The 132,774-nt window shown below is 50.8% G+C and overlaps 11 protein-coding genes across 44 annotated transcripts; 4 read left to right on the top strand and 7 right to left on the bottom strand.

Annotated features, from left to right (window-relative positions):
• Positions 1 to 5,052: 5,052 nt before the first annotated feature.
• On the top strand, positions 5,053 to 19,130 carry LOC149913210 (uncharacterized). Of its 5 annotated transcripts, none has more exons than XM_090130438.1 (5): positions 5,053 to 5,124; positions 10,105 to 10,187; positions 10,370 to 10,496; positions 10,914 to 11,024; positions 11,133 to 19,130. In XM_090130438.1, exons 2-5 carry the CDS (start codon positions 10,164 to 10,166, stop codon positions 12,494 to 12,496), a joined length of 1,626 nt encoding a protein of 541 aa, XP_089986564.1. In that variant the 5' UTR covers positions 5,053 to 5,124; positions 10,105 to 10,163; the 3' UTR covers positions 12,497 to 19,130. The 5 variants fall into 5 exon arrangements, with proteins under 5 accessions (XP_089986564.1, XP_089986561.1, XP_089986559.1 ...); XM_090130435.1 differs by having other exon boundaries at positions 11,130 to 19,130; XM_090130436.1 differs by lacking the exon at positions 5,053 to 5,124 and having other exon boundaries at positions 10,025 to 10,187; positions 11,130 to 19,130.
• Positions 18,439 to 27,938, bottom strand: LOC116240921 (olfactory receptor 14C36-like). Of its 6 annotated transcripts, none has more exons than XM_090130461.1 (4): positions 27,318 to 27,938; positions 23,017 to 27,135; positions 21,107 to 22,016; positions 18,439 to 18,578 (listed from the first exon to the last, which is right to left on the bottom strand). In XM_090130461.1, exons 3-4 carry the CDS (start codon positions 21,991 to 21,993, stop codon positions 18,497 to 18,499), a joined length of 969 nt encoding a protein of 322 aa, XP_089986587.1. In that variant the 5' UTR covers positions 21,994 to 22,016; positions 23,017 to 27,135; positions 27,318 to 27,938; the 3' UTR covers positions 18,439 to 18,496. The 6 variants fall into 6 exon arrangements, with proteins under 6 accessions (XP_089986587.1, XP_089986588.1, XP_089986586.1 ...); XM_090130462.1 differs by having other exon boundaries at positions 21,107 to 25,369; positions 26,350 to 27,135; XM_090130460.1 differs by having other exon boundaries at positions 21,107 to 27,135.
• LOC116240920 (uncharacterized) lies at positions 27,903 to 35,302 on the top strand. Of its 7 annotated transcripts, none has more exons than XM_090130451.1 (5): positions 27,903 to 27,961; positions 31,490 to 31,572; positions 31,755 to 31,881; positions 32,482 to 32,592; positions 32,698 to 35,302. In XM_090130451.1, exons 2-5 carry the CDS (start codon positions 31,549 to 31,551, stop codon positions 33,888 to 33,890), a joined length of 1,455 nt encoding a protein of 484 aa, XP_089986577.1. In that variant the 5' UTR covers positions 27,903 to 27,961; positions 31,490 to 31,548; the 3' UTR covers positions 33,891 to 35,302. The 7 variants fall into 7 exon arrangements, with proteins under 7 accessions (XP_089986577.1, XP_089986579.1, XP_089986578.1 ...); XM_090130453.1 differs by having other exon boundaries at positions 27,944 to 27,961; positions 31,487 to 31,572; XM_090130452.1 differs by having other exon boundaries at positions 27,948 to 29,497.
• A 12,683-nt stretch (positions 35,303 to 47,985) lies between these two features.
• On the bottom strand, positions 47,986 to 57,080 carry LOC116241466 (uncharacterized). Of its 5 annotated transcripts, none has more exons than XM_090130441.1 (5): positions 57,022 to 57,080; positions 51,959 to 52,041; positions 51,650 to 51,776; positions 51,122 to 51,232; positions 47,986 to 51,016 (listed from the first exon to the last, which is right to left on the bottom strand). In XM_090130441.1, the coding sequence occupies exons 2-5, from the start codon at positions 51,980 to 51,982 to the stop codon at positions 49,650 to 49,652; spliced, it is 1,629 nt and encodes a 542-aa protein (XP_089986567.1). In that variant the 5' UTR covers positions 51,983 to 52,041; positions 57,022 to 57,080; the 3' UTR covers positions 47,986 to 49,649. The 5 variants fall into 5 exon arrangements, with proteins under 5 accessions (XP_089986567.1, XP_089986569.1, XP_089986568.1 ...); XM_090130443.1 differs by having other exon boundaries at positions 47,986 to 51,013; XM_090130442.1 differs by lacking the exon at positions 57,022 to 57,080 and having other exon boundaries at positions 51,959 to 52,120.
• Positions 57,081 to 66,667: 9,587 nt separating this feature from the next.
• Positions 66,668 to 71,729, bottom strand: LOC149913209 (uncharacterized). Its single transcript, XM_090130484.1, has 8 exons — positions 70,736 to 71,729; positions 70,541 to 70,602; positions 69,973 to 70,126; positions 69,516 to 69,772; positions 69,231 to 69,316; positions 68,598 to 68,722; positions 67,941 to 68,052; positions 66,668 to 67,635 (listed from the first exon to the last, which is right to left on the bottom strand). The coding sequence occupies exons 1-8, from the start codon at positions 70,854 to 70,856 to the stop codon at positions 67,083 to 67,085; spliced, it is 1,470 nt and encodes a 489-aa protein (XP_089986610.1). The 5' UTR covers positions 70,857 to 71,729; the 3' UTR covers positions 66,668 to 67,082.
• A 402-nt stretch (positions 71,730 to 72,131) lies between these two features.
• On the bottom strand, positions 72,132 to 77,922 carry LOC149913208 (uncharacterized). The gene is made up of 4 exons (XM_090130320.1): positions 77,776 to 77,922; positions 77,461 to 77,623; positions 76,844 to 76,940; positions 72,132 to 76,556 (listed from the first exon to the last, which is right to left on the bottom strand). Exons 1-4 carry the CDS (start codon positions 77,920 to 77,922, stop codon positions 76,112 to 76,114), a joined length of 852 nt encoding a protein of 283 aa, XP_089986446.1. The 3' UTR covers positions 72,132 to 76,111.
• An 8,753-nt stretch (positions 77,923 to 86,675) lies between these two features.
• Positions 86,676 to 117,282, top strand: LOC116243576 (uncharacterized). Of its 15 annotated transcripts, none has more exons than XR_016461397.1 (12): positions 86,676 to 86,800; positions 86,891 to 89,076; positions 89,808 to 89,931; positions 90,339 to 90,420; positions 90,882 to 90,981; positions 91,059 to 94,310; positions 94,714 to 95,116; positions 100,683 to 100,742; positions 101,445 to 101,513; positions 101,818 to 101,918; positions 116,043 to 116,178; positions 116,337 to 117,282. XR_016461397.1 is itself a non-coding variant. In XM_090130475.1 (11 exons), exons 7-11 carry the CDS (start codon positions 94,184 to 94,186, stop codon positions 101,847 to 101,849), a joined length of 360 nt encoding a protein of 119 aa, XP_089986601.1. In that variant the 5' UTR covers positions 86,676 to 86,800; positions 86,891 to 89,076; positions 89,808 to 89,931; positions 90,339 to 90,420; positions 90,882 to 90,981; positions 91,059 to 93,639; positions 94,109 to 94,183; the 3' UTR covers positions 101,850 to 107,928. The 15 variants fall into 15 exon arrangements, 6 of the variants coding, with proteins under 6 accessions (XP_089986601.1, XP_089986599.1, XP_089986604.1 ...); XR_016461391.1 differs by lacking the exon at positions 116,043 to 116,178 and adding an exon at positions 101,655 to 101,726 and having other exon boundaries at positions 116,337 to 117,281; XR_016461394.1 differs by lacking the exons at positions 116,043 to 116,178; positions 116,337 to 117,282 and adding exons at positions 101,655 to 101,726; positions 114,479 to 116,036.
• On the bottom strand, positions 102,410 to 109,147 carry LOC149913207 (uncharacterized). The gene is made up of 3 exons (XM_090130319.1): positions 109,131 to 109,147; positions 107,810 to 108,878; positions 102,410 to 102,439 (listed from the first exon to the last, which is right to left on the bottom strand). The coding sequence occupies exons 1-3, from the start codon at positions 109,145 to 109,147 to the stop codon at positions 102,410 to 102,412; spliced, it is 1,116 nt and encodes a 371-aa protein (XP_089986445.1).
• LOC149913206 (olfactory receptor 14J1-like) lies at positions 111,034 to 112,127 on the bottom strand. Its single transcript, XM_090130467.1, has one exon. It carries the CDS (start codon positions 112,125 to 112,127, stop codon positions 111,177 to 111,179), a length of 951 nt encoding a protein of 316 aa, XP_089986593.1. The 3' UTR covers positions 111,034 to 111,176.
• A 1,212-nt stretch (positions 117,283 to 118,494) lies between the features above and the next one.
• LOC149913205 (olfactory receptor 14J1-like) lies at positions 118,495 to 121,963 on the bottom strand. Its single transcript, XM_090130466.1, has one exon. The coding sequence runs from the start codon at positions 120,245 to 120,247 to the stop codon at positions 119,288 to 119,290; it is 960 nt and encodes a 319-aa protein (XP_089986592.1). The 5' UTR covers positions 120,248 to 121,963; the 3' UTR covers positions 118,495 to 119,287.
• Positions 121,964 to 129,224: 7,261 nt separating this feature from the next.
• LOC116237100 (olfactory receptor 14J1-like) lies at positions 129,225 to 130,160 on the top strand. Its single transcript, XM_031606048.2, has one exon. The coding sequence runs from the start codon at positions 129,225 to 129,227 to the stop codon at positions 130,158 to 130,160; it is 936 nt and encodes a 311-aa protein (XP_031461908.2).
• The last annotated feature ends 2,614 nt before the right edge of the window (positions 130,161 to 132,774 follow it).

The following is a 132,774-nucleotide window of genomic DNA, read 5'->3' as shown; positions in this document are numbered from 1 at the left end:
TCCTGACCAAACCACCCCCAGGAATTTTACGGACAGGCCTGGACTTTCCACCTTCTGAGGATTTATAGCTCTTCCCTGCAGATGAGTAGTTGTGAATCTGCTGCTTGTCCTACTGCCTCCAATTAGTCGGATGTCAGCAGGAGATCAGCAATATAATGATGTAAGTTAACATCATCAGGTTTTTTCCAGTCAGCCAGGTCACGCGCCACTAGACTGTGGCAATACGCTGGTGAATGCATGTACCCCTGTGGCAGGACCTGAAAGGTCCACTGCCTGCCTCCCCACGTAAACGCAAACTGATCTTGCGATCCCTCAGCAATTGGAATACTAAAGAATGCATTTGCTAACTCTAGAACACAATGATAGGTTTTTATCTCCCTACTTAACGGGTCCATTCGGAGGCAATATTGGGTACGGCCGCATGAATAGGCAGCGTGACCTTATTTAATTCTCTGTGATCCACTGTCATTCTCCACGTGCCATCCGACTTTCGCACTGGCCATATGGGGGAGGTATATGGGCTATGGGCAGCTCTTATGATGCCCACTTTTTCTAATTCCTGCACCATTCTCGATATTTCATCTTGCCCCCCCGGGAGCCTATACTGTCTTACATTAGTAATCTGGCACAATTTTGGCAGGAAAATAGGTTCATGACTCACATGGCCTCTCAATATTGCCTGCACTGCCCAGACAGTAATACATCCCTGCCTAAGTCTGACCTCTTCCACAGTCGTTTGGGGAGCCAGACACCGTAGGATATCTATGCCCACGATGTATTCCCGGACTGGGGCAATAGACACTTTATATTACCAGGGTGGGAGACGCCCAACCCTCAGTTTCAACCACGTTTGGGTGACCGGAATGGGCTGTCCCCCAAAACCTCCAATCGTCACTCTATCGCCATCAAATCCAGTTGGATCTCTGTAGATTACAGAATCACAGAATCACAGAATCGTAGGGGTTGGAAGGGACCTCCGGAGATCATCGAGTCCAACCCCCCTGCCAAAGCAGGTTCCCTACACCAGGTCACACAGGTAGGCGTCCAGGTGGGTCTTGAGTATCTGCAGAGAAGGAGACTCCACCACCTCCCTGGGCAGCCTGTTCCAGTGCTCCGTCACCTCACCTAAAGAAGTTCTTGCGCACATTGGTGCGGAACTTCCTATGCTCCAGCTTCTGGCCATTTCCCCTTGTCCTGTCTCCGCACACTGCTGAAAACAGTCTGGCCTCGCCACTCTGCCCCCCACACCTCAGATATTTATAGACCTGGATCAGGTCCCCTCTCAGTCTTCTCTTCTCAAGGCTAAACAGACCCAGCTCACTCAGCCTTTCCTCATAGAGGAGATGCTCCAGGCCCTTCACCATCTTTGTGGCTCTCTGCTGGACTCTTTCCAGGAGATCCCTGTCTTTTTTGTACTGAGGAGCCCAGAACTGGACACAGTACTCCAGATGAGGCCTCACCAGGGCAGAGGAGAGGGGGAGGATCGCCTCCCTCGACCTGCTGGCCACACTCTTTTTAATGCACCCCAGAATGCCATTGGCCTTTTTGGCCACAAGTGCACACTGCTGGCTCATGGCCAACCTGTCGTCCACCAGGACACCCAGGTCCCTCTCCGCAGAGCTCCTCTCCAGCAGCTCATCCCCCAACCTGTACCGGTGCATGCGATTATTCCTCCCTAGGTGCAAGACTCTACACTTGCTTTTGTTAAACCTCATCTGGTTTCTTACTGCCCAGCTCTCCAGCCTGTCCAGGTCTCGCTGAATGGCAGCACAGCCTTCGGGTGTGTCAGCCAATCCTCCCAACTTCGTATCATCAGCAAACTTGCTTATTATTGATGTTTCCGCTCCTGTGTCCACCAATGCCATAACTCCCTGAATATTCTTTCGGGACCAAAAAATCATTAACTCTACATAGGGCCTATGTAGACTTACATCCCTTGTCATGCCATAAATGGGGCTGTGGCCAAATCTTATGTCTCCGGTGGCTCGGGCATCGTGGCCTGAGGGGGCTTCTTTTTCCTATTAGGGACTATAAGGTCTTCTAGATTCCACGCTGTCCTTGGTAATCTATCTGTATCTCTTACCCTAGGTTTCTTGGGGCAATTCTGAAATGTTTGATTGTCCTTTAGTTGTTTCCAAAGCTGGAGGAGGACCTGATAGGTCCGGCAGCCAATTTTAGCAAATTGGACCCCGGCCCAAATTAGAACATTAAACATTTGCTTCCAGGAAACCCTGATGGGTCCCGATTGAGGAGTTCACACAGCTGGAATCCTCGCTTTAATTACTGGCAGGACTTGGGCTTCTTCTAGTGTCTGAATGTTGTGCTTAGTCCACAGGCGCTCTGCTTCTCCCAGGACGGCCACTAATTGGGCAGCCTGCTGGACCACTGCTTCTGAGGCCGCCAGGGGATTCAGGATAGAGAAAAGTGCCATACAGATGGGAAGGGGCTTGCTGTAAAATCAAGTCTCTCATCCCTGCTGAAAATCTAACCATCTCAGGGCTGTCAAACAAATCTTCATAAGCTGCTTCTCTTATGCCTAAGTCACAGACGTGATTTGGAAGGTCCTCCATGGAGGAGCACAGCCCTGTACATGTAACGGTGTGCCTGATTTATTTGGCCGTGCCATACGCATGCTGCCAGGAACTGATTACAGAATGGTTTTCAGTAACGCACTGGACGCCTGCGTATGATCTCCGCCAAAGGGCAGGTGCACAGTCATGGAGGCCAATCTGGATATTAGTAGCCCACTAACCGTAGCGCTCCCTGCCCCTGAGTCCCGCAGTCTCAGTACCAGGTCGGTGCGCTCTCTCCAGGTTTCTGCTGGAACGGCTGTACCAGGTCCATTAACTCAGCTGCTGTGTGTGGCTGGGCTGTTATGTGCAAGTGAGTCTGGGCAGAGGGCCCAGTCTATCCCGCATCTTTTCAGGTTTTGGGGTTGTAATAGGATGGATCCCTAGGGGATCTGTTGCAAGAGGAGCTTCGAGGTCTGATTTGGAATCTGATTTTGATTTTCCTGATCAACCGCGTCCGCTGACTCACGAGGCTTGTCATTGTCTATTGAACCCGTCCTACTGGAGAATGTGAAAAAGTTTTTTTCCCGTCAATATGCCAACTTCTTGTTCTAACTGTTCATAAATGGGAGACCCTAGAAATCCTGGGATCTGTCCTGAAACCATTTTGTCCAGGGGAGTAATGCTCACCCCCCGGCCCACGTATAGGAATTACACAGAGAAGACATTACATACGTTTTAGAACATTTGGCCTGCCTGGCTTGCCAAGTGTATAATCAGCAAGAATAAAGATGTACAATCGACAAGTATACAGAGAAATTAGGCAGCTCTTCAGAGAGAATACAGCAGAAGGGCTGTCACGTTGCAAAAGAATAATCAGAAACGAATGGAAAACTTACCCACACCCTGGACCTGCAGAAAAAAGACACCCAGAGGAGGGACCTCCAGAGAGAGATCCCACAGCTGCAGTCACCGTCCAAAGGCATCTAGGAGACGTGGAGCCAGGTTCCACCCCTTCAAGTCACACACGTGAACTGCCTTCACCTGTGCTCCCATAGCTGACTCAGTGCTCGCCTCAGCTGATCAATCAGAGCTTCAGGCCAGGATTCCACAGTTCCCATGCACATACACTATCCCCACACGGAACTTCTTTAACCAATCCAAGTTGGGAAGCCAGGAAGTCATTTTGCTTTCAACTGACATCACCCTGGCTTACTTTATGCAGCATTTCAGGTTGGTGCCGTATCTGACTTCTGTCTGTTTCGATACGCTCAACAACTGCATATCAACAACTCCATTTACCACTGCATAAACACTTCCTTGTGCAGCCACCAGCCATTCTAAAGCCATTCTGTTTTGTAATGCCACCATGGCTCACCTTTGGACTTCTTCTTATAGGGCACTCACAGCATCCCATGTTTCATTTTCCAGGTGTTTCATAACTGCTGAGATGATTGCTACAGCCATTTCCAATTCTGCAGCTCCTACAGAGGGAATTAACCTCCCGACAAAGGAGGGAAACCTACTAGGTCTTTTTATTGGTGGATGGAGCACTTCTCTCTGTTGTTTGTGGGTACTCGGGCCTGTGTGACCCCCATTAACTGATCTGCGACTGTCACCTTTCCATTAATATTCCCAGGGTACAGGCTCTGGTTCACCATGGAAATAATATCTTCCAAGCTCGATCTCCACATAGCCAGGACCGTCCTTTCCCCTTAGCTGACACCCACTATTTACCCCTGCTTTCTTCCAAACTACTGATTTTACTGTTCGCACTGTCCATTCACGGTGCGGGGATTTTCTTGTTGGAGCTCTCCCAGTTGCCTCGTCCCTGCGTCCGTCAGACAAACGGGATCATTCCTAGGATGGGTCCCTACAATCCATCTTCGTGATTCCGCTTATCTGTCTGCAAAGGACTCTACAGAGCACTCCACAAAAACATTTATCTGCACAGTAATCCCCATCACGGGAAAGGCCTTGCCTCATGTTTTGGCAATTCTGAGCACGTCCGACACTTTTTTCTCCAATCTCACGTGCTTATTTTGATGCCAGGTGTTCAGTCGATAAGCATAACTATTGTTAAACTCATCATTTTAGACAAAGAGAATAAACATCCCTTAAGTACTGCAAGGCTTTCTGCCCCCCAACAATTAAGAGCAGCAAACAATGGATGCAGTCAGCATAAGGCAAACAATCGCTATACACTAAGGGTATCTAAATCTCAGTAACTACATTCAGGTTCACCGTGAGATCTTTTATTTTTCCTTCTTTTGGTGTTTCCCGGGAGGAACGCGGCGAGGGGGTGCTTGAGAACAGCCGCCAGGAGAAGCGGGGTTCGAGTCCGTGTAGAAGGGCTGCATGAGTGTCCCGGTTTGATGCCGTCTGTTCTCGGCGTTCCTCACCGCAGCGCCACGCAGCGCGCTGGCAGTGCGAGCGCTCACGCCGCAGTTCCGCGCACCGCCGGCAGTTGCGGTGCCGTCTCGGCAGAGTCGAACAACTACATCTCCCGGAGGACTCTGCGTTTCCGTTCCGAAGGAAAGCTGCACCGGCCGGCAGGTGACGGCACGCTCCGTCGTTTCCCTTTCCGCTCGTCTGGCCGGCGTCCGGCGTCCGAGTAAGGCTTTCGGGTTTCGGAAGCTCCCTCTCTCGCTTCTTTGCTTCGCCCGGCACAAAGCGTCTTTCGAGCCGAGCGTATCTCGCCGGCTGTGCTCGGCTGCGCTCCGCCCCGCGCCGAGATCGATGAGCGCCGGGACGAGAAACCGCCGCGCCGCTCCCCCCCTTTCCCGTCCCCTCCGCCGCGGCTCGGAGCGCCGAGAGAGAGAAAGAGGCGGGGGGCAGACGTTGCAGAGGCTGCTGCAAAGCCGTGTGTGCCCTCGGGGGCGGGGAGGGACGCGTCGGAAGCGAGAACGTCCGTGTGCGCGGAGATGGGGGACAGCCGCCGTCCCGGTGTCAGCACTGGAAGCGTCGGGGCTGGAGATGGGGCTGAAATGGAGGAGCTGGGAGACGCTGCTGGTTTTTGCAGTGACCAGGGGCGCCGAAGCCCTGCGTTGGTCGAGATGGGTTGGAGGAGCTCGAGGGAAAAACGGGGTTTGCCGAGGGGTCTTCGGTAGGCAGGAGAGGTGCGTGGCAGATGAAAGGCAGTTTGTGACGGTGGGAGTTTGGAAGGATGAAAAAGCAAAAAAGGAAAGAAAGTAAGATATGAAAAGAGAGAGGCTTGGGGAAGGCGTCGGCCAAGGCAGGCAGAGGAGGAAACCGAGAGGAAACTGGGAAAGCAAAGGCAAGAAAGGAGAAGGATAGAGAGAGGAAATGATTGGCATCGACCCCAGAAAGGGGCTGATGAAAATAAAAGGATCCAGAGGTGTAACAGCACTGCTGGAAGTCTGAAGGAGAAAAGGAAGCCCTGGTGTGGGCTCTGCAATGTGCGAGTCCTTCAGAGTCCTCACGTTGGACAGCCCCTGTTTAAAAGCTGCAGCAGCTGCAACCTTGCTGAGACAGGAGGCTTGAAAATGGACTTTGGCAATAAAACAACTTTGTCCGTTCCGAAAGCGCCAATAGTTGGACAGGCCTGAAATTTGCATTTGGGTTTGTGCATGCGCATGCTGCTATCTGGAAAGAACAGAGGCTGTTCCCCTTCCAGGAACACCTGTGAAACATGGGGAAATGATGCTAGACCTGCTGGCACATCCCACGCTGGGGATTACCACTTCCGTAACGGAGTTGGGTGCTGTATTTGTTAGCAGACACTGGAATTTTAACATACATGAATACAACTTGTAAACAGGGAGAGGGAAGGTCATCTGAATGTAGTTATCGAGATATAGTTACTTTTAGATAACATAGTGATTGTTTGCCTTACATAAACTGCACTAATTGTTTGCTGATATTAATGGGGGTGAAAAAAGAAACCGAAGCAATTCCTCTGCTGTACTTAAGGGATGTTTATTCTCTTTGTCTAAAATGATAACTGTGAGTTTAGCAATAGTTACGCTTATCAACATGGCATCAAAATAAGGGCATGAAATTGGCGAATAAAGTGTTGGATGTGCTCAGAATTGCCCAAATATGAGGCAAGTCCTTACCTGCTATGGGGATTACCACTGCCAGAACAGAGCTGGGATGCAGTATTTGTTAACAAATCCGCAGAGTACTTTGCAGACAAACATGCAGAATCACAAAGATGGATTGTAGGGACCCATCCCAGGATTGATCCCGTTTGTCTGCCAGACACAGGGACGAGGCAATTAGGGAAAGCTCCAATAAGAAAATCCCCGCACTGTAAACGGACAGTGCAAATGGGAACTGAGTATTTTGGAAGAAAGCAGGGGTAAATAGTGGGTGTCAGCTAAGGGGAAAGGACGGTCCTGGCTACTCGGAGATCGAGCTTGGAAGGTATTACCCCTAATATGGTCTGGAAGCTGTACCCTAGGAGTAGTAATGTCAGAGGTGACAGTAGCAGATCAGTTACTGGGGATCATACAGGCCCGGGTACCCACAAAAAACAAGAGAGAAGTGATGGATACTGGATGAAAGTATCTTCAGTAACGCCGTCTGCATGTATAAAACCACTCGGGGTTCTGGTAGAAATACGTCCTTTTCAAATAGAAACACGTACAGTCTCAGGGGCTTCTTCAGAATGCGGTCCAGAGTAATGTATTTTGCTCAGTGTCAGGACAAATGCCTTGGGCTTTGGTGGTGTTGCTGACATTAAATGCATTGTTTTTATTTTGCATACAAGGCATGCACTGACATCAACAGTTGGCCATTTGCTTCCAATTTCTTAGGCCCACTCTCTATGTCCGAGTGGATAAAGTCTTGCTTTATTTCTTTGTCTGCTGCCAGCTTTCCTTCAGCTCTTCCTAGGGAAGCAGTCGCCTTTAGGCTTGCTTCCAGTAAGCTGTCACATCTTCTGGCTGGTCCGTGCTGCCTCTCCATATATTTTCTGCACTTGCTGAACTACTTGGACTGAAGATCAAAGTCCCTTTTCCCATCCATAAGCTCACCGTTCAGTTTCTTTAAATGCATTGAGATTAAGCAATAAGTAGTCAGTCTGCTGCTGCTGATTCCTTCAACTTTTTAGAGCACGTTTGTTAAATTACAGTGTTATTGGTGAGACTGTGCATCGTTAGAGACTCAAACTGAGATACAAGAAACTCAAAGATGCCGTTGCAAATAAGATCATCTACACAGAGGCGCGTCAATGAAATACCCTTGTTATTAAAATCATTTCTGCAGAGACTTGCGAAAGAGGTGCTTTCTAAGATCCTCAAACCACGGATGTAAGGAGCCTCAGGAGGATGAGCCTGCGTGTGGCAGGGGGTTGGAGATTCATGGTCCTTGAGGTCCCTTCCAACCCTGGCAATTCTGTGATTCTGTGATTCTCAGCACAGCTGAATCCAGCCCTATTCCCAGAGACAGCCAATGGTTTATGTTGGAGGGACCCCGTAGGCACAATCAACCCCAGCTATAATCTTAGCAAAGTTAACAAAGCCGAAACCAAACCAGCACTCAGTAGCGAGGATCTGTGTGGGTGAGGTGTCTTGATGCCAAGCACCAAGGGATGTCTGTGCAGGGGGGTCCTCGGGAAGCACCCCCACTGGAGGGCAGTTTGTGTCGTGCAGCACACGGCAGCGCAGGAGAGCGTGGGGGTGCTTGGCCACTCACTGTTTTGGGGTAAGATGAACGACACGTCGCCATGTCTGTCTGTAGGTGCAGGCTCTGTTGCCTCCCAGCTGTTGAACCGGCTGTGTGCTGTCGGTTCCTTCAGCCCTCATTCTGAGACAGCTTTGTGATCATCCATCTGTTTTCGCCTGAGTGTTACCAGTGCTGCTGCTCGTTGTCTTCCTGTGCAGGGTCTTGTGTGCAGGTGGAAGGGGGAAGGTGGGAGAAAGAAAGAAAGCGGGGCAGAGGGGAAGCACACTGGGGCACTGGCCTTGCTGAGGAGGAAGCCTGGTGAGAGCAGCACTGCTGGTCTGAGTCCCTGCTGGCTTTTGCCCCAGGCAATGCTCTGAAGGTGGGTTGGGTGACTGGGGGGTTCAGGCCCAGCCAGCATGGGCTCACGAAGGGCAGGTCCTGCTTGACCAACCTGATCTCCTTCTATGACCCAGTGGCCCGTCTGGTAGACGAGGGAAAGGCTGTTGATGTAGTCTACCTAGACTTCAGCAAAGCCTTTGACGCTGTCTCCCAGCAGAAGCTGGCAGCCCATGGCTTGGATGGGTGCACTCTTGGCTGGATAAGGAAGTGGCTGGAAGGCTGGGCTCAGAGAGTGGTGGTGAATGGAGCTAAATCCAGCTGGCGACATGTCACGAGTGGGGTTCCCCAGGGGTCGGTGCTGGGGCCTGTCCTCTTCAAGATCTTCATTGATGACCTGGATGAGGGCATGGAGTGCACGCTCAGTAATGGTTGCTTAAAACTCCCTTAGTGGCTTATTCTTTCCTACCACCCTCCAGAAAGAACTGAAGTCTTACTCTACACAAAAAGACTGAATGCTATTCCCTAAATTTTACGGAAGCTAAGTGATTGGAACAATGCAGATATATTTCTGAAACAGTCCTTCCAGTTACAGACAGCTTTATTTTTGTAAAAATATTAACAACTTGATGACCTGGATGAGGGCATGGAGTGCACCCTCAGTAAGTTTGCGGATGTCACCAAGCTGGCTGGAAGCGTTTACCCTCAGCCTGGGGGTAGTGAGGCCCTACGGAGGGATCTGGACAGGCTGGAGAGCTGGGCTGAAGCCAATGGGATGAGTTTTAACAAGGCCATATGTCGGGTCCTGCACTTCAGCCACAACAACCCCAGGCAACGCTACAGGCTTGGGGCGGAGGGGCTGGAAGATGCGTAGAGGAAATGGACCTGGGGGTGTTGATTGATGCTGGGCTGAACACGAGCCAGCAGAGTGCCTGGGTGGCCAAGAAGGCCAATGGCATCCTGGCCTGCATCAGGAACGGTGTTGCCAGCAGGAACAGGGAAATGATTGTCCCTGTGTACTCAGCTCTGGTGAGGCTGCACCTCGAGTGCTGTGTCCAGTTCTGGGCCCCTCACTGCCAGAAAGACGTTGAGGCCCTGGAGCGGGTTCAAGGAAGGGCAACAAAGCTGGTGAGGGGTCTGGAGCACAGGCCTTATGAGGAGCGGCTGAAGGAGCTGGGATTGTTCAGTCTGGAGAAGAGGAGGCTCAGGAAGACCTTGCTGCTCTCTATAACTACCTGAAGGGAGGTTGTAGTGAGCTGGGGGTCGGCCTCTTCTCTTGTGTAACTGGTGATAGGACCAGAGGGAATGGCTTCAAGCTGTGCCAGCGGAGATTTAGGCTGGACGTTAGGAAATACTACTTCTCTGAAAGGGTGGTCAGGCAGTGGAATGGGCTGCCCAGGGAGGTGGTGGAATCACCGACGCTGGAGGTGTTCAAGGAGCGTTTGGATTTTGTGTTGAGGGATATGGTTTAGTGAGAACTACTGGAGGTAGGTGGATGGTTGGATATGATGATCTTGTACGTCTTTTCCAACCTTGGTGTTTCTGTGATTCTGTGCGGAGGGCAGGGGTTGGACAGGAACTACTGCATTATTTCACACCACTCCTGCTATTTCTCTTGTCCCAGCAGGCTGCAGTTACACTTCTGCCTTTCACCTGTGATCATCGCAGCCTGCAGGAGAGCAGGAAATGGCCGCAGCGCATCCCTCTCAGGTAGGAGCTTGGGGAAGCAGCTGGGAGAGGGCAAGGGATGTGAATGCAGGGGGAGAGTGAGGTGCCCCCATCCAGCATCTGTGTGCTGGGACGGAGAAGCGGCTGGGCCTGGAGTTTCTCTCGTGTCTGAGCCGCTTCCCTGGGCCTTGGCTTTTCCCATCAGAGAAGTCCTTTGCCTGCAGGAGCCCGTGAGCTTTGCGGAGGAGGCCGTGTATTTCAGCAGGGAGGAGTGGGCGCTGCTGGACCCTGCGCAGCGAGCGCTGTACCGGGACGTGATGCTGGAGACGTACCAGTGCGTGGCCTCGCTGGGTGAGGGCTTTGCTGCTGCTCCTTCTCATGTGGGCTGTGCAGAAGGAGCCTCTGCAAACAGGGCATATAGAATAACTGCAGTGCAGTTATTTATGGACTAACACAACAGCAACAAGAAATGCAACACAGGGAAGCTTGAGTTCTAGAAGGGATTGGTGTGCTCAGCACTGTGCTGAAAGCCCAAGAGTCACTGCTAGCAAGCAGGCATGAGTTAAATATTAAGAATGTGTCCCTACATTATTTTCAGGTATCTGTAAGGCACGCTGGGTGCCGAAGAAAGGCAGTATGTATTGGCCAGTGTCATTCAGGCCCTCATTGTGGTTTCACAGTGGGGAGGGACACACAGTGGAGTGGCGGACAAGCAGCTGTGCCAGAATCTCGGAAATGCTCTCACCTCCCCTCTTTCTGTCAATTAAGCTCCACTTCCCGTGCCCAAACCCGCGGTGATCACCCTGCTTGAAGGAGGGGCAGACCCCTGGATCCCAGATGTGTGCAGCCCAGAGGAGATGGCCGGAGAGCTCAGCCCAGGTGAGGTGGGGAGAAAAAGCGGAGGGTGGGGCTGTCCAAAGCCATCTCTGGCTGGGCAGCATTGTGCGTACTGCGTGCTATCCCTGGCTTTCCTCTGTCATCCAGCAGGAGGTGGGATGACAGCATTAAAGGAGGACGTGCAGAAAAGCGGTGTGTCCGAAAGGCAGAGCGTCTGTGTCTCAGTGGGAGAAAGCAGAAGGGATGCGCAAGGGGGCCTGGAGCAAGGAGAGCACTTCAAGAAGGCACTGGGAAACCATCCGGGAAAGAAAGCGAGGAACCCCTTGGACTTCAGCACAGCCCAAATGCAGCGTGGAGATGAGAGTAGCAAGGAAGTGCGCCAGGAGGGAAGACAGAACCCGTGTGATGAGTGTGGGAAAAGCAGTGAAAGGCCTTCTGTTGGCTTTGAAGACCAGTGCATTCATTCAAAGGACACACGATACAAGTGCCCTGATTGTGCAAAGTGCTTCAAATGGAGATCCGCCCTCAACTACCACCAGCGTCTGCACACAGGTGAGAGACCATTTCAGTGTCCTGAATGCGGAAAGAGCTTCAAAAACAATTTTGGCCTCATCCGCCACCAACGCATCCACACAGGAGAGAGACCATACAGCTGTCCTCAGTGCCCGCAGAGCTTTAGAAGCAGTTCCCACCTCCACCGCCACCAGCGCATCCACACAGGAGAGCGACCCTACAAGTGCAGTGAGTGTGGGAAGAGCTTCACAAGTAATTCTGACCTCACCCACCACCAGCGCATCCACACAGGAGAGCGACCCTACAAGTGCACCGAGTGTGGGAAGGGCTTCAAAAGCAATTCTGAACTTGTCCACCACCAGCGCACCCACACAGGAGAGAGACCCTACAAGTGCCCCAAGTGCGGGAAGGGCTTCAAAAGCAATCCTGACCTCAACCGCCACCAGCTTGTCCACACAGGAGAGAGACCCTACAAGTGCCCTGAGTGTGAGAAGAGCTTCAGAAGCGTTTCTGACCTCATTGTCCACCAGATCATCCACACAGAAGACACACCATACAGCTGTCCTCAATGCCCACAGAGTTTTAAAAGCAATTCTGACCTCACCCACCACCAGCGCATCCACAGAGGAGAGAGACCCTACGAGTGCAATGAGTGTGGGAAGACCTTCAAAAGAAATTCCCATCTCACCTACCACCAGCGCACCCACACAGGAGAGAGACCCTACAAGTGCCCTGAGTGTGGGAAGGGCTTCACAAGCAGTTCTGACCTCATTGTCCATGAGCGCATCCACACAGGAGAGAGACCATTTAAGTGTCCCGAGTGTGGGAAGAGCTTCAAAAGAAGTTCTGACCTCATTTACCACCAGCATATCCACACAGGAGAGACACCCTACAAGTGCCCTGAGTGTGGGAAGGGCTTTAGAAGAAGTTCTAACCTCAGCTCCCACAAACGCATCCACAGGGTAGCAGCATCCAAGCGTAGCAGCGCCCTGAGTTTGTGAGAACCTCCAGAAGCAGTTCCTGCCTCCTGCCCTACCACACATCCCCCCAGGAGACAGAGCCTGCAGTGCCCCAGTGTGCAAAGAGCTTCATCCAGAGCCCAAGCTTCATTGCTATCCCAAGAAAATCCCTCGCCGTGCCCAGTTTTCTCTTCTGCTCGTCCTGCAAGCAGCTTTTTGAAGCCGTTCCCTAAGGAAAAGCGGCTGTGCAGGCATGTGCTGTGTGCCTGTGTGCCATGTGTTCCTCTCAGTCATTTCTGAGTCCACTGATGAGTCAGGTAAAAGGGGCAAGAGAAAAATAATGCTACTCTTGGAGTCTTACTGAAAATCACATGCAGGTGAATGGGGAGGGGGAGAATAAAGTAGCTAAGTTGTCCCAGAGCTTTTGTTTTCATGGAGGTCTCACCCTATTTTCTTAAAATCAAAGATAATGGGTGAATGCAGGACAGGGAAAAGATAATGGGGGGTTTGTTACTCATGCTGACTCCAGCTCTTTCTTCTTCTGGATGAAGGCACGTTTCATACACAGTCCCATCACCCCTCCTAACTGTGCTACACATTGGCTGTACGTCTCTTCCTGAATGCTTTGATCAGGAGCTCAGAACAGCTGTCAGACACCAAGTGTGGGTGGGCTCCAATAAACCGATGAAAGCTTAGCTTGTTCTTCCGAAATGCAGCGTCTCAGGACTCAGCAGGTGCTGTGAGCAGAAGGCAGTGCAAAGCCACACAGAACACATCCAGCACGTCCCCACAGCACAGAGCTTGCAGAGGAGTGCAACCCTCTGGCTGCAGCCTTCCCACCAAATCCTTGTGCATTGAATAGTCCTCCCTTCAAATCCACATCTTGCCAGTACAGAGATAATGTGATGTCAAGCATGTCAGAGGCCTTGCTCAAGTCCAGGCAGATGACATCAGTTGCCCTGATTCCACCAGTTCCGTCACTCTACCTTAGAAGGCCACCAGATTGATAACGTACAGTCTGCCCATGGTGAAGCCATGCTGGTTGTCTGGGATTACGTCCGTGACCTGCATGTGTCTTAGTATGTCTTCCAGGAGCCTGTTGGGTTTTTTTTTTCCTTACCTTTTCGGTTGACCAGGACGTCCTTGCTCAGCCATGCAGGTTTCCTGCCTCCTCTGCTTGGTTTCCTATGCTGTGTTATTTATAGCTCTCAGAAAGACATCCTTAAAGGCAGGTTTTGCTCCTTTGTCCTGTGAAAGAGAGCTTCTCAGGGGATCTCATTCAGTAATGCCCTGAACAGCCAGAATTTTGCTGTCCTTGTGTTCAGGGTTGTAGAATCATAGAAGAGAATCCCAGAATCCTTGGAGGTGGAAGGGACCGTTAAAGGTCACCTACTCCAGCTCCCCTGCAATGAACAGGGACATGCACAGCTAGATCACGTTGCCCAGGGCCTGGTCCAGCCTTGCCTTGAAAGTCTCCAGGGACAGAGCAGCCACCAGCTCTCCGGGCAACCTTTTCCTCACTATAAAAGACTTCTTCCTTCTATCTAACACAGCTTGGTGTCATTGGCAAACATGCTGAGGCTGCACTCAACCCCACTGTCGATGTCATCAATGAAGAAGAGTGTCAGCCCCAGCACCGACCCTTGGGGACACCAGTCATCACTGATCTCCATCTGGTCATTGAGCCACTGACCACCACTCTCTGGACTCAATCCTGCAACCAAGCTTCATCCATTGAATGGTCCACCCATCAAATCCCACGCTTTCCCATTTGGAGAGAAGGATGTGGGTACTGTGTCAAAGGCCTTACTTTAATCCAGATAGATGACATAGAATGATGGAATCATAAAACCACTCTGAGGTCGGGAAAAGACCTCTAAGATCATCGAGTCCAACCATAACCCAACCGTACTGTCCTAACTAACAACCATCCACTAAATCACGTCCGTGAGCACCACATCCAAGCGGTTTTTAAACACATCCAGGGATGGTGACTCTACCACCTCCCTGGGGAGCCTATTCCAGTGCTTAACAACACTTTCTGTAAACCCTAATATCCAACCTAAACTTATCCTGGCACAACTTGAAGCCATTTCCCCTCGTCCTGTCACCTGTCACCAGTGGGAAGAGAGGAGACCAGCCCACATGAGTGGCTCTTCCCTTGTCCGTCAGTGCAGTGACACAATTTTGGAAGGCCAGCAGGTTGGTCACACGGGATTTGCCCTTGGTGAAGCCGTGCTGGTTGTCTCATATCACTTCCCTGTCTTCCATGAGCACTAGCATAGCTTCCAGGAGGGTCTGCTCCGTGATCCGTCCCAGCACAGAGGTGAGACTGACAGGCTGGTAGTTCTCGGGGTCATCCTTTCTATGCTTCATGAAAATGGGTGTGATGTTGCCTTTTTTTTCAGTCACAAGGGACTTCACCTCATTGCCACAATTTTTCAGATATCATTGAAAGTATCATGAGGCCTTCCAGTACCTAAAGGGAGCCTACAGACAGGAGGGGAGTCAACTCCTGACGAGGGTAGATAACAGCAGGGCAAGGGGAAATGGTTTGAAGTTGAAGGAGGGAAGATTTAGGTTGGATATCAGGGAATGTCTTTAACAAGAGAGTGGTGAGGTGCTGGAACAGCTGCCCAGAGGTTGTGGATGCCCTGTCCCGGAGGTGTTCAGGGGCAGCTGAGATGGGACCCTGGGCAGCCTGGTCCAGTATTAAATGTGGAGGTTGTCAGCCCTGCCTGTGGGGTTGGAGCTTGATGATCCTTCCATCCCAAGCCATTCTGTGATTCTGTGATGATTCTGTGATTGAGAGTGGCTTGGTGGCTACATCAGTTAGTTAATTCCCTCAGGACTCTGGGATGCATCTCATCGAGACCCACAGACAGTGTGAGCAACTGGTCCAGTACTGCATCCCCCAGTGTGGGGTCATCAATTACTTGACTGCAGAAGCCTCCTCAATTGCCTACAGATCGCCATGCTACTTTTCCAACAAATTGTGATGCTTCTTGTAGCTGGAGGTAGAAGGCCTCATCATCAGACTCTGATTGATCTGGTGGCCTGTAGTAGACACCCATCACAAGGTTCCTGTTGCTGCCCCGGTCTCTAACTGTCACACGTAGGCTTTTGACTTGTTCCTTAGGGTCAGCTCTTCGCATTCTATGCCTTTCCTAGTGCAGGCAGCAACACCCCTACAACTCCTTTCTCGCCTCTCCCTTCTGAACAGCCTGTAGCCCTTCTGAACAGCCTGTAGCCCTTCTGAACAGTTTGGAGCCCTCGATAGCCACACTCCAGTCATGGGAATCGTCCCACCAGCTTTCAGCGATGACAACTGTATCGTGGTTTTCAAGCAGCACAGTAGCTTCCAGCTCCTCCTGTTTGTTTCCTAAGCTGCATGCATTGGTGGAGAGGCATTTCAGCTGGGCAGCTGGTCTTGACACTTCCTGAAAGGACAACTGCTTCATTCCTTTTAGGTCTTTCTCTTGATTTTCCCATTTGCCTTCTGCTGTTGCCCCAGCAGTCACTGCCTCATCTTCATAGAGTTTTGTATGTGCTGCAGTGCTGCCAGCACCTCTCAAGGCAGTGGGTCCTTCAAATATTCAAAACCCACCTGGACACATTTCTGTGCAGCCCACTCTAGAGAACCTTCTTGAGCAAGGGTGTTGGAATAGATGAACTCCAGCGATCCCTTCCAACCCCTGTGATTCTGTGATGCTGTGTCTACAAACCTCCCAAGGGCCCTTCCAGCGAGAATGCATTAGTGATTCTGCCTTCTGTGATTACAGCTACTGTGATTCTTGGAGTCACTAATTTCTCCTCTCCGTGTGGGTTATCATCAACCACAGCACTCCCGGCGACAGATTTTCCCTGTGAGATGATGGTGCCTCCACCCAGGCTGAAACATTTGAAGTTTGTTTTTTTGCCCCATCTCAGGTTTTGTGCCACCCCTGGAGGCTTTCAAGGCCAGGCTGGATGTGGCTCTGGGCAGTCTGGTCTGCTGCACATAAACCAGATGGTCATTATGGTCCGTTGCAACCCAGGCCATTCTACGGTTCTGTAAGTTGATTGTTTCATTGCTTTGAGTGCCTGTTCACACTGGGCCCTGCTCACAGCTTAAAACGGCTGTGCATTACAACATGATGCCAGTGACACAGGCAGCAAAGCATGGCAGGAGGGTCATGGCATTCCAGGAGCTCTGACAGCATTTGCAGATCCAAGGCATTCTGGCAGAACGGGAAGAGCCTTAAGCATCTCAGCATGCATCTGGAAGCTCCACATTCTCAGTACGGGAGGCTGAGGGAGGTGGCTTTGCTTACTTGGGAGAAGAGACATCTTAGGGAAGACCGTCCAGCAGCCTTCCACACCTACCAGGAAGTAATCAGCAAGAGTCAAACTCCTCAGTGCTGGACATGCAGGGAAGATGGGAGCCAGTGCACAACGGAAGGCTTCCCAGAGACCATCTTCTTTTTGAGAGGTTTCGTGACCAAAATAAACTCCTGTGCACTACAGTGTCAACAGATAACAGAGCTTGCTGTGAGCAGGAGGTAGAACTTGAGACCGGCTGAGGTTCCTTCCAGCCTGAATGCTTCTGTTTCCATCCAGAATAGGTTTTCCCAATGACGGTCGGGAAGGTGGTGTCTCGTTTTCAGGTGGGTCAGAGTTGCCTTTCATCACAGTGTCTGGTGTGATGCTCTGTTTCAGTTTTGGGGGAAAATAATGGTGATAGCTCACCAATGTTTCTAGTTTGTTTTTTTTTTTTTCTGAGCAGTTCTGTACAGAGGAAAAGACGTTTCAGTTTGCTCTGCTTCTCACACTGTCCTGCCAGCAAAGGGTCTCAGAGGGGCACAAGGAGGTGGCAGGGAGTAGAACCAAGGCAGCTGACCTAAACTGGCCAAAGAGATATTTCATACCTTTTGACATCATGTGAAAAAACATCTGAGGGGAGTTTGTCAAGGCAACCTGTTCCACAGCCTCCCCACCCTGTGAGAAAAAGCTTTCTTCCTAACATCTTACCTGAATCTCCTCTCTTTAAGTTTAAAGCCATTTCCCTTTGTCCTGTCACAGTCAGACCATGTAAACCCCTTCAGGTCTGGCAGGGCTGCACTGAGGTCTCCCCACAGCCTCATCTTTTCCAGGCTGAACAAGCCCAACTCCTTCAGCCTTTCTTCAAAGGGTTCTCCAGCCCTTTAATCCCCTTTTTTGCCCTTCCCTGGACCTGCTCCAACAGCTCTGCATCCTTGCCATGTTGGGAGTCCCCAGCCTGGGGTCTCACACTGTTGTGTGGAGGAGGCCAGTCCTCTCCCTCTCCCTGCTGCCACCCCTCTTTAGACGCATCCCAGGATACTGTTGGCCTTCTGGGCTACAAGAGCATTTTGTTGGCTGTGATGTTGTCTGTGGTACAGAGGCCTGGGAGGGGACACGTTGTCCTCATGGGCCTCGTGGCCTCCTTGCAGCCCATGCACAGGCTGACACTGCCCCAGGAGCAGTGCTGAGCCAGCATGAAGGACAGGATCTCCTTCCAGCGGCCTGGGGATCAGAGCCTTTCTGCTTCATGAAACAAAGGAGAGCTTTTCTCAGCATCAGAGCCACCAGCACAGTGCCTTTGTCTCTCTGTAATCACGGCTTCCAATTGTCTGCTCTAATGAGTTCCCTGGCTGTGCTGGCTGTGCTCTCAGTGGGACCCATTAATTCTACAAAAACTTCCTTCTGATGTTTTCTTGAGCACTTTGTGCCTTCTTCTCTCAGCCCTGGAGGCTGATGGGCTCAGCACCGAATGCCCCATAGGACCCATTACAACCTGGAGAGCCCTCATGTGCTTTGTCCCTTCCTGTTCTCTTCCTCAGCTCTTCAGAACCTGTACAGCTACTGGAGAGCTACCAGGAGTGGGCTTAAAGAGCAAGGCTCCAAGGAGCATTTAAAACATCTATTTATTTATTTACGTTTTCTCCGGCTTAAACAAGGAGGTAAAGCAGAACTTATTAATCAGTATTGATCCAGTGGGTCCCCTAATGAGTCCTCACACTGCTCTTCTCCTGCAGCTCAGTATTATTCTCCTTTGTTTCTGCTTCCACCTGATTTCTCAGAGAACCAGCTGCACAATGAGTAAAGAAAGATTTCTCCACATTGCCTACAAACAGAAGGAAACATGATGCAACTGAATTAACAGTGAAACACTCTCCTCAACTGGATTCCATGTCCAAGCTGCATCTAAGGAGGTCTACCATCCAAAGGGAATATTTGTACAAAAAATGTGCTAGACAGAGAATGGGAATGGATAGATAAAAACACAGTTAAGCAGTTGACTGGAGGGTTTGTTAGACTTTTGAGAGATGGGACAAGCTTCTGACTTCACGAAGCTGATAGAACAGCCAGGTATTTGGGAAGTATGTGAATATACAAAGAGGAATGGATGGGAAATCTGGAGAGTGGGGGGAAGAGGACATATCCACCTCATCTGCTGAAAAGATGCCCTTAGGCACCATCATTTATTCAGGAAAGCCAGAAACGCCTGGAGGGTGAGGGAGATCAAATACACAGCAGGGCCAGAGCAGTAATCAAAGCCCTGAAGGCATTTGTGTCCTCCAAACAACAACAAAATAAAGACATGAAATTATCCCAAAGACTTGTATTCTGAACCAAACAAACCCACATTAAAAAGGCTCTGAAGCATTCTGTGAGCTGAAAAGTGTGATGATGCATTTTCTTTAAGTCTTTGCCTTCAATAATTTGTTACAATTATATTTACATTCATTAATGTCCTTCGTATCTAAAGTTTACAAAAACAATTAAAAAAAAAGGCATACTGCCTGATACGCCCCAAGCTTTCCCTGCCCAGATTATCCGCAACATCCTTCATCCTTTGCACAGAATGAGGCACAGTGAGGTGCTGACCGCTCTTCATGGATTTAGTTCTTCTTTTAGGTGCTAACAGGCATCACAAAGCTTTCACGCCCTCTAAACATCTGCTCGCTTCCCATCAGCAGTAGACTCTGAGGTCGTAGGATCACGAGATAACCCAGACTGGAAAGGAACTCAGAGGTCTGCAGTCCATCCTGTCAGAAACGGGGTGAGATTGAGTTGTTCTAGGCTTGATCCTGCTGACTTTGCGTCCTTCCACAAGTGGAGGCTGCAGAGATTGCTGTGTGAGCGGTCCCAGGTCTTGTCTTAGTTCACGGTGAAAAAAGTGTTTTATAAGAGTGTTTTATTCAGTGCAGGCTGAACTTCTCCTCTTTCACCTTCCACACATTCTCTTTTATCTCCCAACATGCACCATGGGGAAGGACATGGCTCTGTGCTCGCCATCTCCTCGTCGGTTCTGTCAGGCTGCAGTGAGATCCCCTTCAGCCTTCCCTTCTCCAGGCTCCAGCACACAGCTTGGAGGAAAAGTGTCCCCTTAAAGTGTATGTGCTGGGCATGGACTGCAGAACAGCAGTAAACTCTGAGTCGTGTTTCCATACATGCAAATCATGACGGAGGCTCCCAGCCTTTCTTTTTTGCAACCATTTGGGGAGAACAAGTCGCTTTAATAAGTGGGAAGTAGAAGGCATCAGTCCTTCTGCAGGCACTTCCCATGCATGGTAGAGCACCGGAAACCATGGACTTCTGGCTCTGCACTGTGAGCTTCTTCTGGGATACCCACACTCCAGGTATTAACTTGGTGCCTGATGATGAATGGTCACTGGGGTACAACCCCATGGCTGTCCCACACGTGGCAGGGCAGAGACCATCCTCCAGGAGAGGAATGCCACGCTGCCAGCAGAGCCCTGGTGTTCTCAGTCACAGCATGTGCGCAGGGCTGGAGCCTCCACAGAGTGAAAGATCACTGAGGATGGAGTCACACACAGTATCCATGTATCCACAGGAAAACAAGGATTATGCACTCCTGGGAGATTCTGCAGGGGGAAAGCATGCACAGGGGATATTCCTGTACTCCTCAAAGAAGTTTCACCTTCTGGATTTAGAAAGACATCTGGATTCCTCTAGAGTCCTTGGAAGTGTTCCCTAATATTTCTGAGCACCCAATACAGCAATGGACCTTGGGGAAGGGAATTTGCAGCAGACGGATCTCCTTCCCACCGAGCTGCAGGTAGCAAGGGAAAGGGGCCAGCAACAGCTGGGCAGAGCAGGGGATGGATGTGAAGAGATCAACGCCGCTCGTCTGAAAGTTTCCTAAAATACTAATATTCACTTAATCCAACAGTTTGCTCCTAAATCCTGATCTTACAGTGAGCCCAAATCCTGATCTTACAGTGAGCCTATTTCTGTCCCAAATCTGTGGAGCAACAGGCCTTCTGGTGTGCAGTGAATCAGTCTCGTTCTTGGCAGTGTCTCTGGAAGAAGAGCCAAGTCTTGAGGCACTGCATTGTGGAGATCCAATTGAATAAAGCATTTGTGAAGAGAGTCAACACTGACGTTGTGTTTGAGGACTTGAGGACTCCAAGGAGTTAGCAGAGTGGTTTCATAGCACACGAGAAGTGGGATGAAGGCATTCCTCCAAGAAATTAAGAAAAGCTAATGACACTAAATATAAAAATATCAGTAATGAAAACAAAAAAAAAGATCAGGCCTGTCAGGTTATAAGAAGGAGGTTATCTGTGGAGAAAGAAGGGGAATTTATTAAGAAACACCTGTGAAATCACTTTTCTAAGAGCACACCTGAGCTCCTGGTTCCTCACGCTGTAGATGAGGGGGTTCACTGCTGGAGGCACCACCGAGTACAGAACTGTCAGCACCAGGTCCAGGGGTGGGGAGGAGATGGAGGGAGGCTTCAGGTAGGCAAAAAAAGCAGTGGTGACAAACAGGGAGACCACAGCCAGGTGAGGGAGGCACGTGGAGAAGGCTTTGTGCCGTCCCTGCTCAGAGGGCATCCTCAGCACAGCCCTGAAAATCTGCACGTAGGAGAAAAGAATGAAAACAAAACACCCAAATGCCAAAGAGACACCAATCACAACAACCCAAATTTCTCTGAGGTAGGATTGAGAGCAGGACAGCCTGAGGATCTGGGGGATTTCACAGAAGAACTGATCCACAGCACTGCCTCGGCAGAGTGGCAGTGAAAATGTGTTGGCAGTGTGCAGCACAGCATATACAAACATAGTGCCCCAGGCAGCTGCTGCCATGCTGGCACAAGCTCTGCTGCCCAGCAGGGTCCCGTAGTGCAGGGGCTTGCAGATGGCAACGTAGCGGTCATAGGACATGATGGTGAGGATGGAATATTCTGCTGAGATGAGAAAGACAAACAGAAAGCACTGTGCAGCACATGCAGCATAGGAGATGTCCCTGGTGCCCCAGAGGGCATTGGCCATGGCTTTGGGCAGAGTGGTGGAGATGCAGCCCAGGTCGAGGAGGGCGAGGTTGAGGAGGAAGAAGTACATGGGGGTGTGCAGGCGGTGGTGGCAGGCTACGGCTGTGCTGATGAGGCCGTTGCCCAGCAGGGCAGCCAGGTAGATGCCCAGCAAGAGCCAGAAGTGCAGGAGCTGCAGCTGCCGCGTGTCTGCCAACGCCAGCAGGAGGAACTCGCTGATGGAGCTGCTGTTGGGCATCTGCTGCCTGTGGGCACTGGAACCTGCCCAGGGAAGGAAAACATAGTAAAATGTTAGTTTAGGCCTCTCCCAGCAAATCCTACCCCATGTCTTCTGAACCACCCCAAACTGCCTCTCTGCCTACAGCAAGATCCCTGCTGCTACATTCCTTGTGCTCTGGTTGCTGCTGGCTGAGGGCACCACTCTGTGCATGGAGCTCTGCTGCTGACTCTCTGGAAGAGTCAGTCCTACAGCAATAAAACAACAGAAATGCTGAGTGCTCCCATAGTAAAAAACTGAGATATCAGGGAGTTTTTCGCACATTTCACAAAACTGTACTGCAGGGCTCTTTGGAAAATGTTTTGCATGTTTTAAGTCTTCCCAGCACACCTGAGGAGTGTTTTGAATGTGGAAATCCTTGATCATCGTACTACACTCCAAGTGAAATCTTTTCAGTTCAGAGACAAAGGCCATATCCCTCACTTCCAAGACAGGACAGCTGTTCTGTCTGTCAGTCCAGGGCATAGCTGCCCTGTGCTGGCTGCACCTCTGGAGGATGGTCACATTCAGGCATTACCCTGACAAGACTCTGGATGCTGGTAAGTGCAGAGGAATCCTGGTTACAAGTGCAGAACTCTAAGCCGCTCACCTTTCTCACCACACTGGCGAAAGATCTCAGCTTTCCCTTCCCTGCCAGGGACACTGCCATCTAGCAGCATTTCCATGGCCTTAATGCTGAGGTATCTTCTGCATGGTACTGCTGGATAAAACAGAGCTGCCATGGCAGAGCTGCACCCTGCAGCCCAGAAGGAACCACAGGAATGGAGTCAAATAAAGGAAGAGAGTCAAACCGTGCAGCCGTCCGGGCACACTGAGCCCTCAGGGCTGTTCTGGTGCTGCAGCAAGGAAGCCCTCATCCAGAGCCGGTCCTTCACAGCAATAAATAAACAGACTGCCTGCACCCTCATCTGCTATGGAATGTCCCTGGTCTAGAAATTTCATCCAGGATGCACATGAACATTGCCCAGCCAGCCAGAGACTTACTGTGCTAAGGTCTGTGAGCATTGCTCCTCCAAGTGAACTCTCAGCTTCTCCTTCTCTATGCATCACATCATGCATCTCTCCCTTCTTTCTCTGTCGGCTGCAGGCGTTTCCCCAGCCCTGCTGCACTGTGGAGAGGAGCTGCTCGTGTACCAGCAGCTGTATGAGCTGCCTGCATCCCAGGAGCCCAGCCTAGCTCAGCAGCAGAGGTACATCCCAAGGGCTCCCTTTCTCTGTCCTTCTGTGCTCCCTGCAGAAGTCTGTGGCTCCTCAGGAAGATGCATGGAAAAACACTGAAGGAGTCCCTGATGTTCCTCCCTCTGCTGTGCTGAGACTCTCCTTCCCAGCAATGTCATTTCTGCTGTCAGAGACAGAGTTAGGTGTGAGAATAACCTTACCCTTCTCCCAACACAGACAGGTCACCTGGGCAGTGACAGGCAGGGGTCACAGGAGCACAAGCAGAAGGAAATGAGACAGCTGAGTCAACTGAGGCATCTGTCTCATTCTGGGTCTGTAGCGATGGGATGGAAGGGCTCTCAGCTCCTTCCATACTCACCATGTGTGTGCACTCATCCTGCCTCTGCTCAAGCATGCAACAAATGCTCTGGTTTAAGCTCTCATGGTAAATAATGGAGACGGAGAGTAGCAGAGCGTTGTTGAGAAGCAAAGACCCAGTGACATCTCAGGTCCAAGAGATTTGCAGGTATTGGCAAGCTCTAATGGAGTAATTCCTGGAGTCAGGGTGACATCTGAGGGCACCCTCTTGGAGCCGGCTGAGAAGTCTCTTCGGCCAAGTGAAGTGAAAGCAGATGCCCACATGGAGAACAAGTAAAACTTCTCCCTTCTTGTTCTATTCAAGACTCTATGCAGAGGTATTTAGCTGAGGAAATGGAGTCACGTGCCATGGGGAGAGCCAGGTTTCTCTATCTCTTCAGTCTGAGCTGTGCTTTCATGTACGTGTACACTGTGGTCAGCAGCTCAGTATCAAAGTGGAGACTGGTGATGGTAGCGTTCCTCAGGGATCAGTGCTGGGACCAGTGTTATTTAACATCTTTGTAGGGGACATGGGCAGTGGGATCAAGGGCATCCTCAGCACGTTTGCAGTGACACACAGCTGAGTGGTGCAGTTGACATACTCGAGGGATGGGATGCTATCCAGAGGGTCCTGGACAAGCTTGACAGGTGGGCCCATGCCAACCTCATGAAGTTCAACAAGGCCAAATGTAAGGTGCTGCACCTGGGTCGGGGCAATCCCAAACATAGGTGTAGGTTTGGGAAGTATGACTTCAGAGCAGCCCTGAGAAGGATTTGGGGGTGTCACTTGGTGAAAGGCTTCATATGAGCTGACTATGATATCATGACATATCATATGATATGACTTCCTGCAGCCCAGAAGGCCAACCATGTCCTGATTGTATCAAGGGAAGCGTGACCAGCATGTACAGGGAGGTGATTCTGCCCAAGGAGGTTGTGGATGCCCCAGCCCTGGAGGCATTCAAGGCCAGGCTGGATGTGGCTCTGGGCAGCCTGGTCTGGTGGTTGGTGACCCTGCACATAGCAGGGGGTTGAAAATGGATGATCATCGTGGTCCTTTTCAACCCAGGCCCTTCTGTGAGTCTGTGGTTCTAGGATTCTGCCCCTCTATTCTGCCCTTGTGAAACCCCACCTGGAGTACTGTGTTCGTTTCTGGGGCCCCAACACAAGAAGGACATGGAGCTGTTGGAGAGGGTCCAGAGGAGGGCCACAAAGATGATCAGGGGGCTGGAACACCTCCAATATGAGGACAGGCTGAGACAGCTGGGACTCTACAGCCCAGAGAAGTGAAAGCTCTGGAGGGATGATACAGCAGCCTCCCAGTACTGAAAAGGGGCCAAGAGGACAGCTGGAGAGGGACTTTTTAGAAGGACATGTACTGACAGGATACGGGGAAATGGTTTTAAACTGGAAGATTAGATATGAGGAAGAAGTTCTCTCCTGTGAGAGTGGTGAGACTCTGGACCAGCTGCCCTGTGAGGCTGTGAATGTCCCTCCCTGGAAGCATTCAAGGCCAGGCTGGATGGGGCTCCGGGAAATGTGGCCTAGTGGGTCCCATTCAGACTGGGTGTGGGACAGGCAGCACCCAGGGCATCTGTGGCAGCTTCCGGAGCAGCGACTGAATGCCAGCACTGCAGTGAGACAACGCCTGTTGCTTCTCTCCATACATACTGCACGATGGAAAGCAGCAGGGTTTCTGCTCACGTACCTTCGCTCTCCTTTCCTGCTGGTTCCTCTCTGGCCCGCTGCTGACCCATCCCCTTGCAGATGCAGCCACAGATCAGACCAACAGCATTTACAATATGAGCGTGTACAAGTTCACCTGCAGAGACGAGCCAGAAAGACCAGGGGACAAAAGTGCTTAGAGCTCTGGAGCTCTGCTGTGAGGTGAAGAGGTTGGAAACGTACAAGCAGAGAGAAGTTTGGGCTGGAAGGTCCCTTAAAGACAACCCATTTCCAACCCCTCTGCCATTGGCACGGGTTCCTTCACTGCAGCACTTTGCCCAAAGCCCCATTCACTGCTTCTGGGGGCCACCTGCCCCAGGTTTTTACCACCCTTCAGGGAAAGAAGTTCTCCTACGTATCTAATCTCTCTCTAACCTCTGCAAGTTTATGACCATTACATTTCCAGTGAGGCCTGAACTCACAGCCATGTCAGATAACTGCCATCTCCCTGCAGCCAGGGCTGCCCTGCCAGCTCAGGATCTGTGCTCGCATTTCAGTGCAAACCATTGCAGTTCACAGCACCTTGCTCTCCCCCCTGATGCTGGCTATTGTGCCACAGTCCTTGCTCTCAAGGCCAGAGAGGAAGTTATGATACCTGACCTCTCCTTTTCCTATTTTCCCTTTCCCTGGGTGTGTGTCCATGGGTCCCACGCCCCGCTCATCACAGAACTGGGCCGAACCAGCCTGTAAACCAGTGACATTTTTGGTGCAGGATGGGAGCATAGGACGCTTTTTGGCTTTTAGAACAAATGACTCTCTGCTTTTCAGAAAGCTTTGTTAGAAAACCTTATCAGTACTGCGTGTGCTGCACTGAAAACGAGGCCTGAAGTTTAGGCAGACTGCCAACGTTCTGGGATATGTGTAAACTCCCTAGGTGCTGCTAGCTTGCTTCAGTACTGAGAAGAAAAAAATAATAAAAAAAAGCTTTCTCTTGTAAAACTGCTCTTCAAAGGAATACATTCCATCACTTTTTCTTTCTTAATGCTTAACATACTGGGCCTTAATGAAGTTTGCCACTCTGCTCTGTGGAGCTGTAAGTACGTATGATCAACTGAACACACTGATGGAAATACCTACCTGATATCTGCATGCAATGTGGCATACGACTCCAGAGGGAGCTGCTAATTCTACAGAACTGGTGGGTTTTAAGCAGTCTCCCAGTCTCTCCCTTGAATCCTGTATGCGGTTTTGGAATGCTCATCTGATCGTGGCGTCGGTCTCCCTGAATGTACTCCTCACCATTTCACTCAGTATCTTTCTCTGTAATATTCTCAGGAAGCTTTCCCCAGAGCCCGAGGATAATACCGAGTGGCAGGGATGTCCTCCCCAAGGATGAGACTTTGGAGAGATGGGCATCCCCGGTGGAAACTGAAGCAAGCATCGCCCTGCTCAGAATGGAAGGAAGAAGAGGAGAAAGAGGAGGAAGAAGATTCAGGGCAGAGGCCGCTGCTGCCAGAGGAGGAGTCCTCAACAAGACCACGGCCACCGCTGCCAAGGAGGGCTAAAAGAGAAGAGGAAGGTGAGGAAGGCATTGTCACCATTACTACTCGCCCTCTGAAAATGAAATCCGAGGTTTGAGAACGGACTTTTCATGGCACACAAATGAACCCACTGTCAGCTGGTTCCTTCAATACTGGGAGAACGAGCCAACAGTGTGCTGCTCGATAGTAGAGAAATCGCTTGCTGGGTAGCATTGCTAGGGACTCAGCCACTGACAGAGGAATTAGCGGATATCAGGGTGAGGCCTTCACCCTCTGGAAGCGGATGCATCACGTCCCGGTACAGCGCTCGCTGCGCAGGGTCCAGCAGCGCCCACTCCTCCCTGCTGAAATACACGGCCTCCTCCGCAAAGCTCACGGGCTCCTGCAGGCAAAGGACTTCTCTGATGGGAAAAGCCAAGGCCCAGGGAAGCGGCTCAGACACGAGAGAAACTCCAGGCCCAGCCGCTTCTCCGTCCCAGCACACAGATGCTGGATGGGGGCACCTCACTCTCCCCCTGCATTCACATCCCTTGCCCTCTCCCAGCTGCTTCCCCAAGCTCCTACCTGAGAGGGATGCGCTGTGGCCATTTCCTGCTCTCCTGCAGGCTGCAATGATCACAGGTGAAAGGCAGAAGTGTAACTGCAGCCTGCTGGGACAAGAGAAATAGCAGTGCCGGTTTGCTTTCGGCTTTGTTAACTTTGCAGCATGAAGGCTTTCACTGCCAGTGTGCTGGGAATCCCTGGTGTTTGGTTTGCCTGTCGATAGGTCTCAGTGCAGTAGTTGCAGAGCCGCTGTTTTGGGTTAGCAAAAGGAATCCGTAAGGGACAGTTCTGAAACTTCCCATCTCAGCTCCAGTGGGTGAACAGGCTTGTTTTTCCTCCATAATCTTGCACTGGGGACATAATGGAGCACTTTTATCTCCTGCCTCACTCATTTTGCCACGTGGGAAGTATTGGAGTCACAACACAACGCCTTTAGCTCCTGCCTCAAAGCGCGCAGGGACCACGCAGCGCGCTGGCAGTGCGAGCGCTCACGCCGCAGTTCCGCGCACCGCCGGCAGTTGCGGTGCCGTCTCGGCAGAGTCGAACAACTACATCTCCCGGAGGACTCTGCGTTTCCGTTCCGAAGGAAAGCTGCACCGGCCGGCAGGTGACGGCACGCTCCGTCGTTTCCCTTTCCGCTCGTCTGGCCGGCGTCCGGCGTCCGAGTAAGGCTTTCGGGTTTCGGAAGCTCCCTCTCTCGCTTCTTTGCTTCGCCCGGCACAAAGCGTCTTTCGAGCCGAGCGTATCTCGCCGGCTGTGCTCGGCTGCGCTCCGCCCCGCGCCGAGATCGATGAGCGCCGGGACGAGAAACCGCCGCGCCGCTCCCCCCCTTTCCCGTCCCCTCCGCCGCGGCTCGGAGCGCCGAGAGAGAGAAAGAGGCGGGGGGCAGACGTTGCAGAGGCTGCTGCAAAGCCGTGTGTGCCCTCGGGGGCGGGGAGGGACGCGTCGGAAGCGAGAACGTCCGTGTGCGCGGAGATGGGGGACAGCCGCCGTCCCGGTGTCAGCACTGGAAGCGTCGGGGCTGGAGATGGGGCTGAAATGGAGGAGCTGGGAGACGCTGCTGGTTTTTGCAGTGACCAGGGGCGCCGAAGCCCTGCGTTGGTCGAGATGGGTTGGAGGAGCTCGAGGGAAAAACGGGGTTTGCCGAGGGGTCTTCGGTAGGCAGGAGAGGTGCGTGGCAGATGAAAGGCAGTTTGTGACGGTGGGAGTTTGGAAGGATGAAAAAGCAAAAAAGGAAAGAAAGTAAGATATGAAAAGAGAGAGGCTTGGGGAAGGCGTCGGCCAAGGCAGGCAGAGGAGGAAACCGAGAGGAAACTGGGAAAGCAAAGGCAAGAAAGGAGAAGGATAGAGAGAGGAAATGATTGGCATCGACCACAGCCTAGGGAACACCTGTGATATATGGAGAAACAGTGGTAGAACTGCTGGAAAAGGTGCAGTTACCAAAAGAGAGAGCTCTAAAACACTGCAAAGCCCGCCAGTCGTATGACAGCAGTATCAGTATGGGCAGCAGCCGTGCAGAGACAGCAGCCAGGAGTGCAGCAGCAGGAGTTTTCCTCCAGCGAATGCCCCGAGATATCCCAAATTGATCATGAACCTCCGGAGTCCCGGGCAAAGGATGGAGAGCTGGCTCCCTTGCTAAAAGCTGGGAGCAACGAAGCAGGATGGTGGCAGCTCCAGACAGCCGAGTAACAGTTCCCCAGCCAAGGGAAGCAGTAAAGCTTGTGGTGAAAGAAGTTATCTCTGGATGTGGGGCACCAGCAGGGCTGCCATCAGATTTTCAGAGGTTTGGATTTCGTAGCTGAAATTGTTCAACACCTAGGAAAACCCTTGGAATAGCAGCAGATTGACACAGTCTGTATGGGCCGCAGTGCAGTGGAGAGATGGAAAAAATGAATCAAACTGGACCAAACCCAGATCGATGGAGTCTGTTGGTAACAGGCTGGAAATGGCTGCGGCCCTACCTCTCACCTTACTGCATGTGCTGGTGAAACCGTGTGCTGAAGAGAAAGTGAGAGCTTGTGACATGACGTGTGGGAGAGCACTGCAGGGGTTGGAGAGTAGTGCTGACGTAAAGCGCTCGGGTGAGCTAAAGCTGAGAGCAGATGGCATCTCTTCAGGGAAAGTCCTTTCCTCTGCCCTCCGGTTCGTGGCTCAGGCGGCACCAGCGGCTCTGGGAGTCACAGCACATCCGCTCCACGGCGGTGAGTGAGTGTATCTACGGACGTGGAGCTCTGAGCTGCTGCGGGAGAAGTGAAAGGCGCGCACAAATCCTGCTGACCGCGCACACTGCTGCAGGCTGGCAGGAGTAGGCTCCTGAATCCGGAACGCAAGAACAAAAAGCGCCCAGCACGCAGCGGCCAGCAGAGCTGACTGCAGCGATGGAATGAAACATTCACATAAGTGAATGTGACTTGTAAACCAGGAAAGGGAAAATCACATGGTGAACCTGAATGTAGTTATTGAGGTTTAGATACCCTTAGTATATAGTTTGCCTTATACTAACTGCATCCATTGTTTGCCGTTATGAATTGTTAGGAGGGGGGGGAGGGGGGGGGCAACCTTGCAGTACTTAAGGGGTGTTTATTCTCTTTGTCTAAAATGATAATGATGATTTTAACAACGGGTATGGTTATCAATTGAACACCTGGCATCAAAATAAGCACATGAAATTGGTGAATAAAGTGTTGGATGTGCTCAGAATTGCCCAAATATGAGGCAAGTCCTTACCTGCTATGGGGATTACCACTGCCAGAACAGAGCTGGGATGCAGTATTTGTTAACAAATCCGCAGAGTACTTTGCAGACAAACATGCAGAATCACAAAGATGGATTGTAGGGACCCATCCCAGGATTGATCCCGTTTGTCTGTCAGACACAGGGACAAGGCAATTAGGGAAAGCTCCAATAAGAAAATCCCCGCACTGTAAACGGACAGTGCAAATGGGAACTGAGTATTTTGGAAGAAAGCAGGGGTAAATAGTGGGTGTCAGCTAAGGGGAAAGGACGGTCCTGGCTATGCGGATATGGAGCTTAGAAGGTATTATCCCCAAGGTGGACCGGAACCTGTACCCTGGGAATAGTAATGCCAAAGGTGATCAGTTAACGTGGATCATACAGGCCCGGGTACCCTCAAAAGTCAAGAGAGAAGTGCTCCATCCACCAATAAAAAGACCTAGTAGGTTTCACTCATGCATCAGTGGTTAATTCCCTCTTTGGAGCTGTAGAATTGGAAATGGCTATAGGAGACATGTCTGCAGTTATGAAACACCTGGAAAATGAAACGGGGTGCTAGGATTGGCCTATAAGAAGAAGTCCAAAGCTTAGTCCCGGTTGTATTGCAAAATAGAACGGCTTCAGATCTGTTGTTAGCCGCAAGAGGAGGAGATTGTGCAGTAGTAAATGCTGGTTGTTGAGTGTATAGAAACGGACAGATGTCAGATATGGCACCAACCTGAAAGGCTGCATAAAGTCAGCCAGGGTGATGTAAGCCGAAAGCAAAATGACTTCCTGGCTTCCCAACTTGGATTGGTGAAAGAATTTATTTGTGGGGATGGAGTATGTAATTGCTGCATGTGTCCCTGTTTGTTGAGTGATTCGGTGTTGGAAATGTGTGTCCGAATATGAGATGCCAAGGGTGATGAGGATAGGATAGAAACATGGAATCCTCACACAGAACAGGAGGGATTGATGCAGGTTGTTTTGCTTAGCCACAGGGATTAGTACAGTAGTTTAACAACCACTATGCTAGTTCAGCAAAAGGAATCCATAAGAGAGAGTTCTGAAACTTTCCCTTTCAGCTTTAGTCTTGCTTTTGTTCAGTCCTGTTTTTCCTCCATAGTTTTGCACTGGGGACATAATAGAGTACTTCAAACTTCTGCCTCAATGATTCTACCTCAACGAGAAGAAGTGGAGTCACAACACAATACTTTTTCTTTGGCCTCAAATCATGCAAGGACATTTTCCTCGAGTTCCACACGTACTGCTTTTAGAAGTGTCTCACTATGGCCTCATAAGCCATGGAAATCTTCTGCAGTGAGGTAGAGTGAGTGGCAGTGGGTTAATCCACTCCGACTCCCAGAGACAGTCGGTGGTTTATATTGCAGGGATTCCTTGTCAATCAACCTTAGCTATAATTGTGGCAAAGTTACAAAGCCGAAAGCAAACCAGCACTGCTATTTCTCTTGTCCCAGCAGGCTGCAGTTACACTTCTGCCTTTCACCTGTGATCATCGCAGCCTGCAGGAGAGCAGGAAATGGCCACAGCGCATCCCTCTCAGGTAGGAGCTTGGGGAAGCAGCTGGGAGAGGGCAAGGGATGTGAATGCAGAGGGAGAGTGAGGTGCCCCCATCCAGCATCTGTGTGCTGGGACGGAGAAGCGGCTGGGCCTGGAGTTTCTCTCGTGTCTGAGCCGCTTCCCTGGGCCTTGGCTTTTCCCATCAGAGAAGTCCTTTGCTTGCAGGAGCCCGTGAGCTTTGCGGAGGTGGCCGTGTATTTCAGCAGGGAGGAGTGGGCGCTGCTGGACCCTGCGCAGCGAGCGCTGTACCGGGACGTGATGCTGGAGACGTACCAGTGCGTGGCCTCGCTGGGTGAGGGCTTTGCTGCTGCTCCTTCTCATGTGGGCTGTGCAGAAGAAGCCTCTGCAAACAGGGCATATAGAATAACTGCAGTGCAGTTATTTATGGACTAACACAACAGCAACAACAAACGCAACACAGAGAAACGTGAGTTTCAGAAGGTATTAGTGTGCTCAGCACTGTGCTGAAAGCCCCGGAGTCACTGCTGGCAGATAGGCATCATACTGGAGGGGGGGACTAGAGCCCTACAAGCCACCATGCACCATGCTGCTGCACTGCTCCACCACCCAGATGACTCGCAGATAGCTCCTTTTGTCTGATGTGCTTTATTGTTCCGTTCCTGTAAACTTTTTTAAAGCCTTGGCCATTGAGCATTTTGGAAAAAGAACGAACAAATTTTCCTGATGGGAATGATAAGAACGTGTCCCTGCGTTATTTTCAGAGATATGGAAGTTGTACTGGGTGCCACGGGAATGTAGTTTGTATTGGCCAGTGTCATTCAGGCCCTCATTGTGGTTTCACAGTGGGGAGGGACACACAATGGAGTGGCGGACAAGCAGCTGTGCCAGAATCTCGGAAATGCTCTCACCTCCCCTCTTTCTGTCAATTAAGCTCCACTTCCCGTGCCCAAACCCGCGGTGATCACCCTGCTTGAAGGAGGGGCAGACCCCTGGATCCCAGATGTGTGCAGCCCAGAGGAGATGGCCGGAGAGCTCAGCCCAGGTGAGGTGGGGAGAAAAAGCGGAGGGTGGGGCTGTCCAAAGCCATCTCTGGCTGGGCAGCATTGTGCGTACTGCGTGCTATCCCTGGCTTTCCTCTGTCATCCAGCAGGAGGTGGGATGACAGCATTAAAGGAGGACGTGCAGAAAAGCGGTGTGTCCGAAAGGCAGAGCGTCTGTGTCTCAGTGGGAGAAAGCAGAAGGGATGCGCAAGGGGGCCTGGAGCAAGGAGAGCACTTCAAGAAGGCACTGGGAAACCATCCGGGAAAGAAAGCGAGGAACCCCTTGGACTTCAGCACAGCCCAAATGCAGCGTGGAGATGAGAGTAGCAAGGAAGTGCGCCTCCTCTTGCAAGGAGCAAGGAAGACAAGGCAGAATTCGTGTGATGAGTGTGGCAAAACCTGTGAAAGGTGTTCTGTTGACTTTAGTCACCAGTGCCTACACTCAAAGGACACACTGTACAAGTGCACTGATTGTGCAAAGCACTTCGTATTGAGATCCACCCTCACGTATCACCAGCGCCTCCACGCAGGAGAGAGACGATTTAAGTGTCCTGAGTGTGGGAAGGGCTTCACAAGGAGTTATGACCTCATCTGCCACCAGCGCATCCACACAGGTGAGACGCCATACAGCTGTCCACAGTGCCCACTGAGTTTTAAAAGCAGTTCCCATCTTGCTTACCACCAGCGCATCCACACAGGAGAAAGACCCTATCAGTGCACTGTGTGTGGGAAGAGCTACAAAAGGAGTTCCCACCTCACCTACCACCATCGCATCCACACAGGAGAGACACCGTACAGCTGTCCTCAGTGCCCACAGAGCTTCACAAGCAGTTCTGCCCTCACCTACCACCAGCGTATCCACGCGGGAGAGAAACCATTTAAGTGCCCAGAGTGTGGGAAGAGCTTCAGAAGCCATTCCCAGCTCAACTGCCACCAGCGCAGCCACACAGGAGAGAGACCCTACAAGTGCCCTGAGTGTGGGAAGGCCTTCAAAAGCAGTTCTGACGTCACTGTCCACCAGCATGTCCACACAGTAGAGAGACCCTTTAAGTGCACCGTATGTGAGAAGAGCTTCAAAAGAAGTTCTGCCCTCATTTACCACCAGCGCATCCATACAGGAGAGAGACCCTACAAGTGCCCTGACTGTGGGAAGGGCTTTAGAAGAAGTTCTCACCTCAGCTCCCACCAGCTTGTCCACACAGGAGAGACACCCTACAAGTGCCCTGAGTGTGGGAAGGGTTTTACAAGAAGCTCTAACCTCAACGTCCACAAGCGCCTCCATAGAGGAGACCAACCATAGCAGCGCCCTGAGTTTGTGAGAACCTCCAGAAGCAGTTCCTGCCTCCTGACCTACCACACATCCCCCCAGGAGACAGAGCCTGCAGTGCCCCAGTGGGCAAAGAGCTTCAGCAGGGCCCCAGCCTGGTCACCACCTGTGGCTTTGCACAGTGATGAGCCTTACATGGCCCTGGAGCCGAGGAAGTGCTTTGGAGGTAAACTAAATCCTGTTCCCCCTTCCTCCCTGGCCTGGGGATAACATCCATTGCTCTCTTTCAGCTGGAGATGATGTGTTGAGTGGGCATGCAAAGGAGAGTCCAGAGAGGGACGTGGCACAGCCACTGGAAACCAAATAAGCGGTGGCTTATTTGTGCCATGCCTGTGTGTATGGAGGTTGCTGGGGAAGTCATCTGGCTTTCAGAGAAACCTGTTTGCGGGGGAGGCCCCAAAGGAGATGTCACGTGGACTGAGAAGTCACCAGGGAGGAAGAAAACGTGTCTGCAGGGAGTGTGGGAAGAGCTTCAGCTGGTGCTCAGCTCTTAGTAGGCCCCAGAGAGCAGACACAGGGGAGAGCTCCTGTGAGGGCCTTGACTGCAGGAAGAGCCATGTCCAGAGCTGGGAGCTCATCGCACGCCAGTGGGTCCACGTGCAGAACCCTACAAAGGTGCAGCCTGCAAGAAGAGCTTCAGCCATGGCCTAGACCTTGTGAGGTACCAGGATGTCTGCACTGGGGAGAAGCCCTGCATGTGCCTGCACCAATGCGTCCACGGGACAAGAAACCTCAGAAGTGCCTTGAGTGTGAGAAGGGCTCTGTGGGAACGCAGGGCTCCTCACTCGCAGGAGATGGCACTCGTGGAAGATGTGCTACAGATGTCCCAAGTGCAGGAAGAGCTTCAAGCACAGCTCCAACCTGATGGAGTGCCTGAGGATCCACTCAGGGCAGAGACCTTGGAAATGCCTGCACTGTGGGCAGAGCTTCATCCAGAGCCCAGACTTCATTGCTATCCAAGGAAAATCTCTCACAGTTTCTCTTCTGCTCGTCCTGCAAGCAGCTTTTTGAAGCCGTTTCCTAAGGAAAAGTAGCTGTGCAGCCACGTGCTGTGTGCCATGCGTTCCTCTCAGTTGCTTCTGAGTCCGCTGACGAATCAGGTACAGGGGTCAGGAGAACAACTGTGCCACTCTTGAAAGGTTTACTGAAGGTAACCTGCACGCAGAAGAGAAAAGCCTCTCCAAAAGCTTTCGCTGAGCAACCATCCCACATGTTTGGCCTTTTATTAGACGTGAGAGAAGACTTGTGGAAGAGTCCAACCTGTGAACTGAGCTTGGCTTGCTCTGCTCCTCATACACCTGATCTTTACGTCCCTTGAGTGGCACGTGGCTTTTCTGTGGTGTCAAAGGGAAAGGGAAGGGGGAGAATAAAGTAGATCAGTTGTCCCAGAGCTTCTCTTTTCTTTGGGGTATGGCCCTGTTTTCTTAAAATGAAAGGCAGTGCAGACTGCAGGGGTGGAAGGAGAGCTTGGTTTTGGTGCGGATACCAGCCCTCTGCTTGCTTCTGCTGGAGGCGTGTTTGCCATATGGCACCAAGAGCTTTCATTGCCACGCTGCACTGTCTACGTTTTACGGGCTGGTTCGGTTCGCTTCCATGACTGATGGAGCAGGGGACCCACACCCCAGGAAAGGTGTTTGGGAAATGGGGGAAGGGTGGGGAGATGGGCCTAAAAAGAGAACAGCGGCAATTGTCTGAGGAGGATAATTAATTCACTAAATATGGTATTGGAATGCAAGATAATACTACATAGACAGTATATGATAAGTATGCAATCCCCATATGCCCCCTTCTGAGGTGAGGAATACCAAGTATACATGGAGCCCCTGGGCCAGTCACAGTAGGATGCTTTTGCCAGTCTGTAGCAGTGAAGCTTATTTTGGCCCCCAACACAGTCAGTTCTTGAGAGCCCCCAGTCACTCTAGAAATAGAAATTGATTTTTTCCCTTTGTGACTTGAGGGCACTGGAGAGCGCCAGTGTCCACCAGTGCCTGATATTTCTGTGGTCCTGATGTGCCAGGCCATCAAATCCACGCAGTCCAATACACCCTAGCGTCCCTTTCTTCCTCCTGGTGAGGTCAGGGCCTCCATTTATTGTCTCTGTTTTTCTTCTCCTGTGAGTCTTGATCAGGGACCTTGCGACTTCTGTCACATCCCACAGCAACTGGAGCAATCAGCTTCTTGGAGGAGTTTGCCTTGGTGGCTGGTCTGTCTTGTCATTCTTTTACTTGTGCTCGTGGAGGGGTTAAATGTAACTCAAAGTCATGAAGTCTGTTAATCAGCTCATTCAAAAGGGTCCTTCTTAGCCCTCTGCCCTACATTGCTGCTGATGTACCGGCTTACTCACAAGGCTGCAGTCCTTGTGAATTTATGCCACGTATTTGGGTTACACCTGACTCCTGATCATGCTCTTGGTTTGGATCGTCAGGAATGAATGTGGGGTCATGTAACCTTTACAGCAGGGCGCATTCTCTCAAGTAATGAAAGCCTTTTTCCATAGCTGTCCATTTCTTTATCTCAGGCATCAGGTTGTCTCTGAAGGGGCATTTTTCCTTTACAGCCAACAGCATCCGCTTCCAGAGGGTGAAGGCCTCACCCTGATATCCGCTAATTCCTCTGTCAGTGGCTGAGTCCCTAGCAATGCTACCCAGCAAGCGATTTCTCTACTATCGAGCAGCACACTGTTGGCTCGTTCTCCCAGTATTGAAGGAACCAGCTGACAGTGGGTTCATTTGTGTGCCATGAAAAGTCCGTTCTCAAACCTCGGATTTCATTTTCAGAGGGCGAGTAGTAATGGTGACAATGCCTTCCTCACCTTCCTCTTCTCTTTTAGCCCTCCTTGGCAGCGGTGGCCGTGGTCTTGTTGAGGACTCCTCCTCTGGCAGCAGCGGCCTCTGCCCTGAATCTTCTTCCTCCTCTTTCTCCTCTTCTTCCTTCCATTCTGAGCAGGGCGATGCTTGCTTCAGTTTCCACCGGGGATGCCCATCTCTCCAAAGTCTCATCCTTGGGGAGGACATCCCTGCCACTCGGTATTATCCTCGGGCTCTGGGGAAAGCTTCCTGAGAATATTACAGAGAAAGATACTGAGTGAAATGGTGAGGAGTACATTCAGGGAGACCGACGCCACGATCAGATGAGCATTCCAAAACCGCATACAGGATTCAAGGGAGAGACTGGGAGACTGCTTAAAACCCACCAGTTCTGTAGAATTAGCAGCTCCCTCTGGAGTCGTATGCCACATTGCATGCAGATATCAGGTAGGTATTTCCATCAGTGTGTTCAGTTGATCATACGTACTTACAGCTCCACAGAGCAGAGTGGCAAACTTCATTAAGGCCCAGTATGTTAAGCATTAAGAAAGAAAAAGTGATGGAATGTATTCCTTTGAAGAGCAGTTTTACAAGAGAAAGCTTTTTTTTATTATTTTTTTCTTCTCAGTACTGAAGCAAGCTAGCAGCACCTAGGGAGTTTACACATATCCCAGAACGTTGGCAGTCTGCCTAAACTTCAGGCCTCGTTTTCAGTGCAGCACACGCAGTACTGATAAGGTTTTCTAACAAAGCTTTCTGAAAAGCAGAGAGTCATTTGTTCTAAAAGCCAAAAAGCGTCCTATGCTCCCATCCTGCACCAAAAATGTCACTGGTTTACAGGCTGGTTCGGCCCAGTTCCGTGATGAGCGGGGCGTGGGACCCATGGACACACACCCAGGGAAAGGGAAAATAGGAAAAGGAGAGGTCAGGTATCATAACTTCCTCTCTGGCCTTGAGAGCAAGGACTGTGGCACAATAGCCAGCATCAGGGGGGAGAGCAAGGTGCTGTGAACTGCAATGGTTTGCACTGAAATGCGAGCACAGATCCTGAGCTGGCAGGGCAGCCCTGGCTGCAGGGAGATGGCAGTTATCTGACATGGCTGTGAGTTCAGGCCTCACTGGAAATGTAATGGTCATAAACTTGCAGAGGTTAGAGAGAGATTAGATACGTAGGAGAACTTCTTTCCCTGAAGGGTGGTAAAAACCTGGGGCAGGTGGCCCCCAGAAGCAGTGAATGGGGCTTTGGGCAAAGTGCTGCAGTGAAGGAACCCGTGCCAATGGCAGAGGGGTTGGAAATGGGTTGTCTTTAAGGGACCTTCCAGCCCAAACTTCTCTCTGCTTGTACGTTTCCAACCTCTTCACCTCACAGCAGAGCTCCAGAGCTCTAAGCACTTTTGTCCCCTGGTCTTTCTGGCTCGTCTCTGCAGGTGAACTTGTACACGCTCATATTGTAAATGCTGTTGGTCTGATCTGTGGCTGCATCTGCAAGGGGATGGGTCAGCAGCGGGCCAGAGAGGAACCAGCAGGAAAGGAGAGCGAAGGTACGTGAGCAGAAACCCTGCTGCTTTCCATCGTGCAGTATGTATGGAGAGAAGCAACAGGCGTTGTCTCACTGCAGTGCTGGCATTCAGTCGCTGCTCCGGAAGCTGCCACAGATGCCCTGGGTGCTGCCTGTCCCACACCCAGTCTGAATGGGACCCACTAGGCCACATTTCCCGGAGCCCCATCCAGCCTGGCCTTGAATGCTTCCAGGGAGGGACATTCACAGCCTCACAGGGCAACCTGGTCCAGAGTCTCACCGCTCTCACAGGAGAGAACTTCTTCCTCATATCTAATCTTCCAGTTTAAAACCATTTCCCTGTATCCTGTCAGTACATGTCCTTCTAAAAAGTCCCTCTCCAGCTGTCCTCTTGGCCCCTTTTCAGTACTGGGAGGCTGCTGTATCATCCCCCCAGATCCTTCACTTCTGCAGAATATTCCATCCTCACCATCATGTCCTATGACCGCTACGTTGCCATCTGCAAGCCCCTGCACTACGGGACCTTGATGGACAGCAGAGCTTGTGCCAGCATGGCAGCAGCTGCCTGGGGCACTATGTTTGCATATGCTGTGCTGCACACTTTTTCACTGCCACTGTGATCAGTTCTTCTGTGAAATCCCCCAGATCCTCAGGCTGTCCTGCTCTCAATCCTACCTCAGAGAAATTTGGGTTGTTGTGATTGGTGTCTCTTTGGCATTTGGGTGTTTTGTTTTCATTCTTTTCTCCTACGTGCAGATCTTCAGGGCTGTGCTGAGGATGCCCTCTGAGCAGGGACGGCACAAAGCCTTCTCCACGTGCCTCCCTCACCTGGCTGTGGTCTCCCTGTTTGTCACCACTGCTTTTTTTGCCTACCTGAAGCCTCCCTCCATCTCCTCCCCACCCCTGGACCTGGTGCTGACAGTTCTGTACTCGGTGGTGCCTCCAGCAGTGAACCCCCTCATCTACAGCGTGAGGAACCAGGAGCTCAAGACTTCTGTTTGGAGTGTGATTTCACAGATGTTCATGTATAACAATAAATTTCACCTCTGTTATTGTGGTCTTTAGTTTCTTTGTATATGCTATGTTCCTAAATACATTATCGTTCTTCCTTCTACTTCTAATGAAGAGTGAAGCTTCACTGTTTACTTTTGAGACTATAAATGTGTTTGTCTTCCTGTAGATCAGCACTCAGTTTCACAGCACCTTTGCAATAAAATGTTATTTCTACAATGCATGTCCTGAAGTGTTGGCTCATCTTCAAAATGGTGCCAGGAAACAGGGCTTAGAAGCTGCAACCTAAAACTCCATGTGTTTATCGTGGAAAAAGCTCACTGCATTATTGTGAGCATTGAGAATAGGATTAAGGAGAAGCCTGCTGGTGTGTGATGGCAGTGGAGATGGTGCATGGTCACTGAGGAGCATCCCTATGGCTGTCCCTCATGTGGCAGGGGAGAGGACAAACTCCAGCATGTGTCCAAGGCAGGCAGTAACTGGAGCCTCTCAAAATGAGAGATCACCCAAGGTGGTGTCACCCATAGAGATACTGGCATGAATACATCCACAGGAAACCAAGGACTCTGCCCTTCATTTTGTATTCAGTGGGAGAACATCATGCACACAGAGAGAAGGATGGAGAGGGATTCCTACCACCCCCAAGGAGGGACTATAGGCTACATCTAGAAAGGAACCTGAGAGCCTCTGGTGTCTTCGGAAATGTTCCCTGGTCTTTCTGAGCACCTGTCACTGCCACCAAAACCCACAAGGGAGATTAGAGGCAGGGATACCAATCTAACTGGTTCTACTTCCTGCCCTGTGCAGCATGGCCACTGTGGAGTCACCTCCTGGGCACCGCAGCCTTTGTTCACTCTGCTAATAAGATTACCAGCTCGGCGCCCTGCAGGGAACATAGGGAGGTGGCCAGAAGCATCAGAGGAAGGTTGAGGAGAAATCAGGTAGGAGCTGATCTTGTCTGGAAGTTTCCTCAAATACTGGTGTTCTTTTATTCCAAGACAATGACCGGTCTGAAGCTACCCTAAAGCATGCTCACAATGCAGAGCCTTGATGTGAATGACAGTCCTTGATGTTCAGGTAATTCGTTGGACCTGGAAAGTGTCTGAAGAAGTGGTGGCCCTCCACTGTCCATTTCTTAGTACCATCATCCCTCCTGAAGGGTGTATGACAAAAAGGAAGGCTGGGACCCTGTGTCAGGCCTTCTACTGATTGAATAAGGATGTGGCTCTCGGCTCACCCATCAGCCATGTGAGCCTGGTGCAGGTTAGCAGCACACGTCCTTGAGACACTCTCCGCTGCTCTGTGTGCTACCCCTTACACCCAAAGTCACCTCCAGACAGGGCTCTGCAACTCCGGTCCACCTGGAGGATGGGAGTGAAGTTGCAAGCACAGGGAGGACGAGTTCTCTCTACACAGCTGGAAGTATCTGCAGGCTCCACAAGAGAAGGGACCGTGCTGAAGGCATCCTGATGCTCTCTTTACCTTACACCTGCACGGGGGCTTTCAAGAAAGTTTCCACAGTCCTAAGATCCAGCTCAGCTTCTCGTTGCATCAACAGTCAGCAGAAATTCCCTGCAGAATCCCATTCAGTCTTGTACAAATGAGCAAAGATGCGCATGCATACACAAACACACAATCTTATGTGCACAAACAGAGGGATGCACTTGGCCATACACAGACAAACTACAGCTGGCAATAGCACTTTTACACCTACTTAATGATCTGCAGCACTTAACCCCAGGCACAGACACAGCCATGGATCCCTGGGCAGTGAGTCCTCCCAGATGCCATGCCCAGGCTCTGGTCACTTTCCCACGTGGCAGCTTCAACCCTGGGTCTCTCCAGAGCCCCCTGTCCTCCTTCCCCATCCAGCCCCACCTGAGCTTGGCCAGCAAAGTATGCATATACATTCATCCCCAAATGCACACAGGAGTGAGCACACTCACACAGCAAATAGCCAGGAGTAAGGCTTAAGAAGAAAGCAGAACAGATCCCGATGCTCAGGCGAAAGGTCTGGCCAGATTTTTGCCCACAATTGGCTGGATCCGTGCATCTCTCTCCTCTCTTCCACAGTCTGCTTCGTTCGTGATCCACAATAAACCCTCATTCTCTGCTTCAGGCCCATCACCAACATGATTTCCACCACTGATCCCTCATTTGCTGTAGCTGTAATCGTCTTTGGTAGCTTGCATACCCTTTCCCAGCTCATCTGGCCCTTAGATGGCATCACGGTGGGTTCCCTGGGCGCTGCAACCTTTGCTAGCCCTGACTGCCCACCAGGTCCCAGAGCTCTTCAGCTCTCGCTGCCCTTTGCCCATTTCCCACCTCTCCGCCCCTCAATGCCACGCAATGTGCTGCTGTCCCTAACAGCACTGCCTTTCCTCTGCTCCCTTCTTACGCTGCTGTCTGTCCCAGCAGGCAGCCCGGTTCCTGCAGGAGGAATGGCCTCACAGCCACCTCCCAGCGACGTCACTTGGGCCTCTCCCCTCTCCCAGCTCTCTGCACTGCTGGCTGAGTCCTCTGATACTGCAGATGGCATCACAGGACGGTGCTGGGCTGCGAGGCTTTGGGGGCTCTGGACTGCAGGCAAGGCAACAAACCGTATTTTCAGTGTTGTAGGACTACCACAAGAAGATCTTGAACATTTGAGCAGCTCTATGCTCACTTTTTATCAGGTAAAATAATTTACACCTCTAAGTATATCCTAGTGTTTTCCTGTGACACCAATTTTAGAGTTTTTCAGTATCTGTGTTAATAAGAAGATAAAAAATATTGGCAATCCCTTCCATTTCCACTGCCAACTTCTGCTTTTTATGTGGTCCATCTACCCAACCTGACCTGATTCAACAGACCCTGTCCAAAGTCCCGTTTCCAGCAGGAGTCTGCACACGTGCTCTTCCCATTGCTCCATGTATTTCCCTTCCCCTTACTCTCTGATCACTCAGATACCTCCCAGCTAACCAAGTTACTTCTCAGATCTTCAGGAAGTTTAAGCTTGTCCATCTTTCTGCAGTCTTTCTTATCATCCCTAGACCAAACTCTTGTTCTTAATTGAAGTTGTTTTTAACATTTTCTTCTCTGTGTCTCTGTGTCAAACATTTCTTGTACAGTTATCCACTTGGAAGGCTGCACCTTGTTAGCAGCTGCTTGCATTTGGCTCCAAAATCAGGACTGTTTGGGGCTTGTTTTTTTTTTTCTTGTTTTGGTAAATTTTGCCATTTTTCTTAATATTTTTTAACCTTGCTCCAAAATAGGAAGAATGCCTATATGCTTGTGTGCTGCCAGTCCTCAGAGGATGATCTATTCATTTTTTATGGAGGAACTGGAACACCTGTCTACAGACCTGAGTGGAAAAGTTTGGGAATGCAGGAAAGGCTGTTCAGAGCAGAAGCTGTGGGGCAAGAAAAACGGCATGAGAAAGCAATGCTGAGAACCAAGGACACCGCCAGGAGAGAAAAACAAAGCCAAGGAAGCTGTGTGATGGCTGTGTGATAACGACCTGATGGGAGGAAGTGAGTGTGGCTTGAAATGACTCGTGGCTCTGACTGGATCAGTGCCTGCACCTTAAGGAGTGTTTGTGGAATGTTCTGTGGACGTGTAAAGGGAGGTGGGAAAATTACAAGTGAAAACTTGGGAATGTATAAAAGGGAAGTTAGAACTTGCAATAAATGATTTGCACTGCTCACAGCTGAGTCCCTGCCTCAGACACTGCAAAGATCTAGACAAATTAAGAGAGTTATGAAGCCCCAGCATGACCCATTCAGGACAAAGGCTGAGGGGACGTCATGGACAGACTGTGCAGGGAGAATCTGGGGGGCACCAGGCAGTATGCAAGTCAAAATTGATTTCATTTATTTATCTATTTATTTATTTGAAGCTGTAGGCATGAACACTGTTATTACACGTCAATAAAACTGGAACAAAGAATTGAAGAGAAAGATCCAATCAAACAAAATGTGCCAACGCACCTCTCAGTTTCTAAAATGCTTTGGGGCCTGCTTTCTCTCCTTGTTGGAAGTACCAGTCTTTGAGGAGATTTACTGTGCCATGTTTCCCAGAACTGTGTTTGGAGGACACAAATGCACTGAGGTGCTGGGACACAGGCAGCTGCTACCCCTGCTTGGTCTCACCTCTGTATCTGATCTCCCTCTCCCTGCAGGTGTTTCCAGCTCTCCTGAATAAGTGACCATGGCTAAGGACGTGTTTTCTGCAGGCAGTGTGGACGTCTGCCCTTCCCACTGCTCTCCAGATTTCCCCCTCCCTTTGCTCTTTGCTTGCTCAGATACCTCCCAACTTTCTGGATGCTCTACAAGCTCCAAGTGTTAGAAACTTGACCCATCCTAAAAGTCTGATCAACACTTTAGTCAGCTTCTTAATTGTGTTTCTATGTATATTTTACTTTCAGTGTCAAAAAAAACCCCAACAACCTCATTAGGAGACTTCCTGGATGAATATCAACTGCAAAGTGCTACCTGAATTTTCTTTTAAAACTGGAGAAAACATAAATAAATCAAATAGGCTTACTGAATGCTCCTTGGAGCCTTGCTCTTTAAGCCCACTCCTGGTAGCTCTCCAGTAGCTGTACAGGTTCTGAAGAGCTGAGGAAGAGAACAGGAAGGGACAAAGCACATGAGGGCTCTCCAGGTTGTAATGGGTCCTATGGGGCATTCGGTGCTGAGCCCATCAGCCTCCAGGGCTGAGAGAAGAAGGCACAAAGTGCTCAAGAAAACATCAGAAGGAAGTTTTTGTAGAATTAATGGGTCCCACTGAGAGCACAGCCAGCACAGCCAGGGAACTCATTAGAGCAGACAATTGGAAGCCGTGATTACAGAGAGACAAAGGCACTGTGCTGGTGGCTCTGATGCTGAGAAAAGCTCTCCTTTGTTTCATGAAGCAGAAAGGCTCTGATCCCCAGGCCGCTGGAAGGAGATCCTGTCCTTCATGCTGGCTCAGCACTGCTCCTGGGGCAGTGTCAGCCTGTGCATGGGCTGCAAGGAGGCCACGAGGCCCATGAGGACAACGTGTCCCCTCCCAGGCCTCTGTACCACAGACAACATCACAGCCAACAAAATGCTCTTGTAGCCCAGAAGGCCAACAGTATCCTGGGATGCGTCTAAAGAGGGGTGGCAGCAGGGAGAGGGAGAGGACTGGCCTCCTCCACACAACAGTGTGAGACCCCAGGCTGGGGACTCCCAACATGGCAAGGATGCAGAGCTGTTGGAGCAGGTCCAGGGAAGGGCAAAAAAGGGGATTAAAGGGCTGGAGAACCCTTTGAAGAAAGGCTGAAGGAGTTGGGCTTGTTCAGCCTGGAAAAGATGAGGCTGTGGGGAGACCTCAGTGCAGCCCTGCCAGACCTGAAGGGGTTTACATGGTCTGACTGTGACAGGACAAAGGGAAATGGCTTTAAACTTAAAGAGAGGAGATTCAGGTAAGATGTTAGGAAGAAAGCTTTTTCTCACAGGGTGGGGAGGCTGTGGAACAGGTTGCCTTGACAAACTCCCCTCAGATGTTTTTTCACATGATGTCAAAAGGTATGAAATATCTCTTTGGCCAGTTTAGGTCAGCTGCCTTGGTTCTACTCCCTGCCACCTCCTTGTGCCCCTCTGAGACCCTTTGCTGGCAGGACAGTGTGAGAAGCAGAGCAAACTGAAACGTCTTTTCCTCTGTACAGAACTGCTCAGAAAAAAAAAAAAACAAACTAGAAACATTGGTGAGCTATCACCATTATTTTCCCCCAAAACTGAAACAGAGCATCACACCAGACACTGTGATGAAAGGCAACTCTGACCCACCTGAAAACGAGACACCACCTTCCCGACCGTCATTGGGAAAACCTATTCTGGATGGAAACAGAAGCATTCAGGCTGGAAGGAACCTCAGCCGGTCTCAAGTTCTACCTCCTGCTCACAGCAAGCTCTGTTATCTGTTGACACTGTAGTGCACAGGAGTTTATTTTGGTCACGAAACCTCTCAAAAAGAAGATGGTCTCTGGGAAGCCTTCCGTTGTGCACTGGCTCCCATCTTCCCTGCATGTCCAGCACTGAGGAGTTTGACTCTTGCTGATTACTTCCTGGTAGGTGTGGAAGGCTGCTGGACGGTCTTCCCTAAGATGTCTCTTCTCCCAAGTAAGCAAAGCCACCTCCCTCAGCCTCCCGTACTGAGAATGTGGAGCTTCCAGATGCATGCTGAGATGCTTAAGGCTCTTCCCGTTCTGCCAGAATGCCTTGGATCTGCAAATGCTGTCAGAGCTCCTGGAATGCCATGACCCTCCTGCCATGCTTTGCTGCCTGTGTCACTGGCATCATGTTGTAATGCACAGCCGTTTTAAGCTGTGAGCAGGGCCCAGTGTGAACAGGCACTCAAAGCAATGAAACAATCAACTTACAGAACCGTAGAATGGCCTGGGTTGCAACGGACCATAATGACCATCTGGTTTATGTGCAGCAGACCAGACTGCCCAGAGCCACATCCAGCCTGGCCTTGAAAGCCTCCAGGGGTGGCACAAAACCTGAGATGGGGCAAAAAAACAAACTTCAAATGTTTCAGCCTGGGTGGAGGCACCATCATCTCACAGGGAAAATCTGTCGCCGGGAGTGCTGTGGTTGATGATAACCCACACGGAGAGGAGAAATTAGTGACTCCAAGAATCACAGTAGCTGTAATCACAGAAGGCAGAATCACTAATGCATTCTCGCTGGAAGGGCCCTTGGGAGGTTTGTAGACACAGCATCACAGAATCACAGGGGTTGGAAGGGATCGCTGGAGTTCATCTATTCCAACACCCTTGCTCAAGAAGGTTCTCTAGAGTGGGCTGCACAGAAATGTGTCCAGGTGGGTTTTGAATATTTGAAGGACCCACTGCCTTGAGAGGTGCTGGCAGCACTGCAGCACATACAAAACTCTATGAAGATGAGGCAGTGACTGCTGGGGCAACAGCAGAAGGCAAATGGGAAAATCAAGAGAAAGACCTAAAAGGAATGAAGCAGTTGTCCTTTCAGGAAGTGTCAAGACCAGCTGCCCAGCTGAAATGCCTCTCCACCAATGCATGCAGCTTAGGAAACAAACAGGAGGAGCTGGAAGCTACTGTGCTGCTTGAAAACCACGATACAGTTGTCATCGCTGAAAGCTGGTGGGACGATTCCCATGACTGGAGTGTGGCTATCGAGGGCTCCAAACTGTTCAGAAGGGCTACAGGCTGTTCAGAAGGGCTACAGGCTGTTCAGAAGGGAGAGGCGAGAAAGGAGTTGTAGGGGTGTTGCTGCCTGCACTAGGAAAGGCATAGAATGCGAAGAGCTGACCCTAAGGAACAAGTCAAAAGCCTACGTGTGACAGTTAGAGACCGGGGCAGCAACAGGAACCTTGTGATGGGTGTCTACTACAGGCCACCAGATCAATCAGAGTCTGATGATGAGGCCTTCTACCTCCAGCTACAAGAAGCATCACAATTTGTTGGAAAAGTAGCATGGCGATCTGTAGGCAATTGAGGAGGCTTCTGCAGTCAAGTAATTGATGACCCCACACTGGGGGATGCAGTACTGGACCAGTTGCTCACACTGTCTGTGGGTCTCGATGAGATGCATCCCAGAGTCCTGAGGGAATTAACTAACTGATGTAGCCACCAAGCCACTCTCAATCACAGAATCATCACAGAATCACAGAATGGCTTGGGATGGAAGGATCATCAAGCTCCAACCCCACAGGCAGGGCTGACAACCTCCACATTTAATACTGGACCAGGCTGCCCAGGGTCCCATCTCAGCTGCCCCTGAACACCTCCGGGACAGGGCATCCACAACCTCTGGGCAGCTGTTCCAGCACCTCACCACTCTCTTGTTAAAGACATTCCCTGATATCCAACCTAAATCTTCCCTCCTTCAACTTCAAACCATTTCCCCTTGCCCTGCTGTTATCTACCCTCGTCAGGAGTTGACTCCCCTCCTGTCTGTAGGCTCCCTTTAGGTACTGGAAGGCCTCATGATACTTTCAATGATATCTGAAAAATTGTGGCAATGAGGTGAAGTCCCTTGTGACTGAAAAAAAAGGCAACATCACACCCATTTTCATGAAGCATAGAAAGGATGACCCCGAGAACTACCAGCCTGTCAGTCTCACCTCTGTGCTGGGACGGATCACGGAGCAGACCCTCCTGGAAGCTATGCTAGTGCTCATGGAAGACAGGGAAGTGATATGAGACAACCAGCACGGCTTCACCAAGGGCAAATCCCGTGTGACCAACCTGCTGGCCTTCCAAAATTGTGTCACTGCACTGACGGACAAGGGAAGAGCCACTCATGTGGGCTGGTCTCCTCTCTTCCCACTGGTGACAGGTGACAGGACGAGGGGAAATGGCTTCAAGTTGTGCCAGGATAAGTTTAGGTTGGATATTAGGGTTTACAGAAAGTGTTGTTAAGCACTGGAATAGGCTCCCCAGGGAGGTGGTAGAGTCACCATCCCTGGATGTGTTTAAAAACCGCTTGGATGTGGTGCTCACGGACGTGATTTAGTGGATGGTTGTTAGTTAGGACAGTACGGTTGGGTTATGGTTGGACTCGATGATCTTAGAGGTCTTTTCCCGACCTCAGAGTGGTTTTATGATTCCATCATTCTATGTCATCTATCTGGATTAAAGTAAGGCCTTTGACACAGTACCCACATCCTTCTCTCCAAATGGGAAAGCGTGGGATTTGATGGGTGGACCATTCAATGGATGAAGCTTGGTTGCAGGATTGAGTCCAGAGAGTGGTGGTCAGTGGCTCAATGACCAGATGGAGATCAGTGATGACTGGTGTCCCCAAGGGTCGGTGCTGGGGCTGACACTCTTCTTCATTGATGACATCGACAGTGGGGTTGAGTGCAGCCTCAGCATGTTTGCCAATGACACCAAGCTGTGTTAGATAGAAGGAAGAAGTCTTTTATAGTGAGGAAAAGGTTGCCCGGAGAGCTGGTGGCTGCTCTGTCCCTGGAGACTTTCAAGGCAAGGCTGGACCAGGCCCTGGGCAACGTGATCTAGCTGTGCATGTCCCTGTTCATTGCAGGGGAGCTGGAGTAGGTGACCTTTAACGGTCCCTTCCACCTCCAAGGATTCTGGGATTCTCTTCTATGATTCTACAACCCTGAACACAAGGACAGCAAAATTCTGGCTGTTCAGGGCATTACTGAATGAGATCCCCTGAGAAGCTCTCTTTCACAGGACAAAGGAGCAAAACCTGCCTTTAAGGATGTCTTTCTGAGAGCTATAAATAACACAGCATAGGAAACCAAGCAGAGGAGGCAGGAAACCTGCATGGCTGAGCAAGGACGTCCTGGTCAACCGAAAAGGTAAGGAAAAAAAAAACCCAACAGGCTCCTGGAAGACATACTAAGACACATGCAGGTCACGGACGTAATCCCAGACAACCAGCATGGCTTCACCATGGGCAGACTGTACGTTATCAATCTGGTGGCCTTCTAAGGTAGAGTGACGGAACTGGTGGAATCAGGGCAACTGATGTCATCTGCCTGGACTTGAGCAAGGCCTCTGACATGCTTGACATCACATTATCTCTGTACTGGCAAGATGTGGATTTGAAGGGAGGACTATTCAATGCACAAGGATTTGGTGGGAAGGCTGCAGCCAGAGGGTTGCACTCCTCTGCAAGCTCTGTGCTGTGGGGACGTGCTGGATGTGTTCTGTGTGGCTTTGCACTGCCTTCTGCTCACAGCACCTGCTGAGTCCTGAGACGCTGCATTTCGGAAGAACAAGCTAAGCTTTCATCGGTTTATTGGAGCCCACCCACACTTGGTGTCTGACAGCTGTTCTGAGCTCCTGATCAAAGCATTCAGGAAGAGACGTACAGCCAATGTGTAGCACAGTTAGGAGGGGTGATGGGACTGTGTATGAAACGTGCCTTCATCCAGAAGAAGAAAGAGCTGGAGTCAGCATGAGTAACAAACCCCCCATTATCTTTTCCCTGTCCTGCATTCACCCATTATCTTTGATTTTAAGAAAATAGGGTGAGACCTCCATGAAAACAAAAGCTCTGGGACAACTTAGCTACTTTATTCTCCCCCTCCCCATTCACCTGCATGTGATTTTCAGTAAGACTCCAAGAGTAGCATTATTTTTCTCTTGCCCCTTTTACCTGACTCATCAGTGGACTCAGAAATGACTGAGAGGAACACATGGCACACAGGCACACAGCACATGCCTGCACAGCCGCTTTTCCTTAGGGAACGGCTTCAAAAAGCTGCTTGCAGGACGAGCAGAAGAGAAAACTGGGCACGGCGAGGGATTTTCTTGGGATAGCAATGAAGCTTGGGCTCTGGATGAAGCTCTTTGCACACTGGGCACTGCAGGCTCTGTCTCCTGGGGGGATGTGTGGTAGGGCAGGAGGCAGGAACTGCTTCTGGAGGTTCTCACAAACTCAGGGCGCTGCTACGCTTGGATGCTGCTACCCTGTGGATGCGTTTGTGGGAGCTGAGGTTAGAACTTCTTCTAAAGCCCTTCCCACACTCAGGGCACTTGTAGGGTGTCTCTCCTGTGTGGATATGCTGGTGGTAAATGAGGTCAGAACTTCTTTTGAAGCTCTTCCCACACTCGGGACACTTAAATGGTCTCTCTCCTGTGTGGATGCGCTCATGGACAATGAGGTCAGAACTGCTTGTGAAGCCCTTCCCACACTCAGGGCACTTGTAGGGTCTCTCTCCTGTGTGGGTGCGCTGGTGGTAGGTGAGATGGGAATTTCTTTTGAAGGTCTTCCCACACTCATTGCACTCGTAGGGTCTCTCTCCTCTGTGGATGCGCTGGTGGTGGGTGAGGTCAGAATTGCTTTTAAAACTCTGTGGGCATTGAGGACAGCTGTATGGTGTGTCTTCTGTGTGGATGATCTGGTGGACAATGAGGTCAGAAACGCTTCTGAAGCTCTTCTCACACTCAGGGCACTTGTAGGGTCTCTCTCCTGTGTGGACAAGCTGGTGGCGGTTGAGGTCAGGATTGCTTTTGAAGCCCTTCCCGCACTTGGGGCACTTGTAGGGTCTCTCTCCTGTGTGGGTGCGCTGGTGGTGGACAAGTTCAGAATTGCTTTTGAAGCCCTTCCCACACTCGGTGCACTTGTAGGGTCGCTCTCCTGTGTGGATGCGCTGGTGGTGGGTGAGGTCAGAATTACTTGTGAAGCTCTTCCCACACTCACTGCACTTGTAGGGTCGCTCTCCTGTGTGGATGCGCTGGTGGCGGTGGAGGTGGGAACTGCTTCTAAAGCTCTGCGGGCACTGAGGACAGCTGTATGGTCTCTCTCCTGTGTGGATGCGTTGGTGGCGGATGAGGCCAAAATTGTTTTTGAAGCTCTTTCCGCATTCAGGACACTGAAATGGTCTCTCACCTGTGTGCAGACGCTGGTGGTAGTTGAGGGCGGATCTCCATTTGAAGCACTTTGCACAATCAGGGCACTTGTATCGTGTGTCCTTTGAATGAATGCACTGGTCTTCAAAGCCAACAGAAGGCCTTTCACTGCTTTTCCCACACTCATCACACGGGTTCTGCCTTCCCTCCTGGCGCACTTCCTTGCTACTCTCATCTCCACGCTGCATTTGGGCTGTGCTGAAGTCCAAGGGGTTCCTCGCTTTCTTTCCCGGATGGTTTCCCAGTGCCTTCTTGAAGTGCTCTCCTTGCTCCAGGCCCCCTTGCGCATCCCTTCTGCTTTCTCCCACTGAGACACAGACGCTCTGCCTTTCGGACACACCGCTTTTCTGCACGTCCTCCTTTAATGCTGTCATCCCACCTCCTGCTGGATGACAGAGGAAAGCCAGGGATAGCACGCAGTACGCACAATGCTGCCCAGCCAGAGATGGCTTTGGACAGCCCCACCCTCCGCTTTTTCTCCCCACCTCACCTGGGCTGAGCTCTCCGGCCATCTCCTCTGGGCTGCACACATCTGGGATCCAGGGGTCTGCCCCTCCTTCAAGCAGGGTGATCACCGCGGGTTTGGGCACGGGAAGTGGAGCTTAATTGACAGAAAGAGGGGAGGTGAGAGCATTTCCGAGATTCTGGCACAGCTGCTTGTCCGCCACTCCACTGTGTGTCCCTCCCCACTGTGAAACCACAATGAGGGCCTGAATGACACTGGCCAATACATACTGCCTTTCTTCGGCACCCAGCGTGCCTTACAGATACCTGAAAATAATGTAGGGACACATTCTTAATATTTAACTCATGCCTGCTTGCTAGCAGTGACTCTTGGGCTTTCAGCACAGTGCTGAGCACACCAATCCCTTCTAGAACTCAAGCTTCCCTGTGTTGCATTTCTTGTTGCTGTTGTGTTAGTCCATAAATAACTGCACTGCAGTTATTCTATATGCCCTGTTTGCAGAGGCTCCTTCTGCACAGCCCACATGAGAAGGAGCAGCAGCAAAGCCCTCACCCAGCGAGGCCACGCACTGGTACGTCTCCAGCATCACGTCCCGGTACAGCGCTCGCTGCGCAGGGTCCAGCAGCGCCCACTCCTCCCTGCTGAAATACACGGCCTCCTCCGCAAAGCTCACGGGCTCCTGCAGGCAAAGGACTTCTCTGATGGGAAAAGCCAAGGCCCAGGGAAGCGGCTCAGACACGAGAGAAACTCCAGGCCCAGCCGCTTCTCCGTCCCAGCACACAGATGCTGGATGGGGGCACCTCACTCTCCCCCTGCATTCACATCCCTTGCCCTCTCCCAGCTGCTTCCCCAAGCTCCTACCTGAGAGGGATGCGCTGCGGCCATTTCCTGCTCTCCTGCAGGCTGCGATGATCACAGGTGAAAGGCAGAAGTGTAACTGCAGCCTGCTGGGACAAGAGAAATAGCAGGAGTGGTGTGAAATAATGCAGTAGTTCCTGTCCAACCCCTGCCCTCCGCACAGAATCACAGAAACACCAAGGTTGGAAAAGACGTACAAGATCATCATATCCAACCATCCACCTACCTCCAGTAGTTCTCACTAAACCATATCCCTCAACACAAAATCCAAACGCTCCTTGAACACCTCCAGCGTCGGTGATTCCACCACCTCCCTGGGCAGCCCATTCCACTGCCTGACCACCCTTTCAGAGAAGTAGTATTTCCTAACGTCCAGCCTAAATCTCCGCTGGCACAGCTTGAAGCCATTCCCTCTGGTCCTATCACCAGTTACACAAGAGAAGAGGCCGACCCCCAGCTCACTACAACCTCCCTTCAGGTAGTTATAGAGAGCAGCAAGGTCTTCCTGAGCCTCCTCTTCTCCAGACTGAACAATCCCAGCTCCTTCAGCCGCTCCTCATAAGGCCTGTGCTCCAGACCCCTCACCAGCTTTGTTGCCCTTCCTTGAACCCGCTCCAGGGCCTCAACGTCTTTCTGGCAGTGAGGGGCCCAGAACTGGACACAGCACTCGAGGTGCAGCCTCACCAGAGCTGAGTACACAGGGACAATCATTTCCCTGTTCCTGCTGGCAACACCGTTCCTGATGCAGGCCAGGATGCCATTGGCCTTCTTGGCCACCCAGGCACTCTGCTGGCTCGTGTTCAGCCCAGCATCAATCAACACCCCCAGGTCCATTTCCTCTACGCATCTTCCAGCCCCTCCGCCCCAAGCCTGTAGCGTTGCCTGGGGTTGTTGTGGCTGAAGTGCAGGACCCGACATATGGCCTTGTTAAAACTCATCCCATTGGCTTCAGCCCAGCTCTCCAGCCTGTCCAGATCCCTCCGTAGGGCCTCACTACCCCCAGGCTGAGGGTAAACGCTTCCAGCCAGCTTGGTGACATCCGCAAACTTACTGAGGGTGCACTCCATGCCCTCATCCAGGTCATCAAGTTGTTAATATTTTTACAAAAATAAAGCTGTCTGTAACTGGAAGGACTGTTTCAGAAATATATCTGCATTGTTCCAATCACTTAGCTTCCGTAAAATTTAGGGAATAGCATTCAGTCTTTTTGTGTAGAGTAAGACTTCAGTTCTTTCTGGAGGGTGGTAGGAAAGAATAAGCCACTAAGGGAGTTTTAAGCAACCATTACTGAGCGTGCACTCCATGCCCTCATCCAGGTCATCAATGAAGATCTTGAAGAGGACAGGCCCCAGCACCGACCCCTGGGGAACCCCACTCGTGACATGTCGCCAGCTGGATTTAGCTCCATTCACCACCACTCTCTGAGCCCAGCCTTCCAGCCACTTCCTTATCCAGCCAAGAGTGCACCCATCCAAGCCATGGGCTGCCAGCTTCTGCTGGGAGACAGCGTCAAAGGCTTTGCTGAAGTCTAGGTAGACTACATCAACAGCCTTTCCCTCGTCTACCAGACGGGCCACTGGGTCATAGAAGGAGATCAGGTTGGTCAAGCAGGACCTGCCCTTCGTGAGCCCATGCTGGCTGGGCCTGAACCCCCCAGTCACCCAACCCACCTTCAGAGCATTGCCTGGGGCAAAAGCCAGCAGGGACTCAGACCAGCAGTGCTGCTCTCACCAGGCTTCCTCCTCAGCAAGGCCAGTGCCCCAGTGTGCTTCCCCTCTGCCCCGCTTTCTTTCTTTCTCCCACCTTCCCCCTTCCACCTGCACACAAGACCCTGCACAGGAAGACAACGAGCAGCAGCACTGGTAACACTCAGGCGAAAACAGATGGATGATCACAAAGCTGTCTCAGAATGAGGGCTGAAGGAACCGACAGCACACAGCCGGTTCAACAGCTGGGAGGCAACAGAGCCTGCACCTACAGACAGACATGGCGACGTGTCGTTCATCTTACCCCAAAACAGTGAGTGGCCAAGCACCCCCACGCTCTCCTGCGCTGCCGTGTGCTGCACGACACAAACTGCCCTCCAGTGGGGGTGCTTCCCGAGGACCCCCCTGCACAGACATCCCTTGGTGCTTGGCATCAAGACACCTCACCCACACAGATCCTCGCTACTGAGTGCTGGTTTGGTTTCGGCTTTGTTAACTTTGCTAAGATTATAGCTGGGGTTGATTGTGCCTACGGGGTCCCTCCAACATAAACCATTGGCTGTCTCTGGGAATAGGGCTGGATTCAGCTGTGCTGAGAATCACAGAATCACAGAATTGCCAGGGTTGGAAGGGACCTCAAGGACCATGAATCTCCAACCCCCTGCCACACGCAGGCTCATCCTCCTGAGGCTCCTTACATCCGTGGTTTGAGGATCTTAGAAAGCACCTCTTTCGCAAGTCTCTGCAGAAATGATTTTAATAACAAGGGTATTTCATTGACGCGCCTCTGTGTAGATGATCTTATTTGCAACGGCATCTTTGAGTTTCTTGTATCTCAGTTTGAGTCTCTAACGATGCACAGTCTCACCAATAACACTGTAATTTAACAAACGTGCTCTAAAAAGTTGAAGGAATCAGCAGCAGCAGACTGACTACTTATTGCTTAATCTCAATGCATTTAAAGAAACTGAACGGTGAGCTTATGGATGGGAAAAGGGACTTTGATCTTCAGTCCAAGTAGTTCAGCAAGTGCAGAAAATATATGGAGAGGCAGCACGGACCAGCCAGAAGATGTGACAGCTTACTGGAAGCAAGCCTAAAGGCGACTGCTTCCCTAGGAAGAGCTGAAGGAAAGCTGGCAGCAGACAAAGAAATAAAGCAAGACTTTATCCACTCGGACATAGAGAGTGGGCCTAAGAAATTGGAAGCAAATGGCCAACTGTTGATGTCAGTGCATGCCTTGTATGCAAAATAAAAACAATGCATTTAATGTCAGCAACACCACCAAAGCCCAAGGCATTTGTCCTGACACTGAGCAAAATACATTACTCTGGACCGCATTCTGAAGAAGCCCCTGAGACTGTACGTGTTTCTATTTGAAAAGGACGTATTTCTACCAGAACCCCGAGTGGTTTTATACATGCAGACGGCGTTACTGAAGATACTTTCATCCAGTATCCATCACTTCTCTCTTGTTTTTTGTGGGTACCCGGGCCTGTATGATCCCCAGTAACTGATCTGCTACTGTCACCTCTGACATTACTACTCCTAGGGTACAGCTTCCAGACCATATTAGGGGTAATACCTTCCAAGCTCGATCTCCGAGTAGCCAGGACCGTCCTTTCCCCTTAGCTGACACCCACTATTTACCCCTGCTTTCTTCCAAAATACTCAGTTCCCATTTGCACTGTCCGTTTACAGTGCGGGGATTTTCTTATTGGAGCTTTCCCTAATTGCCTCGTCCCTGTGTCTGGCAGACAAACGGGATCAATCCTGGGATGGGTCCCTACAATCCATCTTTGTGATTCTGCATGTTTGTCTGCAAAGTACTCTGCGGATTTGTTAACAAATACTGCATCCCAGCTCTGTTCTGGCAGTGGTAATCCCCATAGCAGGTAAGGACTTGCCTCATATTTGGGCAATTCTGAGCACATCCAACACTTTATTCGCCAATTTCATGCCCTTATTTTGATGCCATGTTGATAAGCGTAACTATTGCTAAACTCACAGTTATCATTTTAGACAAAGAGAATAAACATCCCTTAAGTACAGCAGAGGAATTGCTTCGGTTTCTTTTTTCACCCCCATTAATATCAGCAAACAATTAGTGCAGTTTATGTAAGGCAAACAATCACTATGTTATCTAAAAGTAACTATATCTCGATAACTACATTCAGATGACCTTCCCTCTCCCTGTTTACAAGTTGTATTCATGTATGTTAAAATTCCAGTGTCTGCTAACAAATACAGCACCCAACTCCGTTACGGAAGTGGTAATCCCCAGCGTGGGATGTGCCAGCAGGTCTAGCATCATTTCCCCATGTTTCACAGGTGTTCCTGGAAGGGGAACAGCCTCTGTTCTTTCCAGATAGCAGCATGCGCATGCACAAACCCAAATGCAAATTTCAGGCCTGTCCAACTATTGGCGCTTTCGGAACGGACAAAGTTGTTTTATTGCCAAAGTCCATTTTCAAGCCTCCTGTCTCAGCAAGGTTGCAGCTGCTGCAGCTTTTAAACAGGGGCTGTCCAACGTGAGGACTCTGAAGGACTCGCACATTGCAGAGCCCACACCAGGGCTTCCTTTTCTCCTTCAGACTTCCAGCAGTGCTGTTACACCTCTGGATCCTTTTATTTTCATCAGCCCCTTTCTGGGGTCGATGCCAATCATTTCCTCTCTCTATCCTTCTCCTTTCTTGCCTTTGCTTTCCCAGTTTCCTCTCGGTTTCCTCCTCTGCCTGCCTTGGCCGACGCCTTCCCCAAGCCTCTCTCTTTTCATATCTTACTTTCTTTCCTTTTTTGCTTTTTCATCCTTCCAAACTCCCACCGTCACAAACTGCCTTTCATCTGCCACGCACCTCTCCTGCCTACCGAAGACCCCTCGGCAAACCCCGTTTTTCCCTCGAGCTCCTCCAACCCATCTCGACCAACGCAGGGCTTCGGCGCCCCTGGTCACTGCAAAAACCAGCAGCGTCTCCCAGCTCCTCCATTTCAGCCCCATCTCCAGCCCCGACGCTTCCAGTGCTGACACCGGGACGGCGGCTGTCCCCCATCTCCGCGCACACGGACGTTCTCGCTTCCGACGCGTCCCTCCCCGCCCCCGAGGGCACACACGGCTTTGCAGCAGCCTCTGCAACGTCTGCCCCCCGCCTCTTTCTCTCTCTCGGCGCTCCGAGCCGCGGCGGAGGGGACGGGAAAAGGGGGGAGCGGCGCGGCGGTTTCTCGTCCCGGCGCTCATCGATCTCGGCGCGGGGCGGAGCGCAGCCGAGCACAGCCGGCGAGATACGCTCGGCTCGAAAGACGCTTTGTGCCGGGCGAAGCAAAGAAGCGAGAGAGGGAGCTTCCGAAACCCGAAAGCCTTACTCGGACGCCGGACGCCGGCCAGACGAGCGGAAAGGGAAACGACGGAGCGTGCCGTCACCTGCCGGCCGGTGCAGCTTTCCTTCGGAACGGAAACGCAGAGTCCTCCGGGAGATGTAGTTGTTCGACTCTGCCGAGACGGCACCGCAACTGCCGGCGGTGCGCGGAACTGCGGCGTGAGCGCTCGCACTGCCAGCGCGCTGCGTGGCGCTGCGGTGAGGAACGCCGAGAACAGACGGCATCAAACCGGGACACTCATGCAGCCCTTCTACACGGACTCGAACCCCGCTTCTCCTGGCGGCTGTTCTCAAGCACCCCCTCGCCGCGTTCCTCCCGGGAAACACCAAAAGAAGGAAAAATAAAAGATCTCACGGTGAACCTGAATGTAGTTACTGAGATTTAGATACCCTTAGTGTATAGCGATTGTTTGCCTTATGCTGACTGCATCCATTGTTTGCTGCTCTTAATTGTTGGGGGGCAGAAAGCCTTGCAGTACTTAAGGGATGTTTATTCTCTTTGTCTAAAATGATGAGTTTAACAATAGTTATGCTTATCGACTGAACACCTGGCATCAAAATAAGCACGTGAGATTGGAGAAAAAAGTGTCGGACGTGCTCAGAATTGCCAAAACATGAGGCAAGGCCTTTCCCGTGATGGGGATTACTGTGCAGATAAATGTTTTTGTGGAGTGCTCTGTAGAGTCCTTTGCAGACAGATAAGCGGAATCACGAAGATGGATTGTAGGGACCCATCCTAGGAATGATCCCGTTTGTCTGACGGACGCAGGGACGAGGCAACTGGGAGAGCTCCAACAAGAAAATCCCCGCACCGTGAATGGACAGTGCGAACAGTAAAATCAGTAGTTTGGAAGAAAGCAGGGGTAAATAGTGGGTGTCAGCTAAGGGGAAAGGACGGTCCTGGCTATGTGGAGATCGAGCTTGGAAGATATTATTTCCATGGTGAACCAGAGCCTGTACCCTGGGAATATTAATGGAAAGGTGACAGTCGCAGATCAGTTAATGGGGGTCACACAGGCCCGAGTACCCACAAACAACAGAGAGAAGTGCTCCATCCACCAATAAAAAGACCTAGTAGGTTTCCCTCCTTTGTCGGGAGGTTAATTCCCTCTGTAGGAGCTGCAGAATTGGAAATGGCTGTAGCAATCATCTCAGCAGTTATGAAACACCTGGAAAATGAAACATGGGATGCTGTGAGTGCCCTATAAGAAGAAGTCCAAAGGTGAGCCATGGTGGCATTACAAAACAGAATGGCTTTAGAATGGCTGGTGGCTGCACAAGGAAGTGTTTATGCAGTGGTAAATGGAGTTGTTGATATGCAGTTGTTGAGCGTATCGAAACAGACAGAAGTCAGATACGGCACCAACCTGAAATGCTGCATAAAGTAAGCCAGGGTGATGTCAGTTGAAAGCAAAATGACTTCCTGGCTTCCCAACTTGGATTGGTTAAAGAAGTTCCGTGTGGGGATAGTGTATGTGCATGGGAACTGTGGAATCCTGGCCTGAAGCTCTGATTGATCAGCTGAGGCGAGCACTGAGTCAGCTATGGGAGCACAGGTGAAGGCAGTTCACGTGTGTGACTTGAAGGGGTGGAACCTGGCTCCACGTCTCCTAGATGCCTTTGGACGGTGACTGCAGCTGTGGGATCTCTCTCTGGAGGTCCCTCCTCTGGGTGTCTTTTTTCTGCAGGTCCAGGGTGTGGGTAAGTTTTCCATTCGTTTCTGATTATTCTTTTGCAACGTGACAGCCCTTCTGCTGTATTCTCTCTGAAGAGCTGCCTAATTTCTCTGTATACTTGTCGATTGTACATCTTTATTCTTGCTGATTATACACTTGGCAAGCCAGGCAGGCCAAATGTTCTAAAACGTATGTAATGTCTTCTCTGTGTAATTCCTATACGTGGGCCGGGGGGTGAGCATTACTCCCCTGGACAAAATGGTTTCAGGACAGATCCCAGGATTTCTAGGGTCTCCCATTTATGAACAGTTAGAACAAGAAGTTGGCATATTGACGGGAAAAAAACTTTTTCACATTCTCCAGTAGGACGGGTTCAATAGACAATGACAAGCCTCGTGAGTCAGCGGACGCGGTTGATCAGGAAAATCAAAATCAGATTCCAAATCAGACCTCGAAGCTCCTCTTGCAACAGATCCCCTAGGGATCCATCCTATTACAACCCCAAAACCTGAAAAGATGCGGGATAGACTGGGCCCTCTGCCCAGACTCACTTGCACATAACAGCCCAGCCACACACAGCAGCTGAGTTAATGGACCTGGTACAGCCGTTCCAGCAGAAACCTGGAGAGAGCGCACCGACCTGGTACTGAGACTGCGGGACTCAGGGGCAGGGAGCGCTACGGTTAGTGGGCTACTAATATCCAGATTGGCCTCCATGACTGTGCACCTGCCCTTTGGCGGAGATCATACGCAGGCGTCCAGTGCGTTACTGAAAACCATTCTGTAATCAGTTCCTGGCAGCATGCGTATGGCACGGCCAAATAAATCAGGCACACCGTTACATGTACAGGGCTGTGCTCCTCCATGGAGGACCTTCCAAATCACGTCTGTGACTTAGGCATAAGAGAAGCAGCTTATGAAGATTTGTTTGACAGCCCTGAGATGGTTAGATTTTCAGCAGGGATGAGAGACTTGATTTTACAGCAAGCCCCTTCCCATCTGTATGGCACTTTTCTCTATCCTGAATCCCCTGGCGGCCTCAGAAGCAGTGGTCCAGCAGGCTGCCCAATTAGTGGCCGTCCTGGGAGAAGCAGAGCGCCTGTGGACTAAGCACAACATTCAGACACTAGAAGAAGCCCAAGTCCTGCCAGTAATTAAAGCGAGGATTCCAGCTGTGTGAACTCCTCAATCGGGACCCATCAGGGTTTCCTGGAAGCAAATGTTTAATGTTCTAATTTGGGCCGGGGTCCAATTTGCTAAAATTGGCTGCCGGACCTATCAGGTCCTCCTCCAGCTTTGGAAACAACTAAAGGACAATCAAACATTTCAGAATTGCCCCAAGAAACCTAGGGTAAGAGATACAGATAGATTACCAAGGACAGCGTGGAATCTAGAAGACCTTATAGTCCCTAATAGGAAAAAGAAGCCCCCTCAGGCCACGATGCCCGAGCCACCGGAGACATAAGATTTGGCCACAGCCCCATTTATGGCATGACAAGGGATGTAAGTCTACATAGGCCCTATGTAGAGTTAATGATTTTTTGGTCCCGAAAGAATATTCAGGGAGTTATGGCATTGGTGGACACAGGAGCGGAAACATCAATAATAAGCAAGTTTGCTGATGATACGAAGTTGGGAGGATTGGCTGACACACCCGAAGGCTGTGCTGCCATTCAGCGAGACCTGGACAGGCTGGAGAGCTGGGCAGTAAGAAACCAGATGAGGTTTAACAAAAGCAAGTGTAGAGTCTTGCACCTAGGGAGGAATAATCGCATGCACCGGTACAGGTTGGGGGATGAGCTGCTGGAGAGGAGCTCTGCGGAGAGGGACCTGGGTGTCCTGGTGGACGACAGGTTGGCCATGAGCCAGCAGTGTGCACTTGTGGCCAAAAAGGTCAATGGCATTCTGGGGTGCATTAAAAAGAGTGTGGCCAGCAGGTCGAGGGAGGCGATCCTCCCCCTCTCCTCTGCCCTGGTGAGGCCTCATCTGGAGTACTGTGTCCAGTTCTGGGCTCCTCAGTACAAAAAAGACAGGGATCTCCTGGAAAGAGTCCAGCAGAGAGCCACAAAGATGGTGAAGGGCCTGGAGCATCTCCTCTATGAGGAAAGGCTGAGTGAGCTGGGTCTGTTTAGCCTTGAGAAGAGAAGACTGAGAGGGGACCTGATCCAGGTCTATAAATATCTGAGGTGTGGGGGGCAGAGTGGCGAGGCCAGACTGTTTTCAGCAGTGTGCGGAGACAGGACAAGGGGAAATGGCCAGAAGCTGGAGCATAGGAAGTTCCGCACCAATGTGCGCAAGAACTTCTTTAGGTGAGGTGACGGAGCACTGGAACAGGCTGCCCAGGGAGGTGGTGGAGTCTCCTTCTCTGCAGATACTCAAGACCCACCTGGACGCCTACCTGTGTGACCTGGTGTAGGGAACCTGCTTTGGCAGGGGGGTTGGACTCGATGATCTCCGGAGGTCCCTTCCAACCCCTACGATTCTGTGATTCTGTGATTCTGTAATCTACAGAGATCCAACTGGATTTGATGGCGATAGAGTGACGATTGGAGGTTTTGGGGGACAGCCCATTCCGGTCACCCAAACGTGGTTGAAACTGAGGGTTGGGCGTCTCCCACCCTGGTAATATAAAGTGTCTATTGCCCCAGTCCGGGAATACATCGTGGGCATAGATATCCTACGGTGTCTGGCTCCCCAAACGACTGTGGAAGAGGTCAGACTTAGGCAGGGATGTATTACTGTCTGGGCAGTGCAGGCAATATTGAGAGGCCATGTGAGTCATGAACCTATTTTCCTGCCAAAATTGTGCCAGATTACTAATGTAAGACAGTATAGGCTCCCGGGGGGGCAAGATGAAATATCGAGAATGGTGCAGGAATTAGAAAAAGTGGGCATCATAAGAGCTGCCCATAGCCCATATACCTCCCCCATATGGCCAGTGCGAAAGTCGGATGGCACGTGGAGAATGACAGTGGATCACAGAGAATTAAATAAGGTCACGCTGCCTATTCATGCGGCCGTACCCAATATTGCCTCCGAATGGACCCGTTAAGTAGGGAGATAAAAACCTATCATTGTGTTCTAGAGTTAGCAAATGCATTCTTTAGTATTCCAATTGCTGAGGGATCGCAAGATCAGTTTGCGTTTACGTGGGGAGGCAGGCAGTGGACCTTTCAGGTCCTGCCACAGGGGTACATGCATTCACCAGCGTATTGCCACAGTCTAGTGGCGCGTGACCTGGCTGACTGGAAAAAACCTGATGATGTTAACTTACATCATTATATTGCTGATCTCCTGCTGACATCCGACTAATTGGAGGCAGTAGGACAAGCAGCAGATTCACAACTACTCATCTGCAGGGAAGAGCTATAAATCCTCAGAAGGTGGAAAGTCCAGGCCTGTCCGTAAAATTCCTGGGGGTGGTTTGGTCAGGAAGGACCAAAGTACTACTCAGCACTGTAACAGATAAGGTTCAAGCATTCCCAGGCCCTACAACATCAGAGCAGCTGCAGGAGTTGTAAGTATATTGGAGCACTGGCACTCCTTTATACCTCACTTAGTGCAGCTGCTGAGGTCATTGTGCAGACTAATGAAGAAGGAGCAGCTATGGGACTGGGGGAAAACAGAACAGGATGCTTTCTCACAGGCAAAACTGGCAGTTAAACAAGCCCAGGCATTGGATATATTTGATCCTCTCCTCCCAGCCGAGTTGGATGTTCATGTCGCTCAAGACGGCTTTGGTTGGGGCCGGTGGCAACGCCAGAGTTCTGTTCGGACCCCCATTGGTTTCTGGTCTCAGGTCTGGCACGGAGCAGAAGATACAGTATGATTGAAAAACAGTTATTGGCTGCCTATTCTGCATTACAGGCAGTAGAGCCAATAACCCAAAGGGCTGAAGTTATAGTTAAGACCACTCTGTCGATTCAGGGGTGGGTGAAAGATCTGACCCACCTTCCTAAGACAGGGGAGGCCCAAGCACAAACAGTGGCACGATGGGTCACCTACCTCAGCCAAAGGAGCAGTCGATCCTCATCATCATTAAAAGGAGAACTCCAGAAGATCCTAGGCCCAGTGACGTATCACAGTGATGCACCAAAAGAAACACTGGTTTCCAAGAGAGAAGAGTCCCATTCAGAAGTGAAAATATCCTATCCCTGAAGATGCCTGGTACACAGATGGGTCCAGCAGGGGCAACCCGAGCAAGTGGAGAGCGATAGCATACCATCCTTCCACTGAGACAATCTGGTTTGATGAAGGGATGGTCAGAGCAGCCAATGGGCAGAACTGCAAGCCGTGTGGATGGTTATACCCAAGGAACCCGGTGATGGTATCCTGAATATCTGTACAGACAGTTGGGCTGTGTACCGGGGGCTCACTCTTTGGATTGCACGTGGGCCACCCAAGAATGGACTATCCACGCCCAGCCAATCTGGGGCAAGGACATGTGGTTAGACATATGGAATACAGTCAAACACAGGACTATATGTGTCTACATGTTTCTGGTCATCAGCCCCTACAGTCACCGGGAAATGATGAAGCTGACACGCTGGCCCGAGTTCGATGGATTGAGAATTCACCATCTGAGAACATCGCCCGTTGGTTACATCAGAAGCTACGGCATGCGGGACAATAGACAATGTGGGCAGCTGCTAAAGCATGGGGGCTGCCCATACAGCTACCTGACATCGTCCAGGCATGCCGGCATTGCGACGCTTGCTCTAAGATGAGACCGAGATCATTGCCGGAAACGACAGCCCATCTTGCTAGAGGACACAATCCTCTCCAACGATGGCAGGTCGATTACATTGGGCCCCTTCCTCGGTCTGAGGGGGCGAGATATGCTCTGACCTGCGTCGACACTGCAAGTGGGCTACTGCAGGCCTATCCAGTACCGAAAGCAAACCAGGCATATACCATCAAGGCACTGACTAAACTGATGTCTGCCTACGGGACACCTCAAGTCATCGAGAGCGACCAAGGGACTCATTTTACTGGTGCAACGATACAGCGCTGGGCAGAAGAAAACAACATCGAATGGCGATTCCACCTGCCATATAATCCAACGGGGGCAGGCCTCATTGAACGTTATAACGGTATTCTTAAGGCTGCCCTGAAGACAGAATCCAGGTCCCTGCAGGGCTGGAAGAAAAGACTGTATGAAACCTTGTGGGACCTGAATGAAAGACCCCGAGACGGCAGACCCAGTGCCCTGAGAATGCTGCAGACAACATGGGCCACCCTGCTTAGGATCCAAATTACGGGCACTGATTATCAGGTAAGACCCCAGATTGGTAATGAATATAATCTTCTGCTCCCTGCCCCTGAGAATTTAGAACCAGGCACCCATAGCATAAAATGGCCTTGGAAGGTGCAGGTAGGACCCAAGTGGTGTGGCCTACTTGCACCTTGGGGGAGACTGTTGGAGGTGGGAGGCTCAGTAGTTCCTCCAGTAATAGGTACATGGCCAACTGATATTGTGGTCAACACTCCGATCTTCACTGCTAAAGGGACCCCCATCGTGTCCCTGTGGCAGATCAGGACACCTCCTTTGGTGCCTGATTTAATTATGCAGCCGCAGACATCTGCCCAGAAGGTGTGGTACAAGCGAAGTGTTGACCCAGGATAGAAGGACGGCCTGTATCTTGCCCTGGAGAGCAGACCTTCCCCTCCTGGTACCCTTGAAACATCTGTATTACTCCCCGTGAGTCTTTGAGCCTTCAGGATCACCGCAAGGAACGAAATGCCTTCAAAGCATTCCAGTGTTACGGTCAGATCACGTGCGACACCCGGTGATGCTCTACATGGGACTGATGGAACATAGGACAGACCTGCACCTCACGACCACATGCCTCCAGTAACAGCATTGAGCACTGGCCCATAAAAGAATTTGGACATTCACCGATTGTCACTCGTCTTCAATTGTACCAAAATGTCACGTAGGAAATTGTCTAAGTGTCGTGACATATCAGAACTCTGTATTAGGAAAAGCTTACCCTTTAGTCAACCTGATCATTGGTTCATGCCATGAAGGGGTGGAGTGTATGGGAACTGCTGAGTCACAGCCTGAACCTCTGATTGATCACCTGAGGCGAGCACTGAGTCAGCACAGGTGAAGGCAGCTCAGCTGTGCTGCTGGAAGGGGTGGAGCCTGGCTGCACCTCTCCTAGACCCATTTGTGAGCTGACTACCAGTGGGGAAGGGTCTGTTCTGAAGATCCTCTCTGCTGGAGTTTCATAGCGAGCCCAGGATGCGGGTAAGCATCCTATCTTTTCTGCTTGGGTACAATAACTGCATAGCCAAGCTCTCTGGTATATCTCATAACTGTAACATCTGTACATTCATTGACTGTACACACAGGTGTGAAAACCAACTCTGCTCACCTCTGCCAACAAATATATGGATTTTGGAGTGCTCAGAATCACAGAATGGTTGAGGTTGGAGACGCCTCTGGATCATCTCAGCAGACTCAGGGCAGGGTTCCTGGGACCAGGTCTAGACAGCTTTTGGAGATCCCCAAGGAGGAGACCCCCCAACCTGTCCAGGCAACCTTTGCCAGTGCTCTGACATCTGCACAGCACAGAAGTGCTTCCTCATGTTCAGACAGAACCTGTGTTCCAGTTTGTGCCTACTGCCTCTTGTGCTGGTACTGGGCACCACTCCAACGAGCCTCTCTCTGACCTCCCTTCAGGCCTTTATAGACATTCTGCACTTACACATCCCAGCTCTCTCAGCCTCGCCTCCTACAATGGGTGCTCCAGGACTTTCATCACCTTGGTAGCCCTGTTCTGGAGTCTTTCTTGTACATTCAAGTGTCTATCATATTGGGGAGTCAGAATTGGACCCAGCACTTCAGGTGCAGACTCACCAACACCGAGCACAGGGGAAGAATCACCTCCCATCACACGCTGGCGATATTTTGCCTAATGCAGCCTAGGAAGCCCCCAGCTTCTTAGTGGCAAGGACACAATGCCAGCTCGTGTTCCACTTGCTGTCTGCCAGGGTCCCCAGACTCTTTCCTGCAGAGCTGCTTTCCAGCCGAGTGCCACCAGCATGCACTGCTGCCTGGGGTTGTTTCTCCCCAGATGCAGGACTCTGCACTTCTTAAGGAACTTCCTGAGACTCTGTGTAATGAAGTTACTACTTGCGGCCTGCGGGGAGAGACCCTGCCCAGCTGAAAGCGGCTGGTTGGGTGAGCCCTGCCAGGCCTGATCTTAGCCCTCTGCCTGAGGAGTTTGAGTGGTCCACAAGCCAGATGTGGCAGCCTGGCTGGTCTGCCTTGGGGCTGCGTGGAGCGGCTGCACTCAGCCCTTGAGGGAGCTCCTGAACCTTCGCTAAAGCTGGCTGACTGGCTGGGGAAGCCTTCCGAGGCCTGAAGCCTCCCGGCCGGCCAGTTGGGCCAGGCCGAAAGCCGGCTGGCCGTTCAGGGGAGCACTGCCAGGCGGAAGGCGGCCGGCCGGCTGGCCCGTGGAGCTCTGCATTTGCAGATCTCTCCAAGCCGGCCAAAGGGGCCCTGCCAGGCTAAGAGCCGGCTGGCCGGTCAGAAAGGCACTGAACGGCCAAAGGCTGGCTGGCTGGCCCAGGTAGCCCTGCCAGAGCAGATAGCTGCTGGCCACGCGCTCCACGCCAGAAGTGGCAGCCTGGTTGGTCTGCCTTGAGGCTCCGTGCACAGGCTGGGCTCAGACCTGGACTCGGACGGGCCCGGGTAGCCCTGCCAGGCCAAAAGCCTCCCTGCCGCTTGGAGGGGCCCTGCCAGGCCAAAAGCCGAGAAGCTTGTGATCCACATAAGACAGAAGAGACGCTGGATTTCCTTTGGCATCCAGGAAAGCACCGTGAGACGCTCTGACGCCCTCTCGCAATTCTTTCTCCCTCCAGCAGCACAAGAGCTGGCGTCAAAAGGCGCAATGGCACTGTCACAGGCGTTCTGGAGGTTTTTAAAGGATAGGCCCACGATAAGGCTTTATTGACAGTTTTCCCCTCTACATTTCACTCTAGATCTCCTTGTTGGCCTGGAGAAGGGAAGGCAGCGGGGTGACCTCATTGCAGCCTTCCGGGACATAAAGGGAGCCTACAAACAGGAGGGGAGTCAACTCTCTGATGGTGTAGCTAATGGCGGGCCAAGGGGAAGTGGTTTTGAGTTGAAGATTGGATGTCAGATGGGATTGTTCTTTCCAGAGAGTGGTGAGATGCTGGAACCGGCTGCCCAGAGATCTCGGTTGTGGATGCCCCGTCCCTGGAGGTGTTGAAGGCCAGGTTGGAGGGGGCCCTGGGCAGCCTGGTTTAGTTGCAGATGTTGATGATGCAGATGGGATTGACGCATCTGTTTTGCAGCCTCCAGTGGAGCTCTGTGTGTCGTGGGCACCCCATGCCCGCATCAGCGTGGGTAGGGTGTGCCCTTCCTGTGGGGTGGGGCTTTGGTCTTCGGAGGCTGATGCTTGGGAGACCCCGTTTCTTCCCAGATGGGTGGCAGCAGTCCAGGTCGGGTGATGGGAGACTTCTCAGGCAGGCTGGACTCACCACTAAGTGGTGATGCTGCCATCTGCCCCGGTACTTTCTGCACTGGCCTGATCTTCTTTGCCCTCTGCCTGAGAAGTTTAACTGAGTCACAGGTCAGTGGGAGCCTGGATGGTCTGCCTTGAGACATCGTAGACTCAGCCCTTGAGGAAAATGATCTTGGATCTTTTGTGAAAGCTATTATTGGCCTCAGGGCGATCTGATGGGCTGAGGCCTTGGCTTTCTGCAGTTTCGGCACCGCACCCTCATGATGGGCTTTTTCTGCTCCCTCTAGTTCTTCAGGGAATCTCACATGTTTGGCTCCCGGTGCTCGGTGCAGCTCTTCCCGGCTTGGTGTGCCTGCCTCCCCCTGCAGCTGGCAGGTCAGCGGCTGCTCTTGGGCTTCAGGCACTCTCTGGATCGCTGGCAGCAGACTGAAAGGGCAGAGCGGGAGGGGTCCGCGTGAGTGGCTGATGGCTTTGGGGCCGCATGCCGCAAGCCTGAGCCAGGAGCCTTGGCTGCAACGCAGCCCTCCCCACAGGCAGCTCAGCGGCTGCCCCGTGGCTCTCCTGAGATGAGGAGAGGGGCCAGCCCTGTGAGCTGGGGGGTCCCCATCCCAGCACGTGGGTGCTGCGTTCAGCACAGTTGGGCGGCCACCAACAGTGACCCTTTGGGGCAGGGAATGGGCTCTCGTTGGGTCACCCCCATGCGCATCCCAGCCCAGAGCCTCCAGCCTCACCTGGCCTTGGAGCTCTCCTTCAGCAGTGAGCTCCTTATCCTTCTGAAGTGCTCTCCGTCAACGCTGTCTGAGCTCAAGCGTTTGATGAAGGTTGGACGGCTAGCAAATCTCACTGGAATGGAGAAGGCAGAGGAGATTCACCGTAAACCCTTTGGCTCGCTCACAAGGGGTGCTCAGGCCTGTTCCCAGAGCAGCCGAGAGGGCCGCTCTGCTCCCCCCACCGCTGACATCTGCACCGCCCTCGGACCCTCCCTGACACCATCCCTGGCCCCACTCCTCCTCTCTGCAATTCAGCTCTGTTTGGGGACTGCAGTAGTGACGCTGGCTTTGGGAAAGAGGAGCTGGGTGGTGATGATGAGGTGGCAGAGTGACTTTTGGGGACTGTATCCTTCCACTGGGGGAGGGCAGGGCCTAAGATCCGCACATCCTCCTGCCATAGCCAGGGATGGGGGGGCACGTCACGCTCAGCGCCTTAGTTTGGGAGAGGCCAACAATTCCTTAGTTTGGGAGAGGCCAACAATTCCTCATGGGAAGAGGCCGTGCTGAGCTGGCGTGAAGCTTTGACACAAGTCAGAGCCCTTGGCTGATGTTCAGCAGGGGATTTCCCATCTCAAGTATGCTGCCCGTGCCGCGGAAAGGAGCTGGCAGCTGCTTTACCTTTCTTGCCCTGGCCGAGAGGTGGCAAAGTCTCTTTTTTCTTTGGTTTCTCTGGACCAGGGAGGCTTCGTGAGGACTTGTGGTTTGTTCCGGGCGGTGGCTTGGGAACAAACTCCATTTGAAACCTGTACGTGAGGAGAAGACAGCAACCGGTGTGACGCAGTGCTCCAGCAATCCTTGTTGCTCTCTGGTTGTCTGCTCCCAGGCACACTGTCATGCTGCATTAAGCACACGACTTTCTAAAGTCTTCAGCAGCATCAGTCGGGATAAGTGAGGGGGAAATAGTTTCAAAAGGCAGGAGGGAAGATTTAGATTGGATATACAGAACAAGGTTTTGACAGAAGGGTGGCAGGCACCGGAACATCTTGCCCAGAGAGGTGGTGGTTGCCCAGATGGGCGCTCAAGGTCGGGCTGGACCGGGCTCGGAGCAACCTCATCTGGCGGTAGGTGTCCCTGTTCCCTGCAGGGGAGTGGGACGAGGTGCCCTTTCGGGGTTCCTTCCAGCTGAAATCCTTCCATGACTGTGTGACATATGCTCATGGGCAGGACAGTCGTGGACACAAGGAGCAAGCGTGATGGAATGAGAGCTGAGCAGCTGCATCAAGCAGCAGCTACAGCCACCAACATACTCACTTGGGAAAGACGACAGCGCAGCCAGAGAGCGCCAGGGAGGCCACCGGTGCCATCCGGGACACCACCGTGTCCAGCAGCCAGGGGGCCTGCAGGGGAGAAAGGGGGAGGATGTGGGACGTCCTCGTCACGGCTGAGGCCCTGGGGACACGAGGAGCCCAAGGCTGGGAGAGCTGACAGCAGCACAGCACTTGTACGGCCCGAGCAGCTGGCCAGCTCCTGGTGGGCCGTGTGCGGGCACAGCAGGTGTCACAGCTCTGCCTGGGTCACGGAGAAACTACAGCTCACCTTGAAAGCAGCTCTTCTGAATTTCTCTTTCCCTGACAGCTTCTCGAGGAAGTCATAGTAGAATTTCATTTGGAAGGTCAGTCCGTCAATGAGGAGCACGCCGATGTCCTTGAGGACAACGGCAACGTTCTCCCCATTCTGCAGGCAGCCGGAGAGCAGGGACACGGTGCTTTGAATGCAAGTCCGGAGTGTCTGCCAGCTCAGAGAAGCAGCTGCGGCCACCTTGCTGTATTTCAGCGGCTCCACCTTCCTAAGGACTGAAAAATGCGAGGGACGGAGTTGATGATACGGTTGGTTTTCCACAGGTGCTTCCCTAGAAGTGCTTTAGGTGGACATCAGGCAGAACGGCCCCATATTTGGACGGGCTGCTCAGAGGGAGAGGTTTGCTTTTGAGAATGGAGGTGGTGGCCGTTTGCCCTGTCCGTGAAGCCAGCAGAAGTTTAATCCCCCCTCCTACCTGGCAGGGACTCCCTGTGGGCCTTGAGGTGGTGCGTGGCTATGAGGTTTGTAGCCAGGTGAAACATGGGCCACCGCAGAGTCACCGTCCCGTCCTCAGTCCGGAAGTCTTTGGAGACGGTGTCAAAGAAGCCAAAGGTGGGAATCCAGACCCCCTGCAAGTGGAAGAGAAAGGAAGGGCGGAAGGGTTATGGGACGGCTGGAGGAAGAGCCGGAGGGGGTCCAAGGTAGGGACAGCCCTCTGCCGCTGTTCAGAGGCACAAGCCAGGGCATGGGGAATGGCTTTGGGAAGGGGCTGCGCAGTCCTCTCCTTCCCCTCGCCCTCCCAAATGCAGCACAGCAGGCAGGGCAGAAGCAGCCTCGTGGGATCCAGAGGCTTCCAGAGACCGGGATCAGCCCTGAGATACGACAGTGCCCGGCACAAGTGATCATGCAGGATTTGCAGGAAGCCCGCGGGATGCCCAGGAGAGAAATGTGGGGGGAGTTTCCTGCTTTCTGTGGAGGGGAAGACTCAGAGGAAGTCCAGGCTGAGCTGGACGGGGAGAGGAGGAACCCGACAGCCAACACACCTTCTGCAGCAGCAGCTGCTCCCGTACGTAGGCGGCCACCGCATCCCAGACGGCAACTCGCTCTGGAGGGCAAAGGAAAAGCAGGTCACACTCTGCATCTGCCGCTTCCCGGCACCGCTACCGCTGCCAGGCAGGAGCGAGGTGGCAGATGGAAAGTGTCGTCTGCGTGCCAAGGTTGGCTGTGGACCCGTGTACCTTTGGTGTCGGCGCGTGTCGGTCTGGAGGCACGCCCCGCTGCGGGGCCGACCTCGCTCATCCTGTTCCGCCTCGTGCCCGCGGCTTGCTCCTTGTTGGCGCCAGCCATGCCGGAGCTCATCCTTCAGATGCGTCTGCTCTCTGCCAGATGCTCCTTCAGGATGCAGGACCCACCGCCGTGCTCTGCCTTTACACCCCTCCCGGGTGCCCGTGTCACAAACGTCGCCACGGCGACGCGATGACAGCGTGGCCGGTGCTGGCCGCTGCCCATTGTGACGCTGGCACCAGCAGCCTGCTGCCCGGCCCGGCTGGGAGTGCCGAGCCCTCTCTGTTTTCTCTCTCTTCTTTTCCTTGCTCTCCATGCGGTATTAGTCGTTTTCCTTTAGTGGCCGTTGCCTGAACTGATCTTCAAGCAGGTGATAGGGAAACGAGGACTGTTCCAAAGTTCTCTACCCGTCTAGACAACATCTAACGCTGATGACCTGTTGTCAGAAAGTGGCTTAGTTTTGCCTGGAAGTCGTGGACTCCTTGTTAGAAGGCTCCATAAATTACCCGGCATTGATCCTCTGCATCATTGTTGTGACTCCATGGCTCCCGCGACCCTGCCGGGCAGGTTGGGCTTTGTTTGGGGGATCGCAGAGATTCGCTTTCCTCACAGCCTTCCAAGCGGGATGAGACATTTCACGTGGACATTGTGGGCAGGATCACCTGAAGGAGGGGAAGAGGAATGTAGAGGGGATATCGGCTGAGTTGAGAAAGCGGGACGTTGGATAGGTCACCCAACAAACTCTACGACCTGCGCCCATGGAGGTTTTCAAAGTCCAACAGGGTCCAGCCTTGAACACGCTGTTCTGGCCCAGTCCTGGCAGGTTGGGCAGCACACATTCCCTGAGTTCCCTTCCAGCCTGCATTACCTTGTGATCCTATGACCTGACGGTCTGTTGCTGATGGGAAGAGAGCAGATGTTTAGGGGGCATGGAAAATCACCATCCAAGAAAAGATTTTAAAAAGAAGAGATTTATCATAACCTAGTATGAACCATTCAGTGCAGAGATTGAGGGACATCATGGCTAATCTGTACAGGGACAGTCTGGGGGGTACCTGGCAGTATGCGAGTCAAAAGAGATGGCTTTTGTTGTTGTTGTTTTGTTTTGTTGGTTGGTTGGTTTTGAGGCTGTAGGTGTGAAAGATGTTATGTAATATCAATAAAACTGGAACAAAGAATTGAAGAGAAAGATCCAATCAAAGAAAATGTGCCAACACACCTCTCAATTTCTAAAATGCTTTGGGGCCTGCTTTCTCTCCTTGTTGGAAGTACCAGTCTTTGAGGAGATTTACTGTGCCATGTTTCCCAGAACTGTGTTTGGAGGACACAAATGCACTGAGGTGCTGGGACACAGGCAGCTGCTACCCCTGCTTGGTCTCACCTCTGTATCTGATCTCCCTCTCCCTGCAGGTGTTTCCAGCTCTCCTGAATAAGTGACCATGGCTAAGGACGTGTTTTCTGCAGGCAGTGTGGACGTCTGCCCTTCCCACTGCTCTCCAGATTTCCCCCTCCCTTTGCTCTTTGTTCTTTCAGATCCCTTCCAGGTTATCTGGTCACTCTGTGATCTTCAGGGAGTTGGAAATTGGTGCCATCTCAACAGTCTCAGGAACTCTTTGATTGTATTTACATGACCCCTTCCTTTCTCTGTCAAAAATACTTCTTGCAGCGAAATTCCCCATGGAAGGCAGACAGCTTGAACATGGCATCCAGCTGAGGAGAGTGTTTTCCTGTGCACTGAATCGCATCGTGTTGATTCCCGTTTGTTGGCAACAAGGAGGAATCCCTCTGTGCCCATGTGCAGCTGGTTCTCTGAGGAAAGCAGGTGGGAGTTGATGCAAAGGAAAAGCAACACTGAATTAATGACTTCAAAGGAGAAGACTGATGCGAGGAAAAGGAATGAAAATCCCACGGGGCCAATGTGAGCAGTAAGGGGCTTGGGGAGGCTGAGGAGAAAGTTTGTCCACACAGTGAAAGAGCAAACCTCGTTAGGAGACGCCGTGGATGAATATGGCTGCAAAGTGCTGCCTTAATGTGCTATTAATACCGGGGAAAATATAAATAAATACATAGACTCATTAAGTGTACTTTGGGCTCTTCCTCTCTATGTGCACTCCTGATAGCTCTCCAGCTATCTGTACAGGTTCTGAAGACTTGAGGAAGGAAGACGTCAGGAAGGCGCAAAGCACTTGAGGGCTCTCTGAGTTGCAATGGTCTCCTTGGGGTGCTTGGTGCTGAGCCCATCATCCTCCGGTGCTGAGAGAAGATTGCACAAAGTGCTCAGGAAGATAAAGCTGGAAGGAAGTTTCCGGGAGTATGAATGGGCCCCGCTGAGAGCCATTGCCAGCACAGCCCCCAGGGACTGGTTAGAGCAGATAATTGGAAGCCATGATTACAGGGAGACCAAGGCACTGTGCTGGTGGCTGTGATGCTGAGAACAGCATCCTTTGCCTTATGGAGCAGAAAGGCCAAGCCCTGATGCCCAGACCTTTGGAAGGGAGATCCTGTCCCTTATGCAGGATAAGACGATTCCTGGGGCAGTGGGAGCCTTTGCACGGGGCACAAGGAGGCCATGAGAGCTCAGTGCCACGAGGACAGCGTGTCCCCTCACAGTTCTCCGTGCCACAGACACCATCCACAGCCTGCTGGACAGAGACCTTGGCTCTGTCAGGGCCTTCCAGCGCTGCCAGCCCCTCAGCCATCTCCACCACGTGCTGTCCTACACTGTCCCATGCAGTCTGCACCCGTTTCCTGCAGGACGTCGGCACCAAGCCTGCTTCCCACCGCAGTGTCTCCCTGCCTGGACTGCTGCCTCTGACCTCAGTGGTTGTTCTTTGAAACACAGAGCTGTGGGCTGATGGCAGAGTGCCTCCGGGTGACCTCAGGCACCACAGCACTGCCCTCAGAGTGATCTTTCTTTCTTTCCTTTCACATCCAGCCTGGTTTTCCTTTCTCGTGCTCTTTCCCACCACCAGAGAAAGTGTCATCACCTCTGAAAATGGCTTTCAAGTTGTCATGGCTACAATTGCACTCATGTGAGCTTCTGCTTCACCAGGCCTAAGTCCAGGCCTCTCTGCTTGCTTACCCCTGGCCCCAAACAATCCTGTTGCAAACCTCTGTTGGATCTGCCCCATTCCTTCCCACTCTTCCAAAGCAAAGAGCCCCACGCTGGCTCACACTCTGACCAATGTTGCCATGCTGGTCCTGAACCAAGGGCTCTATCAAACACTGTTACTGGGCTCTTTGTGTCTGCTGTAGTTTCCACACCAATAAGTAGGAGGCCTTACTTCCTCCAACGGGGAACCTTCCTCTGCAGAAAAAGTCCTCTGAACATCTGTGAGTCTCTTCACCACTTCCTTTTCCAACTTGTTTCCCTATGATTGTTGTTGTAGAAAAGCTTCCTGCCACTTGACATCCTGAAGGCCATGACCTGTACCAGCAGGAGAGACAGGATAGGGTCATGCATCTCACTCGGCGCCTGCTGTGTTGTGTGCTCTGCAGTCTGTACACTGGACCTATCAATTCTGTTTGTTAGCATCCCAACCCCAGGAGATACAGAGCCTTACAATCAGAATCATGGGATCACAGCATGGCCAGCGTTGGAAGGGACCTCAAGGATCACGAATCTCCAGCCCGCCTGCCACGTGCAGGGCCACCAACCTCCCCATTTCATACCAGAACAGGCTGCCCAGGGCCCCATCCAACCTGGCCTTGAACACCTCCTATTCTAATTGCTGTATCAGAATAATCTACGCCTAGTTGTTGGAACCGATTGTAATTATCCCCTCCTCTTCTTGCGTATGTATAACCTGTCTCCAAAAACATCCTTAAGCTGCCACTTTGTGGTGTGCAAACTAGGAGGGGCTACCCCCTCTGCACCCAGCGTGTGTGTGTGCAGCACTGTAATAAAAACGGGCACCTGCTTTGTAACTACTTTGTGGTTTTTTGGCTTGTCTTGTGCTTCTTAAATGAGGAATTGCAGTTGTTTCACTTGGAGCCTGCGTTCCAGGGAGAAGAGCATCCCTGTGAGGCTGATGGATCTTGTTCAGTGCACCAGTGATGGGAACGGAGCACAGGGCCGTTTTCTGCAAGACCTTTCTTGCGTTTTCTTCCACCTCTTTCCGTGTGGTCCAACAGCCAAAGGGTTTCCGGACAAGAAGAGAAACTCTTCTAAAAAATAGGGCGGTTCTTCTCCCGGATGCAGACCCTGGGGATGGTTTGAGGTCAGAACGCTGAGGGGAGGCAGCCATTTCTCTGCCTCTCTTTATCCCTTCCCTACAAGTCCCCCAGCTGCAGTGTTTTGCTCCTACGCTGTGCCAGCACCTCCCCAAAAGCCTTGTCTTCCCACCAGGGATCTAAAGGAGCAGCGAGCTGGAAGGAAAAAGTCTCCTCTCTGGCCTCACACTTAGCTACACCTTTCAGCTGCTGCAAAACCATGGGCTTTGCTATGCTCTGTGTGTCACCGCCTTGCAAAATGAGGAACTCGGGGTCCCAGGGCTCCAAGGAACGTAGCCACCCCATCTGTCAGAGCCAAGGGGTCTTGGAAGAGTCCCCATCGTCCCTCTGCTTCTCTTCAAGGAGATGGCACTGTCTCGCTCCTATTATCAGAGTGAGAGGAGGTTCTAATCTATGGATACCTGACGGCGAGATTAATCCACAAAGGGTAGATGTGAGCCCGTCCAGTTTATTGCAAATGATGGTCACCTGGGGAGATGGGGAAAAGAAGACGGGCGATAGAAAAGATAGTTCAGATGTTGATCTCCAGATGTTGATCTTCAGTGATGGGTCATCAAGGGTTGCTGTTTGGTTGACGACTGCACAAACTTATTTATGAGTCCAAAAGAGGTCGAGTCAGCTCTCTTTGGAGCGACAGCTCAGATCCAAAGTGGTCGAGTCAGCCTTCTTTGGAGTGGCAGCTTCTGGCTTTAGGATCTCAGCAGAAACTCCTTTGTTCCCATCTTCTGGGCCTTGCCAGCAGATCAGATGGAGCAGGGAGGTGCCCACCTGCATCCTGTTTCCCATGAGATACGATGGTGTCCTTCCCCACTTCTCCCATGCCAAGCTGGAGTTTCTGGTCACAGGCCAGATATTCTGCCAGTAAACACTCCTGAGCCCTTTTCTGAAGGCAAACAGCTCCCAGGAAACGCTTTGAAATGTGAAATCGTCCACAAATTGATGTAGGTTGCCACACGGACACTTCTCATCTCCCTTATAAGTCAGAGTCTTATTGCGAGAAGTGCCTCAGAAAGCCAACTTTCAGCCAAGAACAAAGAAGGGTTCAGGCAGGCACCCAGGAATGGCACAGACAGGAATCGCAAACCTGTCTGTCAGCCTCAGGTGGGGCTCTGCTCCTCCTGGGCACCCCACGCCCTGCTCAGCGTGGGCAGGACTGGACAGGACATCCCATACTGGGGAGCCCCACTTTGATTTTTGGTGGCAGACTGCAGAGATCCAGTCCTCTTGTGCATCAGTGGCACAGCAGCAGAGGCACTGCAGGCGCGCTCCTCGGGCAGGCTGGCCTGAGAGCTGGAGGACCACAGGGCCGCCAGTGATGTTTGTCGCAGGGCTGGGGCTCCGCAGTGGGTTCCAAGCTGTGCCTGTGCCTTTTCCCCTCCAGTGGGATCTTTCACCGCGCCGTGTTCTTCCTCTTTGCCACTTGGAGGGCGCGCTGCCTGTGCTGGACCCATCTTTGATCCTTTTCTTACGGTGGAGCATTTTCCCTTTTCTTCCTGGGGCTCCTCTTGGGCAGAAGATGCCCCCGGGATCGCTGGCAGCTGACTGAAAGGACAGAGGGGGAGAGGTCTCCCTGAGTGGGGGATGGCTTTGGGGCCGTATCCTGCAACCCCGAGCCTTCCCTACACATAGCTCTGGGGTTATGCTGGTGCTTTCCTGAGGGCTGGAGAGGGGCCAGCCCTGTGAGCTGGGGGCTCCCAGCAGCCCCATCCCACCCCTCCACTGCTGCATTCACGTGCCCTGAACAGTGCCTGCCTGGCGCTGGGGAATGGGCTCTTGTCGGGGTGGGGAAACACAGCGTGCAGATCTGTACCCTGAGCCTGCAGTCTCACCTTGCCCTCTTCTTGTCCTCGCTTGTTCCCTCCTCAGACTCCACTAGAAAGGTGACGTGGATCCAGCTGGGGAGGGGTGGCAGTTCAGGAAATTTCCCTGCAATTGAGAAGGATGGATCTCGTCAGAGGAGACTGACTGTGGACCTGCTGGCCCGGTGACACGCAGGGGTGCTCAGGTCTCTCCCAAAGCACCCGAGAGGGCTGCTCCGCTCCCCTTGCAGATGCAGTCTCCCTCTGTGCCCTCTGTGCCTCGTGCCCAGCTCCTCCTCCCCAGGCTGCAGCTCTGTTTTGGGACTGCATTAATGGCTTTGCTTTGGGAAAGAGGAGCTGGGTGGTGCCTGTGAGGTGACATCTCATTTGGGGGCTCATTTCCTGGGGGAGAGGACAGGGCCGAGGACCCCCCCGCTCTTGCCATCCCCTGGGATGGGAGCACCTGTGGGAACGTGGCAGCCAGCATCTCAGATTTGATGAGGACGACGTGTGGTCGGGAGGAGAGGCAGTGCTGAGCTGGTGCGAATGGTTTCACAAGTCAGAGCCTGTGGGTGGTGGTGGGATGGGGATTTTGCCATTGCGTGTTGGTTGCGTGTTGAATGGAGAGGGACTGGCAGCTGCTGTACCTTTCTTCCCCCGGCCAAGACGTGGCAAAGGGACTTTTGAGGCCTTGCAGGGTTTCCCGGGCGGTGGTTTGGGCGCAAACTCCCGTTTAAACCTGTACAAAAGGAGAAGACGCGGTGTGAGCCAGGGCTCCGGCTGCCCTTTCTGCTGGCTGGGATCACCCTGCTCACAGGCAGATTCTCAGCTCGCCCGAAGGCCATCCTTCCCCAGGATCGACTGAGCCCCAGTACCAAGGACTGTCCTGGGAAACGGAGTCACCCGGCCACCATGGGATGAAAATGTCACCTACATCCCTTCATCTCTTCCCCCAGATGTACCTCTCGAGAGAAGTCAGCCTTTCCTGAGTTCCCTAAGCACCGTGACCTGTGACCTGAGGTGTCGGCGAGCACCAGGGGAGCCTGGCACGCTGCCTCTAAGGAAGCATGGAGTGTGGAGCAGGGTGGATTCCCGTGGCCACATTCCATGACCGCCCTGCAAGGATGGGGACTTGATGACACTATTGGAACAGATAAGCCATCCTGTTTTCTTGGCCCACCCTGAGCCAAGGCTTTCCACCTTACGTGTTTTCAAGTAAACCCTGCAGGACAAAGGTATATTTGACTTGGGAGACTCAAGCTCTACCTGAAAGTAGGAAATGGTATAAAATGGCATGAGAGAGAAGGAATACGGGGGGTGGAACGATGCCACAGGCAGTGGGGAAGCAGGGGCTGCAGCCACAAACATCCTCACCTGGGAAAGACGATGACGGCCTGAGGAGGTCAGCGAGGCTACAGCTGCCATCCGGGACACCAGCATGTTCAGCAGCCAGGGGACCTGCAGGGGAGGAGCAGGGAGGATGCGGGACGTCGTCGTCACGGCTGAGGCACTGGGGACACGAGGAGCTGACGGCAGCACAGCTCTCGCACGGCCCAAGCAGCCGGCCAGCGCCTGGTGAGCCATGTGCAGGCAGCTCTGGGCTCGTGGGACTGCCCAGGCCACGGAGAAACCTACAGCTCACCTTGAAAAGAGCTTTCTCCAGGTTCTCCTTCCCGCTGATCCTCTCCAGGAAGTCGCAGTAGAACTTGACGTGGACTCTCGTTCCCTCGATGAGGAGCACTCCGATGTCCTTCAGGACAAAGGCGATGTTCTCCCCCTTCTTCAGGACGTGGTGCCGAATATGCAGGCCTTCCCAGTCTGCCGGCTCGCAGATGCGGCCGCGGCCACCTGAGAGTATTTGAGGGCCTCCACCTCCTTATGGCCTGGAAGATCACACGGCAGAGTTTGTCATGCGGCGGCTCTTCCACGGCTGCTTCCCAAGTGCTGCTTCTTGCAGTCACGCCCAGGACAGCCCCATATTTGCACGGACTCCATGCAGGGAGGGCGAGGTTTGCTTTCGCAATGGACACAAAGTTGTTTGAAATCTTCATCTGTTTCTTCCTTCTCAATAGAATATGCAGTAGCTCTCAAAGAATAAGCTCTGTGCCTAACGAGGAGACCTGCAGTTTTACAGTTAGAACTATTTTCTCCCAGCCAACGGATTTCTTTTGATCACATAGAAAACATTTACTCTTTTCATAGGTGACTTTGGGAGGTTATCTCAGTGAATACTTTTAGCATAACAACGCAAAATTAATCATTAAAGTGTCATGGTTTTATGACACGGCTCCCCAGCCTTCAGCTTTAGCATAAAGCCCTTGGTTTTGGACACTCACCCTCTCACTCATTTGGTTCATTAGGGAGAAGCAGCTCAGCACCACGCAGCCATTCACCCACTCTCCACAATGAGATGGGGGACAGAATCCAAATTAAATGCGTAAAAACCCGTGGGCTGAGAGAAAGAGAGTTCAGTATGAGAGAAAAGACAGACAGTGAATAGTAAGAAAAACAACGACGGTAATCATCATCATGCAAGAAGAGTAAGAATGATGAAAGAATAATAAATGGAACAAGAGATGCACAGTGCCATTGCTCACCATCTGCTGAACTGCCCAGCCAGTTCACGAGCCCCGTTCTACTGTTCAGCCTGGTGCCATGTGGTGTGGAATATTCCTTTGGCCTTCCTGGGTCGGCAGTCCTGGTTCTGTCCCCTCCCAGCTCCTCGTGCCTCCCCAGGTCCTCACTGGCAAGGCAGTCTGAAGAGCTGAAAACTCCTTGGCTGAGTGCAAGAACTGCCCAGCAACAGCCAAAGCATCGACACTATTCTCATACAGAATCCAAAGGACAGGAAGCACACACAGAGAAACAGGGTCGGTGGGGTTTATGCCAGGGTTTTGGTAGCAGGAGGCTGAAGGAATGGCTTCTGGGAGAAGAGATCAGGACCAACCGTTCCTGCAGACTCCTCCAAAATCCCTTGGCCATTGGCACGTGTGATGGATGTATTTCACAGAATCATCACAGAACCATAGAATGGCCTGGGTTGAAAAGGACCTCAAAGATCATCTCGTTTCCACCCGGCAGGGTCGCCAACCACCAGACCAGGCTGCCCAGAGCCACATCCACAGTTGGCTGGTAGTTCTTTGTCTGCATAATGGCCACAAATCCAATCAGGTCCCTTCAGTGCCACTGATCCAGGGGTCCATCCCATCCATCGGCCAGTTTATTTACACATTCCTTAGCTTGAAAGTATGTGGTGGTGAGAGGTCCAAAAGGACGTCCTGCCACACTGCAGTTCCAGCCATGACCAGTATCGCTCTCATTCCTGCTCCACTTACACCTCCAAGCTCCTGCGTCAGGCCTCCAGGTGCCTCTCATACCTCCAGCTTCAGTCAACAGGGTGCTGTTGGTGGAGGACTAGAAGTGAGAGAACCCTTGTCCCAGTCCCAACCGATTGTATGCACCACCCCCACTGACACACAGTCAGGGGGGCTTCCTGGTCGAGGTCCCTTCTCAGCACCCATTTTACGAGAAACCCAAGTGCAATTGCTTGTCCCAACGTAGATACCACCTGGCTGAGTAGGATTCAGACAAAAAATCCCCACAGTGGGATTTTGCATTGGCCATGGAGATGGATTCTTCCCAGCGGGTAGCGCGGTTGATTCTGCTGTAGCTGCTTGCAGCCATTTAGGGGCGATAGGAGCTGAAACCCCGGGTCAGGTTTCAAGTCCCACGGGTCCTCCACAGACCCAACAGTTAGTCAGCTTATAGGCATTTGCTGTTGGCTCAGCCAGCTGGAAAAAAAAAGAGTTGTTTATATCCCACCCCCTCCCATCCCTGAAGTTTTGGGGAAGATAACCAGTTGTGACAGGAGTTGCAACACGTACTACGCAGCAAATAACAAAAATGACATTTTGGTCAAAGGCTGCAAGGCTAATCACCAAAGCACCAATGATTAAAGTCAGCTGTCGGCCTCCCTGTGTTCAGTCAAGGTCCCTCGGGGGTCTTCTGTAAAATAAAACAGGCATCAGCTTCTGACAGAAAGAAAACAAGGAAGACATGAAGAGCATCTCCTTGGAGGAAGACTTCAGCACAGTCAGCCACAAACTTCTGGTCCTCACGCGTAGTTTCTTCAGTTGACCTTTCCGCTGCTACAGCGGTGTGCCACTTCTGCAGTCACACAGAGCTGCAGTGCCCTTTCTTCTCTCCTCCATCACACGCTGCCCCTCGTGCAGCCCTGTTTAGAGGCAGGTACCCACACCACAGCTCACAAGAGCTTCTTCCCTGCGGAGGCTTTCCGTTTCCCCCCAAGCCCAGCACCATTCCATGGACGCGCAGGCTCCGTCCCTACAACAACAGATCGTGTGTTGATTTCACAGACACCAGGAGCAGCACTGTCCTGTGAGCCCACGTCCACCACAAAAACCAAAAGACACCGTTCTACAGCCAGAACAGAAACTGATGTTTAAACTGCAGTGCGCTCACACCAAGCATTACTGCTCTCATTCCTGCTCAGATGGCGGCAGAGGAACCGCAGTCTGCCTGACAGCTCTGCGTTCTGCAGAGCAAAGGTGCACCTGCAGACAAAAGGTGCAAAAGCTGAGGAAGGTATTTTCTGGCCCTGAAAGGAATTCACTCAGCTCTGAGCACCATCGATGATACACAGACGTCTGTCTCACTCCTGCCATCCACTGCCGCTGTTGGCATCTCTAACGCTTCCACAACGGTTACTTGACATCCCCTGCAGCACTGCACCCGCCCAGCAGTAATGCTCAACATTCATCCCTCCATCCTTCGTGACAGAGGCCTGAAGAAACTCCCTTTTGCGTGGCAGGAAGGACGGCCCGTCCCCATCGCGTCCCTCTGTGCACTGCAAGGCGCTGTTGGGTCTCTGGACCTCAGCGAGTGCCCGCATCGCTTCTGTGCTTCCAGCATAAGTGAAGGAAACGGACGCCTCCCAGGTCCAAATTGCAGGAAACCAACACCAGGGTCACCCAGTGGGGTTCTCTGAAGTAAAGTAACGGAGAAGTGAGGATGACTCTTGTGCAGCCCGATAAAAACCAGGAGAGACCCCCATGGCCTCATCGCGGTCAATGGAGCCCCGGGGGAACCAGCAGGAAGCAATAGGAACGCACATCTGTATGCCCCAGGGCCGGTGCTGGCCTCTGACTGTGGCTTCAGGCCCCAGGGCCGATGTCGGCCTCCCGGGCTGCAGCTGTGGCTTTCAGCCCCATGGCCGCTGCCAGCATCCCCGGCTGTGGCTTCAGGTCCTGGGGCCAGTGCCAGTCTCTCTGGCCGTGTTCTGAGGCCCAGGGCTGCTGCTGGCCTCTCAAGCTGTGGCTTTAGGCACTAAAGCTCGTGCCAGCCTATAACAACACGCATTTTAAAATAGTTCATGTAAGTAAATGAAAGCAGGAGAACACTGAGCTCTTCTGGGTATCTCTAGAATTGGGACAGAGACAGGAGAGCGTGCTCAGATGTGTGTGCCTGGTTGTAGACAGCAATCTCTACCCCACTTGTAAACATCGTTACATCCTTGTTATCCTGCTCTACAGGAGTAGGGTGTGACAAGAAGTCAATGACTATCAGTGTACAGGAGGTCATGAATTTAAACAGCTCCCCTTCTTCTTCCCTTGGCACTGAGGTTACAGAGTTCTCCTACGCCATGTGCTGGTGTCATCCCTCTAAGCCACTGCACTGATGGGTCAGCAAAGCAACAGGCTTTGGTCATCCTCAGATCTTCATCAGGAGAGAGACTAAAAGAAAAAAGTGCGAGGTAACAGTCGTATAAAGTCACACCTTTAGCACAACAGCTTCTGTTGAGATTCCCACCAGTGAAGAAGGATTGGTGCCACTCCTTGCTCCTTGCTGCTAGGATGGGCTGTTTGAAGACTGACGCACGTGCCGTGATCAAATCCCTCTTGCAGGAATAAAGTGCTGAGAAAAAGGAACGTTTGGGCCAGGTGACCTCAGAAGTCTGGCTCTTCTGGATGATGGCAGGTACCTGATGGAAACAGGTATTCTTGTGGCTGTTCAGCTTTTAACACCAGTCAGGTGTGCTGCAGCAAGAGCCATCAGGCTCTGAAATGCCTTTAAACACGCACGCTACCTGTTTCTGTCCTGCCGTGCCATCTTTGTTTCTTTTTGGTGCAGGAATTTTTACCAGCATGTATTGGGCTTGTTTGCTTGTAGAAGGAACAATGTTACGTGTCGTTTTCACAGAGAACTTTGTGTGTTTGAGAATCTGTTATGATTTCTTCATGATTTTAGTCCTAACTATCAGGAGTGCTGCAAGAAAGGGCCCTGCCAGTGCCAGTAAGTTCCTACCCAGCTCTGCGTGCCGGACCCCACTGTGGAGGGCAGCTCAGAATCCTCTCTTGCCAGCTTGACGTGCTGGATTTTGAGCTTATGAAGTGTGCTCTGTCTATCTAAGGTGTTCCCTTGTGTTTCAGAGGAGAAGGGCTGCAGGGTGATATTTCCCTTGTGGCTTGCAGATGTGCTGCTTGGCACAGAGCTCTCTCGGCCTTCAGCATTGCTTCCTCGTGCCAGACTGTTCTGCAGACGGTGGCTGTCCCAGATTCAGCCTTCTATTCCTGTAGTCTGACAAAGACTTTATTTGGAGGAGGAAAGAAAGAAAGTAGTTTAATGAGAATAGCATTTGAGTGCTAACGCAGCGAGGTGAATGAGGTGTTGCCTCAGGGGCAACTTGGTGCTGCTGAAGCACTGCCCAGTGACAAGGTCGGGGGTAACAGCTGCTGGCAGATGAGGATAATGCTTTGGAGAGGTGAGGAGAGAATAAAACACGATGACTGAGCTGCCTGCAAAGAGCTGCTGGGGGAAGCTTGGTGCCAACGCTGAATTCATCTGATAACCTCCTGTGCACGTTCTACGTTTATTCCACCCTCCATCTTTCCCACAGCCAGACACGGGGCTCTGGGCAGCGGACGTTTCCGTTGCTGAGGGTCCTGCTGCCACCTCGAGGTGCGGAGCCAAACTGCCACCTTCTGTGTGAAACGGGAGGAAAAACCGCGATTCTGAACCCACGGCACCTCAAAGTCCCTTCGAGAGCCCCCAGCTACTGCCCTGAGCCCGCCAGTCTTCCCTGCCACCCCTTAAAAACCTCGGGAGTGCCAGCAGCACCTCGTGCCTTAGGATGCCCGCTGGATTTCACGAGGATGCACTCATCTCCTGCACCGCGATCATCGGCGAAAATATCCAACGGCGCTGAGCCGAGCTGGGGGCTCAGCGGTGACAAACAGGGAAAGCTGAGCCGGAGGAGCTGCGGCTCTCGGCTCGTTGCAACCGCCCCAACGACCCCCAGCTGCTGGACGTGCTGCGTGGGACGTGCGGGCACCTCTGGGCGCGCACCGCCCGCACGGGCTGCGCAGCCTCTTAGCGCAAGCAGGGGGAAGCGGCGCGGCGGCGGCAGCTCTGCGGGGAACCCTGCTGTGCTGCAGCGTTGCTCCCGCTGCTGGGCACCGCCGGGCGCAGCCCGGCTCCGCGCTCTCCGCACCTCCGTGCGGGGACCGACGGCCGTGCCCGGGATCCCTCCGAGCCTCCTCTTCTGCGGGCTGAGCCGCCCCGGCTCTCCCGGAATCCGCCCCGGCTCTCCCACCCCAGCCATTTCCCACGCGGTGCCGAGGAGGGCAGGGGATGCGGGGGGAGGAACGGGGCCGGCGGTCGCAGTCCTACGACGCAGCCGTTTGCGCCGCCCCGTCCTCACCCGGCGGTGGGCACGGGGACGGGGCGGGCTGCCGGAGCTGCAGAAACGACCCCGGGCAGAAGAAACGAACGTCAAACGTTTAATCAACGACCGCGCAGAGCGACGACCAGAGCGATGACCGCGTTCCCAACCGGCGCCCGTCCGAACGGCGACTCCGGAGGACGGCTCGGTGCCGACGGGGGACGGACGGGCCCCCGCGCCGCCTTCCCCCGACCGCCCGGCGTCCCCGAGGCACGGGGCGGGCGGCGGCGGGGCCGCGGGGCGGCGGAGCGTTTGGCGGCGTTGAACCTCGTGCCGTTGGCATCGGCCGTCGATCGGCCGCTCCAGAGCCCTCTGCGGGGTCTCCGTGTCCTTAGGCGGATAATAGGAGGACGCCGGAGCCGAGGGGCGGCGGGAGGCGGGGAGGGGAGCATCCTGCCGTGCCACCGGCAGCCCGGGGACCACGTGCTGCGGGTGCGGCACGAAGCTCCGCCATCCGTCAGCGCGGCAGCTGCGGTTCTGGCTGCGGCAGCGGGACGAACTTCCATACAGAAAGGATTGTTAAGCACGGGGACGGGCCGCCCAGGGAGGCGGTTGAGTCGCCATCCCTGATGTGTTTCAGAGCCGTCTGGATGTGCTGCTCGGGGACGCGATTGAGAGGAGGGAACAGACTGCAAGGAGCCTTCCTTGAGAGCAGCCCTGCAGAGAAGGACCTGCGGGTCTCGATGGATGAAACGCTGCACGTGAGCCAGCAGTGCGCTCCTGCAGCTGGGAAAGCCAATGGGATCCTGGGCTCCATCAAAAAAGGGGTGGCCAGCAGGGACAGGGAGGTGATTGTCCCCCTCTACTCTGCTCTTGTGAGGCCCCATCTGCAGCACTGCGTCCAGGTCTGGAGCCCCCAGTACGAGAAAGACAGGGAGCTGTTGGAGAGGGTCCAGAGGAGCCACAGAGATGAGCAGGGGACTGGAGCACCTCCCCTATGAGGACAGGCTGAGGGAGCCGGGCTTGTTCAGCCCGTAGAAAAGAAGGCTGCGGGGTGAGCTCACTGCAGCCTTCAGTACCTCGAGGGAGCCTACAGACAGGAGGGGAATCAACTCTTTGAAAGGGTGAGTGACAGCAGGACGAGGGGAAATGGTTTGAAGTTGAGAGAGGGAAGATTGAGGTTGGACGTCAGGGGGAAATTCTTTACAGAGAGAGTGGTGAGGTGCTGGAACAGCTGCCCAGAGAGGCTGCAGATGCCCCGTCCATCCCTGGAGGTGTTCAAGGCCAGATTAGATGGGGCCCTGGGCAGCCTGGTCTAGTATTCAATGGGGAGGTTGGTGGTCCTGCATGTGGCAGGAGGCTGGAGATTTGTGATCCTTGATGTCCCTTCCAACCTGGCCATTCTGTGATTCTGAAGCTGAAATCGGTCGGGTCGCCGTACAGAACTCCAAAAGGATCCAAACGTTCTTCAGACCTTGATTTTACCCCGACGCCCGTTGCCTGGTACCAGCGTAAGCCATCTCCCTGCCGGCCTGCAGCCCCGCGCCGTTTATCAGCCGATCCCCACCTGCCCACGTGCGCTCCGCAGGCTGCGTGCAATGCCCAGCTGCCGCTCGGTGCGCCCGAGCTGCCGCAGCACTCGCAGCACGGAGCCCTTTGTGAAACGACGGCGCGGCGGTACCGAACCGAGCTACGATTTCGTGCAGCGGCACTTGCGAGTCTCCTCTCGCCCCGTCTGTGCCACGCGGAACGGCACCGCCCGAGCCGAAGCAGCGCCTGCCAGCAGCGCGACGTGCCGCTGCCCGAGTTGAGAAATACTCTTGCCGCCGCTTTGCCTGCGCTGCATTTTTCTTTATTACAGGAACACCGCACCCCTCAGCGCCGAGGACTCTCGACCTAACTGTACGTGCGCAACACACGCAAACGAAGCATTTACCAATTGCCGAATTCGAAGCGTTAGAACGCCGGAAGCTCCGCCCGGCCGCGTTCCCACAGCCAACGTGGCTCCTCGACGGCTTCACCCGCTCTTCAGCGCCTCCCCGCCGCTCGGGGCTCGCCGTGCCCTTTCTCAAAATGGCGGCCGCCAGCTTCACCCCGCGGCCGCCCTGCCCGGTGACGGCCGGGTCGCGCGGTCACGTGGCGGGCGGCGGGCCGTGGTGGCGGCGCGGTGCCGGGCGGCGCGCCGGGTTTGTCCGCTCCTCTTGGCTGTGCCGTGCGGTCGGATCTCGGTGGGGTCCGGGGGCTCCCGGGGTCGGTGCCGCTCACGTACGGGACGGCGCCGCAGGGCCGGGATCGGCGGCAGGGGGGTGAGCGGGGCCGGCGGATGCCCGCACGCTGTGGCGGTGAGCGATGCACAGAGCTTTAGGATGTCTTTCCAATGTCTGCTTCCTTCCCAGGTGGCACCCAGACCTCCCGTGTGCCTGCGGGAACGGCGAGAGCGGCTGCTGAGGCTGCGAGCGGTGGCTGATGAGAGAAGCTGAAGAGAGGAGGCTCGGAATTGAGCTGATGGGTGAATCGCAGCCTTGGGATCTCTCTGCTCTTTGTTCAGCAAACACGTCTGGCCCCCGAGCTTTAACGGAGCGATGTTGTTATGTGGCACCAGACAAGGTAGGGAATCTGTGGGACTTGGCGTGCTTGCATTGATGCTTCTCAGCCTGTTTTTGCTTTTCTGCAGCAGTGTAACAGCCTAGGCAGGGACGTGCCAACGATCTTCTCGTGTCAGATGGCGTCAGGGCTTAGGCTTGATCCCAGCGGTGAATACAAGTGATTTATCGTGAGGCTGCATTTCTGAATTCTCACTGCCCGCAGCGAAGCTTCTCAAGTTGTGCTCCTTTGTTGTCACACGTGCTTTGCTTGTCTGATTTTCTCCAGAGCAGAGACCTTCATCCTGTGCCTGCTTCACTTCCTGACCTCCTGTGGCAGCTGTAGGCACGAAGTGCTAACAGGAACACAGGATCAGATCCTTAGATGCTTGGTTTTTTTTATTATCTGAACTTGGTAAGTGCATGCTAAATAGGAAGCTGCAGTTGAACTGCACAAATTGGTCTTCTTACTGGCTGGCAAAGAGCTGATTTTATAAGTCAGAGATCCAGAACTCCTTCAGATTCTCAAGGGACGTTCCAATGGATACGAGGCCCTTATTTAAGTATTATTATTGGTATACAGCTCCAGGTTTTTATTACATGTTCTGATTTGCCTGTTCCATAAAGTAAGAGCTCTGTATTGTAACATCATAAAGTTAATCTGTCTGTATGTGTCTTAGGTCTCTCTCAGGTTGTTCTTCTTCAGTTACAAAGAATAGGTGTAAGGATTTTGTTATCTGGGGTGTCTGTATAACTTCTTTCTGAGAATCCAGTCTAAAACGTGCTGCAGTCTTCTGAGATATTTACTGTCTTATGTACATTTTCTTGCTGAACTGAAATCTGAAAGGAAGTTGTTGGGAAGTTGTATGAATCATCTTAAAACAGACTAGGAAGAAGACTTTGTTTCCAGTGAAATAATGGCTAATCTAAAAAAAGTCTTCTTAAAGAAAGGGAAGGCGCCACTATCTTAAGCTTTGAAATTATTTTGTTTATAGCTTTTATATAACTCCATTTTGGATAAATGAAGAAAAATGCATTGTCTGAAATAATTGAAACAGCACAGCAGAAAGGACTTGTGTGCCTGTAAAAGGAAATTTGAGTTGGCTGTCTTGTCTCCTGCAAATCTAAAGGTTTAACAAACTTGCTACATGACTTCCTGGCTCTCATATGCTTTAGTATCTTATTTGGAGGTTGGTCCTACTCCTGTTGTTTTCTTCCTTTTACAAGCCCTTTGTGATAACACAAGCCCCATTGGTTTAGCATTGTGGCAGCCCAATCTTGTATTCAGAAATTATTGTAGAACAGATCCAAATCTGTAAATGCAGTGTTGCTTTTATGTTGGCTTTTGTATGGTAAATCAATTCTTCCTGATGAAGAAGCTTTCTGTTCAACTCATTTCCTCTGAGCTTGAGTTCTCTATGTTACCGTTGCCTTTCACTGAGCTTAGGCAGAATTTTAATTTGAGGAAGCTACTGAGTTTAACTTTTTTTTTTTTTTTAATGAGCACACTTTTAGAAGAATGCAGGATCTCTCCTGAAGTGCACGTATTGTGCATTTATACAATGTGATAAATCTCAAGCCCTGACTTGAGCCCTTTTTGCTCACCTGTGTACAGATGCTTGATTTCATGCCAGCCACAGTTTTCTATAAGACTCCATTATTAAACTGTATCTGCACGCTGTGGCTGTGAAGTTCAAGGTCCTATAGCAACAGATTGCATTGAAGACCAGATGAGAAGACCTGAACAATGGGGCGTTGTCAATGTCCTTGACTACTTCTTAGAACAAATCCTGACAGCTGGCTGCTCAGAGCTGTGTTCTCTGCTTTATTGATGTGCAGAAAAAAGACTGGTGATGTTTCTTAGTGGTGCTTAAAAAACAAACAATCCAAAGATGGAAAGATCACCACCTCCAACCACAAAGCTACCAGAGGAACTGTAGAGCATGACAACTTCTATAGCTACTGCTATTAGAGTATTTTGATCTGAAGTGCCTGCAAAGGTTAGTGTGCTTTCCATGTGGTTTTTTTTCCTTTATTTTATCCTTAAGTAGACATTTGATACCTTTCAGTTTGAGAAAACAGAATGAAGTATGTCCGTATTCTTATCCCACTTGAGATTGTTGTCTGTGTAAGTCAGCAATCCTTTGTGCATGGGAAAAGGGAAATACTTTTCATGCTGTCTTCTGAAAACATGGATTGGCAGTTACTGTGCCAGTAGCCTTGTGCTGTCTGTGCTGCAGTTCTGCAGAGAGGTGGCACATGGTGTCATGAAGGTGAAGGCAAATGCCTTAATTTTCATTCTGCTCATTACTGCTATGTAACAGCGTTCAAGAAAATGGCTGTCACAGTTCAGAACACCTGGGCAGCTCTTCCTATTTCATGTTACTTAAGATTTTCCTGAGGTCACGTTCCTCTTTTCTGCTCATGCACACTAAAAAATCCCCTGCAAACAGCCCTGCCTTCCATATTTAATGATTCCTTAGGGAGAAGCCCTTCTGTACTTTCTCTTGCGGGTCTCTTTACTCTGTCTGCCACAGTACTGATGTTTTAAGATGTATTTTAGTATAATTCTGTAATCTTCTTGTATGGGTAGAATTTGTTTTGGAAATTTGGTTACTTTGTTTTGGAAATAATTTTTGTATGTGAAATTAATTTGTTTGGACTAGAAATCGCAGTTATTTTTACTAAGATGCAATTATTTTCTTCTGACTTCTGTTCTGTTTCATCTCAGCACACGCAGCGGAGTTTACTCAGCCTGGTTATACTTGAGGGTGAATGGATGGTTAGAAGGAGGTGGAAGCTCTGCAGCTCTGACAGATGGCCTAGGAAACCTTACTGTCATAATGAAAGCTATGGTAATGTACATCAACAAAAGTAGAGTAAACAAAGGAAACAAAGGTTCTGTTTCACAGAGCCAGCCCAGTTTATGCCCTATCCTGTACAGCAGATATCCTTGTGGCTGTGTTACCAGGACCTCCAGAAATCTTTTTTTCTACCTAAACTTTGTATATAGCTGTATGACAAATGAAGCTTAATTTGATGATGCACTGGAGGAGGAAATTAAATTGTGATTTTTTAAAAGCAGTATTAAAAATACATAGAGTTTGTATAATAGCAATCATCGTTAAGACAGTGGAATAAATAGTTGCAGACTGATGCTGTGTTGCTTTTTATACTACATGCACAGTATGCTTTTCAAATGAATATTGGCGTCTGATAGATTCCAGGAATGTCTTTCCCTTCTGTCCCTTTCTTTTTCCAGACAATCACTCTCAATCTAGCAGGCCTCCCCTGCCTCATTTCCAGCCTTCACCTCAGTGAGCAGCTTTCTACCTCAGAGTCTTGTAAATACGCCTTCAATACATTTGGTTGCTTTTGTGAAGTGAGTTGCACTGTTTCTTGTGTATGCACACAAATTATGACAAGATATCAAGAATTTGGAATTGTTCAACTCCAGAGCTGGAGGTTCAATGCCTGCCTAAGTCTTAAACATCCTGCTTTTCTTCTTACCATAAGACACAATGTTATAACAGAATTTGTAGGATTGCTACCTCCCAGTCTATTCATGTATATTGAAGAAAAAATTTGCTGGCACCGAGATGCAATTTGGTTTATCCTTGGGGTTTATTCCAAGGCTGCATGCTCTGATGTGCTGGTATGGTTTGACTGTTGGAACCGGCCGTGACCTTTCTAGTTGGCATCAGTTCCTTCCCAGGGAATTATCTGCTGCTGACTACAGTGTAGGTTCTGTTGTTCCATCCCCACAAAAGATATTCTGAGAATCTGACTTTTTTTCTGTTATTAGTATTACTGCATTACTAGGATGGTGGCTCACTGATGACTGTCGACTGCTCTGAAAGGATGCCTCCTATTTATTCCCATAGAAATGACAACGGATACATAGGGTGAGTTCTCAGCTACAAAGCTGTTTTTCAACATAGTCACCACCATTAGCTATCTTTTTTTTTTTTTTTTTTCCCAGCATTGAGCGAGAGCCTGCGTGCTGTGCTTGTTTAAAAAAAAAAATAATAATTAAAATAAATCTGTTTGACTGTCTGGGTGGCTCGTCTTGCATTGCTGTTGCCACTGCTGAAACGCACCACCCACTGTTTCACTGTGCTCACATCCACGTGTTGGTCTTCATAAATGTTCTGCAGGCATCGATGAATGTCAGTGGGTGCAGCTTTTTCAGCGTGGAGGAGTTCAGTGACAGCCCTGTGCTCCATTGCACTTCCATGTCAGATGCTGTGCTGTCATTCTGGCCCTCTGCTGCCGTCTGTTGCATGGCTACAAAATGTAACTGAATGCTGGCAGGAAGGTTCAACCTCTGCTGCCATCCCACCAACATTCACCTCTGGTGTTGTGTGCCAGCTTTATAAAACGGGAGGCATTACTTTTGGATCAGCCCTTGTGCAATTATGAAAAATTAAGGTTTATGGTGGCTGGCTGAAGCCCTTTGAAGAGCTTCCGTTACTAATTCAGAGGCAACTTGCTGTTCATTTCTCCTCTCCAACTCTCCCTTGTCACTTTGTATATAAACGGGGTTAAAATTTGCCTAGATATGTCTGTGCTGTCTCCAAAAACCAAACAATCCAATAAACCTCTGTGTCTCATTTTTATCATAGGGTACTGCAAAATCTAGAATTTTGTATCAAGTTTTGGGTAGTATTTCCCAGTGCCCAAAATGCCAGTGAATTCCTAGAAGTTTTTTTTTTGAGACTGCCCTTGAATTTTAGTAGGATGAATTTCCCAGCCTTTGTGTTTCATGTGATCCACAACCGATTCCAGCATTTGTTGCACCTCTTCCTCACAGCTTCCCTGAGTCAGGATGTCATCTATGTAATGGACTATTTGTGTATGAGGAGGCAATTTGTAATCATGCAGATGTTCAGGCACTGTTCTGTGGCAAACGGTTGGACTGTGCAGCCATCCTTGAGGCAGTCCACAGAAAGTACCTTGTCACCCCTGCCACGTTCCTCTGCAATTGGGATAGTGAAAAATGCATTAGCTAAATCAATTACAGCATACCCGGTTCTGCAATGTTTCTGAACTTCTTCTATTAAAGCAATGGTTACCTGCTGCAGCCGCTGTGAGAGGCGGGCTGTGCTTATTTAATTCCCTCCATGACCCATCGCTTTTTGACAGGCCATATTGGATTGTTCCAAGCTGTAGTAGTTGACTTAAAACTCCTGCATCCAATAAATTATTAATTGTCCGTGATATCTCTTCATGCCCCCCCAGAGTCCTATATTGTTTCATTGTCACTACTTCAGTTGCAGCAGGAATCTGCCCAGCAGGCATTTTTACTTTTCCCACTAAAATTATTGGAGCACTGATACAGTTCTTTATTCCAAATTGGTGCTGACCATTGGGAAGATTCAAGGTGAGTCCTTTTGGAATACCGATCCCTATGATGTACTCTGGGACAGGGACAATCATGACAGGATACAGTCATTTCAGGAGGTTTCCTATTTTCATTTCTATTTGTATTTTCACAGCTTCCATTTGTTTCCCTCCCAACTCTATTAGTGATTGTCCTTCACGTTTCTTGGGGTTTCCATATATTAAGAGGCCTCTGCTCCAGGGTCACTTGAGGCTCTTACAGTTTGCGAGGACCAGTTTTTTCAAAACATTTGGAGCTCCACGTGGGGTCGTTGGTCCTGTACCCGTTGCACTGGAGATCGACCATCATTTCGTTCTTGTTTGTTACGTGGAGCTGTTTCTCTCATCTCTTTCCAAGGATACAAATTGGAATATGGTTCCCAATCCTTCTCCCCCAGAACAGCCAACCCACTCGCACTGGGCGCTCTGCGAATAGATAAGAGGTTCCATTGAGGCTCTTGAGGGAGTGCAGTAGGTGGAATTGTTCCTGGGTCTTTTGCTTTAGAATTTGGCACTTTCCTGCTAGGATTTATTTAACCCTCTGTGTTTACATTTCCTCTGTAATTCAGGAATTAGAAACCCATCAATCTTAGCATGAGGCATCCTTAATAAAGCTGTCTCTTAAAAAAGCTGTAAACAATTCTTTTCAAGAAATCCTATTTTCACTGTCACCTTTTTTAAACAGAATGCTTTAGCCAAATCTGTACAGGCTTTCTTGTTTCCTTGCAAGCTGTCCCTCTGCCCTGGCATTTACCAGTAAAACCTGTGTCCAAGTTTGCTTAATTTGGTAGACTGTAGGAAGTTGCAGAGGGGAAAATGAACCTTGTCATTACAAGAAGAGAATGCAGGCTTGCCTCAGTTTTTGCAAGATGATTCACCCGTGCCCCCAAAAAATCATGTAAAATGTAATCATGACGTTACGTCATCAAATAATAGAATTATTTAGTTTGGAAACGACCTCTAAGATCACCAAGTCCAACCCCAGCCCACCCCCACCATGCCCACTGACCTTGTCCCTCGGTGCCACGTCTCCACGGTCCTCGTAAACCTTCAACTTGTTCTCTGTGAGGCACAAAGCAGCCTTGCTGCACTTTGTTTGTATGTTCCCTATAGATCTGGAGGTGGGGAAGCTGCCCCAGTGACTGCAGAAGGAAGTCTAGCTGCACTGTGCCTGGTTACAGGTCAGCCTCATGGTCTTGGTCTGTTTGACTTGACTGGTGGAAGTGTAAATTGTTGAGGTTTGTGTGTTAAGCACTTATTCTGGACAGTGTGCTGTCACTGGAACAGTACCTACGAAGAAATGACCTGTCCATAATGCGCATCTCATCAGCACTGCCTGATGCCTTATACTGGCTGCCTTGTTCTGGAGTCACATGCCAGATCATGCCAGCTCTGCCTTGTGGGGCTCCTGGGTAACACGGTTGCTAGAAACTCTGGTTTTGGTGCCTTTGTGTGATGTGAGATTCCCTATCAACCTCTGAAATGCAACTTTCTCCTAAGTCCTACGCTCCTGTCTGCTAAGCTGTGTGTTCTTATCACTACAGAACGTGGTTCTTGTTTGCTTTTGCAGGTGTTTGTAACTGTTGGTAACTGTTGGTTTCTAATGCTCTGAAGGCATCACAGACTGCTCGGGGCTTTTCTGAGTTGCAGGCCCTGCACTGCAGCCCTGCAGCACAGCCTCACATCTGGTGACAGACTGAAGCTGGAGACTCCTGGCAGCAGAGGATGCTCCTGCCCCACAGAAGGGCTCGCAGCTCCAATGCAGCTCCAGCGCCCTCAGTGCTGGGTAGGAAGCAGAGGTGCACCCAACCTTATTCCTTGTGCAGATCGCTGTGTGAGGCCACCAGGAAAGGTGAGCACAGGTGATGCTGCTGGGGAACATGGGAACGTCATCAATGTGACTGCAGAGCTCTCGGGCCAGTAGTCAGGGGCACAGAGGCTGTGGTGCTGCTGTGGGACAGGCGTGAAGAGGAGGGCACTGGTGGTGCATGCCAGTCATTGGCTGCAGGACTGGTGCTGGTAGCAGGGCCTTGGGTTCTGTGGCTGGGGGATCTATTTGTGGATTGATGTCTGCTTGGAAGAGGTGGGACCCACCTCCCTAAGGGATGCGAGGATATTTTCATCAGTAGGACGGCAGCTTCATGAGAGAGGCTTTAAACTATGAATAGGGAGGGCTGCTGAGTGAAGGGATGGTGTGATTGTGTGGGAGGAACCAGAAAATCAGCACTATGATTAAGCGAGGACACTGCCAGCAGGTTCACAAGGAAATGCCTGAAGGCATATGGAGAAATCCCCCAAAGCTCCAGAGGAGGTTCTGGTGGGTAATGGTGAGGCTGCTTGGATTCGCACAGATGAAGAGAGGAGTAGATGAACAAGAGGGACCAACACAGGAAAGAACTTTTGGAGGGATGGATGGAAGAATGGATTGAAGGATCATCGTGTGAAAGAATGGATGGAAATATAGGTGGATGGAAGGATCAGCTGAGGAAATGATTTCTGCCCCAAAGACCAGTGCCCCCAGGCCCTGTCCCCTTCATGGGGACCAGTGGGGGTGGCCCTGGAGGTACAGAACCTGCATCCCATTGGCTCGAGCCACTTTCTCGGCTGCTTCAAACCTTGGAAACTTTGGAGGAGGCTCAGCTCCATGGCTCCAGCATGGTGAGTGCCCCTGTATCCCCTGACCATGTGGGTTGGGGTTATGGGGTCTGTGGTGCAGGATGGAGCTTAGGTATGGTGGTTCATTGCTCCCTTTTAGTGGGATGTGGGGTGAGATGGGTCCTTGCCACATGGGTCCCCTTCTTACAGGTGTGAATGGGTTCCTTGGAGTAGAATGGATCCCATGCCCACCTATGAGGGTTTATGGGGTACAGTGGGGCAGGCTGGGGTCCCTAACCCTGCAGCTGGATGCTCTGTTTAAGGTGAGAAGGAAGACAATGAGGTAAAGAGGGCAGAGGGAGGACCCCCTGCTTGCCCCTCTCCTTCACTGCTATGTCACAGAATCACAGAATTGCCAGGGTTGGAAGGGACTTCAAGGATCATGAATCTCCAACCTCCCTGCCACACGCAGGGCCACCACCATCCCACCTAATGCTAGACCAGGCTGCCCAGGGCCCCATCCAATCTGGCTTTGAACACCTCCAGGGACGGGGCATCCACAACCTCCCTGGGCAGCTGTTCCAGCACCTCACCACTCTCTCTGTAAAGAATTTCCCCCTGACATCCAACCTATATCTCCCTTCCCTCAGCTTAAAACCATTTCCCCTTGTCCTGCTGTCACTCACCCTTTCAAAGAGTTGATTCCCCTCCTGTTGTAGGCTCCCTTTAGGTACTGAAAGGCTGCAATGAGGTCACCCCGCAGCCTTCTTTTCTCCACACTGAACAAGCCCAGCTCCTTCAGCCTGTCCTCATAGGGGAGGTGCTCCAGTCCCCTGATCATCTTCGTGGCCCTCCTCTGGACCCTCTCCAACAGCTCCCTGTCTTTCTTGTACTGGGGGCTCCAGACCTGGACGCAGTATTCCAGATGGGGCCTCACAAGAGCGGAGTAGAGGGGAACAATCACCTCTCTGTCCCTGCTGGCCACCCCTCTGCTGATGGAGCCCAGGATCCCATTTGCCTTCCGAGCCGCAAGGGCACACTGCTGGCTCATGTTAAGTTTTTTGTCTACCAAGACCCCCAGGTCCTTCTCCACAGGGCTGCTCTCAAGGACCTCTCCTTCCAGTCTGTAGGGATGCTTGGAATTCCTCCGGCCCAAGTGCAAAACTCTGCACTTTGCTGTGTTGAACCTCATCAGGTTCACCCGGGCCCACCTTTCTAGCCTCTCGAGGTCCCTCTGAATGGCATCCCGTCCCTCAACTGTGTCAACCACACCACTCAGCTTGGTGTCGTCAGCAAACTTGCTGAGGGTGCACTCAATTCCGTCATCAGTGTCATTGATAAAGATGTTAAAGAGCACCGGTCCCAAGACAGATCCCTGGGGGACGCCGCTCGTTACCAGCCTCCACCTGGACATAGAGCCATTGATGACCACTCTCTGTCTGCGGCCTTTCAACCAGTTTCTTATCCATCAAGTGGTCCACCCATCAAATCCACATCCCTCCAGTTTGGAGAGAAGGATGTGGTGGGGGACCATGTCAAAGGCCGTGCTCAAGTCCAGGTAAATGACATCGGTCGCCTTTCCCTTGTCCACCGATGCCGTCACTCCATCACAGAAGGCCACCAGATTGGTCAAGCATGACCTTCCTCTGCTGAAGCCGTGCTGGCTGTCTCGGATCACACACCCTTTCCTCATGTGATCAAGCATGTCATCCAGGATGATCTGTTCCATGATCTTCCCAGGCACAGAGGTGAAACTCACCGGCCTGTAGTTCCCGGGGTCCTCCTTGCTCCCCTTCTTGTAAATGGGAGTGACGTGACCCTTCCTCCAGTCATCCGGGACCACACCAGACAGCCACGACTTCTCAAATATGATGGAGAGCGGCTCAGCAACCACCTCAGCCAGCTCCTTCAGAACCCTGGGATGCATGCCATCCGGCCCCATAGACTTGTACACATGTCAGTGGGGTAACAGCAGTTCTCAGAGCAACTGTCCAAACCATCCTAGTCTCCTCTCTGAGTTGTGAAGGTGGTGCTTTATGGCCTTTTTATGGTGGTTGGTGCTGCTATGTGGTGAGTCCCATTGGGCCAAAATTACTGATTTTGTGCTGAAATTCACTCTTCTTTCCCAACTGTATTCTCAAGGGATCCTTCTTCCTCATCCTCTCCTTCCTCCAGACTTTTATCTTCAGCCTCCAAATCCATCCACCCTTTTGCAGCAACCTTCCTTTATCCCTCCCAAGCCAAATCTGTCATTTCCAACCCTCAAATCTATGCACCCTTTCCTTTTACCCCTTGCTTTTTATCTCCAGCCCCAAGTCTAGCATTTCTAACCCCCAAATCCACCTAAGCTTTCCCTTGTTTTCTATCCCCAAGCCCATAATCTGGCATTTCCAACCATCAAATGTACCCTTTTACCTCTTGCTTTACATGTATGACCCCAAGTCAGGCACTTCCAACTTAATCCACTTAAAATTCTGCTTTCCACCTCCAAGCCATGATCTGTAAGTAACCTGCTTTTTTAGGTTTATAAATTGGGGCTTGGGAGATAAGGGATCCTGGCATCCAGAAAGGACTGGAGACCTGGGAGGACCCTGCCCTCCATGTCCCCTTCTCCCTGCAGCACCCAACTGCCCTACCAGCACCTGCTGCACTCTGCATCCTGGATTTCACCTATGGGTTCTGTAAGGGCTGTGTGTCCCCAAGTGGTCCCCACTGCGGTGACAAGGGCCGGGCAGTGCCAGTGGTGGTCACTTCAGGGCCGTGCCAGGCTGTGAGTACAAACCACTGCCTGAGCTTCCGTAGGATGGCCATGGCTGTCAGGGTCAACTGCATCTGTGTGGTGGCACGGTGCTGCAACACAGCCAGAGTCCACCGTACCTTCAAGGTGACTCTCTGACACCCAGGGCAGGCTCAGCAATCGCAGTGTTGCTGTCACTGTGCACCGGCACCGCTCTGTGCTGCACTCTGGGAAATACGTGGTGGTGAGGATGAGGAGGTGGTGTGGGGTGGGAACAGGGAATGTGGAGATGGAGGGGTGGGGAGTTGGAAGTGGTGAGTAGAAAGGGTTGCATAGGGTGGGATGGAGAACATGGAAAGAGATAAGGACGGAGAACAGAGCTGAAATAGAGGCTAAAGAAGAGGGCGGATGGAGAATGTGGAAGGGAGGGATGGCAATGGACAGAAGTGATGGGATGGATGGAGAGTGGGAGGGATGGAGAACAAGGAAGGGATGTGCACCAGGTCACATGCTTGGCCCACAGGACTGACACCATCCTCCCACTCTCAGACTTCAGCCTCAACCAGTGCTCTTTAACATCTTTATCAGTGACAGCGATGATGGAATTAAGAGCACTCTCAGCAAGTTTGCTGATGACACCAAGCTGAGTGGTGTGGTTGACACAGTGTGTATAGTCAACAAATATACAGAGTGGTGTGGTTAGGCTGGTATCTACAGATTGTATAGCTAGAAAGATCATGGTGGAAAGGGATAATCAAAAATAAATGAAAATGCTCACCCATACCCTGGGCTCACAGAAAAACTCCAAAGGGAGCAATCTCCAGGAAGAGATCTTTCCTCAGTGAGTGTCAGCCTTTCAATGGGGTCTAGGAGAGGTCACACTGCTGAATTGCCTTCACCTGTGCTCCCAGGGCTGACTCAGTGTTTGCCTCAGGTGATCAATCAGAGGTTCAGGCCATGATTCAGCAGTTCCCATACACAGTGGAAGGAAGGAATGCCAATCAGAGGGACTTCAGTAGACTTGAAAGGCAGGCCCAGGTGAATCTAAGGTTCAGGTTCAACACAGCAAAGTGCAAGGTTTTTACACTTGGGCCTGAGGAATCCCTGGCATATATACAGCCTGGAAGGAGCAGTCCTTGAGAGCGGCCCTGCAGAGAAGGACCTGGGGGTTCTGATGAATGAAAAGCAAAAGCTGAACATGAGCCAGTAGCGTGCTCTTGCAGCTCGGAAAGCAAATGGGATCCTGGGCTCCGTCAGAAGAGGGGTGGCCAGCAGGGACAGGGAGGGGATTGTCCCTCTCTACTCTGCTCTTGTGAGGCCCCATCTGGAGTAATGTGTCCAGATCTGGAGCCCCCAGTACAAGAAAGACAGAGAGCTGTTGGAAAGGGACCAGCAGAGGGCCACAAAGATGATCACAGGGCTGGAGCATCTCCAATACGAAGACAGGCTGAGGGGGCTGGGCTTGTTCAGCCTGGAGAAGAAAAGGCTGCAGGGATGACCTCATTGCAGTCTTCCAGAACCTAAAGAGAGTCTATAAGCAGGAGGGGAGTCAACTCTTTGAAAGGGTAAATAACAGCAGGACAAGGGCAAATGGTTTTAAGTTGAGGGAGGGAAGATTTAGGTTGGATGTCAGGAGGAAATTCTTTACTATGAGAGTGGTGAAGTGCTGGAACAGCTGCCCAGAGAGGCTGCGGGTGCCCCATCCCTGGAGGTGTTCAAGACCAGATTGGATGGGCAGCCTGGTCTGGTATTAAATGGGGAGGTTGGTGGCCCTGCCTGTGGCAGGGGGTTTGGAGATTCGTGATTCTTGAGGTCCCTTCCAACCCTGACCATTCTGTGATTCTGTGGCTAGGAAAGGCATTACAACAGAGGCATGATGATGGAAGGACTGGCACAATAGAGAGGAAGCTCACCCATATCAGAAGATTCCAGGTTCACAGGAAAAAGCATCACCAAGGAGGGATCTCCAGAAAGAGATCCTTCCTCAGCTGCAGTCAGCCCTTACATGAAGTCTAAGAGATGCAGCCAGGCTCCAACCCTTCCGTCACACAGCTGAATTGCCTTCACCTGTGCTCCCAGGGCTGAGCAGGTCCTTTCCACAGGTGCTCAATCAGTGGTTCAGGCTGAGACTCAACAGATCCAAAAACAAGGACTGGCTGTAAGCAGGCCAAGAGCAAGACACAGCCAGATTCAGTTCTCTGTGTCCACCTGCACACTGGGTTGTAGCTGCTGCAGTCGTGTGCAGCGTTTCTGGTTGCTGGATGCTCAGAGTGACCAGACCTCATAAGAAGAAAACTGTCACTATTGTGACAATATTTTGCATGCAGACGAAGCTTGATATAAGTATGGCAGTGAAGGACTGACCTGTCCTCACTTTTTAGGAGTTTTGTTTGCTTGCTTAAATACAGTAAGCTGCTCTCAATTATGAGTATGTCCTTTGCAATAAACATACCTGTGACAAAGTGGTTTATTTTGACATCATCCTCCAGTGGCTAGGATAGCCAAGTCTTAGAAAAATACAGCACCTCCCCCAGAGCTGTGATGGCCGTGCTGCTGCTTGCTGATCCTCCCTCTTATCTGTGGTTTTCCTTTACAGAACACAGTTCTTAATTGTGGCCCAAGTCCCTGTTTGGGACCAAACAGGCCCAAGCCTGTTTGAGCCTTGAAGGGCATGTACAGTCGAGCCATGAGTATTTCTTTACTGGGAGAGCTGCCACATTTCAGTGGAAGGTTACCACTGCCCCTCTTCAGCTGAGAGAGCCCAGAGCTTTGTATTTAGGCCATGGAATTCCCTGGCCCACTGCCAGACCCTACAGGTCACTCAGGGAAAAGGAGGCCCCACATGTGCTGGAAGCTCTCCTCACCTGTGTCTGATCACACTTGTGCCTGCAGGCCCTGCTGGTGAATCAACAGAAGAGAACCATGTCTACGAGCCTGAAGGGAATGCTGGAGGTAAGTCACCAGGCTTCATTTTCTTGGTATTAGATCACATTTGGCTGGGATAGTTCAGCAAGGGTTCTGCTTTTCACTGGCCAGCGGGTTCTTCTCGAGAAGCGTGGATGGTCGTTGTTTCTTGGGTGCTCCGTGCTGTCAGCGCTGTGTTGCCTTCGTCCCTGTATCTCTGAGGTCTCCCAGCAAGAAAATTTCAAGGGGCTGAATGTTCTTCCATGAGGTCCGTGAGCACTGTTTCCCACAGCCTGGAGAAAGTATTTGGAAAGCTGTGGAATACCAGCCAGCAGGTCACCTGGCCGCTCTGCAGCTTTGCAACTTTCCCCCGTTATTAGCTGAGCCCCTTCCTTCACTGCAGCTCACTAAGGAAGAGAGAGATGAGCACATGCAATGGGAACATTTCTCCTCTGTCCTTGCTTACAGCTGTGTCTCCAGGCAGTGGCTTACCAAAGCCTAGGTTTAATCCAGTTCATGCAGTTGAGTTTAGAGCTGGGGTGAGCTCCAGGAGGGCGTTCCTCTGGGCAGTTCCACATGGGATTAGTTATGTATGACGGTGGTGCCCCTGCAGGCACCCAGGAACTGTTTTTGAGGTGTGGAAGGGAGAGAATAGTGTCGTGAAGGAATCCCTGGCTTTAATTGCATCCTGTGTCATTCTGCCTGGAAGGATGTTTAATGGGAGTTGCTCTGTCCTGCGTTTGTTTGCAGATGTGACTGGAGCAGGTGATCCAGGATCCGCTCTGAGCTCTGGGACTAAAACTCTGGTGGATGGCATGGGTAAGTCATGGCTTTGTAATTCCTGCGAGAGCTTTCATTGCCCATTTCAGTGCCATTTCATGGCACGATTCCCCCTAATGCTGTCCTCTTCAGTGATGCTGTAGTGTACGAGTGAAACTTTTCATGGGTCTTTGGTTGCAGAAGTGCTCCCGTGGATGTCTTTGCCTGGTCATTTGTTTCCTCCCGTGCTGAAGCCCAGCTGGAATCCCAGCGGCGAGTAGTTTGTCTTTACTGACTCCGCTGACTCACTGCTAGTCTCCAAAACTTCATGCACGTGATATTTGACTTCATGCATTCTGTACAGGTCTGGAAAGAGGAAAGGATGAACCCAAATGAGGAAGAAACTCCCAGGCTCATCCCGTCTCCTAAAGGAACTGCTGAAGGAAATGGAGAAGGCAGCACATGGTAGGTATACTTCAGTGTGTTCACCGTGAAACATGGGAAGCTGAGGTCTGACTTTCATGTGTGGACAAGCTGTAGCCTGCACGGCAGGAAGGGATCGCTCAGAGCCATGCTGTGGCGGTGTTCCATGTAACGCCTTGCAGGCATGCAAGTATTTGACAGCCTGTACGACTTCATCACCAACTACTGGGAGATGCTGCTGAGGTACAACAGACTTGAGATAAGGCTGACAGAGCCGTGCCTCAGTCCAACACTCACAACAACACAGACTGGGTGCTGCGGAACAGCACCAGGGCGACAAGCCCAGCTCCAGTGCCATCTACTTCAGGGCAGGAGGGAAGATCCAGCACTGCCAAACATGGCAAGAGGGTCGCGTTTCATAAGGCACTTGACCAAGTGCACAATGTTCAAGCTCATTGCCCACAGTAAAAGTGTTTTTTTGTTCTGCACTAACAACAGAATCCGTATCTAATTGCCACAGTTAAACCTTCCTCTTATTTGTCGTCTTCAACCTGTATGAGGACCTTTGGACAAGATTTCAAAAAGGCATAGAGGGACTTTACCAGTATTCCATGGTGGTAGGCAGCACCACCTCGTCATCCTTAGGAAAATCTGGAGCTCCTCAGCTGTTTGAGGTTTCAGAGTCTGGCTGTTTCCTTTCTTGCTGTTTCCTCGGGCTCAGGATCCCGCAGCGATTCCTTAGTGCAAATGGGTTACTTGTGGCTGTGCCACTTGGGCTTTCTGTGGAGAAACTTGATAGCCATTAAGTCTGAGAAAGTTTAGTAAGTGTCATGGAATTAACTAGATCAGTTTATGCCCGTGAGAGGGGGCAGTAGGCCCTTGCCCTCCCCACCCCCCTGCCTGGGCCCACAAAATGGGAAGGAAGGGGGAAAAGGAGAAAAACAGCGGCAACAATCTATGGAGGTAAACTTATTTTACTAACTATGATATTGGAATGCAAAATAATACAATATAATACAATCTAATTGAAATTGAGACTAATAAATCAAATAAGATATGAGAGAAAGTTCCCGAGACAGAGTCAAACCTGAAAAAGCTTGGAACGGCTGGGAAAGCACCTCCAGCACCCACTGCCAGGCAGTAAGAGACCGCCCCCCCGGAAGGGTCAGATCCCATGACTTCCGTAATGTATAGGGATAGGTACGTAGAATTAGAGCATTAACACTTTAATTCCAGTACATGATGTTTTGATGTGGAATATTGAAAATCAAATAAGCAAAAACCAAAACCATGACATTCCACCCCTTATTCTACATCACTACATCATGCTTAATATATATATATATACATATACATATACAAACAAACAAAATGATTAAAAATGCATCACACGCACACGTCTATATACATATACATGGAATTACTGTCTGCACTCCCCCAGCATCAAATTTCCTTGTGGTACAGTTGAACATCCCCATTTTCCTGCATGACCCACCAAGTGGATCCAGGTCCCTGGGCAAAAACAGTACCGCGGAGAGGTTTGCCCTTTCCAGAAGCTGGAAGGACCCAAACTGCTTTTCCCAACATGCTCTTTACATATACAACAGGGACCTTATCTCCCTCTACAATATATAGGGAGCTGGATTGGGTAGGACCATCACAATTGATAGATCCTCTGGTATTGACCAACCAGGTGTCTCCTGCCAAATGCTTCTCCCAGTGCTTAAATGTTCCGCCACCCTTGCTTTCAGCATTGTTTTTAACAACCCATTGTATCGTTCGATTTTACCAGAGGCTGGTGCATGGTAGGGAATATGGTAAATCCACTCAATGCCATGATCTTTGGCCCAAGTATTTACAAGAGAATTTTTGAAATGAGTCCCATTATCTGACTCAATTCTTTCTGGGGTGCCATGTCGCCACAGGACTTGTTTCTCCACACCCAATATGGTGTTTCAGGTGGTAGCATGGGGTACTGCATATGTTTCAAGCCACCCAGTGGTCGCCTCCATCATGGTAAGCACATAACACTTACCATTGTGAAATCATGGCAAGGTGATAGAATCTACCTGCTATGCCTCCCCATATTTATACTTTTGCCATCGCCCTTCCTCCCAGAGTGGTTTCATCTTCTTGGCTTGTTTGATTATAGCACATGTTTCACAGTCATGAATAACCTGTGCAATAGCATCCACAATTAAGTCCACCCCTCGGTCTCTAGCCCACTCGTATGTTGCATCTCTCCCCTGATGGCCCGAGGTTTCATGAGCCCATCGAGCTAGAAATAATTCACCCTTGTTTTCTGCCAGTCCAGGTCTATCTGAGCCACCTCAATTTTGGCAGCTCGGTCCACCTGGTGGTTATTTTGCTGTTCTTCAGTAGCCCGACTCTTGGGCACATGAGCATCTACATGGCGTACCTTCACGACCATATTCTTTATTTCGGCAGCAATATCTGTGCACATTTCAGCAGCCCAAATAGGTTTACCCCTTCTTTGCCAGTTATTTTGCTCCCACTGCTGTAACCACCCCCACAAAGCATTTGCCACCATCCATGAGTCAGTGTAAAGATAAAGCATTGGCCACCTCTCCCATTCAGCCACATCCAAGGCCAGTTGGACAGCCTTTACCTCTGCAAATTGGCTTGATTCTCCTTTCCCTTCAGTGGCCTCTGCAACTTGTCGTGTGGGGCTCCACACAGCAGATTTCCATCTGCGATGCTTTCCCACAATACGACACGATCCATCAGTGAACAGGGCATACTTTCTTTCATTTTCTGGTAATTCGTTGTATGGTGGGGCCTCTTTAGCTCGTGATACTTCTTCTGCTGGTGACGTTCCAAACTTTTTACCTTCAGGCCAGTCCATGATGACCTCTAGGATTGCTGGACGGCTGAGGTTCCCCATCCGCGCTCTTTGCGTAATCAACGCAATCCACTTACTCCAAGTGGCATCAGTTGCATGATGGGTGGGGGGAGCCTTTCCTTTAAACATCCAGTTCAGCACTGGTAGTCGAGGTGCCAGAAGGAGCTGTGTTTCAGTACCGACCACTTCAGAAGCAGCCCGAACCCCCTCATACGCGGCTAAGATCTCCTTTTCAGTTGGAGTGTAGCCCTCTTCCGACCCCTTGTAGGCCCGACTCCAGAATCCCAGGGGTCGGCCTCGGGTCTCTCCTGAGGCTCTTTGCCACAAACTCCAAGTGGGACCTTTCTCTCCAGCAGCAGTGTAGAGGATGTTCTTTATATCCTGCCCTGTCCGTACTGGCCCTAAGGCCACGGCACGGGCTATCTCTTGTTTAATCTGTTCGAAAGCCTGCTGCTGCTCAGGGCCCCAAGTAAACTCATTCTTCATTTGCGTTACATGATAAAGGGGGCTTACAATGAAGCTGTAGTTTGGAACATGCATTCTCCAAAAGCCCACTACACCCAAAAAAGATTGTGTCTCTTTCTTGCTAGTGGGTGGAGACATAGCGGTGATTTTGTTGATCGCATCTGTCGGGATGTGACGATGGCCATCTTGCCACTTTATTCCTAGGAACTGCATCTCCTGAGCAGGTCCTTTCACTTTGCTCCGCTTAACAGCAAAACCAGCACGCAGAAGAATCTGGATTATTCACTCTCCTTTTGTGAAGACTACTTCTGCTGTATCGCCCCACACAACGATATCATCAGTGTACTGCAAGTGCTCAGGGGCACTGCCCTGTTCTAATGCACTTTGGATCAACCCGTGGCAAATGGTTGGGCTGTGTTTCCACCCCTGGGGCAAACAGTTCCAAGTATACTGAACACCCCTCCAGGTGAAAGCGAACTGTGGCCGACATTCTTTGGCCAAAGGAATGGAGAAAAAGGCATTAGCAATGTCAATGGTGGCATACCATTTGGCTGCTTTTGATTCCAGTTCATACTGGAGTTCTAACACGTGCAGCACAGCAGCACTCATTGGGGGTGTGACTTCATTCAGGCCACGATAGTCCACCGTCAGCCTCCATTCTCCACTGGCTTTACGCACTGGCCATATGGGACTATTAAAAGGCGAGTGAGTTTTGCTGATCACTCCCTGACTCTCTAGTTGACGAATCAACTTATGAATGGGGAGCAAGGAATCCCTGTTGGTGTGGTACTGCCGTCTGTGCACCGTTTTTGTAGCAATTGGTACCTGTTGCTCTTTTACTTGTAGCAACCCCACAACAGACGGATCTTCTGACAGGCCAGGCAAAACAGACAGCTGCTTAATGTTGATTGTGTCTACAGCAGCTATTCCAAAGGCCCATCGATACCCCTTAGGATCCTTGAAATGCCCCCTTCTGAGGTAATCAATACCAAGTATACATGGAGCCCCTGGACCAGTCACAATAGGGTGCTTTTGCCAGTTCCTACCAGTGAGGCTTATCTCGACCTCCAACACAGTCAATTCTTGAGAGCCCCCAGTCACTCCAGAAATATGGATTGATTCTGTCCCTTCACAAGTCGAGGGCATCAGAGTGCACTGTGCACCGGTATCCACCAATGCCTTATATTTCAGTGGTTCTGATGTGCCAGGCCATCGGATCCACACAGTCCAATAAACTCTATTATCCCTTCCCCCCCACTGACTGAGGGCAGGGCCCCTCTATTCATTACCTGTGGTAACCGGAGCAACTGCACTGGCGGTTGATCTGCTTTGTAATTCTCTCACCCGTGCTTGCAGTACAGGAGTAGCTTAGTCATGCCACTTCCTCATGTCTTCTCCATGGTCACGTAAGTAACGCCACAAGGCAAGTCGCGATGTAGGATTCCTTCCTCGAGCTGGAGAGCGTTTGCCTCTAACAGCTGAGATTTTTGATGGTGCACCTGAGAAGGAGGGTTCATCATCTTTAATTAGTTGTATTCACATTAGTTTGATCAGCTCCTTCATTAGACTCTTTTGATTATCCTGATCTTCATCAAGCGTTTCTGATACTTCTACAGGTTTGTCACGATTCATCAGTGAAGACACCTGCTCTTGCATTTCATTCAGTTGCTCCGTCATTTGTGAGAGGGCGGAAATGGAGGCGTGAGTTGGGGGTAGCTGTTCATAGCTTTGGAGTGTAAGAATCAATTCTTCAACGAAGTTGGGAGGATTGGCTGACACACCCGAAGGCTGTGCTGCCATTCAGCGAGACCTGGACAGGCTGGAGAGCTGGGCAGTAAGAAACCAGATGAGGTTTAACAAAAGCAAGTGTAGAGTCTTGCACCTAGGGAGGAATAATCGCATGCACCGGTACAGGTTGGGGGATGAGCTGCTGGAGAGGAGCTCTGCAGAGAGGGACCTGGGTGTCCTGGTGGACAACAGGTTGGCCATGAGCCAGCAGTGTGCACTTGTGGCCAAAAAGGTCAATGGCATTCTGGGGTGCATTAAAAAGAGTGTGGCCAGCAGGTCGAGGGAGGCGATCCTCCCCCTCTACTCTGCCCTGGTAAGGCCTCATCTGGAGTACTGTGTCCAGTTCTGGGCTCCTCAGTACAAAAAAGACAGGGATCTCCTGGAAAGAGTCCAGCAGAGAGCCACAAAGATGGTGAAGGGCCTGGAGCATCTCCTCTATGAAGAAAGGCTAAGTGATCTGGGTCTGTTTAGCCTTGAGAAGAGAAGACTGAGAGGGGACCTGATCCAGGTCTATAAATATCTGAGGTGTGGGGGGCAAAGTGGCGAGGCCAGACTGTTTTCAGCAGTGTGCGGAGACAGGACAAGGGGAAATGGCCAGAAGCTGGAGCATAGGAAGTTCCGCACCAATGTGCGCAAGAACTTCTTTAGGTGAGGTGACGGAGCACTGGAACAGGCTGCCCAGGGAGGTGGTGGAGTCTCCTTCTCTGGAGATATTCAAGACCCGCCTGGACGCCTACCTGTGTGACCTGGTGTAGGGATCCTGCTTTGGCAGGGGGGTTGGACTTGATGATCTCTGGAGGTCCCTTCCAACCCCTACGATTCTGTGATTCTGTGATTCTGTGAATTCAAAAACTAAGGGTCTTCTCTGTTGATCCTGGTATCTGTCAAACGTTGCCATTAGTGTAGTGGTGTATCTGTCTGGTGCTGTTGTGAGTTTCTGCCATATTTCAGGCATCGTCCTCACTTTCTCAGGGTCGTGGTCTTGGCGTGGGTCGTTAAAAACACAGTTAGGGTCATACAACATTTCCACCACGGCTGTTTCCCTCAAATACTGGATACCCTTTTCAACTGTATCCCACCTTTTCGTCACAGGCTTCAAGCCGTCTTTGAAGGGGTACCTTTCCTTCACGGCTACTAATACTCGTTCCCAGATGGAGGCAGCCCCTTCCAGACATCGACTAATTCCTCTGTCAATAGCTGGATCTCTGGCAATAGCTCCTAGTTGGCGAGTTTCATTACCATCTAAAGACAAGCTACTGGCCCCACTGTCCCAACAGCGAACTAACCAGGAAACGAGAGTTTCATTTGGACGCTGTGTAAATTCCTTTCTTGAGCCTTGGATTTCAGTCATCTTCAGAGGCCGACAAGTAGTAATAGAGACTTCCTCTTCATCACTCTCCTCTGCATGTCTCTTAGTTTTTCCTTTTGCTTTTCTTGATGTTGGTGGTTCCGAGGAGGGCCCCTCACCTGGATCTTCCTCCACCTCCTCCTCCTCTTCTTCTTTTTTCCGTTCTAGACGCGAGGACTCTCGTTTCCATTTCTTGCCCTCCACAGGGGCAACTGATATTGTTACTGGTGTCTCCTGTATTTGATCAGATTTGACTTGGAGATTCTCCCCTTTGGCTTGAACCTCAGCTTGGAAACTCTCTCTCTCCAGAACAGTATTATATAGGGCACGGTAAGCACAAGCCAAACCCCAAATAAGTTGTACCTCCTTAGATTTATGTAAGCCGCACTGTCCCTGACTCAAATACTGGCTAAGTTTCTTGGGATCCCACAGGTGTTCAAGAGTGAAATCCCATGCTTCTAAGATTTTTCCTAAACCTCTCCATATTCCCTGCCAGTCAGCATTCTCTGGTTTTGGAGGAGACTCCTGCTTACTACTCCTGTATTGGAATACATTCAGGGAGAGTGATATGAACAGGGCTACGCCCACAAACATGAGAATTAACTCAGTATTGGGAAAACGTCTGATAAACCGAGAGGAAAGCCTGGAAACTGGTTTGAACATCGTGTGGTTTGTAAAATTAGCTATGCCATTTGGGATGTAGTTGCTTGTAAAATTAGCCATTCCATCTGGGATGCAAATGGCAAAATTCATATTATACCACATTGCATATAGGTACCAATATAGGTACCATACAGGCGTCTCCATCAGTGCCCTTATGTGGTTATATATGAACACAATTCCACAACAAGTAATTATGATATTGATGATTGGCCAGTAGGTTGTGAGTAACACCATAGCTTTTAATCCCTTACTCAGCGCTCCCACGAAAAAGAGTGGGTTCATCACTGGTTTCTGCTCAAAAGGGGTTAATGAATTGAAGCTAACAAGAGGAGGGGGGAAAGAAAAAAGGCGCTACCCAGACTAAGCAGTGCTAAGCAAGTTTACAAATATCCCAGAATACTGGCAGTACGCCTGGTCTTTCAAGGTCAAGTTTTCCAGCACAAAAAGCTGAACTACTGATAATGCTCCCTAACGAAGCTCTCTAAGAGCAGGGGGAGAGATTCATTCTATAAAGCAGCTATGCCCAGATTCTCCACCAAAATCTGTTAACTAGATCAATCTATGCCCATGACAGGGGGCAGTAGGCCCCTGCCCCCCACCCCCCGGCCCCACAAAATGGGAAGGAAGGAAGGGAGGAAAAAAAAAAAACAAAAAACAGAGGCAAGAATCTATGGAAGAAAACTTATTTTTACTATGATATCAGAATGCAAGGTAACACAATATTATACAATCTAATTGAAATTGAGACTAATAAATCAAATAAGATAGGAGACAGAGAGAGTTCCTGAGACTGAGTCAAACCTGAAAAGCTTGGAACAGCTAGGAAAGCACCTCCAGCACCCACTGCCAGGCAGTAGGAGACCGCCCCCCCCGGAAGGGTCAGATCCCGTGACTTCCATAATGTATAGGGACAGGTACGTAGAGTTAGAGCATTAACACTTTAATTCCAGTACATGATGTTTTGATGTGGAATACTGAAAACCAAAAAACCATGACATGGAAATAATATATATTACATAGAATATCAGTAACATGTGTAGTAGGTTAGGTGCAATTTCAATTAATACATTAAGGTGAAAGGGATGCTGAATTCAGTAGCTTTTTCAAAGTGTGCAGAAAAAACCCACAAACCTGCAGTGATATGTAGCCATTAACACACGCAGTTTGTTGTCATTGGGTTTTAAGCAAGGAAAGAATATAGCACCTTTTGTCTCAACCCAGGAATTGATGAGTTGTGTTTTCTCCCCCATCCTGTTGAGGAGGGGCAGTGACAGAGCAGCACAGGGGGCACCTGGGAGCCAGGCAAGGTGAGCACAGCACAGCTGGGCGCTGAGTTCCAGGGTGATTTTGGGGTCCCAGCCCTGCAGCATGAAGATCTGTGTGCCTTCCCCTCTGCAGGACAGCCCGGCCCCACCGCCCCACAGGCAGCCCCTGGCAGCTCAGTGCAGGCACTGTGTGGGGCAGCATGCGTGCAGTGCTACAGAGATGTGCCCTCAGCACAGCCCCGACACCGCACGTCCTCCTTCTCACAGCACCTACTTCCTCCCCTTTATTTCATCTTCCTCTCCATCACAGTGCACCCAGGCTCACCTAATAGCACTTATTCCCCAGTTTGGCAAAATTCCATTGCTTGTTTGCTTACCATAATCAGCAACTTTCTATCTTAGTGCACTATAACTGCAAACAGTTTATACCGAACTCAAGAACAAGTCCTTGCACTCAGCAGAGGCAAAAAAAAAGGTGGCTGTTCACATACCAAGTGAAGCTAAAATGGGAAGTTTTAGGATGAGCACACACTGACTCCTTTTGCTAATGTAATATATTGGTCCTTTGGCGAATACATTGATCCAGTTTGCTAATTGAGCCTATATCAGCTCCATGGTGCCTGCTGGCATCTCATTTGCCTGCAAATACAGAGATGGAACACAGAGGCTGTGGGAGAGTCAGCACTGACCCAGAGTTCATACAGGCTACAGAAGAAAGAGAGCAGGGTGATACCTCACTAGAAGTGGTAGGAAGCCAATCGCTTGTATAGGAACATGATAGCCACTAATGATAATTGCACACACACACACATATATGAACAGCAAGGAAAAATGTATCTATTAATATAAAGAAAAAAATATAAACAGTAAAAAACACGATACAAGCCTGTAACAGAGCAGACTGTGAGTCATTTATTGAGACAGATGAGAAGTTTATCCCTGCTGAAATGTGATGACGACATCATTTTCCTCACTGCATCCTTGATCTCCTGGTTCCTCATGCTGTAGATGAGGGGGTTCAGTGTTGGAGGCACCACTGAGTACAGAAATGACAACACCAGGTCCAGGGATGGGAAGGAAAGAGAGGGGGGCCTCAGATTGGTAGATATACCAGTGCTGAGAAACAGGGAGACCACAGCCAGGTGAGGGAGGCACATGGAGAAGGCTTTGTGCCGTCCCTGCTCAGAGGGCATCCTCAGCACAGCCCTGAAGATCTGCACATAGGACAACACAATGAAAACAAAGCACCCAGATGCTAAAGAGGCACTGACCACAAGAAGGCAAATTTCTCTGAGGTAGAAGTCTGAGCATGAGAGCTTCAGAATCTGGGGGATTTCACAGAAGAACTGATCCACAGCATTGCCTTGGCAGAGAGGCAATGAAAAGGTATTGGCAGTGTGCAGCAGGGAATTAAGGAAACCAGTGCCCCAGGCAGCTGCTGCCATGCTGGCACAAGCTCTGCTGTCCATCAAGGTCCCATAGTGCAGGGGCTTGCAGATGGCAACATAGTGGTCATAGGACATGATGGTGAGAATGGAATACTCTGCTGAAAACAAAAAGAAAAAGAAAAAGAGCTGTGCAGCACATCCTGCATAGGAGATGGTCCTGGTGTCCCAGAGGGCATTGGCCATGGCTTTGGGCAGAGTGGTGGGGATGCAGCCCAGGTCGAGGAGGGCGAGGTTGAGGAGGAAGAAGTACATGGGGGTGTGCAGGCGGTGGTGGCAGGCTACGGCTGTGCTGATGAGGCCGTTGCCCAGGAGGGCAGCCAGGTAGATGCCCAGCAAGAGCCAGAAGTGCAGGAGCTGCAGCTGCCGCGTGTCTGCCAATGCCAGCAGGAGGAACTCAGTGATGTTGGACATCTTTACTTCTGCGTGTGGAGTCCTATGCAGGAGTGGTAAGGCAATGCTAGGCCTGCCTTTAGAGGAATCAGTTTTGCTCTAAGTCAGTGGGCAAATGAAGGTTTCCACCAATCTTCCCTTTTGCATTTGAAGAGGGATGTTTTCTGCTGTTGAATGAGTCAGATTCTGTCCACTGTCTCTGTGGGGATATTCACTGCTGATCAAAATGAGAGATAAAATTGGTACATTGTCCATCTGCCTGTGTACGAGAAGACAGAGGGATTAATCTCTTCGTACTTTTCCCTCCTTCAGTGATTTGTCCCTAATATCAGAACCAGAGATCTCATGCTCCCATGCTGGGCATAGGAACCCATGGCTCATGACTACAGAATTGATTCAATCCTCTGCAAATGGCCTTATTTTCTAGAGAACAGCCTGGTTTCGCACCAATTCCAAATATTCTAATTTAGTATTTTTCCTGGTACCAAATGTGTAATGAAATTTAAACAGCTTTTTTCTGTAAGCACACAGATGAAAATAAACTTCTCACCTTGCTCTTCAGAAGACAAGAGGTAACCTAATCAACTACTTATGTGCCTCTTTGGGATTTAGATTACCCCATTAAATTTAGGAAATGGAAAAATTCTTCAGGGTTTTCTTTGTTCTCAGTATAAACACAAGTCACTGCTCAGAGGCAGACTGTCCGGGCTGTGCAGAGAGCCATTGTCCAACTCCTCTCTCCTTCAGCTCCGATTTGGGGAAAAGGAGGAAAGGGACATGGTGAGGCTTCTGATTCCTGGGGCTGGAGAAAGGGCACAAAGGAGCTGTACACACCTTGGAGCTTGTGGCAGTTTTTCAGGGCACATCCACAGCGGTAGCCTCGAGCTGATGTCTCCTGGGGGGTGGGAGCTCACTCCTGAAACTGAAACAACTGCACTGCAAAGAGCTAGAAATGCGCAAAGGAGACAGAAGCTGTTGCAAAAGTGCCAGAGAGAGAAGAGGAGCATTGCACATAAATGGAGAAATGGGGGAAAAAAAATACTGTGATTCTCCTGCTGAGGAAACAAGGAGTGAAGAGACAGCCAGCACTCCAGAAGGCCTTTTCCTTAGATAGCAAAGTCACAAGTTGTAACTCTCAGCCTCTTGGATCTCTCAGCAAAAGAAGTCCATGTCTGGAGAGATGCAACTCTGCTCTACAGATCTGTGGCTGCAGAGGAGCAGCTCATGGCCTGGCCCCAGGGCTGAGAAGGCAGAGCTGTGCTAGGTGGGAGGGGGGCACAGGTGGTTTGCTCATAGGAAGACATCTGCACTGGAGGGGCAGATGGAGGGCAGCCCAAACCCACCATGCAGAGCCTTTCTGTGACACGTTCCCTGTCTGTCTCTGTCCCTGTATCTGCACCCTGGAGCTGTTCCTTGCTGTAGCTATTTCTTATCAGCTACAGACCCCATCCCAGCCTCTGTGCACTCAATGTCCCCTGCAGACCCCTCCTGGCAGCAGGGCACTGTTCATGAGCATCTCCCTGTCTGCAGCAGGCTACACAAATCCTGATGTGGCCAGCAAAAGGGATTCTGTTGCTGCATGCAGGCAGAGGAGTGGGCATGGGGAATTTATGAGAGTCCAGGCAGGTTTGATTATCTTCCAGTGGAATGATTCAGAATTCTCAGTGTTGAATCCTAAGACCTCCTTCCATCCCTTTATGAGGAATCTAAAAGCACAGACTGAACTGAAACATAAGCTCTACTTTTCCTGTACTGACAGAAAGTCATCTTGAAGTTCCTTCTTTGCTGTGGAGCCATGAATCCCCTGCCCCAGGCAGCAGGTGACAGCAGAAGGCCCCTGCCCTGCCATGCCCTGCTGGAGGGCTCCTTCCCCCCACACGTCTCCCCGCAGCGCCCTGGGCAGCTCCCCGGGCAGGCTGAGTGCTGAGTGCTGAGTGCTGAGTGCTGAGTGCTGAGTGCTGAGTGCTGAGCCTGGCAGGCAGCAGAGTCCCTGCCCTGGCACACAGCCCCTGGGGCACAGCAGGGACCTGCTCTGCCGGACAGCCCTGGGCACCCGGCTGCAGCCCCGGCTGCACAGCCTGCAGCCGTCCTGGGACACGCAGCCCTCAGTGCTGTGCTCTGATGCTGCAGCACAGAAGCCTTCAGCTGGAGCAGGTCCTGCTCTGCAAAAAAGAAGCATGGAGTGCCTCCTGACTGATACGCTGGTCTAACAAGACCAAGAGCGATTGGATGGTCTTGTGTACTTTGCCCTGCCAATGTCGACTTACTGTGTTAAGGTCTGCAAGCACTGATCCTTCCGTGAACTCAGCCTTCTCCCTTCTACACAGCGTGTTGCATTTCTCTCCCTTCTATCTCCTCATTGTCACCTACAGGCCATGTCTTCGGAGTCCTGCACTGTGCAGAGGAGCTGCTCCTGTACCAGCAGCTGTATGAGCTCCCTGTATCCCAGAAGCCCAGCCCAGCTCAGCAGCAGAGGCACAGATCAAGGGATCCCTTTCTCCATCCCTTTGTGCTCCGTGCAGATGTCCCTAGGGCTTCATAGGATGATACGTGGAAAAATACTCAAGGAGTCCTTGATGTTCCTTTCCTCTATGTGTGAGAGCACTTTGCTTCCCAGCAGTGTCATTGCTCCTGTCAGAGAGAGAGTTAAGTAGAAAAGCCACCCTCCCTCACCCGAGAAGTGACAGGCAGGGATCACAGGTGCCCAAGCAGAAGAAAATTACTCAGATGAGTTGATTGAGGTACCTCGTTCTGGATCTGGAGATATTCTTTTGGTGGGAAATCTCTCTAAGTGAAGTGAAAGATACCTATGTGGAGTCAATTGAACCTCTTCTCTACTCATTTTGTGCAAAACAGCACCCAGAAATACAGAGCTGAGAAAGTGGATTCATGTGCCATAGGGAGAACTAAGTCTCTCTCTCTTCAGCCCAAGCTGTACTCCCCAGCTGCCCTAAGAGCAAAATGGTCTCTGTCTCATGTACACCCTTCATTGCCTAGCCATGTTCAGGGTGGCTGAGTATAACACACATGCCCAAATACTCTTCTATATTGCTCCTCTGTCTAAAAGCCAAATATGGCCTGCACTCTGCTGCCAGACGGGTGGAGAAAAATGCGCTGCCATTGTCATTGTGACATATCCCTTGTCTGCCTTTGACTCCAGTTCATATTGGAGTTCTAGCATGCCTGGCGCAGCAGTGCTTAGCAGTGGCGTGACTTCATTCCGGCCATGATAGTCCTCTCATCCTCTATTCCCCATTAGACTATTGGGCCAAATAGGACATTAGTGAGTCTAGACGACCAAATGGGTGAGTGAATCTTGCTGATTACTCCTTGATTCTGCAGGTGGTGAATCAGATGATGAATGAGAAACAGGGAGTCCCTGCTGATGCAATATTGATGTCAACATGCCATTTCAGCAGCGATCGGCACCTGCTGCCTTTCTGCTCTTAGCAATCCTGCAACAGAAGGGTCCTCTGAGAGACCAGCTGAGCTATACAGCTGTTTAATGTCCTCCGTCTCCAAGGCAGCTGTACTGAAAGCCCACCAGTACCCTTTTTGGGTCCTTGAAGTGCTCTCTCCCAAAGCAATCTGTAGCAGGGATGCACAGAGCCTCTGGGCCAGTCACAATGGTAATCACAAACGTTCCTTTGCCACTCATTTAGTTAGGCTCCTTTTGGTCTCTAGCAGAGTTCACTCTTGGATTCCCCTGTCACTCCTGACATACAAGTCGGTTTTGTCCCTTTATAACTGGATGGCATTAGAGTTGTGCAGCAGTGTCAGCTAGAGCCTCCTATTTCTTTAGTCCTGATGTGCCAGGCCATTGAATCCATGCAGTCCAATAAACCCAATTGCCCCTTTCCTCTACCTAGCTGCAGGCAGGGCCCCTCGAGTTCTGATTTGTATATTCATAACTCATCTTTTGTGTGTAAAAACCAGAAGGCTCACTGACAACCTCAGGGATAAGACCAGACCATCAGGCTCACTGGAAACTGGAGCCACCATTTTCCTGGAAGGACCCTTTCTTGTGATTGCTTTCCCTTGCACCTCACGTACCCATGCCTGTAGGGCTGAGGTGAGTTTTGCCATCCCACATCCTCATACCCTCTCCATGGTCACTCAGGTAAAACCACATGATGGTACATGGCTGTTACCTTGAAGCATGGGGCGAGTGACACTCTGCAGAGTTCCAACGCCATTTGTGCTATCCTTTTTTTTTTTTTTTTTTGCCAGTCATGAAACCCCAAGCTGTGAGGTGTGGTTGACACGACCATGGATGGGAAGCTGGACGTGAGCCAGCAATGTGCCCTCACAGCCCAGAAAGCCAGCCGTACTCTGGGTTGCTTCAGAAGAAGTGTGACCAGCAGGGTGAGAGAGGTGATCCTGCTCCTCTACTGCGCGCTGGTGAGAATTCACCTGGAGTACTGTGTCCAGATGTGGAGTCCTCAGTACAGGAGACATGGAGCTGTTGGAGCACGTATAAAGAAGGGCCACAAAAGTGATCCACAGAATGGAACATGACTCTTACGAGGACAGGCATGAGGTGGGGCTGTGCAGCCTGGAGAAGAGAAGGCTGCAAGGTAACCTGTGAGCAGCCTGTTAGTATCTAAAGGGGAGCAACAGGAAAGAAGGGGACAGAATCGTTAGCAAAGTCTGTGGCAAGGACAAAGGGAAATGGCTTCAAGCTCAGAGAGGGTAGATTTAGGTGAGATATAATGAAGAAGAATTTTACAGTGAGGCTGGTGAGGCACAGGCACAGATGGGCCACTGATGTGGTTGATGCCCTGTCCCTGGAGATTTTCCAAGTGAGGCTGGATCAGGCCCTGGGCAGCCTGATGGAGCTGTGGTGACCTTGTGCACTGCAGGGGAGTTGGGATAGTTGACCTTCAGAGGTCCCTTCCAACTCTAAGGACTCTATGATTCTACGATTCTAAGACTGGGCCAAGTAGGAAGGGGTTTGTTGGGTATGCCACACTCCCTTTTATTCTCATGCTAAGGGCATCGCTGAACTCACCAACTGGTCAGTTAAGTTTGTTTGTTTGTTTGTTTGTTTGTTTTTAAGAAATACTTGATTCTGGGTGGTGTTTGCAATTGTATAATGCTGCCAACCAATTAACTAGTAGATGAAGTGGGGGTGGCTGCCTCAACATGAAAGCCATTTGTCTATCTGTGAATGCAACCATCCTAGAAGTTCATAACAAGCTAGGAAAAAATCTTATGGGATTTTGTAGCAACCTGTACTGCTGAGAACACCTCAGATTGGAGCAATATCAGTGGTACTACCTATTCCCAAAACTCCCTAAGTGTGAGTTGCAAAAAATTGTTTGGTTAAGTTATTCTGGATAGATGTCACCTTCTTAATGCTTGCAATCAAACGTGACTGAGTGCATTTTCTTTCCTTTTGTGTCTACAGGAGTCTTGAATGACCCACACGTGGACAGATGGACCTTGGTTTCAGGATGACCCAGCAGGTTGAATAATGATATTAATAATCATAATAATGATACTATGTTTTATCATGGTGCAAATGCAATCCCCTTTCATTTCTGTCCAGAAGGGCCCAGAATGGCCATGGGCCTCTGAGATGTAGATTGTATTTTTGCAGTGGAAATTTCAGCATTTTCTATATATAGCATAGGATAAGAAACCTTTAACAAAGAAAACTCCTGAACAGAGTCAAGTTGAGACTGGGGCGTTTCGACCTAGGAAGAATTGGTACACACACTAGGGTAAAGAAGAGACAGAACAAGTGAAAATACTGTCCTACTATCACTATAAAATGTAAAATGTCCAGAACATACCAAAATACACTGGATTGCTAGCAGACATTGTGTGGAAGTGTAAAAGTAGCTATGGAAGTGTAACGTAGCTATGGAAGTGCAGCATAGCTATGGAAGTGTAACCATAGATATAGCCATAGATATGGAAGTTTAAACATAGCTATGGAAGTGTAACATAGCTGTGGAAGTGTAAACGTAGCTATGGAAGTGTAACCATAGCTATGGGAGTGTAACATAGCTATGCAAATGTAACATAGCTATGCAAGTGTAACCATAGCTATGGAAGTGTAAAGGTAGCTATGAGAGTGTAAACGTAGCTATGGAAGTGTAACATAGCTATTGAAGTGTAACATAGCTATGGAAGTGTAATATAGCTATGGAAGTGTAACATAGCTATGGAAGTGTAATGTAGCCATAGTGTTAGAAGATTGTGAGCCTGAGATGCTCAACCAATGTGTGCCAGGAGAGGCTTTACCTGCGTCAGACCCAGGGTATGTAACGGGATGGATTTCGCTGAGTAGTTGTGCAACTTCTCCCTTGTCAGTAAGGGGTGTGTGCCCATTATTGCAATAATGAACAAACCGCTCTTCACAGAGATCTTTGCCTGATTAGAAATTGTTGACATTGAGCATGTTTCTTACAGTATCTAAGCGTAAGATAAGCTTGCTGCTGTTATGAAGTTTTGTTTTGAAACTTATTTGTTTTCTAGCCGATGGATTGTTAGTGGAAATGTCGTGAATACATGTGTTAGAATATAAAAGCCTTGCATGGGAAAATAACGGAGAATTTTTGCACAAGAACCCTGTGTCGTGTTCCTAGTCTGTGACAAGCAGCCCCTTGTCTTATGGTGCTGGCAGCAGCGAGACAAACTCTGACACATTGGTACATATTGCCTGTTCCTGCCTGCTACCTCTCTGCCGCTGGATGCCACTGGATGCCACTGGATGCCACTATAGAGACAACAGGACTGCCGTCAATTCATGTGAGACCCAAGGGCTACCAGGAGTGTAGAGGTACAATAGAAAAGCATGGAAGTAGAAAGAGAGCAACACTCAAACGACCACTTCTTGCCCTTGTCCATCGTCGTGGCTCGAGGAAACCAGCAGCCCTGACTTGAAGGCAGTGAGGAGCAGAAGCCCACTGAGTAGTGAGGGGCAGCCTCCATGGAAATTTGGGCTGCTGCTCCATTTGGCACTGGGCCCTTGACCCCTGAATCCCACATGTGAAAGGGGGTTTCTCTTCCAGCTCTAGAGGAGAAGGGAAGAAAAGTGAGCTGAGAGAAATGAATTTCTGCTGTCCTCTTCATTGTGTTTATGGACATGGGAAGCTGAGTTCTGTAGGCACACGAGATGACTGGGTAAAAATACATAATTCACTATAATAACATAATTAGAATAACTATATTTAAAAGAAAATGCACGTTTTAGGAAGTAAAAAACACTTTGGGATTTCCCAAAGTTTCCTCAGGGCATCCCTGAGCTCCTGGTTCCTCACACCGTAGATGAGAGGATTCACTGTGGGAGGTATCACCGAGTACAGAAATGACACCACCAGGTCCAGGGATGGGGTAGAAAGGGAGTGTGGCTTCAGGTAGGCAAACAAGAGAGTGCTGACTAACAGGGAGACCACGGCCATGTGAGGGAGGCACGTGGAGAAGGCTTTGTGCCGTCCCTGCTCAGAGGCCATCCTCAGCACAGACCTGAAGATCTGCACATAGGAGAGCACAATGAATACAAAACAACCGAAGATTAAACAAAGACTAAAATAGATATTCAAAATTTCCCTGAGGTAGTCTGATTCTGAGCAGGAGAGCTTGAGGATCTGGGCTACTTCACAGAAGAACTGATCCACAGTATTATTTTGGCAAAGTGGTATTGAAAATGTACTGGCAGTGTGCAGCAGAGCATGGAGAGCCCCAGCGCCCCAGGCAGCTGCGGCCATGGTGGCACAAGCTCTGCTGTCCATCAAGGTCCCATAGTGCAGGGGCTTGCAGATGGCAACGTAGCGGTCATAGGACATGATGGTGAGAATGGAATACTCTGCCGATATCAGAAAGACAAACAGAAATGTCTGGGCAACACATCCTGCATAGGAGATGGTCCTGGTGTCCCAGAGGGCATTGGCCATGGCTTTGGGGAGAGTGGTGGAGATGCAGCCCAGGTCGAGGAGGGCGAGGTTGAGGAGGAAGAAGTACATGGGGGTGTGCAGGCGGTGGTGGCAGGCTACGGCTGTGCTGATGAGGCCGTTGCCCAGGAGGGCAGCCAGGTAGATGCCCAGCAAGAGCCAGAAGTGCAGGAGCTGCAGCTGCCGCGTGTCTGCCAACACCAGCAGGAAGAACTCGCTGATTGAGCTGCTGTTGGGCATCTGCAGTTCCTGAGCTCAGAGTCCTGCACAGACTGCAGAAGAAAATGGAAAGTCAAGACCATTCTCAGAGAAACTCCTCCTGCTACACTATAATGGTTTTCTTTCTCTATGGAAAATGTTCATTTAGCTCCATAACTTGAATTTATTTTCCTGAGCTTCACCATCCCTTAAGAAGTAGAAGCTTAAGGATGTGCTACTTTCCCCTCATTTCCTAATCATATCCCAATCTCCTGTATATATTCCTCTTTTGAGCAATTTCCATGTCGCATATCTTTATCCTGTTGGTATTCAGAGTCCCGAACCCAAACTTTCTGCACTTAAATTTTTGTTAGAGAAAGCTGCCTGATTGCAAGATAAGTGCATTATTCATGCCCGCAGAGAATTTCGGTAATTTCAGCTGGTGCTGTCTTTTGGGAGGTGAGTGGCTGAAAGCACTTGTGAAAATTGTACATATAACAGCAGGTTGAGAAAGGTCCAATTCAGGATTCTCAGAGATGTGTTCATATCTCACAGCTCCTTTCATATTTCTGCCTCCAACTTTTCCCCCTTCCCTAAGAAAAAGAAAAGGAAAATGCCTGCCTCATCTTCCCTCTCGCAAAGTGCCCTTGGAAAAAATGTGGTGCAGTATAGCCATGATCCCTCTGCCCCAGGCAGCAGGTGTGGCAGCAGAAGGCCCCTGCCCTGCCCTGCCCTGCTGGAGGGCTCCTTCCCCCACACATCTCCCTGCAGCGCGGTGGGCAGCTCCCTGGGCAGGCTGAGTGCTGAGTGCTGAGTGCTGAGTGCTGAGTGCTGAGTGCTGAGCCTGGCAGGCAGCAGAGTCCCTGCCCCGGCACACAGCCCCTGAGGCACAGCAGGGACCTGCTCTGCAGGACAGCCCTGGGCACCCGGCTGCAGCCCCGGCTGCACAGCCTGCAGCCGTCCTGGGACACGCAGCCCTCAGTGCTGTGCTCTGATGCAGCAGCACAGAAGCCCTCAACTGGAGCAGACCTATTTCCATGATAAAGACAGAGTGTCTGCATCCTGATCTTCAATGGGATGCCCCTGATTTAGTGATCCCTCTAGTAAAAGCAGCTGCATTGCCAGCAGCCAGAGACTTACCTTGTCAAGGGTTGTGAGAAATGCTCCTTCAGTGACCTCACAGCCTACTAACCTGCAACAGGCTAGAAGCTCTCTTTCTTCTATCCTGTCACCTGCAGATCGTGTCCCCAGCCCTGCTGCGTGCTGTACAGGTGCTGGTCCTGGACACAGCTGTCTTTCTGCTGCACAGCCCACTTGTATGAGCTCCTTGTTTCTCAGGAGCCCAGACTAGCTCAGCATCCGAGGATGTGATTTCCTTCTCTCCCTGGAGATATCCATGGCCCTCCTGAGCTGACAGCCGCTGCAAAGAAGCAGGGTCATCACTGTAAACATACTTCAGTCAACTCAACTAATCAACACATGCACTTGATTTCAGAAGCACGATTGTTCCTACTAAAAGAAAAGAATTAGAGAAAGAAATGGCAAATCTGGAAACCTCCACTCATGACCTGTAAGTGCAGTCATAACATTACAGAGTCATAGAAAGGCTTAGGTTGGAGGGGACTTGAAAGATCGCCTAGTTCTAATCCCCCAACTATGGGCAGCATTGACAAACACCAGATCAGGCTGCCCAGCATCTCATCCACTCTGACCTTGAATGCCTCCAGGGATGGACCATCACAACCTCTTTTGGCAACATTTTTCAGTGCCTCTGTGTAAAAAATATTTTTTAACATTTAACATTTAAGCATTAAACATTTTAAAATACTTTTTAACATTTAACCTCAGTCTCCCCATTTTAATTTAAAGCCATTTCCCTTTGTTCTGATTCTATCAGGCTATTCCAACCGAACTCTAGGGTTAGGCATCTCACCTTCAAATGGAAACCCTGGGGCTGAGATGGGATCAGTTCCTCACAGAACCATGGGAGCCAGGAGCCCTCTTAGTTGAGTTCAGATGTGCACAGTGAGGTGTCTGTGTGTGAGACCCTCATCTGAATTCTTGCTCTTTATTCAACAGGGACTGCACTGCTCACACACACACACTCAGGGATGACCAAGGTGCCTGGGGTGATCCTAGCTGTGTGCTCGTGCTTGTGAACTGTGGTGGAAAATCTGTGAGACAGACAGCTACTTCCTGAGCATCAGCTGAGGGCCAGAAGGGAGGTATTCCTGGCCATCCTAAATGCCACCACAGCCCTGTGCTTGGGGCACCCACTGTGCCTTTTGCACCTGTCCCCATGAGCATGTCGTGTTATTCTGCTGACCAAATGGATGAGCTCACAATAGAAGAGCCAGATCTTCCTCTCTGCTCCATCTGTGGCAAACTCTGGAGTTCAAGGCATTACAAAGCTATGACACACCTGCATTCTTTCACTGGTGACAACTTATCAGTTTGCTCTGGGCTCTCATGTGAATGACATCAGAAGAAGTCTAGAGTTATGCCAGTTCCCAGCTGACAGGAAAATGGCAAACGTTCCAGTTTTAAACAAGAGCGAGAAAGAGGACATAGGCAATTACAGAACTGTCACTTTCACTTCAGTACCTGGTATAATTATGGAAAAAATGATGCTGGTAGTTACTGAGAAACACCTGAAGGACAATTCCGTCATTGGTCACAGCCAACACAAGTTCATGAGAGGAAGTTCTTATTAACCTTAATGTCCTTTTATGACAAGATCACACATCTAGTTGACCAAGGGAAGCCAGATGAGATTATCCTTGAGGATTTCAGTGATGCTTTTGATACTCTTTCTTAGATAATTCTTCTGGACAAATATCCCTGAACACGGCTAGAAACCTACTGCCTTGGGTGAGCAGTTGGCCATTGGGTCTGGCCCAAAGGGTTACATTAAATGGGGTTCCATCAGGCTGGTGGATGTTCACTAGCAGGGTTCCCCAGGGCTCCATTTGAGGGCCTCTTCTCTATAATGTTTTCATCAATGACTTGCATGCATGACTAGAAGATGTATTGAGTACATTTGCTGATGATATCAAGCTGGGTACAGCTGTTTCCTCCACTGAGGGTAGAGAAGACTTTCAGAGAGATGTGGACAAGATAGAGAACTGGGTAAGCACGAACTGCATTACGTGTAACAAGCACAAGTGCCTGATTCTGCACCTGGGTAGGGGCAACCGTGGACCCACACAGTGATATGGGGCACTGGAGAGCAGTCCCACTGAAAGGGATTGGGGGTCCTGGTCAACATCAAATGGAACGTGAGTCAGCAGTGTACCCAAGAAGCCAGGAAGGCCAACTGTACCCTGGGGTGCATTGAGCATGCAACAGCCAGCTGGGTGAGGGAAGGGATTGTCCCCCTCTGCTCTGCACTGCTGCACCTTCACCTGAAGCACTGGGTGCGCTTCTGGGCACCACAGAACATAAAGGACATAAAGCTATTGGAGACTGTACAAAAGAGGATACCAGAACTGAGAGAGCTGATGTTCAGAGTTTCATTGGGATTGATTGCTTGTCCAGACTGGGCCCTTCTCACATCCCACATCCTGGCATGAGACACACTGCCCTCATGGGACTTGGGCCTCACAGCATCCTTGCACCCCATGCAGAGTCTGGCAGCTGCTGTCCCCTGGTCTTCCATGTGACATCAGACAAACCTCCATCCCACTGCCCCAGGAAGGGCCCTGAGCCAGCATGAGGGACACGATCTCCCTGCCAAGGCTCTGGGGATCAGGCCTTGGCCTTTCTGCTTCACAAGACAAAGGAGGCTTTGCTCAGCATCACAGCCACCATCCCAGTGCCTTGGTCTGCCTGCAATCATGGCTTCCAATTATCTGCTCTAACAAGTCCCTGGGGAAGCTTGCTTGTCAATGGCCCTCAGTGGAGCCCATTAAGACTCCAGGAAACTTCACTGTTCCTTCTGACTTTGTCTTCTTGGGCATTTTGTGCAATCTTCTCTCTGCACTGGAGGTTGATGGACTCAGCAGCAAATGCCCCGTGGGACCCATTACAACCTGAAGAGCCCTCCTGAGCCTTGTGCCTTCCTGTCATCTTCTTCAGGTGTTCAGAACTTGTGCAGCAAACTGGACAGGTATCTGGAGGGAGCTAAAAGGGGAAGAGAACAACGGGCATTTAAGAATTCTATTTATTTATTTATTAATAGTTCAGTTTAAACAAAAATCTAAACCAGCACTTTGGAATTGATATTGACCCAGGATGTCCCCCAATGAGCTTTGCTCTGTCACTGTGTGGACAAATGTTTTCCTCAACTTCCCCATCCCATTTTACTCCCATAGGCCCCATGGGACTGGCATCACTTTTCCTCCCATCACACTTCTCCTCTGCAGTCATGCGCTCAGTGTTAAACCTCCTTTACACCAACTCCCACTGGCTTTCCTCAGAGAACCAGCAGCACAAGGGTAATGAAAGATTTTTTTTTCTTTTATTTTTCTTTTTTTTTAAGCAGACAAAAGGAAATGTGATGCAATTGAAAGAACAATAAAACACAGTCGTCAACTGTGTGCCTTGTTCAAACTTCATCTAATGAGGTTTGCCTTTCACAGGGAATATTTGTACAAGAAACAAGTTAGATAGAGATTGGAACGGATAGATAGAATCACAGTTAAGGAGTTGAGAAAAGAGTCCATCAGACTTAAGAGAGATGGAGCGAATTCCAGTAATCTCCCTGAGTGTGATAGGTCAGCCAGTTATTTGGGAGGTATCTGAGTGAAGAACAAGCAAGGGAGGGGGAAATCTGGAGAGCAGTGGGAAGAGCATGTGTCCAGATGGCCTGCTGAAAACATGCCCTGAACCATGGTCATTGACTTAGGAGAGCTGGAGAACCTGGAGGATGAGGGACATCAAATACGCAGCAGGGTAGAGCAGCGGTGGACGCTGGGCATTGGTCACAGGGCATTGGCACTGGCACCACTGTCTGTGTCCCTGTACCTGAAGGCATCTGTGTCCTGAAAACACAGTTCTGGAAAACACTGTCCCTTTAGGGAAAATAAACAAACAAACAAACAATCCAACAAACAAATAAATAAATAAATAAAAGACGCTATCCCCTCAAATATGAGTGTTTTCAGCTTAAAAAGAGAGAGATAGCACATGAGAATATTTGAAGATGTGATGTTTTAACACATTTATATCAGCTCCCACTTGCAGTCACCTTTCTGTACTGAGGATCTGAAATGCAGAGGCACAACTCTGCATGATGCCTTCTCTGCATCTTCTAGCTATGGAGACAGACTTCTTACATCATTTCTGAATAACAGAACAAAGATAAATGATAATAAAGAGAGTTTTACATTAGACATTTGGAAAGAATTTCTAACATTCCATGGATCATGATGTGAGGCATGGAGCTGGTGTGGAACAAGTAGCTCAGGGAATATACCTGAAAAAATACCTGAAGTCATCTGTGTCCTGCTAACACAGTTCTGGAAAATACTGTCTTCAAGAAAAACTAAAAACAGAAAAAGACACATAATAAACCAAAAGACAAGTGTTTTCAACCTAAAAATAGCGAGGACTCACGAGATTATTGGAAGTTGAGAAGTGTGTTAGCATGTTTTCATGAATTTCTATCTTTGTCTTCAAACCATTCTTTCAATTCCATTGGCATTAATGAACATCTTTCAAACTTACAGCTTCACAAAGAAGAGAAGATCCTTTTGTGTCTTGCACGGAGTCTGGTGCCCCCAGAATTTCCCTGCCCAGAGCTGTTCATGACATCTCTCAGTCTTTGCACTGAGTCACACGGTGGTTCTGATCTCTTTACATGTTCTCAGACCTTGTTTTAGATGATCACATGCAGCACAGGCTGCTTCATGCCCTGTAAGCATCTGCTCTCTGCCCATCAGCAGTAGGCCATGAGGGTGTAAAATCACAAGCTAAGCCAGGCTGGAAGGGAATTTGGAGGATGTGTGCCGTCCAAGCCATCACAAAGAGGAACAGACCAAGTTGTTCAGCATTTGCTCCTGGTGGATTTTGAAAACCTCCATGGGTAGAGACTGCAGAGCCTCATTGGGTGACCTGCACCAGTTCTTGTATCAGCTTGTGGTGAAAATGGTGCTTTTCTGATGCACAGGCTGAACCTCTCCTCTCTCACCTCCCACACATGGGCCTGGCTCTGTGCTCTCCATCACCTCCTCTAAGGTTCTAGCAGGCTGCAGTCAGATCCCCTTCAGCCTTCTCTTCTCCAGGCTGGACAAGCTCAGCTCCATCCCCCTATCCACACAGATGAAGTGTTCCAGCCTCAGTCATTTTGTTTGAATCTTCCCAATTCCTCTCCAGCTTGCTGTTGTATTTCTTGTGATGGGGATTTGAAACGTGGAGGCACTACTTTGCATTATGTGTTCCCTCCATCTTCTAGCTATGCTCTTGTTCATATAACAAAGCTGGAGACGTTTTACTTGATTTCCAAATAATAGGACATGGAGGAATGGCAATAAAACAAAAGAGAGATTTTCATTAGGCATTTGGAACACATTCCTAACATTCCATAGATCATGATGTGAGGCATGGAACAAATAGCTTTGTTGTGCATACCCCATCCCTGGAGATATTCAAGATGTCAAAAGCCCAAGCATCCTGATCTACTGTGGGACAGCCCTGCACAAAGCTAGGGAGATAGAACTGCACAATCTTTAAGGTCCTTCCAACCCAAACCATTCAAGGATTCTGCAATTCCTGTCAGCCTCTTCCAACTCGGGATCCAGTTTGCTTAGGTATTCCCTGATCACCTCTACTTTCACCAACAGTACATCTGCCTTGCATCAACATTTCCCACCTGTCTCTGCCACCTAGGATTCCGAGAAGCCCAGTCCAATTAATAAACCATGAGGTCAGGAAGGAAACGAGGATCAGAGACTTTTCCATGTCCTGTCTCACCAGGTTCCCTGCCCCATTTTACTGTGGGCCCACAGTCTCCCTAGCCTTCCTTTGTCGCTTACATATTTCTACAAGCCCTTCTTGTCTGTGATATGCCTGGGCACATCCAATTTCAGTTGAACTCTGACATTCCTATACTCATCTCAGCAGGTATGCTGGACAAAGTCTCTGCATTGCTGCCAGGTGATTTCTTGTTTCCACTTCCTGTATGCTTCCTTTCTGTGTTTGGGTTTGACCAGGTCAACCTTTCCCAGTCATTCAGCAATTCAGACATTCTTACTTGGCTTTCTCTTCCTTGGAATGAATTTATTCTGTTTGTAAGCAGTGATACATATTTACCACATTTTTTGACCCTATGTGCCTCAGAGCCTTACCCTGCTGGACTGTACCCCCACAGACACTCGAAGAAGCCAAGGTGTGCTCTCCTGAAGCCTAAAGCTGAGCTTGTCTTTTTTCCTCCCATTCACACTTCTTAGCTCCACCATCCCATGGCCACTGCAGCCCGGATTCACTTTGACCTTCACATTCCCCACAAGCCCTTCCTTGCCAATTAGCCATGTGATCCAGCAGGGCACCACTCCTCATTTGTTCCTCTACAGCTTGGTTTAGAAGCTGTCGCCTGTGCTCTCCAGGGATCGTCTGGATGGCTTCTAGATGGCATCAGCAGATTTCAAATTACAATCATGTCTCTGTTGTCTTTGAGGAGCTGTTGGCCATGGAGATCCAAGGACATCTCAGGGGAGATCAGTGGGGAGGAAAAAAATCCCATCTTGTGCTGCTGAGCTGGGCTGGGCTCCTGGGACACAGGGAGCTCCTACAAGTGGGCAGTGCTGCAGAGAGACAACTGTGCCCAGGAGCAAAGCACAGGAGGGCTGGGGCATGATCTGCAGGTGCCATGAGGACAGAAGAGAAAGGAGAGAGATTTGACAGGATGAGTGTGGTGTGAGCAGAATGAGAACTCAATGGAGGAACATTTCTCACAGCCCTTGACAAGGTAAGTCTCTGGCTGCAGCCAATGCAGCTGCTTTTCCTGGAGGGATCACTAAATCAGGGGCATCCCATTGAAGATCAGGATGCATAAACTGTTTCTTGATCGTGGAAAAAGACCTGCTCCAGCTGAGGGCTTCTGTGCTGCAGCATCAGAGCACAGCCGTGAGGGCTGCGTGTCCCAGGACGGCTGCAGGCTGTGCAGCCAGGGCTGCAGCCGGGTGCCCAGGGCTGTCCTGCAGAGCAGGTCCCTGCTGTGCCCCAGGGGCTGTGTGCCAGGGCAGGGACTCTGCTGCCTGCCAGGCTCAGCACTCAGCACTCAGCACTCAGCACTCAGCACTCAGCACTCAGCCTGCCTGGGGAGCTGCCCAGGGCGCTGCGGGGAGACGTGTGGGGGGAAGGAGCCCCCTGCCCCAGCAGGGCAGGGCAGGGGCCTTCTGCTGCCACAGCTGCTGCCTGGAGCAGGGGCATCACCAATACACTGCACCAGAGAGTGTATCCAAGGGCACTTTGCAAGAGGAGAGAAAAGGCAGGGATTTTGCATTTCCTGTTCTTAGGGATGGGGAAAGTGTTGGGGGAAATCTGAAAGGAATTGTGAGATATGAACACATTTCTGAGAATCCTGAATTGTACCTTTCTTATTCTGCAGTTATGCAAACAATCTCCTGTAGTGCTTTCAACTTCTCGTCTCCCAGTGGACAGCACCAGCTGAAACTATCTTCATTTTCTGCAGGCATGAATAATGCACTTATCCTGCAAACTAGCAGCTTTCTCTAACAGAAATGTAATTGCACAGAGGTTGTCATGGGCACTCTGATTGCAGACAGGGTAAAGATATGAGGCATGGAAATTGCTCAGAGGAGAAAAATATCCAGGAGGCTGAGATATGATTAAGAAATGAGAGGAAAGTAGGAGTTCCTTTATCTTCTGCCTCTTAAGAGATGGTGAAGCTCAGGAAAATAAATTCAAGTTAAGGAGTTAAATGAACATTTTCCATACAGAAAGATATATATATATGTATATATAGTATAGCAGGAGGAATGTCTCTGAGAATGGTCTTGACTTGTCATTATCTTCTGCACTCTGAACAGGACTCCATGCCCAGGTGTCTCCCATGCAGATGCCTAACAGCAGTTCCATCAGCGAGTTCCTCCTGCTGGCGTTGGCAGACACACGGCAGCTGCAGCTCCTGCACTTCTGGCTCTTGCTGGGCATCTACCTGGCTGCCCTCCTGGGCAACGGCCTCATCAGCACAGCCGTAGCCTGCCACCACCGCCTGCACACCCCCATGTACTTCTTCCTCCTCAACCTCGCCCTCCTCGACCTGGGCTGCATCTCCACCACTCTCCCCAAAGCCATGGCCAATGCCCTCTGGGACACCAGGACCATCTCCTACGCAGGATGTGCTGCCCAGACATTTCTGTTTGTCTTTCTTTTTTCAGCAGAATATTCTGTTCTTGTTGTTATGTCCTACGACCGCTATGTTGCCATCTGCAAGCCCCTGCACTATGGAACCTTGATGGATAGCAAAGCTTGTGCCAGCATGGCAGCAGCTGCCTGGGGCACTGGAGTTCTCCATGCTCTGCTGCACACTGCCAGTACATTTTCTCTGCCTCTCTGCCAAGGCAATGCTGTGGATCAGTTCTTCTGTGAAATTGCCCAGATCCTCAGGCTCTCCTGCTCTGGTTCTTACATCCGAGAATTTGGACTCATCATATGTAGTGCCTTAATCTTCTTTGCTTGTTTTGTTTTTGTTGTGCTGTCCTATGTGCAGATCTTCAGGGCTGTGCAGAGGATGGCCTCTGAGCAGGGACGGCACAAAGCCTTCTCCACGTGCCTCCCTCACCTGGCTGTGCTCTCCCTGTTTGTCAGCACTGCCATATTTGCCTACCTGAAGCCACCCTCAATCTCCTCCACATCCCTGGACCTGGTTGTGGCAGTGTTATATACAGTGATACCCCCAGCACTGAACCCCGTCATCTACAGCATGAGGAACCAGGAGCTAAAGGATGCTCTCAGGAAACTGTTTGGAGATATACTGCTTCAGCATCAGTAACATGCTCATCATGTGACTATCAGAAATATGGGAAAAGTTTGGACTTCCTTTATTTCATCTCTTTCACCCTCCCTCCCTGTTTGTTGTTCCTATTATAACATTAATTCCAATAAAGCAATACTCTTCATCACATTTCTTCTTTATTTTTCATCACATTTCTTCTTTATTTTCTACCTTTGTTTCTGGCTCAAAGTCCTACCAAAGTACAAAAGTTGCTGGGTTCTTTGAATTGATAAAGAATTCATCAGAATCTCATTTATCTCAGCCCCCACCTGCTCTGGATCACAGAGAGCAGCCCTGCACACAGGAGGGATACAGGAACCAAGAGCCCAACTGCCACGGGGAGCAGCAGCCCTGGTCTCTGTGGGGCTGCCTCTCCCCACCCAGTAGGCTCCCTCTCTGCTGCCTTTGTGCTGGAGCCATGGCCATGGGCAGCAGCAGGACGTGGTCTATTCAGTGCTGCTTTCTTTACATTTCCCTACTGTTCTCTTGTGTCCTTGCATTTGTGTCAGCTCTCAGTTCTGCTGCAATTGGTGACAGTGTTGTTGTCTCTACAATGGCATCCCTATGACTGCAGGGAGGGCAGGCAGTGTGCAGCACTGTGCCACAGCTGGCCTCCCTACTAGGACAATCGTGACAGCAGTGGCTGTTCAGGGCAGGGCCAGAAGTCTGAATGCCTCTTCCAAATCTGTGCCAGGAATACAGCCAAGGAGCTGCCCTCAGCAAAGTCCTCTATCTTTCTTAGTGTTCAGCATGGTTCACGGTCCCAGGCTGAGGATGGACAAGAGCTCCACTCTTGGTTGTACATGGCCCAGCAAACAATAACTGGTCTTGAACATGACTGTGTGGGACTGTCCCTGCTGCTGTGGGGCTACCTATGATGGCAGACACATCCTGGAGAGAAATCTGGAACAACCAGGAGATAGTCAGGGAATCTCCAGGGACAGTGTAAAAGACAGTGTAAGTGTAAGGCAAAGATTAATTCCCTATGCAATAACAGACCATTGATCCAAAGGAATTGAGGAGCCCACAGGCAAATGAGGGCTCTGCAGTGGTGCTGCTGAGGCAGCTGGGCAGATGGAGAGAGACTCAGCAGTAGAGATCCCATCCAGCTGGAATTACCTCTCACCCTGAGCAGCACAGGGTCAGCCTGGTGCCCCAGAGCACCACAGCTCCCTCACTCTGCAGAGCAGCTCCACCAGCTCAGGGCCCTGCACAGAGCATGGGGAGGGAAGCAGGAGGGAACAGGGAGCTGCTGCCAAGCCAGCAAGAACACACTGCCCTGGGCAAGGATCTGTGGGAGGATGGCATGGCCTGGAGAGAGGCTATGGAGATTGCTGTGTGTTCAGGGATGGATGGATGAGAAGGAACGTGCTCTGCTTGCCCTCCTGCTGCAGGTGGCTGCACCAGAGAGGACCCGCAGCCAGCACCTGGATGGAGCTCTGCCACCCGCCCTGCCCTCCCCTCTCCAGTGCTGTCACTGCTGATGCACTCCATGACCTCCCAGTGCTGCCGGTCGGCACATCTGCCAGGGGCCATTCAGGTGCTGCAGTGACAGTGAGCTCACATCACCACTCCAGCCACCTGTCCTCAGCCTGCCTCTCCCTTGCTCCTCTGCCCTGTCCTGTCCCTGCTGGGAGGAGTGCTGTAGGGATGCGCTTCCTGTCCCCACGTTGACTCCTCCCAGCTGCCAGCCTGGCGGCTCCTGGGGGTACTGATAGTGGACTTGATGGTGTGAAGCAGCATTTTTGCAGTGGTGGCCTCCATGTTCATTTGGCAAGTGAGAACTTGTGCTCAGTGTGCTTGTGGCCTGGAGCTTCTACTCCAGCGTTATCTGCATTGGTCATGGCACAGGAATGACGTTTCATAGACCAGCGACCTTCTTTCTTCCTCATGTTATGTCATAAACCAGTGTCCTTCACTCTGACGGTGTTTGCATTGGCTCATGGATTAAATGAATTAGATCTCTTTTAGTTCTTTGAGTCACAATCCAATGCCTTTTGCTCTCCACCTCTGTAGCAGCTAAATTTTACATACCCTTCATCTGAGGACTAACCTGATAGACCCTTTCACACTGTTCCTTTTTAATGTCCATAGTTTGGTAGGGACATTTTCCCACTGTGATGGGTTTCACCACAGTGACTATGACACATAGTCTTTCAGTCTTTCTGGTTGAGTTTGACACCAATGACCCAAAATGGTTCATGTATTTTTGTGTTTGTTGAGAATAAATCAGAGTTTCTTTGCTTCCCAGTGTCCATTTCATGCTGGGTCATGCCCAGGGCTCCACTGAATTGTCTGGGGGGCATTGAGTGCGCTGGGTTGGGCTGCAGCTACAGGGACAAAGACAACAGTTGGCAGTGTACTGCCCTGAGACCCTCTTCCCAAGTTCTATCTGCAGCTTCCAGGGGGCTCGGGTCTCCTGCAGGTCCTCTCGGAAAGCTGCTTGTCCCAGACAGGACCTCTGAGGCCACTGGAGATCACTGGAGATGCTTGTGATCACACAGTGGGGCTTTGCTCCTTATCATTTATCCTTCTGTTAATATGTGTTTCCTATTAATATTTATCATTTCCTATCTACCTGTGTAAAGTACTTCTCCTATTGGGAAGGTGG

This window comes from Phasianus colchicus, chromosome 40, assembly GCF_987193195.1.
Source record: "Phasianus colchicus chromosome 40, bPhaCol1.hap1.1, whole genome shotgun sequence".
NCBI lineage: Eukaryota > Metazoa > Chordata > Aves > Galliformes > Phasianidae > Phasianus > Phasianus colchicus.
Note: the sequence above shows the minus strand (reverse complement) of the source record. Positions and strands in the feature narration are given on the sequence as shown.

Coding starts and splice junctions, on each gene's coding strand:
- LOC149913210 (XM_090130433.1), top strand. CDS start 9,983: ATGATGATCTTGTACGTCTTTTCCAACCTTGGTGTTTCTGTGATTCTG. Junction 10,188..10,913: donor CCGCAGCGCATCCCTCTCAG/GTAGGAGCTTGG, acceptor CTGTCAATTAAG/CTCCACTTCCCGTGCCCAAA. Junction 11,025..11,129: donor GGCCGGAGAGCTCAGCCCAG/GTGAGGTGGGGA, acceptor TCTGTCATCCAG/CAGGAGGTGGGATGACAGCA.
- LOC116240921 (XM_090130460.1), bottom strand. CDS start 21,993: ATGCCCAACAGCAGCTCCATCAGCGAGTTCCTCCTGCTGGCGTTGGCA. Junction 18,579..21,106: donor GTGAGGAACCAGGAGCTCAG/GTGTGCTCTTAG, acceptor TTCTGTTTGTAG/GCAATGTGGAGAAATCTTTC.
- LOC116240920 (XM_090130451.1), top strand. CDS start 31,549: ATGGCCACAGCGCATCCCTCTCAG. Junction 31,882..32,481: donor CCAGTGCGTGGCCTCGCTGG/GTGAGGGCTTTG, acceptor CTGTCAATTAAG/CTCCACTTCCCGTGCCCAAA. Junction 32,593..32,697: donor GGCCGGAGAGCTCAGCCCAG/GTGAGGTGGGGA, acceptor TCTGTCATCCAG/CAGGAGGTGGGATGACAGCA.
- LOC116241466 (XM_090130439.1), bottom strand. CDS start 52,163: ATGATGATCTTGTACGTCTTTTCCAACCTTGGTGTTTCTGTGATTCTG. Junction 51,233..51,958: donor CCGCAGCGCATCCCTCTCAG/GTAGGAGCTTGG, acceptor CTGTCAATTAAG/CTCCACTTCCCGTGCCCAAA. Junction 51,017..51,121: donor GGCCGGAGAGCTCAGCCCAG/GTGAGGTGGGGA, acceptor TCTGTCATCCAG/CAGGAGGTGGGATGACAGCA.
- LOC149913209 (XM_090130484.1), bottom strand. CDS start 70,856: ATGAGCTCCGGCATGGCTGGCGCCAACAAGGAGCAAGCCGCGGGCACG. Junction 70,603..70,735: donor GACACGCGCCGACACCAAAG/GTACACGGGTCC, acceptor TTTGCCCTCCAG/AGCGAGTTGCCGTCTGGGAT. Junction 68,723..69,230: donor TGCGCTGTCGTCTTTCCCAA/GTGAGTATGTTG, acceptor CCTCACGTACAG/GTTTCAAATGGAGTTTGTTC.
- LOC149913208 (XM_090130320.1), bottom strand. CDS start 77,922: ATGGAATGTGGCCACGGGAATCCACCCTGCTCCACACTCCATGCTTCC. Junction 77,624..77,775: donor AGGCTGACTTCTCTCGAGAG/GTACATCTGGGG, acceptor TCTGCCTGTGAG/CAGGGTGATCCCAGCCAGCA. Junction 76,557..76,843: donor GAGGACAAGAAGAGGGCAAG/GTGAGACTGCAG, acceptor CTGTCCTTTCAG/TCAGCTGCCAGCGATCCCGG.
- LOC116243576 (XM_090130473.1), top strand. CDS start 94,927: ATGGAAGGATCAGCTGAGGAAATGATTTCTGCCCCAAAGACCAGTGCC. Junction 95,117..100,682: donor AGCTCCATGGCTCCAGCATG/GTGAGTGCCCCT, acceptor TTGTGCCTGCAG/GCCCTGCTGGTGAATCAACA. Junction 101,727..101,817: donor GCCCAGCTGGAATCCCAGCG/GCGAGTAGTTTG, acceptor CATTCTGTACAG/GTCTGGAAAGAGGAAAGGAT.
- LOC149913207 (XM_090130319.1), bottom strand. Junction 102,440..107,809: donor AATCACAGAATCACAGAATC/GTAGGGGTTGGA, acceptor TCTTGTCCAAAG/GTCCTCATACAGGTTGAAGA.
- LOC149913206 (XM_090130467.1), bottom strand. CDS start 112,127: ATGTCCAACATCACTGAGTTCCTCCTGCTGGCATTGGCAGACACGCGG.
- LOC149913205 (XM_090130466.1), bottom strand. CDS start 120,247: ATGCCCAACAGCAGCTCAATCAGCGAGTTCTTCCTGCTGGTGTTGGCA.
- LOC116237100 (XM_031606048.2), top strand. CDS start 129,225: ATGCCTAACAGCAGTTCCATCAGCGAGTTCCTCCTGCTGGCGTTGGCA.